The sequence below is a fragment of the Sylvia atricapilla genome, chromosome 2 (genome assembly GCF_009819655.1).
Source record: "Sylvia atricapilla isolate bSylAtr1 chromosome 2, bSylAtr1.pri, whole genome shotgun sequence".
Lineage (NCBI taxonomy): Eukaryota > Metazoa > Chordata > Aves > Passeriformes > Sylviidae > Sylvia > Sylvia atricapilla.
Genome location: NC_089141.1, coordinates 75,778,395 through 75,912,185, shown reverse-complemented (window position 1 = coordinate 75,912,185; position 133,791 = coordinate 75,778,395). Strand labels below are relative to the sequence as shown.

General features: G+C 39.9%; 4 protein-coding genes and 1 long non-coding RNA gene across 7 annotated transcripts; 3 read left to right on the top strand and 2 right to left on the bottom strand.

The window, feature by feature from the left end:
* Window positions 1-2,801: 2,801 nt before the first annotated feature.
* LOC136357862 (G-protein coupled receptor 183-like) lies at window positions 2,802-4,059 on the top strand. Its single transcript, XM_066313483.1, has one exon. The coding sequence runs from the start codon at window positions 2,869-2,871 to the stop codon at window positions 3,934-3,936; it is 1,068 nt and encodes a 355-aa protein (XP_066169580.1). The 5' UTR covers window positions 2,802-2,868; the 3' UTR covers window positions 3,937-4,059.
* An 8,323-nt stretch (window positions 4,060-12,382) lies between these two features.
* On the bottom strand, window positions 12,383-100,020 carry UBAC2 (UBA domain containing 2). 2 transcript variants are annotated; one of them, XM_066313480.1, is made up of 10 exons: window positions 99,890-100,020; window positions 90,743-90,870; window positions 87,536-87,655; window positions 86,992-87,098; window positions 42,650-42,773; window positions 40,720-40,767; window positions 29,860-30,105; window positions 17,940-18,017; window positions 16,628-16,750; window positions 12,383-13,271 (listed from the first exon to the last, which is right to left on the bottom strand). In XM_066313480.1, the coding sequence occupies exons 1-10, from the start codon at window positions 99,918-99,920 to the stop codon at window positions 13,164-13,166; spliced, it is 1,113 nt and encodes a 370-aa protein (XP_066169577.1). In that variant the 5' UTR covers window positions 99,921-100,020; the 3' UTR covers window positions 12,383-13,163. The 2 variants fall into 2 exon arrangements, with proteins under 2 accessions (XP_066169577.1, XP_066169578.1); XM_066313481.1 differs by lacking the exon at window positions 17,940-18,017.
* Window positions 50,175-59,318, top strand: GPR183 (G protein-coupled receptor 183). Its single transcript, XM_066313479.1, has 2 exons — window positions 50,175-50,261; window positions 57,760-59,318. Coding segments are annotated over exons 1-2 (1,107 nt in total). The 5' UTR covers window positions 50,175-50,259; the 3' UTR covers window positions 58,865-59,318.
* GPR18 (G protein-coupled receptor 18) lies at window positions 81,065-85,732 on the top strand. 2 transcript variants are annotated; one of them, XR_010742969.1, is made up of 2 exons: window positions 81,065-81,135; window positions 83,376-83,500. XR_010742969.1 is itself a non-coding variant. In XM_066313482.1 (2 exons), the coding sequence occupies exon 2, from the start codon at window positions 84,447-84,449 to the stop codon at window positions 85,410-85,412; it is 966 nt and encodes a 321-aa protein (XP_066169579.1). In that variant the 5' UTR covers window positions 81,074-81,135; window positions 84,403-84,446; the 3' UTR covers window positions 85,413-85,732. The 2 variants fall into 2 exon arrangements, 1 of the variants encoding a protein (XP_066169579.1); XM_066313482.1 differs by lacking the exon at window positions 83,376-83,500 and adding an exon at window positions 84,403-85,732 and having other exon boundaries at window positions 81,074-81,135.
* Window positions 100,021-121,015: 20,995 nt separating the features above from the next.
* On the bottom strand, window positions 121,016-130,010 carry LOC136374411 (uncharacterized). The gene is made up of 3 exons (XR_010745900.1): window positions 129,960-130,010; window positions 127,487-127,594; window positions 121,016-121,814 (listed from the first exon to the last, which is right to left on the bottom strand). It is a non-coding gene; the product is annotated as an uncharacterized lncRNA (long non-coding RNA).
* Window positions 130,011-133,791: the final 3,781 nt, after the last annotated feature.

Below are 133,791 nucleotides of genomic sequence, written 5' to 3'. Positions count from 1 at the left end.
AATTTGCATCACAGACCTCCCCGTCCATCCCTGCCAAGCACTGGTGGCTCCGACCAGTCCGAGGCGCTGAGGGTGCCTGGATCAAAGGCAATGGTATTTTGCTAAGCTTCATCTGAATGTTTTTCCTCGACAGTGTTAATTTGTGGAGATAAAACTCTCATGTGAGAGACTGTAGAGAGGGTGGAAAGGAGCTTTGCACCGTCCGTGCCACAGCGAGACCCGAATCGATGTGACGGGTATTTGTTTCAGCTGCAGCAGTTTGTCGTGCAGTGCTTTAGGGAGATGAAAGGATAGTCCTCAATCAACTCACCGGTCTGGGCTCAGGATTTCTGTAGAGGTAACACTTCTCTAATGTTAAATCCGTTGGCTGTTTTCACCATCGTGATGAAACAGCTCAAGAACATTCGAGCCCCACAAAAGTCTGATTAGCTTAACTCTTGACAGATGTGTGAGCAGAAAATCCCTATTTTACCAGGGAATATTCTTAATAACTTACTCAGCAGCTATTCTGTTATTAGCAGACATTTCCCTCTGTGTAATATAAACCCTCGAGCAACAAAAGTATCTCCATTGGCTTGTTAGCCAATTTTCACTATTACTCTTGCGAAGTACCTTCAACTTCTAGTAAATTCATGACAATAATGTGTAATTTCTGTACAGATGACTCACAGACATAAGTACACGGATTAGTACTGAGTTTAAGTTCTAATGTTCTGAAACATTAGAAATATTATGCAATTAAATAATTAGTTGAGCTTTACTTACCCAGAGGGAAATATGTGAATTTAGCTTAACTGCAGTTTTAACCTTTGTATTTCTTGGCTTCGGTTTTTCAGTAGCATCCTGAATGTCCTGTGATTGGAATTTCCTGGTTTATTAGGAATTTTTTTGAGGGATAAAACCAGACACCAGCAAGATCATCCCCATCACCACTACAAAAAAAAACCCCTAGAACCACTAAAAAAAGCATAAAAATTCCTCTTGGGATTTGAAAACCCTAGTGGTCTCCAGTAAAAAAGCCACCATGGGGAAGGCCATCCTGCTGGTCACAGGGCAGGCTGTGCTTCTGCAAACATTTTGAGAAGTGCTGGGAAGGAAAGTACTCTCCATGCTGTAAGACACACACATGCAGGGCTGAGGGATAAATCACAGCTCTCCACTGCTCAGCACTCCGTGGGGACAGAGCTCGCCATGAGACAAGGGGCTGGCACAAGGAGCTTTGCCCTGCTTTCACCACACAAGATATCATCTTAATAACAAAAATATTTTTCCGCTAAGGGCAAATTGTTTCGTCCAGCTCAGTCTCTGCCCTAAGGAGCTGTGCCTGGTTGATGTCTCTGTGTGTGTGAAAGGCAGATCTGGGTTTCACCACAGGCACAGCATGGCTTGCACTGGCCACATGCACAATAAGGTCCTTTGAAGATTTGCCACAACTTTATTGTAAAAGCTGCTGTGGTCCGATCCTGCTGCCGTGGCTATGTCTGTGTGCCCGGGGTGAGCGTTCTGGACTGCACGTGAACCGGAGCTGAAGTTGTTTTCATCGTTCAGTTGCATTTTGCATCCTTGTAGAAGTTTTCAGAGTAAAACCCGAAGTCGGCTCAGATGCTGGGAGAGATTGCCGCGCAGGTACAGTCATTTATCTTCTCCCGCACAACCACTACTAGAATATCCCCCGCGGCGGCAGCGTGCCTCTCACATACCGAAAGAAAAAAAAAAAAAAAAAGCCCCACCCAGAGAAAACACAGTTTTACTAACCCTAAGAAAAAAAAGACCCAACAACAAAAAACCAACAAACAAAAAAACCCCAAACCTCACGGTGCTTTTATAATGTGAGCGAATCCTGGGAGGCTCTCACACGGCCGGGGAGCCCGAGTGCGGGACGCGGGCAGGAGGCTCCGCGCCCGCCGCCCCCCAAAAGTCGGGCGGGAAGAGGAGAAGGAGGAGGAAGAGAAGGAAGAGAAGAAGGAGGCGCCGCCGCTTTCAGGTTGGAGCCCCTGACCTCCCTTTCGTGCGTGTAGGTTTGAGCATCCCAGCCCTTCGGGGTCCGCGCCGCCGGGGACGGGAGGCAGCGCTGCGCTCGTCCCGGTGCGGCGGTGCTGGGAGCGGAGCCCGGCGGCGGGGGGCGCGTCCCGGGAGCCGCTGCAGCCCCGCAGCCGGGGGGACACCGCTGTCGCCAGGCGTGAGCGCGGACCCCGTGCCCAAAGCGGGGCGAGCGGCGGGAGGGAGTGCGGGGAGCGGGGTGCCGAGGTGTTCCCAGCTCCCTAATGGGACGAGCATGGGGCACGGGATTTTTGGGGAAGGTTGGGGGTTTTTTTTATCTGGAAGGCTGTGCTCTTCCTCTCTTTGAAATTCTTCAGTTTTGCTCCTGCTTTGGTCCTGCCCGAGGTTCGCGAAGGTGCTCCTCAGCACTTCTGCCCACCGGTCCCCCAGCCCTCCCGGTCCCCAGTCCCTCTAATTTTGGGGCATTTTCTCAATGTATCTCCCCATTCCCCTCGCAGTAATGATTAACTTACATCCTTGCCACCAGATGAGTTTGTAACCTTCCATGTGACAGGAAAATCCCCCCTTCCAGCACCTCCAGTCCTTTCTCATATTGATTGGACTTGCGAAAAAACAAAATTAAGGGGAGCTCGTGATAAGAAAAGGAGAATGACTCACAGCCACTCTTGAGATGCTCTCACCAAAATCACAAGAGAAGCATTTTTCCAAATGACTCGAGCTGTGTGCTGCTGGGGGCAGTGGCTGGAGCAGGGCTCAGGGGTTTTGTGATGAGGGCCAGCTCTAAGGCTGCCACTCGTGTTATCAATAAGCTGCAAGTTTCATGTCTGTTCTTATTCCAAGGGAGAGAGCAAGAGCTTGTGAGGCACCATGGAAATGGCTCTTGTGGAGGATGTGCTCCTGCCCACCAACCTCACCTCCAGCAACCAGAGTAGCTGCAATGTGCACAACCACCTCTTCTCAACCAAAGTCACCTTCTCCCTTTTCTACATCATCCTGCTGGTGTTCGGTGCCTGTGGGAATGTCCTGGCCCTCTGTATCACCTTCCAGCGTGGGAAGAAGAAACTCAACTCCACTGACCTCTACTTGGTGAACCTGGCCCTCTCTGATGCCCTCTTCACCCTGGCACTGCCGGGCAGGATCGCCTATTACATCCTGGAGTCTGACTGGCCCTTTGGGGACTGGTTCTGCCGGATCACAGCTTTCATTTTCTACATGAACACCTATGTGAGCATCTACTTCATGACCTGTGTGAGCGTGGACCGCTACGTTGCCGTGGTGCGCACCAGGCACCCTGGCAGGATTCGGAAGATGAGCCGTGCCAGGGGCATCTGTGTCCTCATCTGGTCCTTGGCGTTCCTGGAGACGGCTCCGCTGCTCCTGCAGCCCATGACGCGAAGGATGGGAGACAAGCTGACATGCATGGAGTACTTCAACTTTGAGGAGATCCCCAATCTGCCCTACTTGCTCCTGGTGGCCTGCATGGTTGGCTTCTTCCTGCCTGTGGGCGTCATCCTGGTGTGCTATGTGAGGATCAACCTCAAGCTCTGCCAGACAGCCAAGGAGAACCCGCTGACAGTGAAGAAGGGGCACCACCACCGGGCCTTCACTGTCATCCTGGTGGTGCTGCTGGCTGTCCTGCTCTGCTTCAGTCCCTACCACCTCAACATTGTCCAGTTCATGGTCAGGAAGATCCTCTACCAGCCATCCTGCCGTGAGCAGCAAGCCTTCAAGATGTCCCTGCAAGTCACTGTGGCATTCATGAACCTCAACTGCTGCATCGACCCTATCATCTACTTCTTTGCCTTCCGGGGCTACAAGCGGAGGCTGCTCCGCATCTTCAGGAACAGCGGCTCCCTGGCCACCTCCTCCACTGCCAAGACCACCCCCTCGGAGAGCAACAGCAACAGCCAGCCGCCTGGCTCCGTCTCTGTCTAGCAGCACAAGCCCCTCCCTTTTGCCCTGGCCGGTGACTTACGGACCATCCCTGATGGCCGGAGGCGGAGTCGAGCTGCAGGACCAGCGCCTTCAACCAGGGTCCATCGCTGCCCTGCCTGGAGCCCGGGGCTCTGGCAAAGCCAGCCCTGCAGTCACAAAGCCCTGTCTGGCTCTGTGTGCCTGGCTCTGTGCTCAGCGCTGCTGCACCTGCCAGCCTGGAGCACAGAGAGGCACCTTTCCATCCCAGCCACAGAGGATGCAGCTCGTGTAGCTGCTGCTCTGGCTGGCAAACCCAGCTGAGGTTTCCCAGCACTGCACTGCACCTCTCTCCCGTGCCTGTCCACATCCCCTGTGGGGCTGGGGCGTGCTGGTAACCACCACGGATGCCCCTCTGCCCCACCTCCCTGCACTGCCCTTCAGCAGCACTACGGCAGCATCCCTGCGGGTCCCAGGGAGACAGCACGGAGGAGATGGGCTCAGGGCATTTCAGGAAAAGGCTGGGATATTATTTGCATGGGGAAGATGGCCTACAGCACCTTCTCCACACCGACAAACAGCAGTTCTGCTTTCTGCCTGCCCCGCATCCTGCTCCTGCACCTGGGCTCTGCATGGGGCAAGCAGTAAGTGTGCGGCATGTGGGAGATGCTGGAAAAGCCCTCTCCCAAGGAAGGAGTGTGAGGATGTGAATTTGTAGAGCTCCTGGATGTGCTGTTGCCTACATTCAGCATTTGGGTGACTGCTTCTTCCCCAGGGTGCCCTTCCTCACACCTGACAGCACTGCAGCCACCCTGGGATGCACTGCTAGGAAGGGAATTGTGGGGATGGCCTGGATCTCAGCCCAGCTCTAAGGCTGCGAACCTGCCCTGGATGTATTCATGGGGCAAACCTTCCCATTAGTCCTTAATTTGAAGGGAGTAGAGAAATAGGGACAAGAACTGAGGGTGGCCATATGTGACTTCGACTAACCTTAAAGCTGATGCTCTGAGGAGTCCCAGAGCCTTGCCAAGGGAAGTTACTTGTGACTGTTGCCAAAGCAAGAGGAGGAGCCCTGCCACATCAGGTTCCTGCTGAGGTTTGTGCCTCTCAGAGGAGAAGAAAGTTGGCAGGAGTCTCCTCAGCTCTTTGCTGAAATCACTAGACTGTGATAAAAAACCCACACATAGGATTTCACAGTTCCTGGCATGTCTAGACTTTTGTTTGAAGTTGGAAGGGACAGACACACAGAGACACAAAAAGGGAAAAAAAAGCTGCTTATTTTACTGGAAAGTGTACCTGAAAAAGCTTCATGAACAGACGCTTTTGATTAATACAAATCATTCTTTAAGCTAATAACCCTTTTTATGCCTAGAAAGTTAATAATAGTCATGTGCAGCCCTTCACTGCTTTAAATGCACATGAACAAGCTTTTGGACAGTGATGGTTTTACTTATGGTATGGGTCTGAAGGCTGAAAGCTGACTAAGAGGGATGCCTAAAATAACTTAGGTGAGAAACAGACTCCAATAGGTCCTTTCTGGAGGCTGAGCTCTCCTCAAAGCAGGTTTATTCTCAGTGCTGACCTACAGAGAGCCTTTGTCCCAAAAAGCATACTACAATGGACAAGAAAGAGCTGGGATGCAATAATATGAGGATATCTGTGGTCTGAACACCCTTGAAGGAGTCTGGCTAGGCTGGTAGTTGCTGCGCAGTTACATTGCCCTATTAATTTGTCTGGGAAATGATGCCTGGAAGGGAATCTCTGCATCACCTCATCCAAGTCCACCCAAAGCAGGACGGTGGTTGGCACAGTATCAGGCTGGACATGGCTTCATCTAGACAAGGCTTGGAAACTCCAGGCAAGGAGGGTTCCCTTGCTGAGGTGACAGTTCCCACTCTGCATTGCCTTCTGGATAAAAGCATTTTTCCCACTGTTGAGTCTGAACTTCCCCATCCACAGCTGGTGGCTGCTGTCCACAGCATCACCTACTCATGCTATGAAGAGCTTGGCTCTGCTATCTCTGTAACTTTAATTCCATAGGACTGTGTTGGGGGCTACCAGGGGTTTGTAGCTGTTGGCTTCCATGTGAACAGTGAACAGTGCAGCAGTGGCCAACACTCCTACTTGAGATCAAGACATTGAGATGTTTTGCCAAGCTGCAGCCCACAGCTGAGAAAAAGCCAGTTTATTATGATCAAGCCTTCTCAGGAAAATGTGGAGTATAAACATAATTTTGTTTGCTCCTTATTGGACTCTGTTTTTCTTACAAGTATTTTATGAAGAAAGGTACCTCCAACTTCTCACCACCAGCAGGAGCCTTTGGAGTAGGAAACAGCTGAAGAGTTCGGTGTAGTGCTGCAAAATGCAGGAGGGATCTGGCCTTCCTTCTCTGGATGGACACCAGTCTGGGTTACTTTGCTTTTGAAAGTACCTATCTGAGGACAGCAGGCAATTAGCTGGAGCTGAGGGAACATCCATGAGATGGAGAAGGAAGGGACTTGGGCAGAGTGGGTCAAGAGAAACCTGGGCAAAGGAGAACTCTAAAGAACCCTGTATTGTCCAGACTAGCTTGCCCAGCTGCAGGTGCTCCATGTCTGCTTGAAAAAGGAGCATTTCCCTAAAACTGAAGAGAAACCATACACAGCATTTTGTCTAGAGGCACAGTAACATTTCCCTTCACTTCGCCGACCGCCTGTTTGGTCCAAGCGTCCCGCATGATTCCTGCTGTACCGTGCTGGTCCAGCAGCTACCACCTGCTGCCATGCTTTGCCCCACCAGCGATCCCTTGGCATGACAGAAACACAGAAGCACAGAATCAATTAGGTTGGAAAAGACCTCTTGAGATCACTGAGACCACTCATTAACCCAGCACTGCCGAACCACCGCTCAAACACGTCCCCAAGTGCAGCATCTGCATGTCTTTTAAACACCTCTGCGCCGGCTCCGCTCGGCCGCTGCTGCTGCCTCGTCCCGGCTGCCCCGAGGTGCGGAGCCCCGGAGCCGCGGCTGGGGGTTCTGTGGGGCACCGAGCCCCTAGGGCCAGTGCCCGCCCCGACGGCGCCTCCGGGCGAGAGGGGCAGCGCCGCTGGCCGCCGAGAGAGGGAGTCGGAACCTTTGCTCGCTGTTGAAAAGACGCCCACGAATCTAAGAAGACGACGGCAGACGAGGCTGGTGCTTCCCCCACGCGTCTGCTGGCGCGTAGGAATGTGGGGCCTTTCGTGAGGCGGGTGGTTGTAGCGTGTATGGGAAGCACATGACAGCATCGAAGGCGTTCTGTGCAGAGAGCTGTAGCTGCACAGCATGCAGCTAATTCCTGCTTTTCTGCAGCCTTTTGCTGCTGTACTGTCTTCTAAGAAGAGAAGATTGCACTTTTGTCTGAGGGCAGAGAGCACGCTTTGTGGACACACAACAACAGGTAATACATGCACAGATAAAGTATATAGTATATAGTGTATACTATATACTATATACTATATACTGTATACTGTATACTATATACTATCTGCATCAGAAGACTATCCTAGGCTGCATTAAAAGCAGCATGACCAGCAGGTCAAGGGAGATGATTTTGTCCCTGTATGGTGAGATCCCACCTGGACTACTGCATCTGGGGTCCCCAGCACAGGAACATGGACCTGTTGGAGCAAGTCCAGTAGAGGGCCACCAAAATAATCCAGGTTGTGGAGCACCTCTCCTTTGAAGACAGGATGAGAGACTTGGGGTTGTTCAGCCTGGAGAAGGATCCAGGGACACCTCAGAGCACTGAAAAGCTAAGTACCTAAAGTATCCAAGGCAGCTGGAGAGGGACTTTTGACAAGAGCCTCTTTTGACAAGAGCCTCTTTTGACAAGAGCCTGCAGTGACAGGACAAGGGGAAATGTCTTAAACGAAAAGAGGGCAGGTTTAGACAAGGTATCAGAACAAAGTTCTTTGCATGGGGGTGGTGAGACACTGGAACGGGTTGCCCAGAGAAGCTGTGGATGACCCATCCCTGGAAGAGTTCAAGGGCTGGGTTGGATGGAGCTTTGAGCAGCCTGGTCTAGTGAAAGATGTTCCTGCCCATGGCAGGGGGGCCGGACAGAGCTCAAACAGAACCACCTTAGCAGTGCTTCCCAACTTTCACACCTCTTCAGTCTGTGCTTCAAATTGTCCTGAACTGAAACTATTGCATGTCATACATAATATTTGTAAGCTACCTTTGTAAGCCAGTAAAATATTATAATGTAATAACGCACATATCTACTAAAAATAAAAGCTTCTCATGGCCAAGTAACAAGCCCTACTGTGATTGATCAGGCCAGGAGATGTGGGCAACTGCTTTCTCCTCAGAGGTACACACGTGCCTCTGCCCCTCACCTAGCGAATGACCAGAAGCAGTAAGGGCCAAGCACAAGCTCTCAATCCACTTCCATTGCACAGGTGGTGTGCTCTCATGGAACAGGGAATTATAAATCACCTCCTGTGGGAAAAGCTGCAGGACCTGTGAGGAGCTGTGTCCCTTCTGGAGGAGGTCTCTCTACAGCTGGGATGGAGAAGTGCCAGGAGAAATCAGGTTGGCAGGAATAACTGCTTTGGAAGCCAAAAGCATCTGCATTCTCACACGAGTGGCCCCAAGGTTTGCTGCACTGCCCAGCTGCTGGGATTACACTGCTTTCTCACTTGCCACACGTACCACCTCCTGCAAAACTAAAAAAAAAGTAAAAAAAAAAAAAAAAAAAAGGGGGAGTGGATTTTCAGTACAAGATTAGCCATAACCTTGCAAATTTTCATTTTCCACATGAAATTCTGCAAATTCTTCTAAAACTGAACTAAGTGCAATGCAAACACGCTGTCCCCTTTCTCTTGGCAGATCTTCTCTTTCTATCCTCAGTTCTACTTTGCTCCTCTTTGCTAAACTCTCTGGGTTTGCTCAGCTCCATCTGCCTCATCTCTCTTAAGTCCCTTCCTTTGCTAATCTTACATGACACTTACGGTCCCTACCTATCCCCAGTCAAAAGGTCAGATCCTGCTTTCAGTTCACCCTTGATACTGGAATTTTTCACCCATTTTTAAAGTATGTATATTCCGGCCTTCTGCAACCATTCAGGTTTAAAAACAGCCCCCTACAAACAGGTATGAGTCAAACTAACTTCTCCTTCCTCTTAAAACTTTCCCTTGGAAAACAAATTATGACAGCTGAACTACCAATGTGCTGAGATTCTCAACAGTCACACCCATTTGTCTGGTTGTCACATTCCTCTGCTGCCACCACTGGTGTCTCACCTCGTATTTGCACCGAACACTGTTGGCAGCACACACCCTCTTTGAGTTTCAGAGTGGACTTTCTGTGGTGAAAGAATTCCTTACATATATGGAATCAGGAGGAATGTAATCCCACTAAAAATTAAACCAGCATTTTTAAAGTAAATGCACACACATTTTACATATATATATATAAATATGCGTGCATGTGTGCATATATATAAACACACATAGAGTTTGTGTGTTCACGTGACTTTCCTAGTAAAACAGTTTATTTGTTCAAAACATGCTCATTTATATAAAATGCTGATTACTGTGGCCACACAGTTAGAGAAAGCTAATCTTATGTAGGTATTTCTTTTGGAAGAATACACAAGAATCTAATTGCACTTTTGTATCAAATCCCTCTATTAGTTCAAATGAATGCTGTGCATTTATTTATGCTCAGACAGATGCAGGTCCCCTCACAGCATGGCAGTTGTAGTTCGGAGTGTTTCCAAAAGCTTGGTGCCTTTGCAACTGCACAGATACTCCAAATACACACATTTGAGAGAGGGGGGGTCTTTGAATACAGACTTTTAATTTTCTTTAACAAACTCTTAGCTCCACTTAAATTCATTGAATCAATACACAAACATTTTCACTCACTCTCTGTATATATATATACACATGCATACACACATATATGCATATATATAATCATATATATACATATACACACAAACAGGAGAGCCAGAAATGTTGCCTTTGCCCAGTACCTTGCAGTAACTTTTTCTGGCTCATTCCTCTGTTCCAGATAAAAATTAACAAGACCTTCTCTCCACCACATATTCCAAAAGGCACTGCTAAGTGCTAGACAGCACAGGCTGGTGCGTGAACCAGCTGCGACAGTCGCTGTGCTCGCTCAGTACCAGGCAGCCTTTAACGCTTGTTTTGAGGGAGGAAAATGGTTTTGCTAGGTCTTGGGACCAACCAATCTCCATCTTGGCAAAAAGTTAAGGCTTGAGAACCTGAGCCTGGTGGCTTATCAGGTAGATTTACACAAATATCAACCTCACTGTTGGGTGTATTTCAAAGTGTCACATAACTATCCAGGAAAGCCTCCCAATAAGTTATTCCAGTGCTGTATCACAAGATACACTGACATTCCCAATCTAGTAGGGAAATTTTAACAGCAGCAACTACTTTTTCAAAATAACAAATCTTGGCTTTACTAGAATTGAGAGTGAATTTTCTAGGGACTTGAAATCAATACATAGAAAAGTATTCTACCTTCTTCATGCTGCCCCAGAAAGATGGCTTGAGTCACATACAGATTAGAAACCGTGTAATGAGACATTCAAAACAAACCCAGCGTAGGCTGTGAAGAACATGCTCCTCACATTTCCAGAAATAGTTCACGAAAATTTCACCATTAAGTGGAAACTGAGTTGTTTTACAGCTCTAACAACCAATGTTTCTTCTATAGTTCTTGTGAGAAACAGGAACTGTTTTCAACAGCATCTCAGACCCCTTCTTTTCCCACTTCTTTTTTTTTTTTTTTTTTTTTTTTCTTAAATTGGAAATTACAACCCTGGAACCATTTTGCACACAAACTTTTCTCACAATCAAGTGGAGTTTTCAGCTGACATCACCAAGACCTGCATTTTACCCCTTAGGTTTAGCCATGTTTTGCAGAATGCCCAGTAAAATGGGATTTTCCAGGCAACTGTGACATTTGAATACCCCCTGTACAGGGAACAGTAAGAAATGATTTAGACTTGGAAAATATCCACTGACATACTCCATATGCCATTTAATATCTTTTAAAATTCTAAGGAATAAATACTTTTTGTGCTTGTCCCTACAGCAGGGCAATGTCTGAAAAGGGCATGTTTATTTACTCTGGGATAAGTGGACTTTTATTTCCTACAGACAAATTTTGATTTCTGAAGTGATTTACCAGTCTTTATTGCTACTTTCCGATAAAATATTTGTGAAGGAAGAATCAGTATGTTTCAAAATAAAACCTGTACTTGTTTCAAAACATTTAAGTAGTCTGCATATACAAATTATGGTAGGACTTCTTTTTCTTACATGTATCCTTTGCTTTCAAGACAGCAGGTTTCCTGAATTCCCTGGGTACAGAAATGTCTGTGGTCTACACACACACACAGAGCTTCAGCTTCACACAAACAAAATCTTTCAATTAAAAAGCAGACCCTCCCTTAAAAATACAATCATAGAAACAAGCCAAACCCTGAAGGAGACTGATCAAAGCTCAAGAAAACACATTGTCATTCCAAACCCCCCTTACTTCACCCACTGCAAAATACCAAAGAAATACATACAGAAGACTGACTAATTTAAAAATCATGTCATGTGCTGAAAGCTGCACAAATTTGATGCAATTTCTAGATAAGAACTTGTATACCCAAAGGACTTTCTTCAGTTTTATCAGTCTTAAAAGGGGAGTACCTCTCTCTCCCCCTGAATCTTGTCCTGTAATTTCCTGGTACATTTTTCAGGCCAAGTGAGACTGCAAAGATCTGTGCTGTGGTTCACAGTGTTCATCTGGATTTCCAAAACATACCCTGTGCACCTGTTATTGCCTCTATTACACTTCTTATGACCTATACTTTATTTGAAATGTATGTATGGATTAAATATGCCCGTGTGTATAGAAATAGACACATATGCACATGCTGTACACACACAGGTAGATACAGAAACATACATGAAATGTGTCAGATACACGTAGATTGGTTTCACAGAGTTGCACTTTGGAATCTTGTATTCCTTCAGATTGCTTTTATAGAAATGTTCCCCTCTTTGCACCCCACCTCCTGCAACACTCCTAAGGTGCTAATACTGAGCACTTCCAAGAGTCAAGCCAAGCAAGCCGATTCAGGAATCAATCTAAACTTCAAACCCAGCATGGCACAAACTTGGCACTTCTGTCCTGCTGCCTCCCACGCCAGCCTGGATCACCTCTAACTTTAATGTTCCAGCCTCTGGTCAACACTAAGTTGCTTCAAGACAGTGAGGATTCAAAAAATGCAGGGCCATCCTCATCTCTGACACTAGAAAACTAGAATTATATGTAGAAAAGTTAGCTTTTTGTAATTTCCTTTACAGACAGTATGTAGCCAGCTGAAAAAAATGAAAAGCAGCACATAGGACACTGCATACATCCACTGTTACAGGAGTCACTTCTGAGTTAGCCATGGAAGTCACTTACATCATTCCAGTTCTGATCTTATTGCATCATTCAATTCACCTTTATTGCTTCCAGTGAGAATCTTCATGACCCGTATTTGAACAGCAATTCACTCAGTTTGTAAAAATTCAAATTTACAGTGGTCACTTGCCATAGCTCACCATACACACATGAATTTTCTCTCATCCTATCTGTCTACTATGTGCTGAATGACAACTTTTATTCAAAAAGAAATTTGACAAATAAAATATTACAGGCATTAATAAAACTTTGCAAAGAATGACATAATAGTCCCATAACCCTTTATTGAGTTGAAAATTAAGTGATCTTCAAACCAAACCTCTTATTACTGTAATAAAAAATCAAGTACTGTAAAATAACATGTAACCTAGAGAAATTAGACTTGTAAATAAAGAAAATATGATTTTTCTTGACAGGTAAATCTAGCTGTTGTAGTTGTTGGAGCATTTTTTTTTCTAGTCATTAAGTCTGATAACGTCTAACAAGGATTTACAAGGAAAAAACCCACCTACTTTATTTAAAAATAAATTTAGGTGATATTCAGTAACAAGTAGAAACTAAAGTTACTTTGAAAAGGATAACCAGACTAGAAACCACCAAGTGATCCAAAGGCTTGGGAACAGTTCACATCATTTCTTAACATCCCTGTGAGTCACCCGTCCTGCAGAGCCGGTTCTCTCTTCCAACGCTCTTGCAGGGCCGACCTTGGTGAGTCTGCCCAGCAGGTGGCTTTGATCCTCTCCCAGGCGTGTACAAACCCATCGGGTGAAGTTCCTTCACACAGAGAACCATCAGTGCTGCAGTAGAAAATTAGTGGCTACATTTAAGTCATTATTTGAAGCCCTCAGAGCTTCTAGAGCATCACCTCTGGAAAAACCCATCTCCATAAGTCGTGCGACCTGGAAAAGAAATGAATTAACACCACTTTAAAACCAGACTTTCATTCACACTGTTTGCACATTAGTCAATAATGTCAGAAATCACTTTTCCACTGATCAAAGACCTATCTAGGACAGTGTGCTTTAAAATGTTGCCACAGAGATGACCGCTTTCCGCTACTTAGTTCCAAGCTGATTGCAGAAAATGCCACACCTGTATTTTCACCTGGCTGGCAGTTTTGAAAGAAGAATAAAATCCAAAGTCTGGTATGCACATGACAACTACAGTGTGACCAGGGGGGTTGCTGCTCTCAACAAGAACAGGAAACAACCTGTTTTCTCAAGAAACCATCAGTGACCAAAACACAGAATTAATAAAGCAGAGGAGAAAACATACTCAGAATGAATCTTCAGCTCTTTCCCTTGAAAAGATCTACTTCTTCAGAGGGCATTAAAAAAACCCTAAAACTATTCATTCCAGGTGTTCAAGTTTTTAAAATAAACCTTAAAGTTAATCCTAGAGTAGAGGCAGTACAATACTTAAATTTGTTTAGTAAAATTCTTGGAGGGCTTCTACATATACTCAAAAAACACTTTTTTTTTGCCAAAAACGTCTGCAAAACAAAAATCAATGACATCTGATAGAAAAATTACATGGAAAAACGGCACATTAAGATAGTGGTTTTGTTAAATCAATAACCATTTGACCAGCCCTCTTTATAGTATCATGTACTTGACACCTAACCTTTGTGTTCTGTGTTAACAGATATTCAAAGCACCACATGTAGAAAGGCAATGCATGCATAACCAAATTTAATTTATGGTTAAATACCAATTTAAAGTACATTTAAAATCTACAAGTCTCACTTTGGTGTGACTAAAAGTCACAATATAACCCATTCACTTTTATAATTTATCTTCCAGAAGTGGAAAAACAAGGTGTGGGAGGGCAGGGAATGGCATGTAAAAGTAACTGTGACCACTGGCAGCATAAAGCATTCCTCATCCTGCTTCCGAGGGCCTTATGATCAGACACCACAACTCCTGAACCTGGAAGTCCTGGGCTACAGAAGCTGTCAGAGAGCTACTGTTACTCCTCCTCTGCTTGCAGTGAGCCTGCAGAAGCAGAGTGAAGCAAGAATGCAGAAGAGATTTTACACATCTTGAGAGGAATCTTCCCAGGGTGCAAGACCAATGTGCACCACTAGCGCTGAAAGTATTTTTAAAAGAAAGTTGCCATCAAAAGCAGCTTTTCTTTCCTCTAAGACACCTCCAGAACTTTCAGTAATTTTAGTCATCTCTGCTTTGGTGACTTACTGAGAAGTATACAACTGCCAAGTTTGTCCAGAGGTGCAGGTCCTCCTTTTCTTAATGTAAACACACCACCACAACACATTTGAGAACAGCTACTTGGTTGTCAGAACATCAACCTTACAACCCAGTGCCACATTTTTTTCACCTTCTTATAGGGAGAGAAATGAATTGTTATTTTCAACACTTCTGCACCATTTTAAATCCAAACTCAATTTCGTAACTCTTATTTTTCACATAAGATTGTGGGTTTTTATGAGAAAATCGGCAGGCAGTGGAATAAAAGCTAACCACAGAAACACACTTCAGAAGTAAAGTTTTTACTGCAGTTGCCATGAATTCTGGCTTTAAAAAATGGTGGATGGAATTGCAATGTTCCTATTTGCAGAAATATTCATCAAGCATCACCGGGAATAATAACAAAAACCTCTTTTCATCTGAGCTTATTTTAACCACAGGAAATGAATCCAGCTCCAGGAAACAGAGTGTAAAACTGGCAACAGTAACTAAAGATGCTAAAACCCCACAAGAAATGCAGAGTTTTTTGTACCAAAAGCATTGCAAATGCTCACAAACTTTAATGTGATGTACAGATGAAACCTTTGCATTTCTGCTATTTTAAGACAACTTTTGTCATCATTAGTAGAGTCTTGAAAAACCAACGGTGCTTTAATGACTTCTTCTTTGCAGGGTAAGCAGAGAGCCTTGCAAATTACAGCAATCAAATGAGGCCTACATCCTCAATGCATCAGAAAATGTAAGTGTATACTGCTTTTATAAATCTGGGCCTAAATTCTGGCCTTGGGTCAGAATCCAGCATAAGTCAGACTAGTAACAATTTCATTAGTTTCAGCCCAAAAATAGAAGTCCCCATAAGGGTAATTTGTCAATAAAATAAATAAGTCAGCCAACCTAGCAGGGAAATCTTTTGGTCCATTTCATACCGGTGCTGAGGAGGCTTTCAGGACAGCCAAAACTGGCTGTCCAGTTTCTGGGTTTTGCCTCAGAAGGTGCTTTTTGGTGTGGTGTTTTAATTTTTAGTTTCTTTTTGTTTGTTAGTTGGAGTTTTGCTGTTTGCAGGGTTGGGGGGGTGTGTTGTTTTGGTTGGAGTTTGGGTTTTTTTCCTTTCTAGATGTAGCCCAGGAGGTTTGCAGTAAAGAAAGTGCAGTTAAAAATTTCGAACATTTTGGACCTAATCTAATATCCAGTCAAAGCTAGAAATCGGATCATAGAAAAAACTTCTGTTTGGGACAAGCTCAGTTTAAACTAAAAATTACAGTGCTGCTAGATAAGTGTTGACTTATCTCCTTACAAAAAAGTAAAAGGTGAAAGAAACCTACTCTTGTTCAAGTGTAGCAGAGACCTTAAATTATAAAATGGCCAATACAGCTAACTGCAAGTAGGCTACAACTTGGAGAACTTGACTGCATGCAATAAATCCTGAATGCAGGAAGAAGATCAATCTTAAATTCTTAAATTTCTGAGTAAATAATCATCCCTTTGCGAATAAAACCATCAACAAAAGTCTAGAAGTCTAAATCTATACTTGATAGAAAGGACATAAACTTCTCTGTGGCATTAGTATAAGGAATCAGTCGACCATATTATTGAGGGAAACATCCAAGTTTTAGCCCAAGTGTGGTCTGCAGTCCACAGCTGGCCTAACACTCTTATTTAAAAAAAACCCAAAATGACTGAATTGGAAACTTAAGCTGAGGACTTCAGCAAAGCTGATGTCTACGTGACAAATAATGAAATTTATTCCTCTTCTTTCTTTGAAACATTTATTTTATCAGATTTGAACAGTTTCCACTACTGAAACTATCAACATCTTTAAATACAAAATACAAGCAGTAACATACAAAAGTAGTAACTCCAAGTAGCTCTGTAACTCTGGTTTGGATGGTAATGGCAATATGCTGCCTCTGTGTTGTGACCATTATCTTATATTCTAATGTTTGCTGCTATAGAAAACATTAGAGAAACTGTGTAAACAGATGATAAAAAATACATAGAGGTTAATTCCTAACAATTTTAAATGACATTTTAAAATAGAAAGTGTTTACCTGCTCTTCAGAAACCTCAGTAGGTGGAGGTATGCCTTGTTCAGACGGGTGATGATCTTGATAATTTGCATTATGTCTATGACGTAAAGGAGGAAACAGTCTATTCCAGTTAATCATCCCGCCCTGAAAGCAGACACTAGTGTCAGTCTTTGCAAAAAGAACTACAAACATTTTAAACAAGAAGATCATCTATACCATGTAATATGAAAGCAGATGTTTAAGTAAAATACTTTCTTTTAAACAATGAAAACTGCTGTAGTGTCCTATGAAGCAAAACTTGGACTGGTTACTGCTTTACTAGTTAACTGAAGTAATCACTGCAAACTAAGGAAAAGTGCTAACAGAAGGAGGAGGAAAGGATGTCTCAGATCCTTGGGGATGGATCTGGTTTAGTACAGTGCTAAGTTACTTTAATAACAGGGATTTGCCTGGCAAGACATGCAACAGCAGGTCCTGCAAGTACTTTACAAAATTGCTGCTGAACTTAATGAGGGAAAAAGAGTACAAGAAATAAGTCAGGGGTAAAAGCAAAAGGGGCTTCTCAGGGCATCAGTAAATTCACACCCACAAACTCAGAATAAACCCAACCTTCAGAACACGTGGGACTTCCATGCAAGTGACTACTTCTGTGACACTGGTGTGACTTGCAGACCCACCACATTTACCTAACTTCCGTGTATTAAATATTGTTGCAAAACGTGGCCGTGTTCCAGTGCCAAAACATCTTGTAACTACGTAGTAATAACCCAAACACACAGCAGTAGCATAGGGAAGGTGCAAATCACAGAACTGAAACTTCCGCTTAACAACCAAGCTTCAACTCTTGTAATAGTAAGACATTTGGAACGTGAAGAAATACTAAAATACGAGCCTTATAATTGTCCAGAAATAGTGAATCCTCATTTCATTAGCTTAAACTGACATTTTTGAAGGGATTTTGTATCGCACAAAGCCCGTAGATCCTGTGAGCAAACCACAATCTCACTTTTCTATAGTTTGCTGAAACATTTTTTCAGTCTGTGTTGTCCTTGCCCTCCTCCTTTATTCTCCTCGTAACTATGGAGAAGATCTCCCTCCCTTTCTGTATATATAGGACATGGCCTTCCTTCCTCTAGTTGCTCTATTTTAGTTCTATAACGTTGTTTCTCAGAAAGCCTTCCTCTTACGAGAGTTTTTTCTTTTCTTCTCTCAGAGTGCTCTTCCTGCCTTTATGTACCCTTAGAGTATTTAATCCCCTCTGCTCAATCAGATCAGCAACAGCTAAATGTGCTCCTAGACAACAACAACAACAAAAAATTTTCGCATTCCTGACCTTTCCTTTGTTTCCTTCCTTGCTGTCCAGAGGAGATCTAACCAGCCCAGACACCACAGGGGGCAGTACAATGGCACACTTAAAAAAGCATTTGAAGAGTCATGAGACTTGAAACATCAGCTTGAAAAATATTCTAGTCCTTCTATACCAGAGTACATTTTTCCCTGTAAAGATGTGAAACAGCCAGAAGCTATGACCTGTTTTCAAGACATAGATGCCACTGTTAGTGAATTTGAATTGAAAAATTTATGTGTCTACATTTCCCATGCTGTATAAAATATTTGCTTAATATTCATGAGGTTTTGACCAAAGGATTCTGTGTAAGTCTCATGTTAGTCAAACAGCACAGCATAGGAGAAAGGAGAACTGGTTTGGAGAGTAAGCATAAGGAGAAAGAGGGATCTCAGGTCTTCTACTGACATCAGTGCATTACCTTGTGGTCTTGGGAAATCACGTCCTGTACTTCCCCACCTATAATTTCCCATAACTCAGAATTATGTTGAGTTTTAATTCATGAACTTTGAATTTCTCACAGTCTACTAAGCTCTACAGTTCAGTGAGAGCACTGCACTAATGCTGCTTTACCTGTTTTTATTATTTAGAGATGACTTGTGGAGGAGAAAGTAATGCTGCCACAAGTCAATCACACTGAATTGGTAAAACTATTAACAGGACTATGACAAATTCCTCTGAAGCACCGTAAGTCATACACAGTAATGTACATAAAATATAAAATCTACACTATACATTAATTTACCTTTATCTCAGTGTATCTGAAGACAGAAATAAATGTACCTTTCCAGCAGTGCCCTGAGCTTCAATACTGAGCTGCCTATTCTAGTTTGGTTTTGCATCTTCCCTGTCCTGTGCTCTCTCACCTAACACTATAGACAGACTTGTCTACTTCCTTAACTTAAGCTTACAATACAGTTTGCATTATCATACACTGAGTTCATTATTTTCAATAAGAACCGCAGTTTCCTTACAAGTATAACTATTTAATTTTGAAGGTTTACAGCAGGTAACTTAATAAATTACAGATGTTGACTGAAGCATTCAGAAGAGTTTTATGTGAAGACCCCTTCCCAGAGAAAACAGATTAGACAAACTAGATAAAAACTGAGTATTTCAATTACCTTTGGAAACTGTGATAAACATAATCTATCAGTTCTCAATTATATTAATAAGGGGAAAATATCAAACACTTAATAGTATGTGAACACCGACAGTTAGGATTAATCCCTCATCTGTGTAGTACTTTAAACTGCACCAAAGCCAGGTGCTTTAGGATCCTTTATCTTAACTGCAAGAAAATTGTTTTCCTTCACAGTCTTCCTTCTAATTAGATGCCACACATCCACAAGGTCAGGCTCAAAAGTGTAGGGATTCAAGGAACTGCAGCAGGAACTATGGGACTGGTAATGTGGTCAGTGTCATAAAGATAAGGAAAAACTAAGAAGTGCAGCTAATGTCTTAAATCCACGAGACGGAGATCAAGGCTATGGATTTACAGCATGGATGGTGACTGTGCAAAGACCTTTAGACAACTATCACAGCAGAAATACATGAAGATCTGTTTTAAATTGACCCATACCAAGCACCAAAAAATGTCTTAACATTAAGTAAATATCACAAATTCCAGTTAAAAAATGCATAGAAGGAGATTTCCAGACCAATATTCATTCTTGCCTCACAGAAATTATTTTGCAGACCTCTCCTTCATAATTTTATGATCCATTTCTGTACTGCAGTGGTTTTATACTGTGCTACCAGACTTACTTGTGAGAAGTTAGGCAGATTTCACATGAAGATATCCAGTCTGACTAATTTATGTAAGTGATGCTTCTAAACCATCTGAGACTCCCTCCTGGGGAATCAGTAAACCATATTTAAGCATTTCACATTATACTTGGCCCTCAGCACCAGCACCCAACAGCACAGAGGAGCTCACACCTATCTGCTCACTCTCCACAGAAGCCTTGTCTCAGATAACAGAGCTCTCTGGAGTGGTCCAAAACAATAAGCAATGGGGATGCTCCAGGATCCACTCTGTAAGCTCCTTTCCGAGTACCACTTTCAGTGACAAGTGTGTGCCAGTCTAATCTCTTTAATGCAATCCAGGCAGTTCTTCTGTGATTCCAGTTGGCAGTTTGTTATAAAAAGAATTAAGTTTAACACTACATGGTTTGGGGGGCTGAGACTTAACATGACCCAGGACTAGATAAGGAGGATGCCTTAAACCTCTTACATCCAGAGCTGGATTCCACAACTGACAGATTTGGGATAACTTGCACTGTAATTATCTCATGCAGTATTTTTCTTGGTCCTGATCTTTGGTGTCAGGGAGCAGCCAGTGCAGGTGTACTGCTAAAGAATGAGAAGCACTGAAAAATTCTAGACTAAGATTCATAAAAATGCTGTGCCTGGGCCCTTATCTCTGTTCACAACTTAGACTTTGACATGTCATCAGGAAAAAATCTGACAAAAGCATTATTTTATTAATTATTTAACCAGAAGGGTGACAAGACAAACCTAAGAAAGGCCTATAAGCCTTTCTGCCCTCTTTAACCCTATGCTGTAATTTTTTAGAAAAAGTCAGGAGTTTCCTTTGGTTCAGGAGCACAGACTGAGTGAATCAGTTGATTTTAAGTTCTTTGTTACTGCCTGATAGTAGACAAACATCCCAAGGAAGTAATTTTATTGGTCTCTAATAAATCACTATTGGAAATGGATTAGTAGAACACTGGTGATGTTGGAATTTCCGTTACAGGAAGACAACAAACTTGTCACAAGTTTAGATGACCAAAGAATGACATTTAGGAATGGATTTGACTAAAGAAATGGGAAAATAGCAGCTCTTCATTACATAAAAGGTTTTAAGGAAATGCCATATTGATGATTTACTCCTGGATAGCTGCCAAGGCCTTACGTACAGAAGCTTCTGAGGTCACATCCTTGATTTTTTTAAATTTGGGTTGTTGTTTTTTTTTATGGTGCCTGGGACAATTCTGTTCATAAGAAATAAGTATCCTCCTTTCCTACAAAACAAGGAAGAAATATCTAGAGCTAGCAAATGTCTCTGATTGTACAGGCTGCTAAAACCCTAGTTATGCCATTTCTTTTTAGATAATCTCCTTCTTCTCTGTTTCAAAAAACAGCTCAACCTGTTTCCCATATACACACCTGCCATGGCATATTTTGTAAAAGCACTTCTTATCCAAAACTTGACAAATAAAAGTGTTGTATTATGGGCAATTAACAAATATCCAGTTATGTAGCCTTCAGATATGCACATATTTTAATTACATTAATTTCAAAAGAAATGAAAGAAAAGGCTTCAGCTTCATAAAAATCCTCTTGATAAGTGATACATGTGGTTAAGATATTTTGATAATGTTATCTCCTGTAGATAGTTAATGCCAACTTCTCATCTGTTTGCACAAACAGGAAGCACTTCCTGAATATGTCCTGTTCACCTTTTTTAACATAATAACCACAATGAAAAAAATAAAAAGGAAATTGCTTTGCATTTCACCTTTTAAACTTACATTTGTAAAATATTCCACTCTGTATAGAAGCCTTTACTTGATAAAGGCATAAATATTCTCTTACTTTTTTAATATAAAGCTTCATTAAAAATTTTCCTGAAAACAAGATTCACTTGCTTTTCTGGCATAAATTTTTCAACAATCTATTGACTCCAAAGTCCACATACTGATGATATAAACAAACAAACAAACAAAAGCATAGCCTTGGATGACACAGTATCTGCTGCCCTGAACACTGCATAAGAGAGAAAAATGTGAAATTTCCAGTACATTTACTCAGAGTCCAGCTTGCCTCTTTTTGTGGGGATAAAACTCTTCTGTGTTTTTGGTTGTTTGGGGAGACTTATTTGTCTTTTGTTTTTCTCTTACTTTAATATCTTCCCTCTTTTAAAAGGAGGTAGAAACATAACAGTATTGATGTAAGCATTGTTCTTAACGACAGAAAGAATTTTTCACCAAGTAAAGCAATCCAGCAATTTCTAATGCTATTCTAATCTCCTGGAAATTTATCCTAGAGACAAATCTATTCAGCAAAAAGGCTCTGTCTCCAGCTCTTAGTTTCTGCATCCTGAACTTTGATGCCTGCATTGTCCCTAAGGAGCTCATGTGTCACACAAGTTCAGAAATCCATATGTGGTCTTTTCTGAAGCCTGATCAGCTATTTCCTTTGAAATCTAGAAGGAACACCTTAATCTGGCTTCTGAAGCTGCTTGAGAGACAATGGAAGGGATTTCAGCATTGGCATGACACTGGGGGTGTCCAGTTTTCCAAATGCTGAAGGCAGGTCCATCAGCATGAGCATTGGAATCTGTACTTGAGGAAATAACTTTAGCTCTGTTTTAGACATTTTGCACAAAACAGAGTCAGTTTTAATCCTAATCCCATGGCTCTTTGTATGTTGAATGGTGACACTGAACTGGTATTAAAGCATGATGATTAGACAGATAATTCTTCACTCACCTCCTGCTCAAAAAACTTTTCAAAGAGTCATAGTGAGAAATCAGAGTTTTAAAATTGTTTTGATTTGAAGAGCTGAGATAACAAACTCTTGGGACAAAGGAAACTCAAACCTAAATCCTCCAAAATACTACATAAGCACATTTTTAGTACATAAAATGCTAGTTTGTGATGCCATAGGAAAAAAAAAAAAAAAAAAAAGATCAGCATCCCATTCTGGGACGTGAAGGTTCAAGTTGCGTCTTAGGCTGCAAATAGGATTAGCTTCCATTTATTAACATCTCAAAGTCAATACACACAGTGTCATATGCAACACTTTGCACCTGTAGCACCTCTTAAGGTATCTGTCCTCATTTCAGCTGCAAGAGAGTTCATTTCTTCTCACTAGCTGACAGTGCTGTGTTCTGGATTCAGTACAATGTTGGTAACACACTGATATTTTGGGTTTGCTAAGCTGTATTTATCCTAAGTCAAGGACTATTTTTTGTGTGTCTCATGCTCTGCCAGTGAGGAGGTACACAAAAAAAAGGCTGGAAGGTTGCATAGCTGGGACAGGTGAACTGAACCAGACAAAAGGACATCCCATACCAGTACATAAACTGTCTGAGTTAACCAAAAGGAGGGCTGATCCAGGTTAGGGAATGGGGTCTGGCCTCTGTCAGCTGGCGGTAAGCAATTGTATTGTGCATCACGTTTGTGGGACTTTTCAAATTTATTATTGTTACTACTACTACTACTACTACTACTACTACTACTGCTACTACATTTTACTTTGTTTCCATTATTACACTGTTCTTACATCAACCTAGTTTTGATTCTCCTCAGCACTCCACCAGGGCGGCAGGGCGAGGTGAGAGTGGCTGTGTGGTGTTTAGTTACTGGCTGGCGGCAGCCACCACAGCAGCACATTAAATGAATAAGGGGTGGAACCAGCTCACAGTTGTTATGTGTGAGTATCAGAGTTTAAACTGGAAAACCTGAATATTACAGAGGACCATGTACTATCTGAACCAGAGGAATTTACTACATACTACGGAAAATGGCACTCTAGAAGAAGAAATGGCCCATCAAGACTCTCTCAGTGCAGATTGGAAGGACAGTAGAGCAGATCCGGAATCCAATAACTGACCACCCTCAAAACAGATGTCTTATTTGCCCCATGTTCATTAGAAATGAAGGGACAGGTACACTTAAAAAACCCTGCCTTCTGTAAACAGGACTAGATCCAACAACAGTGAAATAAATACTCTGGAAATATCTGGGGTGGTTTGTTATGTCATAAGGTTTTTTTATAAGAAATTGACTCTAGTTGAATTGTCAGAGAAAGGGAACATAGACCAATCACATAGGAGAATAAAAATATTCTATTTCCCAAACAATTTATTTGCTTTGAAATAAAACAGTGTTTTGCTTTAGAAAGTTGTCCAACCACTGTTACTCTAGGGAAGATGGTTACAAATATTAAAGCAAATTCAAAGGCTACAGCTCAAAAGCTAAGTCAAAATGAAAGAGAATTTCATAATTCTAGTCCAAGAGAAAAAAAGGATTGTTCACTATATGAGCAGGGTGCTACCAATGACTAGGAGACAGAAAAAGTCAGTCTTGTGATTATGACAGCTGGCTGTTAATGAGACACACTCAGCTTATTCTAGTTGTACTAATGTGTATTTGCTCTAGCTTCTGTCAGCTTGTGGAATTGCCAGCTTCAATAAAAAGGATAGAAATCTGATGTTTCTATGGTAGTCTGTAGAGGAAACAGTCCTAAATTGTTCATTACCTCTATCAGGACTCTGGAAATTCAACGTTTTGTATTTCACACCTAGAATCCATGAAAAAAGTTATACAGCAAAATAATCCAGAATGTCTACATAGTAGTGGGTTATCAGTTGCTGCAAATACATTATTGAAATGAAACAGTTAAAAATCAGAGTTCAGGCATGCCAACATCAGTAGCATATGCAGTTTTTACACCCAGTAAACTCTTGAAATAAATCCAAGTTTATTTTCAACACAAAGAAAATAGCATTAAACAATTACAGAGAATAAAGGCTTGAAAATGCCAGAAGAGCGCAAAATAGCAAAGGATGAGTTCAAGCCGCACAGGTCTGAAGGAAAAGATATTGTTTACAAAAATGAAAGCTGTCTGTTATTCCAAAATGTGTCCACACATGTACATTGGCATGCAGAGGAAGGGAAGAGCGATGGAATACTGAGTCTAAATTTAGCCACAGTGACTACTGTTGCAGCATACAAGCTTCATTCATGAATGAATCTGTAAATCACTCACTGGTTAACATAGTTCTTTAAAAAATTATGTCAAATCCTGTGCACACGTATCCCATGAGCCTAGGCACAAAAGCTTTCTTATCCTATTGGTATCCTACATATCGCTGTCTTTGGAGCTTATGGAAGTGTTGCTAAAGGTAGTTTCTATTTAAGTATGTCACAAAGCCCCAAAGAAGTCTTAGTAACACAGACTGATTGGAATGGCAACCTAATTAGAGAAAGGACTGGTGGGACACTTGGCTGAAAGTCTCACCCATTTATTCAGGTAAAGCAGTCTGGTAGTTTCCTTCCTGACAATAATACATACGTACATTTGCGGAACAAAATGGAAACGCTGCTTCCATCCAAAGTCCTGGCTGTGAGAGCAAGGGGTGTTGTGGACTTGTCAATGTATAGAAGTTGTAGAAGTTCTCTCCACGGTTCAAAATATCTGTTTGAAGGACTTCTTGTTGATACTCAAACTTGTGAAGTTATTCAAGAAGACTTCATTGAAGTGCCACCTCAGGATCAGGAGGAGAGCTAAAAAGTATGCCCAGGGCTAGTTCTTCACTTTGAAAAAGCAAAATTGGACTGTCTAGGAGTATATTCATTGGAGGATTTCTTTTGTACCATCATGAACAAGGATAACATTCCTGAAGAGGAATTCTTGAGCCAGGAAAATCTTTCCTCCATTGATCTATTTTTTTTCCAAGGTCAGGAGGTTATTGCTTAGATATAATCAGAAGGTAAATTACCAATCTAGTCTCACAGGCCTTAGTTGACAAAATATGAAACTTGCAAATTGCTCAGGATATGAGGCTCCCCAGAACAATAAAGACACTCAGTGTGCCTACCCACAGAACACCTCTCCTGTGTCCCAGGAGAAAGACATCTAATGAATGAACAATTAGAGGAAGCCCCTTCGTTACAGAAGTCTAGTCTTTGCAAGCAGCAGAATCTCATACATGATGAAGATGAGATATACATATGAGATACCATGTGGTATGAACCTAAGGAGAATCTGGCCTCAGTGAAAATTAATGGCAGCTGGAAGAGAAGAACAAAAAGACAGAAGGAAAAAGACAACATAGCTTGAATAAGGTAGAAAGACAGGTAGTGAAATGAAGATTTTCATATCTGGCTGTAGGCTTGTTACAGTCTGGAGCAACCTGATGAAGCTCTCCCCTGATCCAAGACACTTAAAAGAAGCCAAGAAGAAGGCAATACGATGTCTTTAACATGCTCAGCAAAAATGCTTTGCAGATACAAACCTCATTTTTTCACGATGAAGGGACTGAGGTTGATATACTGTCCATCCCAAATGGGACAGGGAGGAGTGCTCCAAGAAGTTGTATTTAGTGGCAACAGAAGGTGCCTTCCACATTTATGCAACCTTCCACCACCTTCTACGTCTGTGGTGACATCTGAGTAGCCAATATCACCTAGGCATGGAAACTTCCCTCTCTATTTGCAATTTGGTTCTCTGCCAGCCCTCCCTCAAGGGAAGTGAAAGTCAAGTTGACTCCCTGATACTCACACTGGTGCACAGATGCAGCAGTTGCTTCCCTTTTCTCACCAGGGTTTTATTTGGGTTACAGAGAGATAAACTTTAGAAAAATGCTGAGAAATAAAAGAGATCTAGAACTAGAAACATCAGGAGAGGAAGACCAATTTTTTTATCAATATTACAGTATCAAAAGGATAAAATAACAAATTATTATTGGTGGTCAGACATGATGGGGGGTAACTTCCCCCAAAGTGAAGAAGCATTTTATATAGGAGCAAATACAAAGTATGGGAAATGAGAGATGAAGGTAAAGAGGTGACGAAAACGTGGTTGGAAAATGGCGCAGTGGGGACTGAAAATGTCACAGTGATATAAAGGGGAACAGAAGATCAGATAATGGGAAAAAAAGAAAAACACGACAAACTATTTACAAAATAGGATAGACAAAACAGTGTGAAAGAGAAGAACTAAGAAAACCAAGATTTAAAAGCAATAACAAAATTACAAGCTGGTATTTTTAGGAATGAATACAAATGGCACACATTTTATTCTATTGCCTTTAAAGGTGAATGTAGGTGATGCTAAGTAATTCATTTGAGACAAGATCATATTATATCTGCTACATGTATTCTCAGCAATATCCACAGGAGGAAATAAAGAATACAGTAAGATCTAGAAAGTTTTCTAAATGAACACTACCATTTGTTTAAGGGCTGTATCCACAGCAACTAGAAACCAACACAAAACCAGTCACCACTTAACCACACTCCCCTGAGAAACTATCAATGTAACAGTTTCCAGCAACATATTCAGACACAGTGGCCCCTGAATATTTAAGAGTTAAAATGAGATACGTTGAGTAATGAACTTGGTGGGTTTATTTTCAAATTCTACCACGCACTCAATCTACGCATTGAAATCATGAGTGTCTGACAACCCAGCAGTCACACATGCAGTTCCATGTTTCAGGTTCTTCCGGACCAGAAGATTTCAGCTGGAAAAAGACTGGGAAAGGTAAAGGTCAAAGAATTGCCAGCAAAGAAATTCTGGGAAGATTGTTCCTTGCTTTTTCTTTTCTGTAGAAAGCATCCACAGTGAATTTTGCTTTGGATTAAAGGGCTTAGTGAATAGCAGGGGAAAAAAAAGATAAAATTATTTACATCTCAGTATCATAGAGGTACACTATAAATAATGTTTGAGAAAGGCTTTTCCCCCAGTTTCTTCCTCTGCCCTTCTTTTTTGTTTTAATTTCTTTTTTTAAATTTTAACCTTTTCATGACAGGTTTGCATAACCTGTCAGGCTCACATTCTTCAGAATTTCTTGTGAAGACTCAAAGAATAAGCTTACTACAAAAAGCATCTGTTTAAGAGAGGGGCCTCCCTTATGAGAGTCTGCCAACATTGCCCAGATAATGGAGCCCCATTAAAAGCACTGATCTTCTCCTTCCATAATGCTACCAACATCCAGGGAAACTGCATTGTCTCATTTCTCAAACAGATGAACTGAAGAGTAAAGGGGTGGGAGGAATGAGCAGAGCACCTTCTCAAGGAGCAGCTGAACAAAATTGTTGCACTATGGCATAGAGAAGAAAGTTAAAGTTCACTTTCCTCACCAAGCAAAGTGGAAAGTGTGAGAGAAAATGTTAATTTATCTCACCTATGGCACACTACCTACAAACAGCATATTGGGACTTCAGGAATCCACACGACATTTATCTAGAATATAATTCAAAGCCCTATCTGATAAACTGACGTGTACTTCACAGCTTTTATTATTTTCAATTTCACAAAAAAACTCCACAACTGTCTAAGAAACTGATCTGCATTCTTTATAGCTTCACTCCCAAAGGTAAAATTATCATCTAAATTCCTTTCATCTGTAGCATGATCTGTTCCACTCTCCTGCCTTCAAATTACACCTTGCTGAATTTCTAAAGGCAAAAGAATTGTCCAAGTACAGCAATCCAGAAAATGGTTTTCAACTTTTCAAATATTATTTTGAGACTGAAAATAGTCTGTTTTTCATTTTTACCACTACAAAGCAACATTTGTGAGTGATGCTTTTTCTGATTTAACTGATGACCAGTAAATTCTGTGAGTGAGTCATTAAAAACACCAGGTGGGTCAAAAGCTTTCATGACACACCTTTTCTGAAGCGCCTCTATGAAACAGTCATACATTGATCCTATCACCTTCTGATCACTGGTTTCACAGATTAGCACTACCAGTTAAATAAATGCTATGCTCAAGTTAAAGGCTAAACATGAAGGTAACTTGAAAGTGTTTCAGTAACTTGTAAAGGGAAGCATCTTACTGATGTTCAAACAGTGTTCCTGCATTTTAGTCAAACCCCTCCACCTTTTTAAAGAATTCTATTTGAAGTCAAACATGAAAAGACATTTTTCCACTTTCATTGTTCATAGCCTAGGGAAAGGACAAGATGAGAAGAAAATGTTATCAACAGTTCTTTTATAATTTACCATTCTGAACTTATTTACCACTTTCAGTAATTAAAGATATATTAGAAAGACTGTCCTTCATAACTGGAAATGGCTTCTTTCTCACATCTGAAGAAACCCAGACGCAGTCTTCCCAGCTGCCTGTAGCCCAACATAGAGTTTCAATGCATTTTCTATTACAGTGGCAACATTTAAGATTTGAGTAATTTCTAGTTCAGTTCTTATGTTCAAACTGATTAGCGTTTTAATAGGAATAGAGAAAAGTAGATGAGAAGTTTCTGCTTGAGGAATTATTTCATCATATTGAAAGGTTAAGGAAACAAGAAAAATAGAATGATGTTATCAGGGATTGGAAACAAAGATTCATACTCCAGTTGGAGGCCAAAGCTTTATGCCATCACACCTCTAATTCTGGGAATGCATTAAGGGTAACACAACTATACCTGTTTGCACTACTGTACCCCAAACACAAGAAGAACTTGTGTATCAGTACAGAGCTGTGTTTCAGGCAAAGAAAACTCAGTGAATAAAGCGAACACATCTAAGATACAGGAACTGAGACACCACCTGCCTTATTTTGCTGCCCTACAACACAAAGTCCGAGAATATCTGGATTTGTTTGTTTCTATAAAACAGAAATAAAAAGACTCTGCTATTCTGTTCAATAAGGATTCTGTTCAAGAGGATTAAACAGGGCAAACAGAAAGTCACTTGTGGTGTACCTCTGTAAGCTGGAGAATTTAGTTTCTGCCCTTAAGAAACAACCTATTTACCTACAGAGGAATTCCATAGGAAATTTTCAACCACTCTGAAAAGGCTGCTAACCAGATAGATACTCAGAAGACTAAGGAGCATTTTGATTTCCTAACTTTACACAGTAGCTTTCATTAAAGACTACCAAGAAGCAAACACTGTACCTTACAGCCTCATTTTTTGTGACATAACGTCAGGACTACTGATATTCCCACAAGACTGTCTGACATTCTGCTCACATCTTGTGAAGCAGTTTTAACAAATAAAGCTATATAAACCACTTAAATGGCTATCAGCAGTACAACAGTGTATGAAAGACTGAGAGAGAAAAATTTGAAAATGCATTACTTTAAAGAAACAGGAACAATGCAAGATCTACAAACCAAAGAAGTATATTTCTTATAAATATGTATGGCAATGTATGGCAATACCTGCTGCTGCCTTTGCCGTCTCATTTGGGCAACCTGAGACATCATGATTTGACGATCCAGTAGCTCCATTCTCTGCTGCCTCTGGATGTCAACTGTTGCTCCCATTCCCACTCGCACTTCATTCGTTGGTTCCGCAGATGAGAAGACTGGTTCAAGAGTCCAAGAAAATATCTTTGCTACCCATCTGGGTACACAGAGAATTCGATGAACTTTTAAGATGCTGCTGTTGTAGCAAATCCCAGAAATCTAAAATCAAAACCAAAATGTTAAAAAACCCCTGAAAACCAAAAAACTTAAATACACTACACCTACTTTGAATTTGGCTGCAGGTAACAGGTTGGTCTTTCTGGTTTTTAAAACACTTTTACTGTATTTACTCACAGTTCTCAGTCAAGAATCAAAAAATGAACAGGGGATTTCTTTACTTCCCTACAACTACAAACTATTGCTTTCTTAAATCTGTGTGGTGCATTGCCTGTGACTCATAAAGTTGCTTGGGGCTTTTTGTTTGTTTCGGAATTTGAGCCCAAGCCAAGTGACCCTTTCTAAAACTGGTCAAAATTAAAATAAAATTTTAATTTCTAGTAAAAGAGCTTGTCAGGGTATGCTGCATGCTGACCTGAGAAGATGAAGACTACTCTTGAGGATGATGAAGCACTCTAAACACTCATTAAAAAACCCCAAACCCCCTTAGGTCTTCTGTCCCCACCACCCAAGTCTCTTCTAGCAAAAATAAAAGCAAATCAGCAGAAATGAAGTTAAATTTAAGACTATGCACACACTAATTCCAAAAAAAGCCCATCTACTTTACAGAAGGGAAAACCTCCCCAACATTTAAAACCCATTTCATTAAAAACTGTGATACTGAAAAAGCTGGGGTTTGTGAGGCCTTTCTCCTACCCGTAAGAAAAACTACATTCCCTGTGTTTGTGCTTGCCTTGGGGCTTGATTTCATTTCAGATTCTGCAGGAGAAAGAGAAATCCATGTGCCCCTTATACGGATTTACAGTCACCACTCAGCCATTATTTTGACTGCCACTGTGAAGCCACAGAACTTGAGCCTAAAGCAGTCCCACGTGCATTCTGATTTATGCCACATTTCAGCATTTCTGACTCTTTATTGTCTGTTATGCCACAAGAATTATGCTGTCACAGCACAGTGAAATGAACAGGAAGAGATCTGAACCTCAAAAAATCTGTAAACATACCCCAGAAATTAAATTATGCTAAAAGCAGTGTAGAAACTCTGCATCTGAAGAATTTATTTGTTTGTTTGTTTGTGGCTATTTGTTGTATCTGAGTATAACAATGGAGACAGTATGGGGGAAAAGCAACATTCTTTAGGAGGGTGCATATTTTTCAGATTATTAACAAGGTTATTGTTAAATATCCAACGAGGTAGTGAGACTTTTAGCAAAAAAACCATTCTGCCCTTGGAAACAATGATTTTTGTTTTATTCTACTTTCATTTTATCACTCAGGGTTGGATGGAACACCAAGCACAGGCTGTCATTCTAAAGTGAAAAAAAACAGTTTTAAACTACTCTTAACCTCTTCAGTCTTTCAGTTGTGCTATGAGAAAGGAGGTAAACACTATAAAGGCCATACTCACATCAGAGAGAAGGCTGCCTTTAATAAAAATTTTCTGTATTCAAAGGAAGGTCCTAACTGGACAGGGTACTGTAACAGAAGATTTCTCATGACCTCAGATATTCTTTCCTCAGGTCTAGTGAAACTGTTCTAGATGACTGTAAACTTATGACTAAAACCTGTGCACATCAACTGGAAACTAAGATATAGCTATAATCGACAAACAATAAGAGGAAGAAAATTCACATCACTTCTGCAATTCCCCTGGTTTTGGTATGTTCTACTTGAGGTGTCTGCCTAGCAAGAAGGTCCCTGAGAAGCTAAAACCCTGGTCCTGAGGGAGTCAGGTAGATAAGCCCCTCGCTCAAGGAAACCTAGATTGCACACAATACCTGAGTAAGCAGTTTTGGGGCAGTGAGAATTACTGAATCAGATTGCAAATATTACATTCACATTTAATCTGATGTTTTCGTCAATGTAAAATGCACAAGCAGCACCAGAGCCTACAAAATATCTTCCTATCTGCCACCTTGTTAGGTGTAGGTAGTATCATTAGGCTATGGAGCCAGGACCCCTCTTTCATTCTAGGGATTTTGCACACCTGATTGTACAGATGTTAACTAGGCAGGGAAAGAAGTCCCACTTAATACTTTGTCCAGTGTTACATCAGCATTCTTTCACTTCTTTCAAATGTCCCTCCTAAATATTGATCTCTGCTCTCTCTTACCACCTTTGAAAAGGTTTACTGTTTTCAAAAATCTTGAACGGGTTCAAAAAGTCACAAGAACAAAACTAAGAAGTGGTTATAGGAAAATTTACATCTCTCTGAGTGTATGACAAATCTTGACACATGTCTGAACACACAAACCACAAACAGAATATTATTTATCAAGTTGATAGAGAGCAATGAGATAAGAGCAGCCTATCTTTGGTGTCAGTACTTAGGAACTTGTTTGTCTCAGAAGGGAAGGCATACTGCAAGCACCAATTAGCAGCTGCATCAAGTAAAAGCATTCTGGTATTTTTCTTAGCAGACATGGCTGGGCATAGAATCATTTACACTGGAAAAGATCTTTAAGATCATCAAGTCCAATTGTTAACCCAGTACTGCCAAGTCCACTATGTCCTTAACTGCCACCTCTACATGTCTTTTAAACACCTATAGAGATGGTGACTCAACATCTTTCTGCCCTGGGCAGCCTGTTCCAGTGCTTGGCAAACCTTTTGGTGAATAATTTTTCCTAATATTCAATCTAAACCTTCCCTGGCACAATTTAAAGGACATTTCCATTTATCTTACTTGGAAAAAGAGACTGACCCTCACCTCATTACAATCTCATTTTATGTAGTTGTAGAGAGCAAGTCATTCCAGAGCACTTAATCAGAAGAAAAGGCTTTTCAAGGCTAAAAGTTTATGGACATGCTAAAATGAAGAGCTATTATATGGAAGCATAAGAAACTTCAAAACGTTATGGTCAGTCATAACAAATTTTCAATAAGTTTCAACTAGTGAGGACGAGATATCTATTTCCATATTTCCAATAAACCCAGAATGGAGACATTTGTAGTTAAAAAACGTCTTGTGATTCAGTCTGGCTCAGTGTCATACTCTCATCTTAATGTCAAGTATTTCCAAAGAACTTCCTCTATAGCTGGTTCACATGCAGAACTTGATAGACACAGTTTTAAAAACCATAAGCTCTGATAAAGTATAAAGCAACTTTTTATACTGTTTTTGTTACTGACATTGAGTGAATTTCTAGTCTTTAAGAACACAAAACAACACTGTTTATTCAATAATCTCATTATATTCCAGCTTCAGCACTGTACATCAGATTAAAGGGCTACTTCCCCCAAACAAAGGAGCCTCTGCTGTATTTTAGCCTCCAAAAGTCACCACAAAAAGATGTTGTGGTTATGCTCACATTGTTAAAATGGATAATTTGTGGCTGGAAACATAAGGTGCATCTTAATTTCTGTTAGTCACAGTATCGTCCACCATATTGTATGCGGCACAGTGCTAAGAAGAGGAAATGGAGGATGCTGGAAACTCTCTGGCATGCTACAGAATAAAAGTGTGCCTATATATTTTCAGTTTCTTAATGCTGTGGCTTACTACTGGTTCTTCACATGAAGTTTCCTAACCTCCTCCTGCCCCCATATAAAGCCTAACTTCCCCTCCCCTTCCCTCATGTCCTTTCAAAGTTGTACATTTTTCAGAAAAAAGAAGTAGCTGTAGTTTCTCTGTACATTAGGTAAACCAAACATGGAAGCTCTCCAGTATTTTATATTGCAAAGACACAGATGTTCAACAGGCAGCTGGAGTAGTATTTTAAATTTAAATGTTTAAATTCATTGTACTTGATTAACACCAAAAAAGGAGATCAAACACAAAAAAAGTGAACAGACTGGTGTAGAAAATGATGTTGAAAATTATTTTAACGGAACTTGACATCAAATACTCAATTATTTTCTTCTGAAAAATGTAAATATAGTCATCATATGTACTCAAGACTTGGCTATTTTCATATACCAACAAATGAAAAGCAAATAGTTTTCTTAAGATGAAGTGACATTTTTATACCTATTTTATCTGCTGAATCCTTAGTATGTTCTGAATGCTATACAACTAGAATCAAAACATGGGTGGAAGTTTGTGTCAGGATTATCTTCATTAGAGAAAGCATTTTTCAAACCAAGAGGGATTGTGTGAAAACCACCCAATAAACAAAACCCAACAAATAAACCCACTATACATTTATTTTCAACTTCTGCTACAATTCTAACATATGATTCTGTTTGGGTTTCCTTTTTGGAAATTGTTGCAAATACTACAAACAGTCTTTTGCAAGACTTAGTTCCCTTGAGAGAAAAATAACATAGTGATACTAAAATATTTTTCTTGAATTTTTTTTCCTGTTGATCTGGCTCATAAATTTTCTAGATACCTTGAAACTTTTTTCTTCAGAGTTCAGCAGTTCTTCATTGGTCAGATGGAACCATTATCAGCTAAAAAACATTGTGTATGTGCAAGCATGACTGTACTGCCATTTCAGCACAGTACAGCTATTCTTAACTTGTACTTGTGTCCTAAGCATAGGTTCCCTTGGTCTCTACCAGCATTCAATAGGTGATGATTATCACGTTGTTAACCAAAACTCCTTAATTAAAAGATCACGATTTGATTAATCTGACCCAACACAGACATCTGTAATTTAAAAGCCCACTTATGAGCTGATTGTTTAAGGTTGGTGTCATAATGAACAGAGAGAAATGGGCACTCTTAGGATGTAACTCATCCTTTGGCAGATGTCTCCAAAGCACACACCCAGTTGAATTACTCTCATGGATTCCCTCTTTGAAAAAGTGAAATATTGCTGCCAAAATAACAAATATTGATAGAACAATCTAATTCCTAATGAACAAGTTGGTATAGCTGACCAAATAGATCATATTTTGGACACAGAAACTCTTCTTCAGATCTAAGAGACAAATTTAGAAGTTAAATACAAACTGAAAACCAATATCCATTTTTGTACAGAAGCCACAGATATTACAGAGAAAATACCTTATGAAAGTTATTACCTTTTCCTGTCCTTTCTCACTACTTTCTCCTTCTTCCAGAGTTGGAAACATCTGCATTTCCCTCCTCCCCAGACAATTATGACCTCACTGCCAAAGTAACATTCCCAACTCCTTTTTTTTTCTCAGCTGCATTAACTGATGCAGGAATAAATGTTGGTAGCTTAGCCAGTTGTCATATATTCCCAACTTGGGCAAGATGTCAAAGCTCCCACCACAGGGGGTATTGAGTCAATAAAGTCAATAGAACATAATGACACACATTTCAGACAAGTCACCTAAAATCACTCAGCTGAACACTGAGGATTGTCCACACACAAATACTTCACGTCAGTTTTGGGCAGGATTCAGCACACGGATTAATGTACATGTGTATATCTGCATTTGTCCTGAAGTTAGCAGACAGACAGACAATGCTTCTTTCTCATTTTCCAATCTTCGCTCCCCTATTGCCTTTCCATTTCTTATTTCAGGCTATGCACTTCACAAGCTATGCACTGCTGAGGTTGCAGCTGGAGTACTTAGTTCAGTTCTGAGCTCCCTGGCACAGAAGATGTGGACTTGCTGAAGTAAGTCTAGTGCAAGGCCACAAAGATGATCAAAGGACTGGAAGCATCTTTCACATGAGGAGAGGCTGAAAAAAGTGACTGTTTGGCCTGGAGAAGAGAAGGCTCAGGAGATTTTATCAAAGTAAGAAATGCCTGAAGGGAAATGAAGAGGACAAAACCAGGCTTTTCTCAGTGGTTCCCAGAGACCAGAGAAGAGGCCATAGGCACAACCTGAAACATGGGAGGCTCCCTCTGAGGATCAGGAAACACTTCTTCACTGTGAGGTTGATTCAACACTAGCACAGGTTGCCCAGGGAGATGGTAAGTCTCCATCCTTGGAGATACTCAAAAGCCATCAGAATATGGTCTTGGGGCAAGCTGCACTGGGTGGCCCTGCCTGAGTGGGGAGGCTGGATCAGATGTTACCTTCAGTGATTCTGTGAACTGTCTGAGTACTAACTCTTTGGTAGGTAGTTCTATCAGGAAAGGGGAATCACACCAGTTACACACAAAACACCATTTTACTTAGGTAAGTAAATTAGCATAGGCAGAATTTTTAATACATGAGTAGTCTCACATATCAGCAATACTACTGATACTTATGCTGTAACACCAAGGTCAAATATTCAGAAATTAACTAGATCCAACATTTAACTAAAATTTACCTGAATCCACTAACAATCACAGTTACAAAGAGTTAAAGAAATAACACACTTTGACTAAAGTCCTACATGAGACTAAATGTGGATGACTAAAGGACATCCAGACTAACTGGAGGATGAAGGACAATGCACAGCAGGACATGAATGTGGAGGTAACTGCATATATTAACAGACTCTGACCAAAGATTCTCTTTGAGAAAGCACATATTTAATACTAATTTTAAGTATGTAGAAGGGATGATATTTTAAATGTGAACACTATACTGTGGGGTAATACAAATGCTTCGGCATTCCCTTCAAAACATTTTTTAAAACAACCAAGAATTCAGCACGAATTGTTCAAAATCACTTAAGAAAAATGTGAAAGAGAGAAGAAAAACAACAAGAAATTCAATTATTCCTAGGTGTGATCAGATATTAACTACATAGTGCTATTTTTAAGAGAAGAACTAAAACAATGAATGTCTGGTTCAATTCTTTTGCTCCCTAGATGAATCCCATTTTATCCTATAAATACCAATTCCAAAGGACATGAATTCACTATATAATAACACCTCAGCTAAATGAATAACAAATAAAAATAATGGATAAAGTTCTTAACAAACAGAACTCAAGAGTACAATTCAAGCACACTTGGCAGCATTTAACAGCAGACACCTGTGTATCTGTGTATGCAAAACTAAGTTAACCACTTCAAAATTATGAATAATAATTAATGTACTCAAAAAACCAGAACTGAAACATGCACTTAACACTGTCTGAACTTTCTATCTTAACCTTAAACTGTTGAAGTACAAGCTCTAAATTACAGATTCTCTACATTTTTCAATATCTAGATATAAAAAGCACAATTTTTCATTCACTCTGAGAAAAGTAAATTCCAGTGTAGCACAGTAACAATGCAGAAAACTGTTACACTGGGCTTACTGAAATCTCCAAATCAAGCAAGGTCTTAGAAACTTCTCAATTTTAGTTTCTTAAGGTTTGAACTGAACTCTACACAAATCCAAGGCAGCTCACAGGAGACTTGGTGGGTTCCAAATTTTGAACTCTATGCAGTGCAGGTAATCTTGCAAACAACTAAGAAACCAACATGAAGTAAGAAGAAAGGCTACAACACTACAATCACAGAAAGGGCCTGAAAGATACCTTCCCTCTATCAAACACAGCCTTAACCTACTCAGAAAAACCAGTGGCATGTGATCTGTCTAATGACAACATTATCCTAGGAAGTGGAAGTAACTGCATGTCTTTGAGGGACATGTCTTCTGCTGGTCACCAACCTGATCTTACTTCTTTAAGCAGGTGAACTCTAGCTATGACTGAGCCTTGACACACCTCTCAAATTTCAATCCTACAAGAGTATAGCAAGGAAAAATGCAAAGTGAGAATCCAACAGATTTTAAAGGCGGGGGGGGGGAAGAGAGAGAACATGTATACATTCAATGAAATAAGAATACCACTTCCTAAGGGTGTTTTGACTATTTTAAAGAAAAGAAATAGTGAACAAACTGTTTCAAGCCTTCACTAAATTGAGTGATATGCACTACATAGAAGCACTTCTGTAAACAACTACTGAAAGCATTTTGGGCATCTCTACTATGTTTCCTAACTTTATGACACAAGCCCCAAAAAACTCCTATCATACGAAATAAATTTGGTCTGTATGGGCCAGGCATCATATATTCCTGGAAAATAAATCACAAGAAACTAAATTAGTCTAATCAATTATAAGAAGACTACAGAGTACTGATTACATCAGTTTTGTGAGTTTCTTTAGTCTACTTCTTAATTTCTCTCTTCCTTATACATAAGCATCATGTATTTAAACAGCATGTTTTATACAACATATCAGCAACTGATATACCAAAAGTGCAATAACTGATTGTCCAGTTTCATGTGCACAGTAAAGAACCTGCCTTTAAGACTGTGTTCTTGTGCTGGTTTAAAATTAGATCCAGCAAGGTATACCTTATCACAAAGACAGACATGGCAGACCTTTCATATTCAAATAACAAAATATGAGCTGTAATTTCTGCACCTGAGAAAAATTCAACATCAAAACTACAAACTGTCAAAAATTCCCTATCACTAAGCACATTACATCAATGCCTACCTCCAAACATAGATTCATACACACATTCTTGTAATGAAGGCATCACTCAAAAGCCCTGAAAACAAGAACTCAAAGCAGTACAGTTCCCAGTTACCTGCCTAGAATTCACAAGAAAGTCTAACGATACTTGCAAGGATGTAACTGGAAAGTCAGATCCCATTTAGTCATGTTCAAATATAGACTGTGAGGATTTAAATAAACCTAAACCAGGAACACAATGAAGACAAAGTGGAAACTGACAACAACTCAGAAATTGTGTCAGTGCCATCCATTTTAATATTCCACATAAGCAGAAGTGCAACAAAAGCTGAATTACAGAACAGAATCCTAATATACTCAATATGAAGGCCTAAGTGATCTTCAGTTCTAAAAATACAATGAAATGTCTATCAGGCAATGAACTAGTGACTAAATATGATACCTATCGAACATGGTGCTCATGCCTTTACTAATCCCTTTTGCACAAATACCTAAAAATTTGAGTCCACAAAGACTAAGGTAGTAAGCTAAAAAAAATGTCAAGAGTAGTAAGAATTAAATAATACAGTTTGTCAGAATGACTTAACATTAATTTCACAATCTATTTATTTCTGTAATTGTACATACACGTTATCAACCAACCACACCAGTAGTGCTAACTTTATTCCGTTTTCAAGTTTTCCCAAAAAAAGCTAAATTATCATTTCTAACAGAGGAGAAAAAGAGACTCTTAATCACACAAGTGTGACAGATGCGCTATGCCAAAAAAAAAAATAAAAAAAGGCTGAAAATCCTAACATTAATTTCTTTTCAGATTGCAGCACTTATTACAAAGTGGTGGACTGCAGCTCTCTGCTTGCTGCAGAAAAAAATTGAGACTGAAAATGCATCACCATTGATGATGACTTAATTCATGCTGACTGAAGCAATATGAAAACTTGACATGATTTTTTTAGCCTTCCTAAATTCAATTTAATTCTATATATCTACACCTAGGTAAAACATACTGTCAATCTGAATTTTTTTTAAAAAAAGCTGATTTATAAAAAAGATTACTAAGAAAGTTGAGCAAGTTTCATTATAGAGAAGAATAAAACTTTATATTAAGATGGAATTAAATTAAGAACTGCATAATGCATTATGCAAAAAAACTGAGCTACTCTTTATATGTCTGTTTAATCAAGTGTACATAGAACTTCAGTCATCAGGAAAGAGGGAGTTAAAATGCCTTTCCATTTCTTTCCTTTCCTTCCCTCTCTAATGAACACCTGCTTGAAAGGAAGGGCTATTAAAAGAGACAGTAGAGTAACAGGAAGGGTAGTGCATTTTGGAGGAAGTCACAGATTCTTCAGTGGGCACAGGGGCTTCGGCTGATCTCCAGGGAAGATAGATTCTCGTTTGTTAGTTGCACTGCTTTCACTGGTATTTATAGCAAGATCAAATCATGAACAGATGTCACTATTTACTGCTCCATCACTCCTGTTATTAGTTATCCTAGAAACTCAAAGAATATTTTGCAACAGTCAGTGTAAATGGTAAGAGATCAAACTACAAAGTCGGAGCAGCATTTCCTTCTGAGCTCAACCCAAATTCAAATTAGTAGATTCTATACAGCAAGGGCATAATTTGAGTTCTCCATCAACTTAATAATGAGCTAGCTCCCTTGGAAGTGGTGGCACTCCCACTGTTGAAAAAGTTTACAGTTTTTGGGCCAAGAAATCAGTTTGAGCTCCTAATTTCTAAGTTCGTAAAATTTAAAAAGAAGCTTATTGGCATCTAACAATCTAAAGATTTGGCACAATCTGTTTTAGCACTAAGTACCTTAGTATACCAAGAACACAGTCAGAAAGGAAAAAGACAGATCACACCTCCTTTATCTGACTAATGCGGTGAACGTGATTTTGTGCCCTTACTGCCACTGTTGTTGTGAGAAACAGCTATACTACAGATCTCCCAGGTGAATAGCAAACCATGAAAAATCCTCACAGCAAAGTTATTAAAACCTGAGTTTTGGAATCAAAGCATGAGGCTTGCAGAAAACTGAAAAAACAACCCCAAATCCGGGGTACATATTTCTACCATTTCCTCAATAATCTCATTTATAGTTGTGGGTATACAGCTATATCCATGGCAACAAAATTAATTTTATGCAGGCAGCAGTGGCACCCTGAAAATATTAACCACCAATTTTGTTGTCTGTCAGTTTATCACCAGCTAGTCAGTACTTTAAATATTTGGAAGTTGAAGAGGAAAACTTTCTACTTACCAACACAAAATGTTACTTAGTAATTTCTGTTCTTTTTGAGTCCAAATATATTGTGCTGATCACATACATAACAGAGTGTGTTAAGCAAAACATGATTTTTATAACAGTAAGACTTACCAATCCACTTAAGGCTAAAATCCAGATGTAGGAACCAGAGGTTAAGAGCTAGAAGACAAGAGCAGAGATTAAAATTTTTATTTTACAAAGTTGTTGCTATATGAACCATAAGTTGCAATATGATATAGGTTATGCACTCATCATGACAATGGGGACATCAGACTTTTACCTCTGTTAAAATTCAGTTTAACATTAAAAAAAAGAAGTATTCCAGAAGCAGCAAGTGGAAAAAACACAGCAATCCAACAATTGTTCTCCTTCTACAGAACAATACATTTTATTTTCATATAGCTTACTAAGTATAACAGGATGTCAGTTATAGGCAGCACAGAAAAACAGGTCTGAAAGGCAGACTGAAGCAAAGGAAATGACTCAGCAGCAACAGGAGAAGAGTTCCAAGCAGGCAGGCACTCCAAGTGAAGCTCTCAAACAGTCACATGCAGACTAAGCACAAGCATCAAAATTAAAGAAACAAAGTTCTTACCCAGCGACATATTTGCTGACATGAAATCACAGAAATAAGTCAGAGTAAATTTTTTTAAAAATCCTGATAAGTCAACATGGCAGCCCATTGTTTCAAACCAACTATGTGACTAATCACCTGGAGAAGCTTATTACCAACTGGAAAAATGGACTGAAAATGGTTACTAAAATGTTTCTGCATGATGCTGACTGAATCAGGAGAACACCTTCCCTCTAGATTTCCGACTACGGAAAGAGTGATTGAGATAAGGGCAGAGTTTACAAACGAGGAGAAGGCAAATGAGTCTTCCCTCAGCCCGTGTGTGACGGCAGCAGCTGTTCAGCACTCAGCAGGGGAGATCCTGCAGAGATACGGGGGTCAGTGACAGCACTGATCTGCACTGGAGGTGCTGTGCCTACGAGAGGTAAAGGCAAAAGGCATGATGGAAAACAGGTCACACAACACCATGGCTTTCCAAAAGACTGCAATTATAGTGGAACGGATGAGTTCAGAAGAGAGGAAACCAGATTTTTAAAAGATCAAGAAAATAAGGTGCTGGAGCAGAAAGTGAAGGAAACCAAAGGCTGAACAAGAAAGAGGATGAGTGAAATGTTCACGTGCAGCACAAATCAATATTCTGAAACTGACTACTTAGTCTAAAATAGTCTTTACCACACTCCACGTAACTATGGTGTTTTCCCCATGGCTAGTGCCAGAGCTACTTTTGAATCCCTAGAATATATAGAAGTGAGCCTAATTTCTCATAAATTTGCTCACCTCCTATTTCATCATTCAGGTTGTGACACAAGTGTCCATTCATTTCTAGGCTGCTGGGGTTTGGGGTTTTTTATTTGTTTTTTGAATAATTAATGGCTTTCTATACCAGGTAGCTATATTTTTCCGGTCATATTTTACAGAATACTACATGATGTTGCTGTGCTCTATGTTACACTATTCTAAATTACCTGTCACATGGTAGTGCATGATATACAAATAAGATTAATCTATATAAAAGTGAAATTCAGCCAAAACCTTGATTATTTACTAGTCTTACCATAAAAAATACTGTAGTCTACAGCTTTGTTTGAACTCTAATAGACAAGGGAAAAATGAGAAAATTCAGGAATATAAGCAAACTAGAAAGGTGAAAGATAAAAATGCTTTAGGATCAGGTTCCATTTTAATCTCTTTCCATCTAATTCATTTTACCAACAACAACAAAAAAAAACAAACTGCTGAATTGTATATTTTATTTTCCCATGTAAGACAAGGTAAGAACAGATCACTTGCTCAACACTTCAGCATACTAGAACCTCATGTTTCTCCCTGTTTTAGCTGAGGGATAGTTAATAGCTAAATGTATGCTGAATCATGCACACGGAAGCATCAAAATTCATAGACAAACAGAAATACTAACTACTACATTATTAGTTTATTAAAGGATGAACAATCAAGTACATACCATACCTGTAAACCCAGTATGTAGACCAGAGACTTGTTTGTGATAGAAAAGTGGCCCAATACTTGTGTCACCTGCACTCTTGGAATGGAGGAATAAAATGGAACAAACAGCGCAAACACAGGACCCAAGCTGCAAAAAGAAAGATACAGATGGTTATAAGAATGATACTAGCAACACAAGTGTCAAACAGTCAAAAGGAGTTAATTTTAAGTACATAACAATCAAAATGTTACACCACCTGGCAAACAAAGGTCTCCCTTGGGAACCAACACTAGATAACTTGTGCCACTCCAGGTAACAGATTCATTAGCAAATAAGAACAAGTGACAAAAAGTATTTTATTCCCAAATGTTTACAACTGGAGGCAGAAGAGAAGGCAACATATTTCATCTAACAGCAGATTCTTTCTATAAAGCACAGCACACAACAAGAACAGCAGTAATCTCCTGCATAAGAACAAAACTTCTATGATTCAAACAGACAAATGGTAAGGATTTCACCTTTCCCAAAAGATTAAGGAAACCAATTTGCTTCTGAAGCTAAGTTGCTGGTATTTACCCAGACTTAAGGTGTTAGAATATTGCCAATAGAATACAGTATCCAAGATGGCAATACTGGCAGTTTAACATCACTTTGAAAATTACTTCCATGGCCCTACAAATAAAATTTCCTTTAGGGTCCTCATCCTAATCACAAGTGTTTTTTAAGTTTTTAAAGCACCAGTGCAAGGAGATTCATAGAATCTGACTTCAAGCCCTTTGTAAAATGACCAGACGCCTATTTTGATCTTGTGAACATGAACTAGTGCATGTCATACAGACACCAAATTTTGCATACAATCCTTTTTATACAAATAAAATACACCTGTATAAATACACATAACATATTCTTGAAATAAACTGGAATTATTTAAGTTGTAAGAGTCAAAATGCTATAAGAAAGCAACGTACAAAAATTTATCTGAAGTTACTCCACTGTAGACAATACTCACTGAATAAATCAGGTTTTATAAATGAAGATAGAAGAAAAACAAAGAGAAATATCTTTTCATTTCTTAGAAAAGTAATTTTAAATTATTTCTTTTTACTCTGACCAAACTGACTGACAGAATACCACAACTGTGGCATGCTTTTCAGGTTTTATTGATCCTGTGATAAACAGCAACTCAGACACAGAGAGTGCACTCAATCATAAAATGGGAAAGTACAATACGGAATTTCCCAAGACGGCAAGTGCATTTTAAAAATAGATTAGAGAATGCTAAGAGGTTCCCTAAATGCTAGTATTCACCATTTATGTTAACAGAGACCACAGAAAGCACCACTCCAGTTCAGAGTAGTGAACAGCTTAACTCAAAGTCCAGTGTCTGACACTGCTCAACACCCAACAACCTAGAGGAGCTGGAGGAAACTTAGCGATGGGCCTTTTATCCTAAAACATTAGGTATATAAGTACCACAGAGGAATGCTCCTAAGGGCATAGGTGTTTAGTTTTAAGACAGAGTTCACATCTAACATAAATATTATATTACCCAAATATCCATTCAGGTATCTCTTCTTTTTTTTTAATTTTAAAACTTGTGCCCTTCAAAATGCTGTGTGAAACTCAAATGTACAGGCAACTCCACAGTGTGAAAATTAATTCCTATTATTTTAAACTTTCACCCTCAACTTTCTTTATATAATCCTGTACTTTGAAAATTTCCTTTAACATTTTCTGTTGCCTTCAGTATTTTCAATAGTTTACTTATGCCTTTCTTTAGAATCTCTATATGGGGATGCTGCTTACCTACAGCAGGTCTATTGGAGAAGTTATCCAGATAATAGTACTAGAATATGACTGACACAGTAAAGTACAGCAAAAGGATGGTTAAGGAAAATGTGGACCCATTGGTGAAAAAAGGAGGCCAGTGACAAAAGACAAGAAAAAAGCCAGTGTGGACCCGATACTTTCTGAGGCTGAAAATTTGCTAGCTCTTCCCAAGGGAAATTTTTCAACAGTTTTCTTTTTCCCAAAACAAGCTTGTGTAAATGATATCCCTTTCCCATAACAAGAGGTGTTGTTTGCTATTTCTGTTACTTAGCCAATGGGAGAGGTGTCAGCGCTACAGACCAATAATGTGCCTTCTTAGCACAGCATGTTATAAAAGGGCTGAACAAATTGTAAATAAAGCCTTCTGGTTCCTACTGCCTTCTGACTGGAGTCAAGCATCTTTTATTTTGTGTCCTACTGCAACAAGTCAAGGCACTCAATGTCTTTTTTGGGTCAGTTTTCACTGGTTAGTTTTGCCCTCAGGCCTTGCAGGTCCCTGAACCTCCTGTGGGACTGGAGCAACACCTGCTGTAAAGGAAGACATTTTGGAGGCTCTTGAGCCCAACTGATCATACAGGAGGCAAAAGCACCAGATAGGCTGTACCCCAGGGTTCTGAGGGAGGTGGCCAATGCCATGTCACTGAATCATCTTCGTGACTATGGCAGGTTCCTCATGACTGGGTAATTGCTAATGTCACACCCATCCTCAAGGAGGGCAAGAAGAGGATCCAGGTAGCTACAAGTCTCACATCTATCCTTGGGAAAGTTACAGAGCAAAGCTCCTGGAACCCATTGCTACTTATACGATGGAAAAAGCAGCTGCTAATATCCCATATGGATTTACCAAGAGTGACTCTGGTGCTGTGGATAAGGAAGGGGAAGATGGCAAATGTTGTACATTCTGACTTTAGAATAGCCTTTGACTTGGTTTCCTCTTCAGTCTTTAAAGAAAAACAAGGGAGATACACACTGTATAAGCAGATTTGAGGGAATCGGGCTGCATTGCTGGACTCAGCGGGTTCTGATCAGCAGCACCAACTTTAATGGCAACCACTTACAAGCAGCTTCCCTCAGGGATCCATACTGGGATGAACACTATTTATTGTCCTTATTAAACAACATGGATGACAGGACAGAGTGCACTGCCAACAAGCTAGTCAGTGAAATCAAACTGGAGGGAGCAGTCAATACTTTGGAGAGCAGGACCACATTCAGCTATTCCTTGATGTACCTGAGAAAAGGGCTGACATTAGGAATGTTAGGGAGTTCAACAGAAATAACTGTGGAGTCTTCCATCTGGGTTGGAACAACCTTGTGCAGTGGCATAGACTGGCTAGAAAACAGATTTGCAGACAAGGAGCTGGAGAATCCTTTGGCCGTTAGTCAGCCTTTGAGTGTCACTTTATCCTTCCAGGAAAGGTCAATCACATACAGAGCAGCCTGTGCTATCATCAGGCCAAGAGAAGTAATTGCTCAGCACTTCCAAGCCTAAACCTGAATCATTGTGTCCACTTTTGGGCTCCATGCTTCAAGAAAGTATTAATATACTGGAGCAAGTCTAGATGGGGTAATGACAGTCCAGTAATTTACCAGGCTGCCCAGGGCTACAATCTCCATCTCCAGAGATACAGCCTGGACACACAGCCCAAAATAACCCATTCTTGTTGGACATGTCTTGAACACAGAGTTGAACTGGATGACTGCCAGAGATCCTATCAAACCTAAGCTACCCTACTGTTCCATGAATAATCAAATGCCTTACTCCTGAAGCTCATGATCACTGGAGGAATTTCTGTTTCTGTATTTCATTAGACAGGTACAAACACCCATCCACATACTGTAAATAAAAGGACTGGCTCTTAACTCTTTTAGTTATTAGTTAATTACTCTAGTAATTAGTTAATAACTCTTTTAGTTAATTAGTTTTTTTTGGTAGCATATATCAGATTCAACATCTACAAGAGGAAAAGATAATCTTATTGAAGGACTACTTCAGCGTTTTCTTTTCCTTCACTTCTTTCTTATCCTTTTGGTTTTGCTTTCCCTCTCATCTCTTTTAGTCACCTTTCCTGTGCTTTCTCTTCTTTGGCAGACACCTTTGCCCCAGCCCTCTGTTCATTATACATTAGAATGTCAGGAACATCCTTTTATGTGGCATGATTAACTTCTACTGGGAATCTGTGATGTCTGTGTGCAAAGAAGGGCTATAGACACAAGCATATTCTGACTCTGAACTGAGTTTTTGCCTGCTTCATATTTAGGAAGTTAATTTTAGTCATGTGCACTAGAAAATGCAATTTGCAAACAAACCAGAAAACTCTAAAACCTGAAAACTGAATTCGAGAGTTTGAACATTCCACATGGATACCATGTCCATCTCAAAGATGCACTATAGTAGCCATCTCTACAATAGTTATATCCTCATTTTGAAGAGCATGTTAAATTTCAACATTTGAAGTGAAACAGAAACACAGTAACCAGATAGGAACATTCTACATAATTTGAATTGATGAGATTGATTTTGTACAAAGAAAGAAAGAAAAAAAAAAAAGAAAAAGACACACAGAAACAATATCCTAGAAAAAAATAAATCAGATATGTAAAAATTACTGTTAGAGAAGAAAAAAATCAGGGGCAAGTACATCTTATAAGAGAAATTCACTGTTTAAAGTCTAAAATGGAGACTATTAAATTAAGATTAAAATAAAGCATTAACACTAACAAATATAAGCACAAAAGAGGGAAAATGGTTCTAAAATGCATGAACAAAGGGTTAGAAAGCTAAATAAATGTAGCTTCTGCAAAAACACTTGCTGTTGTCACTAGAAGTTCTGTGAGATTAAGTTTGCAGAAATAACTTCTTTTATTCAGAATGACTCACTACAATTACTAACTGCGGTGCTGTGTTTTTCTTCATTCAAGTTCTTCAAAAAAACATTAAACTGACAAATTCACAACCATGTATTTTGGGGGGGACTAAAAATATCACTTATAGAAACAGCTGCAGATAATACAGGCACGCAAACAGTGCACTTGCAATTCAAGTTACTAAGTCATTTCAGTGACCTGCCATTCTACAGTCAGTCCAAACACTGCCATATTACACTTAAAGTGCCAGCCTTTATTCTGAACATGCTAAATATTCACAATAACATTCCTTAAAATTAAGTAATTCCGTGGAATGTGACCACCCTTGATGGTTGTGTTCCTCTGCCTGGTGGAGCCCTGGACTCAAAGGACCCACCTACTGCACCCAACCCGTTCACTACACATGAGCAGGACACCCCATTGCCTGAGGTCTCTCAATAGCAGCAAAAGCATTAGGCTTTTTTACCCAATACTCACTAGCTTACATGAATGCAGAGAAAAGTAAAAAAATGCATCTGGAGGTGAAAAGAAAGGTTCCTCCTGTCCATGGAAATCTCTGCAGAATCTATTCATTAAAATTTGAGACTAACCATATAACCAACACTTAACAATCCTCTCATGAAGGCAGAAGTCAGACATCTATCCTAAAGTAAGCTTTAGTTTTTAACGCCAAGACTATCCAACAATTACTTTTGTAACCTGCCAGGTTACATGTTACTCACCTTGCCTGCCAAAAGCTGAACAGGGTTTGCACATATATGGTAAACACAAATGTATGGCTGCATATATACAGTAAACATAAACACCTTCTGACACACAGCCATTTTTAAATTTAAATGTTCAAATCCTGGAACAGTCAAACAGAATACTGGATCAACAGCAGCTGTATTAGAACCAAAAACAAATCACTGGAAGAATAAACAGTGAAAGAATGCAACCTGTACCATTGAGCTCAGGCAATTAGCATCACATCATGCTAGGCTGGATTGGTAGCTAATACACCAAATAATAATACATGAGTGACTCAAAGGATACAATCTAGTACTGTATCTTAATCAAAGGAAGGCAATATTTTATCAGATTAAAGCAGGAAACACATACTGGTGTTGTTTTATAATGGTAACACAATTCTGAAAGAAATATTTCCTTTAATAAGAAGCTGGGGTACTAATGTCAGCTCTTGAGCTGACATGTCTGTGTATATCAAAATTTCCCATTTCTACAGCAGACTTCAGGTGCTGGACAACCCACACTGTGGTATTACTTTGCGTACATATGAAGCAAGTTCCCTGTGCAATTTCCCTTTAAACAGTCCTGAATTCTCATCACTTCATTTAAAGTGATTATACTTTGATGAAGCTGAATAATTAAAAAATTATTCAAAAACAAGTAAGGAAAAAAATCCAGAATAAGACTGGTAAGTTCTCCCAAAGAATTTCTGAATGTGGTGTTAGAAGATGAAGGCTCCATTAAGACTGAGAAGCTGAAAGCCCTAGACAGAGCCCTTCAGATCTTTGGCATCTTAAGGGGAATCAAGTCATGTGTACAGTGGGAGTTCAACAACAGAAAAATCACTGTACAGCATCAACCAAGTGCTCCAAGTAAGTACAAAAGTAGCTCACAAGGCTCTATGTTCTGCTATAGAAAAAACATTTCCTATAATACAAATTAACTTTGCCATTACTGCATTTGAGGCTTTCTGATGAGATGGACATGTTAGTAGAGATCCTATCTCTCTACACACATTCACCACTGCAATGTCAGCCAACACCTATGCTGTGAACACAGCCCTAAGATTTCCAAAAAGGCATCCTACAATCTGCATGGGTTGGACCCGCCAAAAATAGCCTTATCATGCCTTGTCGGTTGTTTAAAATCAGGCCACTAAATGAGGTCATGAAACAGTCCTTTGCAGTCATGAATGATCAGTATCAGTTTTTGGGGAAAATCCCAGGTAACTCTCAACCACAGCCTCAAACTGCAAACGAAAGGATTTTCCATCTATCTCTGATCTCCAAATCCCTCTTAACAAACACACAATTTCACTCATACATTAAAAGTTCTTCACTCAGAAACAAGGTTTTTTCAGGGACAAATGGGTTAATCCACAATTTGACATCCCATTCTTTTCCTACTCCCTAGCCACTCCTTGTCAATATTATTTTAGGGGAATCAGATTTGTGCTTTAGAAGCTTTTTATCTTTCATGTGTTTACCTTACATTTTTCATTATTATAATTATTGTTATTACTATAATTATTATAATTATTAAAACTGCTTAAGATGTAATAAACAGCTTGCAAAGGCAGACATTCTTACTAATCTCTCAAAGTCCCAGAGTTCTTTAACTCCTTCATATATTTTTGAAAGGCATTTCTGTAAATCCTCATCATTATGATACTAAAACCATGCTGGGAATGTCCACGCATCTGGGTATGTCACTTTTGAGGTTTCCTCATGCTGCATCAGATCTCATCGGTAAGAAGTTTTAAAGCACGTTCTAATCACTCAGCTTTTTGCTGTAAACTAGGGTATTTTTAAATGCAGATGGCATATAAACAAAGTTTCTCACATATGAGAGGGATTTTAGTTGGTCAACAGTTAGTTAAGTAAACCTCTGGGTAAAGTCCCTTCCGCAAAAGTCAGTAATTCGTAACTTCAGGAGGGAGGGGGAAGTGTTTCAAATTACTCTCTTTGAGCAGACTAATTGCAAAAGGATCAAAAAATAGATGCTTTCACATCCCATAAAGCAGTAGGCAGCAAATCAAGACCGACATACAAACAGCGTAGGGTTTTCAGAAGCACTTGAAAGAAAACCTACCCCTCCCACAAAAGACGTAATCACTCTCGAGAACAATGTGCAAGAGTAAACCTTCGCAGTCAAGCCCATCCTGTTAATGCCCTGAACTGCACAGAGGATCCAAGAAGCTACAAAGATGTAAGTACAGAAAAGAACTAACTTTTTACTTTTTTCCTTTGCCACTCAGCAACAGCAAACAATACCAAAAATATTCCCTTTTTTGCATTATACTGGATATTTTCATACGGTAGTAAGGATAAATGATCTTTGTATGGGAAAGGTCCATGGAAGAAATTCTCTGATATTTTATATTTCCATATTAATATGCTGCTAGTTAGTTTCCACTTAAAGGATCTGTTGATCTACAGCATCAGCAAGTTATTCCAACTCCTTTCTTATAATAAAACAGCCTTCTGACAACCACAGGGAAACATTTCATACTGACTTAACTTAGACAATTTTTTAGCAACACTAATTTAAACTATACTAATGCAGAAATAACTGCTGTAGAAGTGATAAGGAATGCACTGAAGCTCTAAAGTCACTGAACCTCACAGAATAATAGTAAGAGAGAGCCTTAAAACAAATCCATACCGTGGTTGTGAATGCATAGCCTGCTCTTATCACATATGCTCCCTGTCGATGAAAACAGCCTTCATTATCAGCTCGAAAACTCCTCACTCTTCTCGCGTCTGAACATTGCAATAGAGCATTTTAAGAATTCAAAGCTTTATGAGCTAATTCCTCTTTTAACTTCTAGTGCACATTTCTTCTGAGGTTTTTAAGAAGGCTTTCTTCTTCTGAATTGCAATGACCAAACATCTTTCTCCTTATTACTGATCTTTGTGCCACAAAGCTGAAGAAATATTTCAAGTGCTATGATTTTTATATACCTTCCCAATTTAAAAGGATACATTTTTCCTATTACACTGGCAAAACAAGACAGACTGTTGAACAATCTGTCTCTGAGCACAGAATACAAGAAATCTGTCCAACATTTTCATTGCTGCTCCTGAAGAGACAAGGGGATTGAAAATTTACCTGGCAATTAGTCTTTAAGAGCTCAAATGTCATTCCTTTCCAGTCAAAAGACTCAGAAGCACGTATAGAGAATAATAAACTTAATATAGAAGCTGTAAACCCTAAAATTAAATACTGTACCTGTATGGGTTTCATACAACTCAGAAAAAATCCCAAAACTCAAAAGGGTGTGCGTGTCTTCTGGTACTAAAATACAAATCCTCATTTGACTACTTTTTTATTCTGCTGAGAAGAATGTAATTTTCAGTGGCTCACACTTTTATTTTTCTTGTTTGCTCTAGTTTTAGGCTCTCTCCTTTTTACATTTAGTATACTTAAACAAGTATAAACTGAAGGGAAGTTAATCATCTTAGCATCAGCAGAGCTCTTCACATTAGTATATGTTTTTGGCAGATATTATTTATGTTAGACAGTTCTCACTTTTTATAGAACAGATCACCCTTGTAAAGACAAATCCAACAGATAAGAGCAGGGTGTACCCTAGAAAGGACTTCCACTTTTACTTTAAAAAGTTATGCAGCATTTCAATTCAACTTCTTTTATTTCCATCTCACTTACTGTAATTTCTATTATTTTTTAGCACCAAATATAACTGTCATACAACAACTCTCATGCAAAATCTACAGCAACAGACAAAAGTAGGACCAGAGATCCCACAGTCTTGTGCACTTGCATATTCTGTTAAGCAGCTAAAGAATATTCTAATTCTTTAAAGTCACTGTTAAGACTTCAAATACATATTTGGGATTCTCTGATGTGTGCATTACAAATTTGTGTTTACTATGCAAACAAATTTGGTTCTATACCAAAGAGGAATAAAAGCACTAGCCTAGAAACTCTCTCATCAAAATTAGCTGTGGGTTGTGACCTGAGGACCCAATCTTCAGGTCATCAGGCTGACTTACCAGACTTTGGAACACAAAACTCAACAACTTCTGAAAAAAATTAACATAAACACTAGAAGCTTATGAGTGTTAAAATGTTAGAAAGGCAGAGGAAGCTTTAGGACATGCCTGTCTCTCACCTCAGCTTTTATTAAACTAAATGCAGTCCCCAGCTGCCAGTCCACATACCATGTTATATGTTATTTCTATCTTTAAAAAGCATTCTATTATGCAACTTTTAAATACTAAATACTTTAATATTTAATATTAATATAGAAGAACACACTTTTAAATATGCACAACTTAGTAGAAACAAACCATCTTTTAAACAGAGGAAACACTCCACAATAAAAATCACCTGTACAGTAAAACAGAAATACAAACAGTAAATATGACTGGTCAACAGAAAAAAATAATGTTGAGATTAAGGAAAAAAATTAAACCTGCAGAAACACAACTGTATGTTTCCGATCTTCTACTGTTCTAAAACGATGTAAGACCTACACAGATTTTATCTGTAGAAGACTGTAAGATCAGTGAATCTTGCAGGGAAGAGAAGTCTCTTTCCTGATCATTCCTTTAAAATAATTTACACTCTTTATGCACAGAAAAACAACATTAACCTCCAACATGATTTGTTAAAGAAATATTGTCCGGCTCACAGTGATTAAACCAGACTACGTATAGAGAGCCAGAAGAGATCTTTCTAATGAACTGCTGTGCTTTTCCAAGAATATAATTAGCATCCTTAAATTAGCAACTGGACAAGGGACAAATGGACCAGTGATTCATCTTCAAAGAACGAAAATTATGAAGAGACACAGAGAAATCACACATTAGATTACAATACACAGTAAAAGCCTTCTACATGTCCCCTGTTCTGCCAAAAAGACAGATGGTGCTCCTCAGCAAAAGCAGGAGATGAGAACAAGAAGAAATTTCATTTACCATACAGAGAGAGCTTTGTACCACTGCTTGCACACAATCCCAACTCATGTAATCTAAGGTGTAACACTGCAAATTCTGGCTAATAGCTTAAGTCTATACTGCTTAACAGTTAAATGTATGTAATATTATGATACTACATAAAAAGCTCATCATACATGAACATGTCTGTGAAGCAGAGCTTTGGATTACACAGTACTTCCAGACTGGAGTCACCATCCTGTTCATCAAATATCTTTTGCTGGGGGGATTAAACACAAAACAAATGTATAAACATAAAACAAATTACTAATGACAGTCAAATGTTTTCACACAACATAAATCTCCTACACAAGCTATTTTTCCTTCTTTGATGAAATTACAATATTGGTTTAGAAAGGCACCTGCACAGATTTCAGACACACTAGATTTTGCAAGAAGCTTGCCATTGTGCTGTGAATTTATTCTCCAGATGTATGCTAGTGCTGTGAAACATCAAGAAGCACAGAGAACAGACTAGCAGCTGCCTAGCTAACAAATCTCAAGAGGTAAAATTTGCTGCTCAGAAAGTAAACGTAGTCTAAGACTTGAAAATGGCAAGGGAAAGAACAATTTAGAACAACCTGCATTGTTTGCAAGCCTGGGCAAAGTATTTAACAGTAAAATTAATTTTAAACTCTCCCAGGCACAACATCCTCACAGGTAAAAGCAGAGAGCAATGGCCATGCCCTTCCACTGGGGATATCCTATGACAGAGTGAATCAGAGAAATACTCCTGGATCACAGTGAAATAACTTACAAACTCCCAGAGGAATGCTACACAACTCTATCTTGCATACATAATCCACTAAGCAGAAAAAACAGGGATGTAGTGGTGAGTTTGTGTCCAGGCATGCTAATACCAAGAGGCATCTGGAACCCCAAGTCCTGTGTGGGACACAGCTGGGGTTATCACAGGATCATTTCACCTTGTGGTGAAATATTTGATAAGCTTACTTTGAATTGCCCAAACCATGTGATTGTGTAAAGGTGAAGAGACCCAATGAAAACACCAATTGCCTATTAATTTTAGAGACATTTAAGTAAGAGACATACACATTTTTTAACAGGGATGTTGACTGACCAAAGACTAGAGTACAAATGGGTAATTTGCTTTCTCTTAAGTTCTCTAAGACAAATAGCACCTTGAAAAATATGCTTTAAATGAAAAGTTGCCATAATTCATATACAATAGCTAAAATAATATAATCTGAACTATATAGAAGATTACATTAAGTAAGGGGTCTGTGCCACTGAGTGTTTATAGACTCAGAAAATGTGAAAACTTGAACAACCTTCTTTACAATACAGATATACAGAGAGTAATTTTCAATACTTTATACCTTAACATTTTGGCATGTAACTCTAAGCCGAAAACATCTGGTACTGTTTTCTAAAATTATTTAATTGGCAAGGGAAATTAATATTATCTTTCTTCCACGTATATACTTCAAAGTAGTATCATTAATACTTGGAAAGCCACTGGAAGGGTCTTTAATCCAGCAATCTAGAAGAGGAAAAGTCTTAGCAGTGATTCTACAGGGTAAATTCATTGGTGCATCTGAATTTGGGGCAGTAAATGGCCATGTTCTCATTCAGTCACACAGCTCATTAAATCAGAGTCATGTCCAGCTCATAGTGTCATAGTCCTGACACCTTTGAGGAAGAAAATGCTATTTTTAATGACGCCCTCTCTAAGATTGCCAAGAAAATGTGAAATACCTGCTGAGGTGAATGGAGTTCATCCAACAACAGATAAGAGTTCAGAAGTACAAAGAAGTTACCACAGCTTAGGTGATTGCACATTATGGTGGATGGTATCAACTTTATCATCTGTTTGGGCCACAAACCAGATAAAATATTGCTCTGTCTCTCTTTTATATTCAGGTACTCTAACATCTAAACACCTTGCTGACTCTCAAAAATGCCCATACATACTTACAAGTAGAGAAAACACTAATACTCATCTACAGCATTGTAAAATGTGTTCCCTACATTACCAGTCAAAATATTTTGGGGATAACAGAGGATCAAAAAGAATACTTTTTACCCTTAGGGCTGACTCCCACAGCAGGCAGAAGAGCCTGCCAAGGAGCACAGCTTGGCTGACTGCACACTGCTCTGCAAGATCCATCCATGAGCTGTGCTCCCCCAGCTTTCTCCTCATCCAATTGTAACCAGTTTGTCCCGGCATGGAATTGCTCCCAATATATATCCATGCTAGCACCATGGATAGACATAAACGCTGTCTCAACTAGGACTCCTCAATATAGCTGCAGTTATATGTGAGGATGAACATCCTATTTTGAACAACAAGTTATAGATTAATTTATTTCATTAAAGATCCAACTTCATAGAGCAAAATTAGGTAACGTGCAATTTATCAAGTTCTACTCTTGATGTAAAAACAACATATTTACTGAATACAGCTTTTTTCCTAAACTATAGTTCAGTATGTATATGTTCTACATTTTACAAATGTTTATGGAAAAACATATGAATGGATGTGACAATTCTGCGCAGTATTTTTGAACCATAACTATTACAAGTTTAAAGCAAAACTCAAATTATGCACTTAACATGCTGTAGCTAGTTACTGTAATTGAACTGTTTATCACAGATCTTAGATTATCCTTTCCTAAATATGTTGACAAGAATATTTTACCTAAATTTCAAGAAAGAAATTAATAGAAGATAGATGTGATGCTGGGAGTGTGAACAAGAATTAGAAGCATTTAAACATGAGAAACAAAACAAAACACCTCACTGACCCATATACAGGCGCCTACACAAACCCACATTATTTTATGCAAAAAGCAGCCTGTTACACTTTGGTAAAACAAAAGCCATCCTAAACACTTCTACAAGGGAAAAGATGGGAGGAAATCACACCAGAACCATCCTCAGGGTAATAACTACTGCATTAATCAATCACACACAACTGCACTACTGCATTTATCAAACACAATAACACCAAGACAGCATGAACAATGCAGAATTAACTAATATAAAATTACTGACATTCTTAAATCTGCACTACAGCTGGAGTTGTTCCCTAATCTGAACTAACAGATTAGTTCTCTTATTCAAGGCACAGAACTCCCACTTCAGATTTGACATACAACCCTGAATGAAGTATTCCCACTCTTGACAGACAGTACTAACTTATTTCACAAATATCTAAGAATCAGAATATTGTACATCTATAAGTCAGAAATCACCCACATATCTTCCCTCCTGTCTATAGAATGCAGCAAACATAGACTTAATGTACTAACTGGAAGTCAAATTTCTACCTTAAACATGCAATGTAACTAATTTACATATTTTGATACACATCATCTCCTATTTGCAGGTTTTCCATTTACAGAGAACCATTATTGTGAACACCCTAAAACAAGCAGGACAATCTCCTCAAATCATAAAAGAAAATACTAAGCTTTTAATGCTTTCACAAGTTAATAAAAGGATAATGAACGCTTTCTAAAATTTGTGGTTTAAATTCCTTAAAACTGAGTGTTATTTCCCAGAAAGACATTTTGTAAGTGCAGCAGGCTATAGTTGCTTGTGAATATTGTGTGTAGAAGGACAGATGCTCAGAAATAATATAGACATGTTAATTAAAAGTACAAGACAGACTCAAAATTCCACTTGCAACAGCTTTTATTTTCAGGTTGTATTCTTTGTTGAAACAGAAGCAATCTTGTCTTGACTGCTGTTTAAATTCATAAATGGTGCCTCGAAGAGGCACCCTTTTGTAGAATAGCTGCCCAAGGAGTAACATGAGACGCCCCATCCTTTCTGAATTTCATGCTTACACTATACAACTGCCAGGTAACAGTAGACCTAGAGAATGTTTGCACTGCAAGCAGTATCACCAGGATGGGGTTCTTTCTATTTCTGAAATTCTGGTGGATCATCTAAAAATATTTTTAAGCTCTCCAATTCACTGCCACTTTGCAACTCTTCTATGCTACTTATGACTGTACAGATGAAACAATTTCTAAAATCTACTAAATTGACAAAGTGCAAATAATTCACCTGCACTATCTCTCTTTAACCAGGTCACTAAAGAGTGATTAAAGTAGTAGCCTTAAGAATTTATGTATGTAACAATATTAGAATTAGATTCCAAAAGCCAATTTTCAAAACTAGAATTAAACAAGTTATTATGGTTGGAATCTATGATCCTCAAGGTCTTTTCCAACCTAAATGAATCTATGATTCTATTATAATGTCAATATTATAAGAATGCTTAGGAAAAAAAGTTTCTCTAAAGAAGTTAAAGCATGACAATGTGAATTGTTAGGAACAAAAATTCCATTAAAATCAACTAAAACACATTTAGAACATTTTGTCTGCTTGTCTGATCCTTGGGGATTTCATTTGATGCTTTATGATGTGGTTTCTTCAGACTCTTTTTTCCCCTCAGGTTGCTTTAAACAGTCTCCCACCTCCTGACCATCTATAGACTTCACTTTCCAAATATGCTATATCCCTGGTTCATTACATTGCCCCCTGTCTGATTTTCTTTATTAGAGAAGCAACTGGGATCAAAACAGAGAAGCCAAAAGGAGGCATCTGTCTGTTTCCAGAGTCTTGAAAAGCATTTCACAGCAATGAAGTTTCATTTCTTTTTTTTTAAGCCTTATTTTGCAACAGAGGCTGTCCACTGTCATGTAGTAGTTTATCTACATTTCTTACAAAATGTTCCCTTCTGCTGTTTTTTTTTTTTTTTTTCATGTTAGGTCTACTGAGCTTCCTTCAACAACAGTGGTTGCAGAAATGGACCTTTCCACAGCCTCTGAGACCAACACTTCCACCTGTGACTTATACGAACACAAAGACACAGCTCGGGTATTACTGTCTGTTTTCTACGGCTCCATCTTGATTCTTGGGGTGCTTGGAAACACCATTGCCCTCACCGTAATTTTTAAAAACAGAAAGAAGATCAACTCCACTACCCTCTATTCAACAAATCTCGTCTTCTCCGACCTGCTGTTCTGCATTGCCTTGCCAACCAGGATAGCCTACTATGCCATGGGATTTCACTGGCCCTTTGGAGAAGCGCTGTGTCGCATCACCGCGCTCCTGTTCTATATCAACACCTACGCAGGTGTGAACTTCATGACGTGCCTGAGCATCGACAGGTTCTTCGCTGTTGTCCACCCCTTCCGATACAAGATCAGAAGGATTAAATATGCCAAGGGCATTTGTGTCTTTGTCTGGTTTCTTGTATTTAGTCAAACTTTCCCATTACTTATACAATCCATGTCACAGGAAGAAAATGAAAGGACTACATGTATGGAATATCCAAACTTTGAGAAAATAGAACATCTACCATTTATACTTCTTGCTGCCTGTTTAATAGGGTACCTTATTCCCCTGGGGATTATTCTATTTTGCTACTCTCAAATCAGCTGCAAACTTTTTCAAACAGCCAAGGAAAATCCACTGACTGAAAAATCAGGGATAAACAAAAAAGCCATCAATACAATCATATTTGTAATTATAGTGTTTATCATTTGCTTTACTCCTTATCATGTTGCAATCATACAGCACATGATTAAGAAACTTCAGCAAGAACCCTCATGCAGTGAAAAGAAAATTTTCCAGAAGTCACTCCATTATACTGTATTTCTGATGAATTTTAACTGCTGCCTAGATCCTTTCATCTATTTCTTTGCATGCAAAGGATACAAGAGAACTGTACTGAAAATACTGAGACGACAAGTGAGTGTATCAATTTCAAGTGCTGCCAGGTCACATCATGAAGAAAGCTCACGTGATGCAGGAGAAACGCAAATGACGGTACTTGCTAAATCTTCCAATGGAAAGCTACCTGAAAAATAAAGTCTGTAATACACCACAGTGGACCAAGACTAAAAATGTAGGGTCCATAGAAAAAAACTCTTACTGCTACCCTACAGCAGCTTAAGTAAAATTCTGTTTCTCAGGATGTCAGGAAATCAAGGAGTGATGGACTGAAAAAGATTTGTCACAGGACAGCAGGAAAACTCAGCATTATAATCCTGCTGTATCCTTTCGACTGATCTCTTATGTTTTCCAGGAAATGAGCGCCATTGTGAATGTTCAGATTCCACTCTGCACATACATATGCCTGGATGTTACCTACTCAAGCAGAGTCAAATCACAGTTTGGACTGAGCACAAACATAGCTTACAATTCAGACCAACTACAACCAGAACATCTGAAAATTTCAAGATTTCTATCTGAGCTCCAATTACAGCAATGGTTTTGTCAGCTCAGTCACAGAGGAAATAAAATATAGAGATAAAATGGACAACTTCTTTGCTCATTTGACTATGACAAGTACTTAGTTTATAGCTCTTTGGAGCACAAATGCCTTATTGGACAATTCATATAGAAAAGATTGTCAAATATAACGCATGAAAAGGTAATGAACCGTTTGGTTCTCCCCGACACTGAACATCTCCTGTATGTTAAATCACCCATCTTCACAAGGTGTGTTATCACTTTATTCCTTTTCCTAAAGGAAAACTTTCCTTTCTAGTGAGTATTGTAAAAAGTCTCCCTCTACTCCTGTTGTACATAGGTTATTTATAAACACAAACTGAAGCAAGAGACTGTAATGTGAAAACTGCACCATTTCAGTTAAAAGAACAGTGATAATAGAGTGTTCTTCAGATACGGACACAAGACAAATGCTTTAGAAACCTGAACAAATGTTCATAGTTGAGACCACCAAAAAGTAAACTAATGGATTAATTTTGATGGTGTGAGATGGCTACCTCTCTTCAAGCGCTGTTTACCTGAGAGATCAACAAATGAGACCAGCAGAATTGGCTGGGAAAGAACATGTTTTCCCATCATGCCTTCATACAGCATATCAGGGATCCCTTCAGGCACGCTGAAATTTGCTCAGGAAATACACCAAATGACTTAAACACATCCTGCTGGAATCAGCTCAATACCAGCTGAGAATCCAGGATGCAAGCCCTGGGTTCCTGCTGATGTGCCCTTCCGTCACGTCTCAGTTTCCTTCCCTACTTTATTCCTGGCCCCTCTATCCTTTCTTTAGTGTTCCATCTTATTAATATGCCTTCACTGGCCAACACAGCTTGGTAACTCAACCAGGAGGTTGTGATGGAAAATTAAAGAATGCCTGATAATCATCAGTAAAAGCTATGCCAGATATCAGATGTTATTTATTTCAGCTGTATCTCTCTCACATTGGGGTTGTACTGGAAGTCAAACAAACATATTACATTTGTCATCTTTGCAATTCCTTCCTTTCTCATATGTTCACCTCTGCCCATCTGCGAATGTGGAAGGATCGTACCTGAAGAGGATTACAAAAACATTAAATTAAGAAATACATTTTTTATGGCAAAGAAACCATAAAAACCCCTGTATTTCATACTACTTAGACTGCCAAAATTGAGTTTCTAATTCTAAAATACTAATTCTCTCTTTTCTAATTCTAAAAGACACTATGCAGCTTCAGAAAAGCAGTGTAAGAAGAAAAACGTTTATCAGGAGAAGTCCTGCTTAATTCTGTATGTTCTAGTGGTTCTCTTCTTGTCAGCTTTTTAAATAAACTATTTTAAAATATTATTTAAGAATGTGTTCCTATTGAATTAAACAAATGGTAACCAGATAAAATCACAGACAGACCACTCATGAATACTTAGAAGTGGCAGAAATAAAATGTAAGTACTGTTAATGCCTCACTAGTACAAGCTTATTTTATTCTACTAATGTCTAGGCTTTGGTGGGGTTTTAGTATGCATTTCATCTAACTGTGACTATAAAATATGACTATAAAAAGACAAGAAGCCTTTTTTTATATCTGTCTGTAAAATGTAACTTAAATATCTATTAAAACACTACATACTGCAGGTGACTACACTCTCCTAAGTGGAAATGAAGTGAAGATTTCTACTGAACATCTTTCTCTATCCCCACATTAGCAATTATGCTATTTTCAATACTGGATTTTGTTTCTAAATCACATCAGCATTCCCAAACACCTAACTTTACATCAAAATACTGCACAAGTGTGAGCCCAGTTACATACAGGTTTGAGAAAAGCTAATTTTTTCTCATTATTAAAATGTTTCTCAGATGCTGAAGAAAGCAATAAAATAAAAACCTTTAAAAGCTAAGACAAGCTCACATTCCTGACAAAAGTCCTACAAGCACTGACCCAAAGATGGATAATAACAATTTATATCTGTAGCAGCTGATGCCACTGCTCCTCCTCACTCCTTGTCAGGATGCACTTGCAGCACAAGCACACTTGTGTCGATGAGGAGACTCTTTTCTGTCATTTGCCAAAAGTAGCAGTGGGGGATTCACTTGGCTTGGGACACGGCACTGAAGCAAAACATTTAGAGAACATCTGTCCTGTTCCTTGTACCAGCTGTGGCATGGGGCTGGCAGCCATCACCAGAGAGATGGGACCAAAGGAGATGCATCACCTGCTGCATGGGACCAAGGAGAACAGTGAGAGTGGAAAGTTATAGTTGTTCTCAAACAACTGGTTTCCTCCATGATGCCCTTATCCAACTTGTGGTTTGAAGTAGTGTGAGCTTTACAAGAAAAAATCAGGTTTTTCTTTGGGGAAAGCTATTTTATACATTCTAAGCAATGTTCCTTTCTGTGTGAAAGTCTAGTAAATGGTTATATAGACCTGGGACTCTTTCATGCTTTTCACATACAAATAAAGCAGCTGACAAATAGCAGTAGGTTCAAACGGCTTACTCATTGTAAGGATCTGACTGGAGCATTTCAGAAAACCTGGGTCTCTATTTGGAAGGTGAAGTCTAGTCAGGATCTTGAAACACATGTTCTTGAAAAAGACAACAGAATATCTTTTATCTCTACACTTTGGAGTGTCAGGCTAGGCGGTCGCTAAGAGGACTCCAACTATGTGGAGTCCCAGTTCTAGTACTAACACTGCATGTCCACTGCTGACATCTCTCTCAAATCTTACCTGGTAGAGAATGTGACAGAGCATATAGCAAGTAAAAATTATCATGGTGGCCAAATGCTACATTTTGGCTGTCTCTGTCCAAGTCCAGAAAAGAAAGCTGGATAGACATCTACTGTCAAACACATGATCAAGTAAAGGTGCACCATGTGAAAAATCCCAAGACACACACACTTCCAGCAGAAGACCATCCAGTGCCTTCACCTTTTCTTTCACTGAGAACACAAAACTAAATAGTGCAGTAATAGTGCAAGTACCCTCAGCTGCCTTGGACTCTAAGGTACTGAAGACAAATTGAAACTGTGGAAATAAAAAGGCAGTCTTCTGTGGCTTACAGTCCCAGCAGAGGAGAACAGGCATTTCCCAGGGGATTGCTGTCTGACTGTGTGGTCTGTGGCTCTGAAAGCTATATAGATGAGGAACCTGTAAGCAGCATGGTCATCTAGCAAAAGATAGTGACGGCAACTGTCTGAACTTGTCAACATGCTACCACAAATAACACAGTTCTTGAAAGTGGTTAGTGACTCCTCTTAAAACTGCAAACTCATTTGTGTAAAGAAAAGGAAGGTTTTGAGCTCTTTTAAACAGATATTCAGTTTAAGACTACATTGTTCTGAAACTTAAAAGCTTTTAGGTAAGCAAGGAATGAAGAGACTCCAATAAAATGATGAGACAGCCTGCAATGTAGGAAAAATAAATAGCATGCAGCTGAAGAGAAAGAGAAGATAAGCTTTGCCTTATATGACCACTTTTGGAGGAACTGAAAAGCAGTGACATAGTCTGTTCTCTTTTATCACCATGTCTGTGGTGCAAAGCAGGGGAACAACTGAAGATAAACTAAGGTTTGTATTCAGCACCATCCCGCTGTGCTGGCTCAATACAGAGCCAGTATGTCAACAGACACAGAAATTACTTGAAAACAACAAATTCATCTGAGTGCAATATTTCCTAATACAGTCTTGGCTAATCTTCAGCCTGCAGACTAACACTGTGGTACAAAATAAATACAAAAAACCCTGCCAAGCTGCAACCCTTCTCTGAAGAAAAATGGGAATTACTGTTTGTGTAGTAAATGCTAAGATATATTTCCTCAATTTTTTTTCCTCCTCAAAATACTCCCTTGGCTTCCTGCAATGTCTAACTTTGGACTTCCTGAGGCAGATGTCTCATCTTTGCACATGACAGCCTTCAATCAATGTTTTCTTCCATCAGCCTGTCTGATCCCTTTTTGAACTCAAATAAAATGTCTGTGGACTGCAGCATTTTGCAGCAAGAAGTTGCACAGAATAACTACCCATGATGTCTGGAGCCATTTTTGTTCACTTGTGACACCTGTTAGTTTCATCTGAAGTCCCTTGCTTCTTGTACCAGAAACAAGTGAACATGGTGACTCCCTATTTACCCTGCCCACAGTACTTGTGATTTTACAGACCTGCATCAAATCCCCTTCCTTCAAGTCATCTTGTTTTTTCTCCTGTGAACAGTCAGATAAAAGCTGTTCACCATTTCATTCAAACTCTAAAGGGAGGAAAGAGGCAAGTGTAAATAAAGGATGGTAATCCAGCTGTGTTTGAGCTGTGTGGCAGAAGAGAACAGATAGGTATCTCTATACACACGAGGTCAACAGCATACTGATCTGCTTTACCATATTAACAGAAAGGCTCTCTAAACTAGGATCTTGCCACATGACTGACAAATTTGGATAAACTTGCTCCAAGGCACTAAATAAGGAAGAACTGGACCTCAATGGGTTGGAATAATGGACTCACATGAACCTCATGAAGTTCAGCAGGCCAAATGCAGAACTGAGCTAGAATAACCCCACATAATAGTGGAGGCTGGGCATGACCTGGTTAGAAAGCAGATAGGCAAAAAAGCCTGAGCTCCTGGTGAACAAGTTAAAGAGGAGTTAATAGTGTGACCTCATAGCCAAACATGCATGGGAGTGTTCAAAAAACATCTTTCCCTTCTATTCAATACTTCTGAGATCATGCTTGGAATTCTGTACCAACTTTCGGGTTTCCCAGCACAAGAAAGATACTTGGCATACTGGAAGAAGCCCAGAAGACCGCCACCAAAAATGTGGAAGAGGCTTGCAGCACATGTTACAGAGAGAGGGAACTGAGCTGGTTCAGACTGAGAGATGTTATTGCTTATCTGCAACTGCCTAACTGGGAGATACAGAAAAGATGGCAACACCCAGTAACAGGCACAAGTTGCATCAAGAAACAATTAAATATTAAGAAGTATTTTTTCATCGTGAGGTATATCAGACACAGAAAGTCTTTGAAATATCTGTCCTTAGAGATACTCAAACTTGATTTGACACAGCCCTGATGAACTTCATACTTCCAGGGCTAGGCAACATAACCTCCAGTCGCTCCTTTCAACCTGCATTCTTTTATGACTAGCAAATTAGTCCAAGTTAGACAGGAAAGCAACATGAAACTCAATGGCCTTGCAGTAAAACTAGAAAATTACATAACTTTAAAATCTTCTGGTCTTGTCCTCTACTTACACCCTTATCAAAATGCTGTCATTAGCATCCTCCTAAAATAAAAGTCAAGACATGGCATAGATTTCTTTTCACAAAACTGCGTTCATTTTTCCTCACTGCAGAAGTATGAATTTCTCCTCTTCCTCTTTTGTTTTCCTCAGTTGTGACAGATGTTGTGCAAAGGGCTAAACTATAAAAGGAAAGTTTTGCACCTGTTGGAAGGCAGCAATACTGTGGTTATCCTATCCCCTCCAGAAAAGTATGCATTGTCTTATACCATGCAAAAGGAGAGCTGTGTTCCTCCCTCTAATCAGCTACGCTTAGCAGTTTCATCCTTTCCTGTGGCATGTAACTTTCGAGGGAAGTTGTGGTTAGTTTAACTCCAAGGCAGCCTGCTTTAAATATAGAGATGCTGAAGACTGATTATTCTCAACCACCAGCCTGCAGAGCAGTCAGATAGTGGTTTACTGGCAGCTACTGATATTATGGGATTAAGTACTAGATATCTTAGTATCACAACTCTGAAGCATGGAAAGTTACAGCAACTGTGTCTAGAAGTAAAAATGACAGATCATGATACTCAGTGGGACAGGAAGAGATGAAGCTCCCCAGCCAGCTGCATGTGTGAGGCATTTTTGACAAAAAGGGTAAACTGAAGATTTCGCACCAGTAATCAGACTATAAAGACAACTCTGGGTCAAATTTTTTTTTTTGTCTCTAAAAAAAAAATAATACAGTGTATTCACAATGCCAGCTATTCAAAACAGCCTGAACACCCACCAGAACCTTATTCATTCACTTAGATGGGGGCAAACCAACTATTTTAAATGTGCAAGGAGTAGCTACCAGGATAATCAAGTCATCTGAAATTACTGGCATAATAGATTGCATTGTATTAACTTCATTAAGTAAAGGTGTTTTTCACTTTAACACCTTTTAAGCCAAAAGCTAGAACAGAAGCTTTAAAACTAACATACTCAGATGCCAGCACCAAAACTAATGACCACAAACACCAGGGGTGACTGCAAGATGAGCAGCCCACAACTCCAGGTACGGGCAGGGCACCTCTGCCCCTCCTTGCTGTTCTCTTGCACCACTTCAGCTGTTCAGCCAGCATCCACATCCCAGGCCCTTGGCCAGACCCAAGAACACAGGGAGAGATGCCCACAGCTGGCAAACCTAGACGCCAAGCTCATGCCTGAGAGCAACCACCTGAGGACCACTGCACATGGAGAGCCCAGGGTCAAGGAAATGCTTCCTCCTCTCTGAATTGGTGTTACTACCTCCACAAAAGGTCTCTCCACATTTCCTCCACTGCATGAGGAAGCTGAACTTGGCAAAATTAATTCCTCTGGCTACAGCCTTGCCTTCCTAATGGTGTGGGTGCGGGGGGTGTGTAGACACTTCACTGTACAGCTCAGCATCTCTATTCAAGCAGTCAAGCACGAACTGCCATCACAATCGCCTTGCAGCGCTTCTTGTGCTGCAGCTTGCAAGTTCCTGCTGAAATTAAGTGATTAATGATTTGATTCCTAATTTTAAAATGCCAACAAAACAGATTTTTGGAACAGACATCAATAATGAATTAGTACCATAATGTATTTCAACTACAGGTGAAGTCTCTTTTTCATGTGGTCCAGATAAGGTCTTCACAGAATGAAAAAAAGGAAAAAAATATTCTAAGAAATCTGATTCTAATGATCTTTCACGAAGTGCCACTTCCAGACAAAAACAGGAAACAAGTGTGCCTCACTGGCCGCAGACCCATGGGCAGAAAAAGGTTTTGCTACTCTCTTCAGAGTGTTACTCAACTTTGTAAACATGTCAGAAAAAGGTCTAAGCGACTAAGAACCATGAATTCCACTCTGTTTCATCTGATGATTCAACACAACTGCTCACAGCAAGAGTCCTCCACACAGGATGCTGATAGCCTGGGAAGCCTGTCAGGGTGCACCAGCAAGACACACCTAGAATTGCAGAGCACCTCAGAACTATAAAGAAGATTTTAAGTGACCTTTGCTTAGAACATTAATGCTTCAATTGATAAGACAACCTAAAATCAGCTATATTTTGAACCAAAACATTAGCAGGCGCAGAAATAACCTTAAAATAATGATTATCTATTGTAGCAGACAGCAGGGGACGACTATTTTTTGAAGAGGCAGTGACCCACATAACTACTTGTTGAGGTGCATGTCTCCGTATCATGCATATATGATCACTACTTTATCAAGATGCACCTAATCAATAGTATAATTAATCACTATATGCACAGTCTACATAATTTCCCAATGTGTAGTCAATGCACACTTAAAATTAGGTATATGTGTATAATGTAATGTCTCATTCATATGACTTACTATATGCAACAGTTTTGTGACTACAGCTTCATTAATGATATAAGAGTGTATCTTGCTCAAAGGGGTCTTGAAAGCTATGTCCTTACTCCCTGCTGGGTTCTGTCACGGACTGATCAATCTGTACTGTGAGAAGACCCTGGAGGAGTACAAATGATGTCAGAGCTGGTGAACTTCACCACAGATGGGATCTGCACCATGTGCTGCCCCTGACCCGAGGTCCAGCCAGTGCTGTAACATCTTGTTGTTCCCAGCATTGGAAAAGAGGTAGGATTTCATAACTTTCTATCAGCTTTTCTAGGCTATTAATGAACAGTTATCTGCCTTGCAAGTGTTTGTGCCTTTCTTACAGGGATCCAGTCCTTTCCTTGGTGCAAAAGACCTCCTTGGTATTTCATGTATCATTTTTTCAACTGCAAATACTAGGAGGATAAGGGATCAGTTGTAATTCTTTTTCTCCAATAAGTATTCTATCAAAACAAAAAGACCAAAGCCACTAAGTTAAAAAACTTAAATAAATTGATATTTGTTATGAGCAAAGTGAAAAAACAAACTAATGATAAGGCTTTGTGGGGAATAAGAAAGGAATAAAAACATAAGCAAATTACTAGTCATGGAAAACCAAACAGTGACTGATCTTAAAATCAGTGAGAGAGAATCAAGCAGTGCTCCCTCTGAGAAAAACTGTAATCAAGCAGTGGTGTAAGAAAACAAGGAATTATAATATGAATTTGAAAAAATTCCCATCTTTTATGGTGTAGGGATGGTACAAAACATACAAAAATGAAAACACCAATTAATGCTACATGAACTTGGGAAAAAATGGCTAAAAGTTTTAGAAATTCCTGTGCTTCATATATAAGAACTTAAATACTGGGTTAAAAAATTCACAAACACCTCAAGAGCTAAATAGACTTGTGTTTTATTTGTTCAAAACAAACTGCTGAAACAAAAAGCTCCTTAAATATAAAGATTTAGGTTTTACTATTTGAGAACTCTGATCTGTGCTTCCCAAACAAATCCACTTCCTGATCTTTGGTAGCAACACCAAGCAAATGAAATACTGTGGGCAACATCACAATTTGCTCTCCCTGCTTTGTTTTAGTTTTAAGCTTTTAATACTTTTCAATAACCGAAGATCGCCAGCAGAGTGGTTAAAATTCTCTTGAAATTAATATTTTCCACTCTTAATATCCACCTCCCTCTTACAAAAACTGTCTGTATGGAAAAACAATTTCTGACTAAAATTTCAGGTTTTTCTTTTAGTATATTATTGCAGGAAAAACAATGTCTGATTTTATTTTTTAAAGTTTTGTTGAAATACAAAAGGTAGTGATTTATCTTTTCCCTTCTTTCACTTTTTTTAATAAGTTCACAACGGTAGGACATTGTGCAACTTTCAGTAGCAGCACCTTCCCCCTCCAGCCAACTCAACCCAAACTTCATTACCATTTCTGTTTGCTCACACATAATAAGAAAATATCAAAACTGCCTCACCAAAGCACGTTTCTCTCTAATCTGCTACCCTGATTTTAACAGACAAACACTAAATCAGAGATGAAATATCTCATCATAATATATCTATTGTGGAGTTTCTTCATAACAACTACTGCTTCTAATAGCCCTTGTTTAAAATTATCCAGTGCAGAAATCCAATTACAGCTCATTTATCTTCAAAAAGAATTAAGACAGCTGGCATTATTTAGCCAGGTTGGCAGAGACACATGTAATGTTTACCTCCATAAGATGCTTACAGATTATGGACCACAGAGATTAATCCTGCTTCAGGGTAGACCAGTTTCCAATCAGAATAATTAGTTTTCAGAGCTCTAACCACTCTTGGTACTTTCCACTTAAAAGCAACCAAACCATAAGTGTGAAAGTGGTGAGTGCCTGCAATTGCAAACGCCACTCAATACTCTGAATTTTAAAAGCACAGCCCATTTCAGGAAAGCCCTTCAAAGATGTATCATCTTGCTTCCAGATGTATTCAATCATTGGTAAAATTTTCTGACTTTTTGTCAAATGACCTCCCACTGCTTTCATCCTCTAAATACTGTTACTGAACACGAGTGTGCCTATCTGAGAAGTGCAATTAGCAGATAGACTTCATATCCCAACTGCAAGACAGAGGTAAGTATCCTAATTACCTAACGTAATTAGGTAAGTACCCTAAGTGAAAATCGAGCACTGCTACATTTCAAGATCACCCTCAAAATCCTCAGCAAATCTTGACTCAACTTAAAAAACACCCGATTTATGCATTTGCTATTATATGTGATATCTTGAATGGCATAACTCTGTATAGGGCAGAGCTTCTGAATGACAATTACAAATCCACTTAAAATTACTAAAATCAGGGCTGGTGATACACCCCAGAGAAACTCAGGTCAGAGGTTATGGTCTTCTGCCCCATCTACCCTCGTCCTCTGCCCGGGGTTACCAACTCTGCAGCAATGCACGCCTTAACCTCAGACACCCGAAGCTGGGCCGATGTCATCAACTGTGAATCTTGTGGTACAGAGTAATGGAAAGTCCTGTTTTACCATCCTGTTTTACCATTGTTACGTTTCCATCACTTTCCTTGCTCTGGTGTTGGCATGCATCTACCCCAAGAGTGTGCAGGTTTAAAAATGTAAGCTGGTGGGAAATGATCCCTGAAAAAACTTAAGTGTATGTACATTTTATTTTCAAACATTATCTCCTGATAACCACTGCCTGTAAGAAGTCAGATGACTCGTGCAGCAAGTGGTAGATAGGAAAACACAGGTGAGAGCCAATTGGTTGCTCTGTAAGCAGCAGCCTACACTTCAACCAGCTCAGCCCTGCTACAAAACTGCACCTTCAGCAGGTGAAACCAAGCCACATGTGCTTGTCCTTGCTGCTTCCTGTGCAGAGGAGTGAAGAACACGGCTGGGAACCATGGTTATGGCTTGAATGAGTACCACTCTTTCCATCCATTGAATACAACTCAGAGGCCTCTGTTCAGGTGCCTCAGACTCTCTTACACTGACCAAGTGTCACTTTGCATTTGATATGGGTATTTTTTTGTCTATCACTGCTCTATCTCTTCTGCCCCACATTTTAAGATCTTCCTGTTTCCCTCAAGAGTCTAAATACATTTGTTTAATACTCATTTTCTGATCCTGTCCCCTTATTTTTTCAGCTCTTTTCACAATCACTCCTATATTAAGCAGAAATTACTTTAAATGAGTCCCTGTCATACGTATTTGACGCAAGATATTTTTTCTTTGAATGGGATAAATCAGTCACAGTCTGGAATTACATTACTTAAGCACTTAAGGACAAAGACATTTTAGCTTAATACCAAAAAGGTGGACTCCTGACTGTCTACTCCCCATGTTGATTGAACATAGTGTGGAAGGAATGAAATACACCCTATCTTTTCCATTTGCTTGTCTCAAATTTCTGACGCAGAGAAGGAGGTCAGAAGTAGGTGTGAAGATAGAGATATGCATACAGATAGTACATCCCTGTCTCCAGTTATAAGCAGGAAGCCCTTTGTTTCCTTTGAATGAATATTTGCAGGAAGATTCACTGGGATTATTGCAAACACTCACTTCTTTTAACCACAGCCCAAAAAAAAGAGTTACTTGAAGGAACGTAGTGATTCCACTGTGAGGCCCCAGCCTTGTGTTTGCCTTGAGCTCCCTGGCCACCTCACAGTCTCCTTTTTACTACAAGAGCCTGTATGGAGACAAGTTATTGCACTGAAGAAGCAAGAAACACTCCTGAACAACTTTTAGAAATATAAGAGGAAAAAAGTCCAGGAGATAAAGATATGCCCCAGTTCTAAAAAAAGAATGGTTTAAATGAAACACCAGCAGGCTGACTTTCTGACAAGTGATACAGGAATGTGGGATGAATTCTAAAAAGAATCTTAAAAAAAGAAAAGAGGAAAAGCACAGGATGTTCTACTATTTCAGCCACATAGGCTTCCTCCATCTTTCAAACTTGTGGCAGAGCACACAATGACCAAAACACTGCCAAAAGGTGAAAAAAGCTGGTGACCGCAGTCTCAAAGAGCTGTAGGTGTGAGGAAAAACTGCATCAAACAGACACTAAGAAAAACGATCATTAAGTGAAGCCAAAACAAACAAAACTGCTTCTCATCATACCCTTGGCTAAAACCCCTGGTGACAAGAAGTAGAAAAGCTCTCCACAGAAAAGCACAGAGACTACTGCTGAGTATCCCTTTATGTTATTTTCTTACGTGTACAAGACAGTGAAATAAAAAGGTAAAAAAAGGGAACAAAAGTTTTAAAATTGAGAAACCTATTCTTTCTCATACCAATGGGAAATCAGCTCATTTACAAACTGCAATGGAGTAAGGGCTTACTCTTGATTGTTTCCGATTTAAGAATGTAGTGGACATGCTTTTCCAAGCCTAAAAGCTATCCCCAGGACAGAAAAAAATGACAAGAAGTAGATGTGGTGTGACTGCACTGTTAGCTGAGATAGTCCTGAACAAAAGCTCCCTCTCAGATGGAATGCTGTCATCACAACTAACTCATCTACATCCTGACCTATCTCTCTGTATTGTCAGAAACCTGGAAAAGGTGTCCGTCCACATGTCTGACTGATTCCAGAACAGAGGAAAACACTTTTAAAATAGCTCTGATAAACCATCTCAGATTACCTGCTCATGACACACCCAACTTAAACACTCAAAATCCCACTCAATAATCTGTCAATACACAATGCCAGTTCCACCAAATGATCAATATCCCTAACCAAAGCAGGAGGGTGATGCGTCACCCTTTACACCTGTGTAATACACCATGGTACTGTCAGCTTTGAGTAAGCTGAGCCTGGATGGACAAAGGGCTCACACAGCCCCAAGCTGCTGCCTAGCTGATATACAGATAGGGAAACTAGAGATACAAGGTCTCTGTTCCTCAAAAAGATGTCAGAGGAGGTTCCTGATTTAGGCCACAGAAATCTGTGACTACACACCTGGTAATGATGGCGATAGGCTATAATCCCACTGTTTTTACCCCCACTGTACACTCTCTCTCTCTCCAACTATGTCCGTGTGCAAGGCAAGCAATGAGCAAAGCATCTTGTATATATATACGCTGCCAAGGGGTTCACAAAGGTAATCACATACAGAGGGACGTGAGGCTACACACCCCAGCCTGAGTGAAGTCCCTGCCCTCCAGGCCTGGACAGGGATAGCCTGGAAGCAAACTCATGCTTCTATGGGGGACAGCCAAGACTTTCATAATCTTTCAGAATCTAAGGAGAGCTGTCTAGCAGATCTTAAGGACTTTGATATACTGGTAAAAAAAACAGTGCCCATTTGTGAGGCACTCAACTGAACCAAGAAGAGCAGGCAACTTCATTTAAGATAAGCACCTACTTCAAGAGGCCCTTCAGACACATACAACTTCAAAAGTGGAACCTTATACTGGGAATGATCTAACTTGTAATGGAGATTAGCTTTTAACTCTGAAACTAATATATATGTTTGTATTCTGCAAACTTCTTGCCATAGAGAAAACACACTTGATAAGTAGTGATCCAAGACCTGGCACGTTACATGCCTGAATTTCAAGGGTTATGATTACATTGACTTGCTTTTCAACATTTTTAGTTCCATAGCTGTTCTTACTTCACCTGAGAAATATTTTCAAAACATGCAGATGCTACCTGAATGTAATGGCTTCCACAACTTCACCTGTTTAATATTTCTGGAGTAAAGGAAGTGCAGAGGAACACTTGGTTAGTATCAGTCTCCCAGAACACTTCAGGAAAATTCTGGCTACATGACAAGTGCCTGTGCTGAGGAGGGAGAGGTGGGCACCACATATGAATGAGAGCTGTGGCCTTTCCTACCATCTCCTGATATCTGATCCTCCACTGCACTGCACATGAGCTCCAGCACAGTAACCCTGCTTCTCTCCACCCTACTGATCCCACAGATGGCCCAGATCACCCAGTCCACACATCAGTATGTGATGGGATGAAGAGGGTCTTCACTCCCAGCTCCCATCTGATATAAGCATTAAATTATCTTATCAGGATCTGTATTTAGCATAATACTTGGGCAGAGTGGAGCCAAAGGATGGCAATTAATGTTGACCTACATGGCAAAGCACACAAGCTATTTTTGCCTCATTTGTTATGACCTATTTTCATGGTAGAGACAATAAGTTGGAGCTAAATACAGAATGTGACTAATATATCAAGATTTTAAGCATAATTCTGTAGAACAGTTGAGTTATTGGCTACTCCTCAGTCCTCTTCCACAGTAAACATTTTTGGTAAAATGTTGTGCTATTTTTGGCCGAGCCATTTTTTAACTATTTTTGGATTCTTGGTAAAAAAAATCAAATTTCTTCTAACCACATTATGATAAGGATACTGTAACAGGTATCATAACATATCTTCAAAGGCTAATAAAGGGAGATTTTAATATTTAGCTAATTCACACAGTTGGGCTTACTTCACAATACTTGAACATTAAAACACTTTCCACCATTTCAGGGCTTTTTGGTCAAGAGACCATTCACACCTCCCTGTGATTCATGGCTATAGTTCGACTTTTCCAATGAGTAAGTATTGTAAGGCACAAATTGCTGGCAGGAAACTCTTTAGCTTGTTCATGATAAAACAGAAACAAAATACAAAAGCTGTAGCAGAGAAGTGATTTTTTTGCAAAACAAACTTCCCCATTAAGACCACCATATAACCCTTTTTCTCAACTCCAGACCAAGGTATTTGAAGCAAAGTGATGACAAAACAAAAGCAGAATATTCAGTAAGCATAAAATAGAAGCAAAGAGGAAATTTTAAAATATCTTCTTACTTATACGGAAAGTTTAACTGTGAAAAAGACATTTTTATTTCTAAATTCTTTAGTGAAAAAACTGCAGTACTTTTTTTACTAACTGTGCACACTGTCTTCTGTTTCACGCACATTTGTTTTTTGAAGTCTCAGTCATACAACTGCACTTCTCAGATACCGCTGAACTTACTGAATCAATTTCTTTTCAGTAGTCTGGTAAATCAAGAGGTGTTTCTTTAAAGCATCAGTCACTGCAAGACCTCCTTTGTGAAGTTACTTTATTACCCTCCTCATTTGTCCTAGGAGAGCAATCATACCACCACTCTATTTTGGAAAAGGCTACAAAAGGCAGAGTTATCTCCTCACACTAACAATGTCTCCAACAGCTCTGAAGAATTATTCATTCATTTTTTTTCCTTCTTCCTCCACTGCAATCAAATAATTAACTGTCCTACAAATACAGGGAGAAGGAAGAGATACAGAGAACATCACTGGAATGGGAGCAGTTCATTCTGTGATGGAGGAAGATATCATTTATATGAAAAGATATCATATCCTTAAAACAAAAATGTAGCAACTTATGCTGGTAGCTGAACTTCTACAGATAGGAGACAACTGATGTTTCTAGGATGCAATGACTCCCTTAAGCTTGTTTCCCTTCAGATCAAATGACAGAGGGCACTGTAGTGAGCCAATTTGCAAACAATAGCTGAAATGATAACTTGTACAGAATTGTCTGGCACAGACATCTACAATTAGATGCAGGATTTCCTTTTAAAGTCCAAAGGGACTTCCACATCCCTGTCTTTCTTTACTGTGGTTGAACGTGAGGAACAAACAAGGTGTTCCTTACTCCGGAAAGAGGAAGAGAAGAGGGGGGAAAACCCCCCAAGCTGCCAGTAAAGACAGAAAGAAAACTTGATCATGCCCACGTGGACTGGAAATAACCTTCAAGGGTCAACAGCTAAGCTAAAAAGGAGGCCCCTATTCCCACATAGGAAAGTAGGCATTGTTTATTCTCATGAAATAATTTAATCATAAAACTTACAGAATACTCCTGAAGAATGGAATACTGTCGTTCCTATTGTGTTTTATTTTTGATAAAGATATATCAGATATATAAAACAACAAAATCAGGAAGAGGGTAGCTTAAAAAACACAGAGTTGCTAAATTTCTATTAGTTTTTATCCTTGTGCTATGTAAAGAAGAATGGTAAATGTTGTTTCCAGTCTTTCCTCTCTTCCTCCACTAGGTGTCTTCTGATTCTTCATTTTTTCAGGGTAAATCAGACTAGGCACAGTAAGAAAGTCTTTGTTTACAACTCATTCTCAGAATTGTATCTTTATGTACAAACAGAAATGCAAAGGGGAGATCTGCATGAAATGTAACTATTTGAGCAATAACAGAATTTGTTCCCATAGTTGTGGAACTGCAATCACAGCTTCCATGTCACATGGTATGTCCCTTCCATAGGAGAGACAAAGTGGCTTTCACTCTTTACAATTAGTTTTCCTGAAAAACTGACTAAGTAATGGAGGTATATAAAGGAATGAACCCATCAAGCCATTTCTGCTGTTCAAAGATGAGTTGCCATGCTTGCTAAAGATCCGCAGATGGCAGCATTGATGCAGTAATTAGCCCTCACCACAGCAGAGGTCAAAACCATTTCACCAAACTGTTTCTTATTTGAGGCTAAACCTCATTTTCCATAGTCAGAGATTTTAGTACCAGGCAGTACAAGCACTGGGCCAGGAACTGTCAGGCAGTAAAGAGAAGGCAGATCCAGGATCTCTACTACAAGACACTGTGTCAATCTGCTCAATAACTGTGACGGGTTAGGCCCCATTGCCTGGGAAATAAACTACATCATCTAGACAGTAATGACTGTTGTGAACCCTGGGCTGCTGATACAGTTCTTATTGTTACCTCCATATCCTGCCAAATTTGAAAGAAGAAGGAATACAGAGATGTCTAACATCCTGCCAGCTTTACTGCACTTTCTTCTTTCACTGCTCCTTGTTCAAAACAAGCTTTGCACTCCGTCTCATTTCTGCTATTTGGGTAAGTGATATGAATTTGGTAAGTGATATGAATTTGGTGGCCCCGATCATCATACAGCACATGGCTCAGTTACAAGCAAATGAAGGCAATGTCCCAGATGTTCTAAGACTAAAATAAAAAAGCATTGACAGGCAGTATGATTTGAAGGCAAATGATGAAAGTGGCAGAGAATACGGAATACAGAAGTCACAGTTCAGTTTCATTGCTCCACCCTATCTTAAAGCCATCTTTACCAACACAATCTCTACATAAGAAAAACTGCTTTAAGATGTTTAAATTACTGAACTTCAGATTTTTGCCCTGACTTACTCTCTGAGGCCTCTTGTCATGATAAAAGCCTAGGATTCTCAGCTCCTCCCCTTTAATGTGCGTGTGTGTGTGTGTGTGTGTGTGTGTGTGTGTGTAAAATAGATACAGTTTTTGTAGCTGAACAGTTGGTTGGGAAATGCAGAGTCCTCTGACTGGACTCGGCTCCATACCTGAAAAGACAGTGACTCTGAAATCACCTGGCTGCAGGCAGCTCTGCTGTCCACCAGAACCAGCTCAGAGCAAAAGCTGGCCTTGTCCTGGTGCTCTGGCACACTGAGCACACTTGCACTCAGCTGCTTTTTCATTTCCCTCTAAGGACAATGCTGAGCCTACATACCAAGAAAACCTGCCCAGCAGAGCTCCTTACCAACCAGATTTACTGCTGTGCCAGAGGCACTGGGCTGCTTTGTCCTGGTCTGGATTATGCCAGCACCTTTATCATCCTGATGGTCCCTCTCATGTCACCTCAACTCCATCACAGCACACCAAGCTTCACAACCCCAACAAACTGCTGCTTGTTCATCTGTGTCAGGGATAGGTGGCACAGGTGGAACAGCCTCAGAAGACTGTCACTTCCACAAAGCAAGCCACCTGCCAGGGCTGGGCAACACACTGTAAGGTACCCTTGAATTTGAAGTGCTCATTCTAATTCACACACTAATTCTCACTTCAGGTACTTTCGATTAAACCCTTGACTGGTCTGCTGAAGCCTATGTAGCAATTTTTAATTGTTTAATTTCTGATAACATATACTTGGGCTAGTTACTGACAGAGCTTGACCAAACTCTTGAATTCTGGAGGAGTCAGAGCAACTCTCCCTACTCCTGCACTTGACTTCATCAAAGGAATCTGAGTACATGCAGCTCCAAATAAAGATATTTCTTTTGAAACACTAACTCTACTCCTGGGAGGCATATCAAGTTTTAGAACAATATTTCTTATGCACCTGAGACCTTTATGAGCAGTTTAATAGTAAAAACATCAAATACCACATATTTAGTAAGCAAAGTATTGGAAAAAATCTCTCCTAGACGCTTCCAAACTGGAACAACTAACTAGTTCCTGACAATGCAGGTTTATAAAAAGAAAATAAATTAGTTGGGTATCCATGCAGGTTTTAAAAAACTATGAAATATCTGTCATGAGAAAAGTGTACTTTTTGACTTTAAAAAGCTGCTTCCCAACAAAACAGAACACAGGAAGGCAGAGCAGCCCAAATAGTTTAAGAAACTGGCAAAAGGCAATGTGGGTTCATCAACAAGCATGGAGCTGTGCTGGTATTTGCCATGAGCTAATATTAGACAATGGACTCTCTGAGATTGCTGGTGTGTAAGCGACCACTGTCTCTAATCCACTACTCCACTGTCATGGACATCTCAGAGGTGCAACTTTAATATTAATTAATTTTTGAAGTATTGTTTCTTACAAAGGTTGACTGACAATGATAAACAGATGAACTATCGGCCAGACACACTGTATATTTTTAGGCTATTTAGTGACACAGGGTGTGTCCTGAATGTAGGAGAGAGGTGCAGGCAAGTGCAGGGAAGGGAGGAGGGGCAGGAAAAAAAACAAAACAAAACAAAACAAAACAAAACAAAACAAAACAAATGAACCCAGGAGAAACATGGAATGTTGATTTTTTTCTTTTAAGGGAAAAAAAGAGCTTCTTCCTCAAATCATACTATGTACTAGCAAAACAGGGAAGAGAAAGCAAAATATGACAGTAAATAAGATATGACAGATACAGCTAATTAGGCTGCAGTTCTCTTAATCTGCTTCCTTTTCCATTCCTTCAGCTCTGCATTTTTACCTCCTCAGACAGACAAGTGGGAGAGGAGGGGCAGCTGTGCCATGACACAGCCTCTGAGTAACACACAGGGCAAAACTGAAAACAAGCACAATAACTTTATGCATTCAGTGCCATGACAACTTTTAACCAGTAGTTTATTCTTAAGTATTCACTATGGTGAACACAGGATGGGAGTAGAAAATGAAGCCAGTTTTCATCAAGGTTGATAACAGTAATCCAAAACTGCATGTGAACTCGCCCACAACAGCAAGCTGGTAAGCTAAACTGACATGGGAGAGTTGCTTCCTGTACCACTGGTGCAGCGAACCATGCAAGAAGCTTCACTTCTTTCTTTTCAATAGATCCAAAAGCTTGAAAGTTTGAAAGAAGAAGAACATAAGCTCAAGCCAGCTCACTACCAGACTGAGGCAGAGGGTAATGCTTCTGCTCCAGTGTGGGCAGAACTTCTCTGTATCAGCTGGACAAAGCTTACATTACACAGTAAGTGACCAGGAAAAACAGACTTTTCTGTACCATGACTAAATCACTGAAAGACGCAGCAGTACATTAATTCTGCAAAACCACAGCATGAAGGCAATCTCTTCAGCGCTTGCAACAACTTGGGAGGTTGTTGCAAGTGATCAAACTCATTTCTTCTGAGTCTTACTGCCAGTTAGTGAAGGCACCATAACAGACCACATGCATTCACAGGAAGTATGTTGGCTTAGCTTTTAACTACTTAAAACTAGCTTTAGCACAACATACTGCAACTAAAATTACCTTGTCTACAGCTCGAACTTCAGAATAGCAAAAGAAGACCCCAGATGGAACTGAGCATTTAATTCAGTAGAAGCTGGAGCAGAATAAGTACTCACCCATCTGAGGGAAACCAATGAAAGGCACTCATTTCTAGCTGATAATACAACAAAGGAAATAAAAATAGAGCCAGGTGCTTCCTACAGCAGAAACCAAAGTAACAGGGGAATGCGGCACTGCAGAGCAGCACATTGCCTCTCACAAACCACAGGCAGTGCATCTTTTGACTTAGTGTTCACTTCCAAACGCTTATCACCCTGCAGCTGCAGTCAGCTGAGCACCTGGAAAAGGAGTATGCAACTGCTGGTACTGCAAACACCACTTTTCAGCCTACTGCTGCCAAACAAAGCTACCCCTCCACGCCTAGGAGGAAGGCTCACCAGTCTACAAAGTAGCAGAGAAGTTTGGCTCCCTCTTCTCCACCAGGAAGGCTGTGAAAAGCCCGAGTGAAAGCAGAACACAGCCTGACATGCTGCAGCAAACCAGATGGACGGCTAACCTGCCAGCAAACTCAACTGGGCTGCTATTAGGCACCCAGGTAAACTGTGGGATTTGATTCCAGCTGCCCTCACAAGGCATGATCCCCTTGCAGGGTGAGAACATCAGCCACCTACTGAGGTCACACATCCCACCCTCCCTCAAGAAGACAAGAAGCGAAGAGACAACTCACAGCATATAGGTTCTCTGATCCCAAACTCAACGTCTGCCTGCTTTCCATTGAACCCAGAATCACTTTTGTACTTCCTCTTTTGCTAAGGGAGGCACTGGTTGACCACTTGTCTGTTTTGGCATATTCACAGTGCAGTTCAGCTTGGAAGGTGCCTCCACACTTCTGTATTTTTTCCCAGAATAAAGTACTCTTGCCTAGGAGGGTTCACAAACCCAGTTCTTCTCTTCCAGAAGATATAGATATTGCACTGAATTTCACTGAGCTTCCACTGAACGGATGAAAACAGTGCTTTGTTCTGCTGAAGCATGCTCTGGAGTTGCTTTACTAATGGCAGAGCCACTGAAAAGTTTTCAGCACTGGTTAGTCCCTTTAAGATACTCCTTACTCCTAAAGTATTAAACACTTTTAAACAGATTTATATTTCTCTAGGGTGATCTGCATAGGATTTGCAGCTCACTGCACTTAAAAGGCCTTTGGAATGATCACAAAAGAAACCAAGTTTCATATTAGTTCACCTAAACAGGAAAAATCCTAAATATTTAAAGGTAATCTACATACCAAAAATCATATCCAGGCCCCTCCCTCTAATTACTTTAACCATCATACTGACCTATGCAGACACCTACATGCTAAGACAAACCCATTTAGCTAAGATAGATTACATGACTCCAGTAGAGAGGGGTTTCTTTTCCCAGAGGTTATCTTGAGCACTAAGGGAGGATCACCCACCTACATTAATTGTACAGTCAGTGAAGAAAGATGTTCCCACAAGCAAACCTGATTCCGACTTTTTCTGAACTGCAGGACTTTGTTGCTTCTGGCACCAAGTGAACATCCTGTCAACTCTTGATATGTCATGTGGAGACCAAAACATTATTGCTCCCGGACTCAACACAGAGCTCTCTGCTACCACCTCCCAAAGCTGCCAGTCAGAGACCTGAAGCAACAAGTGCTCTACAGAGAACACGGAATGAGCTCCTTCTCTGAGTGGCTTTTCTAAAGGGTGGATCTTTTTTTCAAGTTGACAAAGGGGAAACATAGGAAGTTAGTCTTCTTCACATATAATCCTTTGTGAATATTCGCATCCCACCTAAGATATCTGTTGCAGTGACACAGCTGAGAGATTTTACTTCATTTTCACACTGGCTAAAACCTCTTTTCACAGAGCATTTTTTGGCAAAGCTCTCAAATAAGCATGTTAGTAGTTTAGACAGCAAATCAAATACAGAAATACTGCTGCTGTGTTTAAAAAATGTTGTTAATACAGGCATAAACAATATTGTGTATTCAAGTGAATCAAACTTCTCATTTCAAATGCAGTGACATTCTGTCACTTTCAGACTGACTACTATCCAAGGCAATATAAATAAAATGGGGATTTCCACAAAAATTCCACCAGACTATGCTCTACTGAAAATACATTTACACTGTGCTTATTAGAAACTTAAGCATAACCAAAATATGTATTCTTGCAGATAGCTTTTTATGGAAACTTCAACATAAAATATACTTTCATTATACCACAAAGATTTAGGAGCTGAAAAGATACGTAGTACAACAACCCAGTCTGACCACACTGGAAATATACAAGTTTGACTGTTGAAAGGTAATAGAAATACCAGTTCACAGACACCACACCTATGTGAAATAGTAACTTTTAAGTATGACCAATAAAAGAGCTCAAAACTAGTAAGATTACGTCATTGTTTCCTGCCTGTGAAGAGGAGCTATTTTAGTTAAGCAAAGCTGAGCAAAGAAGAGGAAGTCTAAACCTTCTACAGATTTGGGGGCCATGAAAGAAGCATCTCTGGAGAAATTTTGTAGAGCACAAGAGGTGAGTAATGATTCCTTATGCCACACTAACAAAGTAACTTGGATGTTTATACATGCTGCTAAGAGACTTCTTTGTTCAGAAGCTGAACACGGGCATTAAATATCTTTTCATTAGTTCTAGAATTAATTTTTAATGCACTTTCAAAATAGCAGCAGCATTCTATGAATAATATTTAAAGAAAAATTATTGCATTTGTAAAAGCTTAGTACCACAAATTCTGTTGTTTAGGATTTTAACAAAAAATTTAAAAGTATGCAATAAATAAAAGCATTGGTAAGTACATTTATAGCTGAAAGAAAAATGTTTGTTTCCATGAAACTAAAACCAGGAGATTGTCTTAGTTGGTGTCTGTGCTTCACTGAAAGCCACGCTCTCCTTGGGAAAATGCAAGCATATATAAGGGACAGACAAAGTAAAAAGGGGGATTGGGAAAAGTGATACGTACATGGTCCTTTAAATGGAACCACTGTTACCAAACCCATAGTAAGAACCTGGAGGAAAAAATGTAATTGTGATTTTGCTGTGAACGTCTTGTTCTCGTACAGGGCACCTAGCTGACCTTCACAATTCACCTTAGACATTCAGAATGTTTGTTATCATTAAAAAATTAAAAGATTGAGACAAAAACCAAACGAATCATTCAGAATTAACACAGACGAGTCTTCCAGAAATCAGTGACTCTAGGGGCTCTTCAGCAAGTGCTTTAACCAATACCAGTAAGTAAATGTTCCCATTATGAAAAATGGCAACTAGGGCAAAACCATCCACCCAGATGCACCCAAAGATCTGCTTGGGCTGACCTGGGAGATATCAACCTGAACTCCATGCAGACAAGTACTGGTGAAAAAGCCAAATATCTTCAATTGTGTATAAATATATGGGACAGGTAACTCATGCTTTTTAAAAATCTCAACATTTCTTACCTACATAAATGTTACATATTAAGTTCTCAAAGATTAACTGGCATGCACTTAAACTCACACAGTTGGGAAAAAGAATCTCAACAACCAAGCAAAAAACCCCAAAACAAAACTCAATACACCCTTTTTGTTATAGCAGGTCCCATTCTTTGATATATCTCAAAACCGCCACAAACTTGAAATAACTAGCAAACAAGGCATGGTAAGAAGATCACACCAGATTCAACTTCCTCTCTTCCCAAAGAAACAATTACAGTCACTGCAAGTCCAAAGGAGACAAGAGCAAAACCAAAACTAATATCCATGATGTTTCTTAATATTCAAGCGAATTCTTCTACCTGTTTTATACGTTACTACTCAATCCACCTGCCAAATCACTCAGGATATTGAGCTTGATAGTTCTGCACTGTCATACATAATCACTAGCAACAGAGAAAAAAAACAGAACAAAAAGAGAAAAAGAAAACACAGTGTGCAAGGGCAGGGGGGAGGTGTGGCTATTAAGCAACATTCGGACAATTTCGTGCAGCAGTAGTGGAAGTGGAACAATGCACCAGATAATATTTTAACTACTCTGATAGGACATGCACAGCATTTTTCTGCACATGCCATCTAACCTTCAATCAGGTTTGCTAGCATTCTTTAATTATTTTATTTTTCTTAGTTTTAGAGTTCTTCCCGTAATGAGGAATTTGAGAGGCATTCACAGAGATGCCCCCCAAACCTCTTTTTTCCATTACATACATAGCTTTTTCCATACAAAACATAAATTCTGTTGTATGTTCTAATGTCCTCATCTGAGCAGAAAACACATCTTTTTTTTGTTTTATACAGCTGAAAAAAAGACCTTGAAGTTAAGAGTCAAATATTTCTATGTGTAACTTTTTTTATAGATCTGTAAACTGGAGAATTTTAAGAAAATTAAAAGCCCAAACTTCATATTTCCAGGCAGAAACTAACCTATATAAAGACTTAACAGGTCGTATTTAAGTTAGTTACTCCATGGGTACTCTTCTCAAAAGCAGCTGGTATTTGCCAGTGTCAAATCAGGATGGCAGATTAATAAACCCTGGTTCAATCCCCTAGGCATTCCTGTAGCAGTGAGAAAGTATTTGGTAACATTACAGAGAAAGCATTAACCAGATGGACGGTAACAATAAACCTGTCTTTTAATGCATTCTTCTCTTCACAAGAGCTATGCACCCTTCTGCTCTCGAGAATAGTTCTGGTGCCTAACAGATACTGTAGAACTTCCTTGGCTGTTTGTCACATGTGGAAAGACAAACAACTAACTTGTTTCTCCTCCTCCTCTTCACAAAGCTGCCACAAGACTGGGTAAAAGGCCAGACAAGAGGAACCCTCCCACATAGAGTCATGAAACTGTGACCACAGCAAGAGCCAGGAAAGAGCTGGGGTGAGGGTTAAATCAAGCACTCGCACAAACCACCAGGTAAGGTCTGCCATCCTCATGGGCTCCAGAGTAAACCAGGGATCCTCTCCTTCAGCTCTCACCACCTCAGCCTGCTCAGTGACATTTCAGATGTTCAACTCCTATGACCAAGAAGCTGGATGAAGGAACATAACTGTGCTCTGGGGTAGCTGGCTACCAGACAGCAACTTTTCCCCCCAAACAAATACTGTTCCCATATGGCTTGGCTGGAGACTGTACTGCTTCCCTTCTTTTTACTTTTTTAAACAGGAAGTCTATTAATCTAGTAATTTTATTCGTATGTTGGCTGGGTGGCTCTGATGCCCTGGGATTGAACACTGTATTAGGAGCTATGTAGATACTCAAACAGTTTTTTAAGCGTCTTTTATGAGCTAGCACCTGTTCCTTTTGGAGTTAAGTAGGTCCTACACAGATAGTCAATAGGCAAAGTCAATACTCTTTGCATATCCAAATGCCACTACATGTCATGCTGACTTGTTCCTATTCATAACTAGTTTTAGTCAAGAATTTTTTAACAGAGACAGCTTAAGAAATATTTTCTTTAGAAAACAGCTCTTGTAGCTCAAATACAACCATTTCTACCTAATAATCAGCTACTGATGCACACCTGAAATGTCAATCTTGACTTCTTGATTCTTTATATTTATATATCTCAAGTAATTAAAATATTTTATTAAAACATGGTTATAAATATATTTTCCCAAGTCTGACAATACATATATTTTCTTCAGAGGATGATAATATATTTGCAGTCAGAAAAAGCAATAAAGCTAGCACATTTCAGAGCTACACGAAAGTTTCATCACTAAACACCATCCTAAAACAATCTTCCTGTTGGTCTTTAATGATAGATTTCATTTGACTGAGAATAACTTCCCATATTTTATCTAATTTTAGGGTATTTATGGAATGCAACAACTATTCCTAAGTTCAATTAAACTATGATGCTAGAAAATCCTCACCCAGAAGAATACAAGATTGCATCACTGGTCTTCTACAGCTTTGTGTTCACAGTGGGACTGTTGGTGAATGCCACTGCACTATGGGTGTTCAGCTGCACTACCAAGAAGAGAACAACCATAACTGTATATATGATGAATGTGGCATTACTTGACCTAATTTTTATCTTTTCCTTGCCTTTTCGGATAGTCTACCATGGGACAGAAATGTGGCCTTTCGGAGATACATTCTGCCGGATCCTCGGGGCTGCCAATGTGTTTTATCCAGCCATTGCTCTGTGGCTGCTCGCTTTTATCAGCGTAGACAGATTCATGGCTATTGTCCAGCCCAAACATGTCAAAGAACTAAAAAATACAAAAAAAGCTGTGCTGGCTTGCACTGGAATTTGGATAATGACCCTCTCAACAACATCCCCACTGGCATTTTTACGATCTGATCCAGACCAAGCCTCAAATTTCACCACCTGCATGAAAATGCTTGATATCATCCATTTAAAGGAAGTAAATACATTGAACTTTTGTCGCTTAATTTTTTTCTTTTTGATCCCCTTGTTTATCATGATAGGGTGTTATCTAGTCATTATTTATAATTTTATTCATGGCAGGACTTCCAAACTGAAGCCTAAGGCCAAGGAGAGATCCATAAGAATTATAGTTACTCTGATTGCTCAGGTACTCATCTGCTTCGTACCCTTCCACATTTGCTTTGCCTTCCTGATGTTGCAAGACGAAAATACAGTTTACAATCCCTGGGCAGCCTTTACCACCTTTCTCATGAATCTCAGTACATGTTTGGATGTTATACTGTATTACATTGTTTCCAAACAATTCCAGGCAAGAGTCATCAGTGTAATCCTTTATCGCAATTACCTTCGAAGCGTGCGCAGGAAAAGTTTTCGAACTGGAAGTGTAAGATCACTCAATAATATGAACAGTGAAATGATATAAAAAAAAAGTCAGAGGACTTTTACAATGTAAACAAGTGATTCTTTTTCCAAATTTTAGCACTTGGCTACACAGAATGTTCTATAACCAAAGGTAACAGATGTATTTGTTGCACTGTAAATATGACAGAAGCAGAATAATAACTGCACCTATTTTATTTGCTCAACATCTTTTGTTTCATCTGAAATGAACTATAACCTAGCATCAGGGTTAAGCTTTCCAATGCTTTTATCACCTCAAATGACTATGAATATTGTCAGATGTGAAAGTGACTAAAAATATAATAAAGGAGACAACACTGAAGAATTATGATGCAATGCATATATTAATTTTTTTATATTTGCATAGTCAAATGCTCCTGAAACTACTTTATATTCCATACTTCTAAAACTTCATTCTCTCAAGATCAAATTCATTATGACATAATGAGAAGGCATATTTAGGTAAAATTTGTATTTTACTTAATTAAAAACTTCTTTGATGCAGATTTCTTTGTAACTCACTACATTCTGCAGTCATAAAAATACCATCAAAGGGTACAATGGTCAAAGTGTTCATTACCTACCTATGGCTGTGATGTGCACGTTCATGACACCTTACTTTTGCACAAAGTATCATTTTACTCATAGGAAAATATTAATTTCTCCAGACACATTAGCAGCTTATGTCCTAGTAACAAACTCTAAGTAACCAACATAAGTAATTGCAGTAGCTACTCAAGCTTTCAACTTCTTTTGAATACTCACACACTACAAAAAAATGTACCTTTATAATATCAAACACATCCTTTTTGTCCCTTATAAAGCAGTCTTTAGATACTTTCAACAGTTGCTCTGGAAAAGTAGAACTAAAAAAGAAGTCTAATATGGTGTTAAATATTAAAAATCTTACTCCAAGACCTTTTATTATTACCTCAGAGTGTGCAACACATGGAAATTCAAGTCCCTGTGATCTCACTTGCCAGAAGCTTAATCACAAAGGATTGCAAGCTCTGTGGTTCTACTGCAATATGCACATCTTCTATTAAGTGCAGAAATCTCAAACAGAGGTCATGCAAAACTGAACCACTGAACACCTTAAAGCCATAAGAACTTCAGCTGTAATCATGAAATGGAGTAACAAGCTCTGGCACTCAATTTTTGAAAAACATACAAAATATCAATATGAAAAGCATATGCACTTAAAAGTGAACATAAAGCACATGACCTATAGTTCTGCTGCCTTTCTGATTTAAGACAGCACAACCTGATTCTAGTTTTTACAAACTGAATGGATCCAAACAATTTAGACTGAACAAATACAGCAATAATTTGTGCACTGCAAGCCATGTTGCAATCATGTTAACAGAGGAAATGAGACTAACATATTGGACACTAATCATCATGTGGATAAATTATATAATAGCTAAGAAATAAATGTTTGAAATTACAATAGCTGTGCCAAGAGCATTTACACTTCCGTTCAAAAGAGGATGAAATTAATTTGAAGCGTTACACAAAGGAAGTTTTTTTAAAATAAAATCTTCAGAAAACAATCCCTTGAAACTGTATCTAAAATAACTAATTCATTAGAAGCTACTTACAAACCAGAAGGCAAGCTGTTGATGGTGATGCCAAATATATACTGAGTGATTTCTACAAGGAGAAGATCAAACAAAGCTGAGAGCATCCAAGTGCCCAGTAAAAAAGACTGGAAAGAAAAAGGTTAATTTGAATCAATTCAACAGTTTTAAAATAAGGTTTTAATATACATCTAAATATAAGAAAAAATAAGAAAACCTCTATACTAGTTCTATCAAGACAAATTCAATCTTTAACACAACATAATTCCAGGTCTACTTGTCTAGATACTGAAGAATCAAGAATAAGACTGTTTCCAAAATTAAATTTGACAGGTCTAATATCTTACAACTGATACAGCTGCAAATAGTAATTAGAATAATCCACTAACTCTAAGATATTATCAATATAAATTTAAATTTATTAAAACCAAATTATCTTTAAAACCCTCTAACATATATATATATACAACATGCTAGAAATAAAACTGCAGTATTCATCCAAGAGTACAAGACTGAACTGTATAGAAAGGTTTCTATTTAAAAAACCCTCAAAATTGGAACTTACTGAAAATTTTCTGCTGCCATATCTTCTTTCAAATATTCTGAAGTTGTAAATGAGCAGACTGCTGCAGAACGTGTCTTTCAAATCAAGACATATTGTTCTTCCACATACAAGTCTCCAAATCTGGAAGGTTAATGATCATCATGTTAAGCCTGTCTTCCTTCAAGGAAATTCTTTACAGAATTTGTGCTCAGAGGGAATGCAATACTGGAGTCAGAGAACAGGCATGCAGAACAGTTAATGAGGGAAATACAGACAGTAGAATGTTACGGAGAGTTCAAAAATAAAATATTTTCAAGGTAGATGTTAAAATAAATAAATAATTGAAATTAACTGAAATACACTTTAAGGTTCCTAGTCTACACTTAAAATAAAAATGTAAATCACAACCCAAGTGAATTTAGAATTATTAAAAAAATTTTTTTGAAGCAACCTCTAGATACAAACCAGTACAGTGTAATTGTTCTAAGAAGGTCTAATCAGATTACCTTGCTCAAGGCCATGTCAAGTTGAGTCTTGAACATCTCTAAGGATGGAAACAGTTCCTCTGTTCTTACAGCAAAAATCTTTTTCTTTAAATGGAATTTCTTGTGTTTCAATTCATGCCCATTCCCTCTTGTCCTTTCACTGGGCCTGGCTCTGCCTTTTTTGCTCCCTCACATCAAGTATTTACACACAGAGGTAAGATCTACGCTAAACCTTCTCTTCTCCAGGTTAAACACTCCCAGCTCTCTCAGCCCCTCCTCAAACACGAAATGTTCCAGCCCCTGACCAGCCTGGTGGCTCTCCACTGGACCCTCTGCAACATGTCAAGGTTATTTTTGTACTCAGGAGCCCAGCACAAGGGACAACACTTCAGACTGCTCTCACTGAGACTGAATAGACATGATCACCACCCAGGCCTTCTTGTGAGGCTCTTCCTAATGCAGCCCAGGATGTTGCTGGGCTTCTTAGCCACAATGCTGCTTTGCTGGTTCATGTTCAGTTTAAGGAGCCACCACGACCCTCAGGGCTTTTCTTGTAAAGTGATTTCCAGCTGCTCAGTCCACAGCCTGCTCTGCTTCATGGTGTTACTCCTCTTTGATGCAGGAGTTTGCACTTGCCTTTGCTGAAATAAGGTTCCTATTGACCCCTTTCTCCCACTCTAAACGGCTGCAGAACTAACTAAAATCCAAGTCTTACTTCATTTACAGGCTTGTTGAGAGGATGCTATGTCCTACTGCCCAACTTATGAATGAAGACACTAAATAGCACTGGCTCCAATCCATTTCACTTACCATTCTCACCATTCCATGTCAACATGCCCAATTTTAAATCTCAGCCTGAGTACCACCCCTCCTGAAGTCAAGACTGGCAGGGCTTGCAGTTGAATACTTCATAACACAAACAAACTCAGCAGCTCTCGCACAGACTGTGAAAGGCTTCTAGCCTTACTGCTCTTTGCTTTAGCCAGCTTAAAAAATACATAGATATGATGCAATAAGAGATGTAATAAGATAAGATTTTACACACAGCATTTTTACTGTTCCTGAGGGCCCTCTGTATGGAGACAAGGACCTTCTAGTTTTGGACAGCATATACTTTGCCTTCTAAATCAAATGTATTCTTCTTTAACTGTTCACTTTAATTTGTGTGCTCTCTACTAGCTTTAAGAAGAGTTAAAATCCAACATCCAAAATATTTGAAACACATCCTTGCAGGTGAATTTATTGGAAACCAATTTTCTTTTAAAAGTTCTCATTTGAATATTAGCACCAGACAGGAGGTAAACAATCTGCTCTCTCTGATCTCAGAGGTACTCAGGGAAATAGTATATAGCTGGCTCCAAAGGCTGTGGTAATAAGTGAAACAATCTCATGAAATAAAAAATCCAAACTCACAAATTCCCCAAGCATCACAATAAAAGTGTCATAGCTTTTAGAGATACTTGCAAGTGTTTATGGTTAAGATACAGTAAAGATGTTTTCTTTGAATAAAATGCAGCTACTACTGTTTTGCAGAAGATCAAACATATGGAAAGAGAGAATTCCTCTGAAGACAAATAACAAAGCAAACTAATAAACAAATTTCAAACCCACACAATTTCCATTTAAAACCTGAATAGTTTCTCAGACGTTTTCATTCCTCTCCTCAAACACCTGGCTGTAACATTTTTAAAAGGCAGACATCATTTTATGTATTTTCTCTGCACAGCATCAGCAAGGCACTTGGAAAATATGAGTAGTGCTCTTGCAGAGTTATAATTTATCATTACAATAATGCTCTTGCTCTTGACAAGAAAGATTATAGAGAATACAATAGCACAGAGCATCACTACCTAGATCTAATAATCTTTTAAAGCTTACAGGCTATAGCTGGCATCCTCAAAGACATTAAGTTAACTACATATCTCTTGTTTGATGCAATTGTAAAATCTGTGGGGCAAGATAAACACAGAGGCATTTGCTGACTCTTCTCTATTAAGCAGTAGTTTGCCGCTTCCAAAAATTAAAAACATCCCAAAACTAACACCCACAGAATTAATCTAATCACTTTTAAGTACATTATTTCAACATTTAGAGCTGATACTACAGGATCCTTAATAAAATTTAAAATAAAGCCTTGCAAGATACAATACCTAAAAGACAAGAGTATCTTAGCTTGAAACAGGAATTAATAATAAATTAACCAATTCAGCTGATTATTGAAGAGCATGACAAACTCCCCCACCACAGGGAATTTTCAATTTAGAAGCAGTAGTTCTAGTCAACTGGCAAAGTTTAGCTTTTTACAGCAGTTAGTTAGAGAATGAAAGTTATGGCCTCTGTTGTTAAATAATTTATAACCAGAATGCCTAATCAAAATAGCCCGCTTCAGAAAATTAGAAAAATTAGGCACAATAAGATACTGACATTCGTATCAAAATACTTGTATTATTAAATGGGTTAAGTCACACTTCATTCACAACAAGTTTCCAAGTGCCAATCAACGCCTGAAAGGAAAAACAACACGAACCAGACAAGAAAAAGAAGATATGTTGATTGTTTCAGATCAGTTTTTCTCATGTATTCCAGAAAGAACCACGCTGGGGTGACATAAAAAGATAAGAACAAGCTGGTCTACAGCAGTGAACAAAGGGAAAGAACCAGAGGAAAAACAGACTGTAGGGAAAAACTGCATGGAAGACCACAGTTTGCAGTCTCTTTTCACACAAAGTGAACAGACTCTTACCTGAAAATCCTCTTTTACAGCTTGTAGGTTATACGCAAAGAACTTCTGATAATGTTGGAAGAGCAGAGTCAATAGAATCGAGATGGCACTTGGGACTAGTAACAAACTCTTTGACAAAGGCGCTTTATCTTAAAGACAAAACAAATAAACAGTCAAACCATTTTAAAGAAAAGTCGTTCACATTCAGAAAGTGACATATTTAAACAGGTGACTGGAAGACGACAGCAGTGACACCACCTCGACTTTTTAGCTTAACAACTTCCCAAGTTCTCAAAAACTTGCAAATAGATAAGAAGAGCGCACTAATCAAAGGAAATACTTAGAGATATTAATGACAGTTAAATATTAATGAGACATTTTCTTTCTAACATTGTCTCATGAAATTGGCTACAATTAAACCGAAGTTCTTTGCACCTACAGAGGTCGTGTCCTCCTATACTGCCTTCCTAAGGCTCAATCACATTTCAGGAAATAAAATAATCGCTCTTTTTTCTAGCAAAATATTAATGCACATCTAGTTAAAGACTGCTGTTTCCTTTGCATTAAGGATTAAGATTAGCTTTTTCTTAGAAGCTATGAAGCACCTGAATAGATGGACTTTCTCATCACTGCACATAGAACCACCATTTAAGGAAACATATCTAAGTCAATTTACATGATATTCATCTTCCTTCCATTCAATCACTACAACTATTCATAAAGAAATTACTAGATCAGGATGTTTGTGAAATCAGAACTTCTTTCCCTCTAGGGACATGACTTTCAGAAAGGACACTCAGAAGAAACCAAGCAAAAAACAGCAAAATCTGCAATACACATTTTGCATTTACTAAAATCTGCCAAGTAGAATATCCAGCAGGAGCATAGCCAGCAATTCACCCTAACCCGTTGGTGCAGTTGATGCAATAAAACACAAACTCTTGCTCAACAACTCAAGCCGACACAGAGAGTCTGAAATATTATTTATTCTATGACTTTTCTCCTTTTCATATTTGCAACCTGAATCACATTTACTTCCTTTCTAAACACCTCAGCTATGGTACAGAATCCATTCATTTTCAGTCAACTGTTTTTGCAGGGTACTACAAAATCCATAGCTCTGTTGTCATTCTTCTTAATACAATAAAAGGAGAAATGAGATTACTTTAAAATTACTAATGGGGAGTAAAGAGCAACAGCACAGGAGTAACAAAACTACATGAAACCGTGTAATACAAAAAACATTTACTACTTGTCCAGAATTAAAGTGAGTACCATGAACATTTTTTTCAACATCTGTTGCTGTCTAAAACAATGAATGGCTCGAAAAAGCAGATGGCAATAGGCACCAAAGAGAAAATTTTAATTATGGCACAATCCCACTGCCATCAAAAATATGGCTCTTGCTACACAGTTTAGGCATGATTCTCATCCAAGTATTAACTGATGACATCAAGAACGACTTTGATGGGCACTGTTAGCTGTTCACCACCGTGAAGTCTGCAGTCTTCTGATGTTCACCATGTGAAGAAAACATCTCTATGTGTATCATAATGAAAACTTGTACTTAAAACTATTATTTCAGTCCACACCCATACCTGTTGAGTTCATTATTCAAACATGCAGTTTCCATTCAAGCAAGCATGGCTTTGAAGAACTATCCTTTTATAGAAATTAGGCAGTGACTTGGATTGACACAGGTTGATGTTACTATGCTAAATATAAGCTCTACTTTTACAATTGTATGAGATGCCCAAGCAGAAACTCTCGCTGATTTTTTTTTTTTTTTTTGTAATGCAAGATAACTGTCGACATTTCAATCTAGTATCTTTCTTTGGGATTTTTTTTTCTCTCCAAAAACAGAGTCTATATTCTTTAGACATACATTTTTAAAAATTATTCATTCCTCTGATTCACTTGGGCTGTACAACACTGGGGAGAAAAAGAAGCTGGAGTTTCCTGAAAGTTACAACCCAGACAATGCATACACACACTGACTTGAAATCTCAAGCAATACACCCTTAGTTAACTTAGTTAAATTAACATTTCTAAAGGTGAAAAAGTCAATTTCATAATCAGGATACAGATTTTTGATACTTGGAAGTACAGCCTAATTCAGAAGTATTGTAATAGTCACAACAGTAAACATTTCTGCATCAAAGTTCGATAAAAACTGTTATTTTACTATCAAATGCATTTATGTTATTTTGTGAATTTTAAGAAATTTTCACAAGAACTAATTAATCCTATAAAACTTTTAACATAAGGATCACATTACCACAGACACACATGACAACAAAGTCTCTAGATATCCCACTGTGACTACATTTTTCTATACAGGCTTAATACGTAGATTTTACTGCAATTTTTTATTGTTAACCAACCAATGGAACTGTTTTCTGAAAAAGTGTGAACACACATTTTTATTAAGAGACTCCTTTTAGCTTTCAGCTTAGACACTTTAAACTCTGATAGAGAGGAAAAGTACTTAGCAGCAGACATGTCCTCAAGTGAAAAACCACAGAAGCAATTAACCCATGAACCTGACTGTCACCCACAGGGAAAATCACATGAGAGATGGAAACTTCCACTCTCCAGCTTCTCATAATGTCATCATGGTTGAGAAGTTTGTTCTTGTCTGGCCAACTCAAAAAATATAATAATGCATCCTCTGAAATTCTTTTTCCAAGTGCTTCACTGCACAGTGTAGCAGTTTGCTTTATCCCTCAACAGCATATAGATCCTTCTCAGGTGGTGGGGAAGGAGCAACCATCCCACTGCTGTGGAATGCCTCAACCAAAAATGAAGAGCAACACCAGATTTTGCACAATCGGGCATTCTGACATCCAAGTCAAATTCCTTACTTACGGAGCAAAGGTAAAATTTAGAAAGCAAAATTCTAATCCAATGAATGTGCAACCATGTGTGAGATGGAAATAGTTACCACCAACCTACCAGGGCACCAGTCCACTGGCAGCACCAATGCAAATGTGCACAAGAAGGAGAAAACACACATGTCTTAGTACCACATAGAGAAAGAAGAATGAAAGGATAAACACTCATTTTGACCTTGAAAGTTAAAACATATCAAATACTGTCTTCAAAGATCTTGGAATAAATCTGCAGTCCCGAAGTGCTCCTTAAGTGACATTTCTTTCAAACAAGAGGCAATTATAGCACTGATGCTGCAACATATCTACTGAGTGTCTACCTAAGTACAAGAAAATTTTTGTTAATAACCACAAGAATATGCCCATGCTATGATGAAGAGCAAGGAATTAGCTTCCACTACATATCTTTGCTTCTTCCTGGTGCAATGGAGAAGTCCCCCCCAAAACTGCCCTCAAAATCTCATGGGCAAGTGCCCCAACCTTCATGCTACCAACTGTGCAATGCAAAGTTGATCCTAAAATGTGAGATAAATGAAAAAAACAAATCTAAATCTCCATATTCCACCCCTGCACTTACTACAAAGACCATAGATCCTCTTCTTCCACAACCCACTACTCTGCTGGTTGCCAGTGCCTCTTTTAAAGTACAGAGGGTGAAGGATACAAGCGTCCATCTGTCACAAATTGTGGGGGAGGTTCATGGCACAACTCTCTTCAGAATCACCACTGCACTAATGGCAAGAATGAGAAGCTACAGCAACAGCCACAGCTTTTGAAATTATTTCCTGTCCTTGCCTGTTCACTACTCACAGGTGAAGAGACAACAGATGGGCATAGTGAAACAGGCAGCCAGACCAAGCTATTGCTGCAGAAGAGCTCTTGCAGGAACAACTTCACCCCCTGGACTGCTATTCCAGGCTCAAGACTCAAGTGTTGACTTGGGAGAGGATTTCATTGCCAGCTGATGTGAAGTGATGAGCCAGCTGATGAGCAGCGGCTGCAGAAGCTCAAATTAGCTCAGGGCAATTTCTGTAAGGAAAAGCCCTACTGAGCTTACACCACAGCTGCAGACAAAACATGCTGTGTAACAACTCTTTTTTTTCCCCTATCATCCGCAACTTTCCCAAATCCAGCTGCTATAAGGCAGGCATGTCACTTTCAAACAGCAAATTAACTGCTGGGGACTACTATAGTGGCACGAAATACCCACAAACCGGTTTTTAAATGCTTATATGCAGCAATGTGGAATTTAGATGGTGGTTGCTGCTACCTTTCCCAATAAGCATCTCTTCTGGAAAAGCTGCTTGGCTAGGCACTCAGGCAAAGCGGTCAAGTCCACACACCACACACACCACGGCTAGCTCAGCAAAGAGAGGCAAGAAGGGCCTTTTGTATGAAAAGTTCTAGCAAAGGTTTGTTAATTCCAGCACGCTGAAAGGATCAGGGACAAAAGACTAAGATCAAAGGTGTGCATAAGGTTAAGTATAGGGTCAGGAGTTAATGGTCTGAGGGCAAGGGGCAGTGCAAAAGGCAGTGCCCTATAGAGGACATGGGGGCAGGCCATCAGGGATACCACAGCCACTGGGGAAACATGGAAAGGAGAAACCATGAGAACTAGGGACATATGGGGAAAGCAAAACTGAGGTAGATCAAGGTAGTGTTGCAGGGCACCATGGAGGATGTCTTTTCTTCCAGCCTAGGTGGGGAAACTCTTCGGTATATTCTTCCAAAGAAGACGCAGGGCAAAGAAGAAGGGCAAAGCTCTGGGTGTTTCCCTGAGCGGTTCAAAGGTTTCCACACTTATACACAAGATCTGTGAATAAAGCCACAACCAACACACATCTGAATGCACAGTACTTCCCAAATGCACTTATGGAATCTGCATTTTGGGTGTTTGTTTTTCCTGCAATAAACCAACACGTAGATATTATTCTACTGTATTCCACGACCTGTCCAAGAACTTGCAGCAGGCTCACCACCAGTAATGCAAGTGAAAACAGTAGGAGTATCACTGCAGGAGCAGTTTTTCACCAAATGCTTCTAAATTAAATCCAGAAGCTAAGAGGTTGATAATATTAGTATTAAGAAAGTTAATAGAGAAACCTGTGATCGTGCTTTAAATCAATTCTTTTCAAATGCACAGGTAAGACTGTAATCAAACCACTTGCCTATACATAAACTGTTTAGAAAACTGCTAGATGTAGCCTAGGTCACAAACTATTAAAAAAAAGCTACTAAAATAAAAATCTAAAAAAGAAGAAAACCTATGTTTCTAAAAACAACACTTGAAACAGAAACTGAATCAGGTTGAAAGTAACAAAAATATTCACCCCATTCAGCAAACTTTTCTTCCAACCAGAGAGCCATGTTACCATACTACTTTTAGTACACATTGTCAGAAATATCAGGTACTGCTACACCACAAGACCATCTGGAGATCACCACATGAGCTTGAAATGAAATGAGCTAGCTCTGCAGAAGTAGAATAGCCACAGTTTTGTGGTCTTCAATGCTATGCTGCTCCCAGAGCTCAAGCTAACCAGACTGCACTGTGGCATGCTGATGTACCAGCTAATTTGCTTTCCCATATAGTACTGTATTGCATAATCCTGTTATGTACAAAAGTCTTATGTATTCAGTACATGCTTCATTTTTCCTCCACTCATACCACAAAGCATAAATTTACATAGCTTTATTATTTTCCTGACACCTCTGCACAACAGAGTTCAGTCCTGCCAGTTAGGCAAGCCGAGGAACATAGAGATCCCTTCATGCCTTGAGGGTTTTTTAACAAATTGCTGGCACTGCACTACAAGGTTCACAGAGGTAAAAGCCTAAGTTGCACTAGCGAGTTCAAAGGATTCTCCTCGCTCCTACTACAAGAAATACCTTGTGTGCAGTAGTCAAAGTAGTCAAATATTTTCCAGATGTAACAAGTGTATATGCTTTAAAAGATGGACTCAAATTTTACCTTAATAACAACTAACTCTTAACAGACTTTCCTACTAGACTCCTGTGTGGTACATTAACAGCATGAAGAGTATTGGGAGGGGATATTACAGTGTCTGTAGAAAGGCTTCGTGCTGGTCTAACTGATTTAAACTGTGGGTAAGGCTTTGTGTCTTATAATGGAAAGCCTTCCTGCGCATCATGCTTTGCTCCTGGGATGCAGCCTCTTGGCAAACTAAGCAGCATTACAGTAAAGCAAACAGCCAGGCCATTCACACACTCACATGTGAGCCTTTGCAGAACTGCTCAAGTGTTTCAGCAGCATTGTTAATAGGACTGAAGCTGCAAGCAGACTGCAACACAAGCAACCAGCCTGGGTCTGGCACCACAACCCAGCTCGCAAGCACACCTAAAGCTAGGTGCTGCCAGGACGCCCCCTGAGAGCACTGCAATGCTCCTGGACAAGTCAGCTCAGCTGGGCTAGTTTTCTGATAAGCCATTTGCCTATGTCTGTGTGCTGCACCTCCTACTAGTATTCAGAGCCACCAGCTCTTTTTTCCAGAGCATACCAGCTCCTCCAATATTCCAGGTAACACAAAGAGTTCCCATACAAGGGCAAACTGTCTTTGTCCTTTTAAAAGTTTGTGTCCTTTGTTTCTTGGCTTCCCTAACTCATAGTTGTACCACATATGTTTATTTTTACATTTACATCTCCTCATCCCAACATTATCAGTCTGTCAGAGATGGCACAGCAGACTGCAGGAGCAGGCTTCAGCACAATCGATTTTATTGCTGCTAAAACAGGTGTCCCTTCATTTTATTCAGGGTCACTAATACAGGTCCCATTATCCACAGACACTGCCTTCTGCCAGAGGTTCCCAAGCCCCAGGGGCAGAACACACATGTACAGTTCCCTGGTGCAACCTCAGGCACCAATTCATTAACTACCCGAACCATCAGATTCTGTGCATCAGTGACAGAATCCCACACACCTTCTGCTACACAGACAGAAACAAGTCTGAGGGCACAGGGACACCTGGGAGTGCCACATTCGTGCCCTAGGTGAGCATATGCCACTGCTCCTAAATCCATGCCTATGCTGGAGTTTGTCAGTGCGCCTGTACCAGCCAAGTCTTACTGTAAAACCCACTTCAGGTCAACAGGTAAGTCATGTCAGAATGTGTGTTGTATTCATTTTGAGACGGAAAAAATGATCTACAGCACTGGGTATGAAGCTGTGTCAGGGAAGGTTTAGGTTAGAAAGGTTCTTTACCTAGAGAGTGACCAGGCATTGGAACAGGCTCCACAGTGAAGTGATCACACACCAGCCTGACAGAGTTCAAGGACATTTGGACAACGCTCTCAGGCACAGAGTGTGTAATTCTTGGGCTGTCCTGTGCAGGCCTAGAAGTTAGTCTTGATAATCCTTGTGGGTCTTTTTCAGATCAGGATATTCTGTGATTCTGTTATTTTCTTTCTGCAGAATGACATGTTTTCTAGGGTTTTTTTCCCTACCACAAATATGTTTCTTATGACAAGCATTCCCCACTCATCCTTCTGATGGACCAAACCTGGAAAAACTTGTAAATACTGATCATGACCTCCCACCCATTCAGTCTAACAAGGATACTTCTCCTCCTACATTGTTTCTCATACAATTATATACAGACAGAGGCCATTGAAAAGTCCCTCTACAGTATCTGTTGTGGGGCAAGAGGAAGGATGAAAAATCAAGAGCTGCAAATCAAGGCTCAATACTATCAGATCCATCTGAAAAAACACTCTCCCTTTCTTTGGATTCCTCATACAAAATACAGAGACAACTAACATCCCTTTTTAAAGAGGGTGCTTTCACACTCAAATGGATTTCACAGAATCACAGTATCAATTAAGTTGGAAAAACCTCTGAGATCATAAAGTTCGATCTGTGACCAAACACCATCTTGTCGACAAGACCATGGCACTGAGTGCCACATTCCAGTCTTTTCTTAAACACCCCCAGAGACAGTGACTCCACCACCTCCTCAGGCAGCCCATTCCAATATCTAATTATCCTTTCTGTGAAGAAATTGCTCCCAGTGTCCAACCTGAAGCTTCCCTGGTACAGCTTGAGACTAAGTGCTCTTGTGCTGTCCTGTCGCTGGTTACCTGGGAGAAGAGGCCAACCCCCACTTAGCTTCCTTTCAGGTACCTGTAAAGAGTGGCAAGATCACCCCTGAACCTCCTTTTCTCCAGGCAAAACAACCCCAGCTCCCTCACCCACCCCTCACAGGACACGCATTCCAGATGCTTCATCAGCTCCACTGCCCCTCTCTGGACACGCTACAGCACCCCAATGTCCTTTCTAAATTGAGGGGCACAGACCTGGACACAGTACCTGAGGTGTGGCCTCACCAGTGCTGAGTACAGAGGGACAATCACTGTCCTGGTCCTGCTGGGCACACTATTGCTGATACAGGCCAGGATCCCACTGGCCTTCTTGGCCCCCTGGGCTCACTGACTCACGTTCAGTTGGCTTTCAACCAGCACCAGGTCATTTTCCTCCAGGCAGTTTTCCAGCCACTTTTCTCCAGATCTGTAGTGCTGCCTGGGAGGTTGTGACCCGACACTTGACCTTTTTGAACCTCATACTCGTGGGTCTCAGCCCATTGATCAAACACCTCTGCAGAGCCTCCCTGGCCTTCAGCAGTCGGACACTCCCACCCATTTTGTATGGAGCACGCAGTTAGTCAGCAAAGCTTTGACTTATCATTTGTCCTCGCCTGCTCTTAGGACTATGGTGCCCAAGTCCACACCGCAGGCAGGTCAGCTCCTCACTGCTGCTTCCAGACGCTGCAGATTCTGTGTCCTGTAAACAAGCTCAGAGCCAACCCTAGACACCTGTGAAGTCAGTTCAGGTAGTACCGGGACACGAAATTATTTACACGTGCTGTGCGTAAAAATAAAGGTAAGCAGAGCTAGCAGCACGTTAGTCCTTACGTCTGCCTTATCAATAAACTGGTTTTTAAAAAATAATTTTAATTTCACATTAGGAAAAGTAGGGTTTTTTGCTTTTTCTGATACGTCTTTTGGCATGGAGGTCTATATCGATGTATGCACATATAAACACAGAGAGACAGACACACACGGACATACAGACACACACACAGGGAGACACACACAGACACAGACACAGACACACCCGCGGCTCCTCCCGCCGTCACGTAGTTTAAAAGTCCAGCCAAGGCACCGAAGCCAGCGGCTCCCCCGGGGCCGGCGGCGGCAGAACCGCCCGCGCTCCCACCCCTGGCCGCCGCCCTCCCCGGACCGCGGCGGGGCCGGTACTCACAGAACCCGTTGGAGCCGGTGCTGGTGAACATGGCAGCGGCCCGGCCCGGCCGGCGGGCGCGGCTGGCGGAGCCCCCGAGCTCGGGCAGCCCCTGCGGAGCCGCGGCGGGCCGGGGCCGGGGCTGGGGAGCGCTAAGGCGGCCGCGATGGGACAAACGCCGCCGCCAGGCGACCGGGCGGCGCCCCCTGCCGGGCCCGCCGGGCGGCGCTTGGCTGTGCGTGTGTTGATTGTAATTACTCCAATCTTCACCAGCGGGAAGAACTTCGCTCCGCTGGGGGTGGCAGAGCGCTGGGACAAGCTGCCCAGGGGGGGGTGCGTGGGGTGTCCTCTCTGCAGACTTTCAAAACGCACCTGGACACGTGCCTGTGTCACCCGCTCCGGGTGACCTTGCCTTGGCCGGGCGTTGGACTAAACGATCTCCAGAAGCCGCTTCCAGCCACAACTACTGCGTGGTTTCGTGATTCAAGACGATTTAAATTTTAAATTTGTAGATGCCTTGAGGAAGCTTGACTCCTTACACTTTGGAAAACTCTGGCCCTCGAGGCTCACCCTGTTCTGGGGAGTCCAGCCAAGTCAATGTCTCCTTAGGAGCCGTACCTAAGCTGTCATTAGAACGGAGACAGAGTCAATACAGACAGTGGAGTCTGGAGAGATTTTCAGGTGGCCAAATGAAGGTGTCTGCTTTAGGATCAAACTAATTGTTCCCCAGGCTCCACCAAGGGACAGCATTGAACAGATCACCATGAGCTCTAATGGCACATCAGACTCCAGCACCCCAAGAGCATGGTAGGCACCCAAAATGAGGTGAGCCAAATTCCTGATTTCATAGGAGATATGGTATCAGAAGGCTGAAAGTAATACGGTACCACATTTTACTGACATTTTCAATGAAAATGTGGAGATCAGACTTTACTGAAATAAGTCACGCTAGGCGTTAAAAAGGTGACAGTGCATTGCAGCACAAGGTGCGTGCACTTTTTGTTTATGTGGTGATGGAACTGTGGGCCTCAAAGTCACATTTACCTTACTGCAGTCCAAGACTGAAAACAAACACCACTATGGAACTGCAAAATGTGACTTGTCAGCTAGGTAACAATTTTTAAGTAGGCAACTAATAATAAAAAAAAAATAAATAAATAGGTAAGTCATATATGTCTTATATTCCAAAATTTTTGTTATAGACCGTAAAAATGCATTTTAATGCCTTTATTCAAATGCAACTATTAGCTAGCACTCAGAAATGCTGAGTTCCTCATTCTTTGTAAACAGAATCTCTTAAACACTGCCAAGGAGACATAAAAAGACCTTTTGCTTTGGCCCACAAAGACTTCAGCTAAAATCAGCATATCAGCATATATTTTTAAAATGGCCAATTTCCAGCACTAACTTCAGATTTCTGTTGCTCACTTGTCCTGTCTGTACAAGGCCTGCATCAGACTGGTGGGATTGGAACTCACAATCTGCTCACAGAGCAGGAGGTATGTCTAAACCAGCCAGGAGGAAGAGACAAAGAGATAGCACATTGGAAATCCTGACTTATCCCAAGCTGAGGTTCTTTCCTCCGAAAAGAACCTAAATTGGATTCACAGCATGAAACCTATAGTGTACTTTGTGTCTTTGGCTACAGACAACCAGCTTATTCTCTGCTGTTAAAGCACAGCTGGAAGAAATGATTTGCCACAGCAATTTTCCTTCTTTCTTTCAAATGCAAATGACTGTGGCTGCTGTATGCTACATATGCAAACTCCTCCGTCTTCCCAATGCACTGCTGAATATCTGTAACCGCACAAAAGTGACAGGCAACCCTAATTTCTATGGAATGGAAGGTAAAGAAGGAGATGCAAGCCTGCAAAGCTTGTAATAGTTCCAGTGTGAAACCTCTTTGGGAAAAGCTTGGGTGCCTCCTGAAGCTTTAGGGATCTAATGAGGTACTCCTGATTTAATTAATTACCATTCTGAACTTTTTTGACTAGCCTCCGCTTAAAGTAATTAAGCCTTTTTGTGGATCTGGCTTTACTATAGGTGAGGATAAAACCTGAAAACTTTTCCAAGATTGCCTGTGTAATAGGCTTAGGAATGTTGTTTCAGCGCTGAAGATAAGGCTTGCTTTTATTTTTTGTCACAGTCTCTCACAGTTGAATGACAGAGCAATCATTACTTAGAAGTTTACAGTCCTAAGAGCCAAGACCTAGTGTTTTTCTGTTTTATAAGCTCTGTTTTGAAGATTTCCCTAGATTGATGTCCTGCAAGGTAATCATATTAGAGGGATTCTCCTCTGCAACGTCAGGCACTGGAATTGGATTCAAGTCATAATCACTGAACATACTAGAGACTTAGGCATGTATTCCACTGAATGAGGATGCATTTGGGAAATGTTTAAGGGCCATTTTGAAAGCAGCTCTGTGGACTTGTTATCACTGACAGATACAGCAAAGCTGAATCAGTAGCAATAGCTGGCAAGCTTCTCCCAACAGCAAACCAAAACTCTTGCAGATTTGTCAAAACTGCTGGAATACAGGGAGCTGGCTCTCAATTTATTTTTGCCCTCAGATACAGTGCAAAACAGAGAAGTACTTTTATCACAACACTGTTGCTGTCAACTGGTAGCATATCATAAGAATTAGGCAAATTATTTGCATTGTTTAAGTATACAGTGTTGACTACTTTGGAGTTAAATGAAATCATCAGTCCTCATGCTTGCCTTGGAACATATCCCAGAATAGGAAGGCTAGCACTTATCTACTAATCTACTCAGAACAAGCTTAGAAGGCTTTGACACTGCTCAAATGTCAGCTTGAATATCTCCCATTTGTTTATTACATGTAGTTAGTGGGGTCAATGTGGTATGGTCAAAAGAAAGTTATTTAGATTTCCTGCTCAAAATAAAATCCCAGCAGACTGGAATTTAGATTTCTAACTATTTTCTAACATCATTAGGTTGCTTTCTTCTCTGAACTTGTGATGTTTCAGAAGCAACTCTTAATTACTAATTAATCTCCAACAGTCAGATGCTCCTGTGGCATATAGAATGAAGGACAGCAGCAGAGTAGAACAGGGTGGAAATGTAACACCTTGCTTAGGAATTTTCTGACTAAATTTAGTGCAGGTTAATGATGCTGCAGGTTAATTGCAAGTGTTCGCTGTCTCTTTGATGTCTAGGGTTTCCATGGCATTCGTAGTAGCTCTTGCAGTTGTTACAATTACCTGAAATATTACAGACACAGATACATAAAGAGAGGTTAATGCTAAATTTAATGATTTCAGTAACTTCTCCCTACAGTTTCTAACTTTTGTGTTCAGTTACAGAAGATGCTAAGGAAAACAGCTGTGCAACACACATACCCTGCAGAGGAAAATTCAGCAGCACTGCAGCTTGCTGATAGCAGCTTGCATAGAAACAGGAGGAAGGACAGAAGGCAGAGACTCACTGGGTGAAATCAGACTGATTTGACCTGTTCTTTTCCAAAATTAGTGAATTTCTCTCACTCCTTCAGAAGCGAACAAAACTTTATACAGCAGCAAGACCTGCTGTCCTCTTAAATTCTAGTGTGATCATTTTATTACATAGTTTTGGAGGTTTTTTACTGTAGCTAGAAGATACAAAATGTTTTCTAGCTCAGTTCTTTCCATGTAGAGCTGGAAGGCTTACAGTTAATAAGGAGCAGTGGAGTGGCTGAAGGATTATTGGGCTTTGTCAGTTATTTTTGCAATTGATTTTGTGTCACACTATTATAAAAAAAAATTAGAATACTCAAACATGTTCCATTAGTTAAGGTTCTTGCAAAGCTTAAAATGCCATGTTAAACCTGAATGCCATATCAGTGTCTGGTAACATGGATGTGAGCAACTCTTGCCCCAGTAACTCAAACACATCACTGTCTTGTTTTTCAGCTGGACCCCATGAATGGCAGGCAATGACAGTGCAGTAGCAGTTTAAGGTAGTGGCTTATCTGGGGCTGAGCCACATACACTTTTACACTGCAGGTCTTAACCACCACTTCCCTTTTAACCATCAGTCACGTGATCCTAAGCATTGACACCAAATGCACCCAGATTTTGGCACCTCTGTGTTCAAGGTGCAGCACCAATCACTTGATCAGCAGCTTGGTTTCTAAGTATTTAGAAAACACTGCCTAAAGGTACTTAAATTCAGTGTCACATTTATTTTCAATAAATTTATTTCAGTAAAGGTTGAGATCCTGTGAAAAACAACAACATATGGCATAACCAGGAACCAGATCCTAATACAAACATATTGGGGAAGCAAGGTTAAGGTAGAATATTAAAAACTCAAATGAAAATCAACAATTAAGAAGCATCAGAATAAATCTGCCTATGCTCATGTTTTATTTCACTTAGATGAGACTTCTTGTGAGAATTAAAAATACACTGGTCCAGCTGCCCTTGTTTGAGCAGCTGTCACTGCATTTTAGATTTGATGGCCATTAATTTTCTGCAAGGTAAATTGTGAAATATGGTGAGCATTAGCAAAATGATAATGTTTAAGCATAGTGCTAAGAAGACCCAATTAAGGAATCCATTAGGAGGGCAAATAATTATGTATAGCATTGCATAACACAATGTATTTTGCATATCTGTGTTTTCTGATGCATACAAGAGATCAAGCACTAGTCATCTATTTCAGACTGAATTTATGTCAAAGAGTACCTTTGAGATCTGGAGCATATGCTAAATTACCCAAGATAACTATTACTGATAGCAAAAACACTTGAGCCTTTAAGATGCAGAAAATTATTTGCATTGTTCCACACAGGTATGACTGTGCTGAAATTGCCTATTCTGAAAATTAGATGTTAGAAGATATTTATAAAGTTTTTAAAGGCCTTCCTTCTCCCTGATACCTACCTATATTTCTCTGTTTCCCAGATATCTTCATCCTCTTGCTTCACATCCATATTGTAATGCTATCTGTGAATCTCCACACAGTGCAAAGATTATTAATCACCTGTGTTTACACTTGGAGGCAAATCTGTGTTTGAGGGAATACTTGATGAGCCACATCATGATGTTATCAGACCTGTAGGATAACACTGCTAAGAGATTAAAAAACCCAATAAAGCTTTAAGCACTTCTCATTATCTCATTTGTATTTGAGTTAAATTTGAACATGGAATAATAAATTGGAACATGGAATAATAAATTTGAACATGGAAAGAATAGTCTTGTCTTTTTTCACTTAATTACTTAAATCAGAAGAAGTTTGTGTTCATATAATTTTATTGAGATACAATGATCTCTCAGAAGAACTTGCAAAAAGTTAAAGGATGTTCACCCCAGAAATGTACTTGCACAATATTTGCAATAGAAATATGTACACCTACACGAAATAAGCATTCCCAGGTTTTCCTTTCTCCTCCATTAATGTTTGTAATGGCAAAGTTAGGTTTCAAGAAGCTTTAGCATACAAAAGTGTACAATTTTGCCCAGCTGTGTCCCTTACATTGCCATCAGAAAACCAAACTGCTTTTCATTATCAGAAAGAGGAAGTACTGTAAAAACAGTCTATTCACAAATGATGTTTAAGTACAGTAGGGCTCTTGAAATCAAAAAAAGAATATGGTTTATTACAATTATTCTTGATTCTTTGCTATACTCTTTCCAGTCTGGACCTTAATCTCTTTGCTGCTACAGACATTGTAATGCTAGGTAGATTTCTAAAACTGAAGATTGGATCTAGTCAGAGACTGAGATATAAAACTAACTAAATGCATAAATTGGCATTCTTACTGTTCCTTTAGCTATCTTCTCTGTAACTAGGAAGTATTTCTTGTTTTACTTGCTGAACACAATTTATACTTAATATATTTTTACTTAATATATTTTTAAAATATCTAGAGCACTTTATAAATTGGGGAACTACAAAAATCCATGGCTGTGAGGCTAGTTGTAGTAGAAATCACCAGCAGTGGCAAAGAAATCTTTCCTGGCATGATGACTCACTGAGCTGCCAATTTGGGCTCTTCCTCACCTCACCCAGGAGGTGGGACGGTGTCACTTTGGGGTCAGCTGGCACCACTGTGAGTGCAGTTTGCCACTGAGCTCCCAGGACGGACTTGACTGGGGTGTTAAACCAGAGAAACAAGCACTGACATTTCATGTCGCCACAATTTTCGAAGCAAACCCCAAAATGCCTGGGTGATGAAGCTTCCAGGGGATCTTCCCACATGGCCTTCAGCCTGGACAGACCAGCCTGGGCTGCAAGCCTCACTGCTCTAGGGTGGCTCTTCTGAAGCAAATGCAGCTGCACTGAGATAAAATGAGACAGCTATTGGGAATTCATTGCGAGAGGAAGAACTAGAAGGTCCTATTTGAAGAGCTGTGTAAAACATACAATTAATCTTTTCTATTTTACGTGTGCTGGAGCTCTTGCCACAGACTCCTCTGGGAACACAGGCAGTGTTGGGTAGCTGGGTATCTAGAGCCCAGAGATGTCCTGCTGGCTCATTTATTGACCTGGCATTTGGGCTAAAGGTTGTGTTGAGGCCATTTTTGGCCCTTAAGAAATAGTTATGAAATACTAAATCTTGCTCATACTAAAGCTCAAGTTTATTGCTTTGTCTCTACTGTAAACTAAGCAAACTTTTCAAGTGGGAGAAAAATAAACCAGAAAAGTCACTTCACTCCTTTTTATGTACCAGACATGCATTCACTGCAGCGTTTGTTCCTTAAGTATGTATTTGCTCTCTGATTATTTATACTATGTATTTGCCACATAAATCATGTTACACAGGTGACAAGAAAGGGTTAGTACACATACTTCATGAGTACTGGACAGGACACTGCTGTTGATTAATTTTGTATGTGAGTGTCTACTGTAAAGGAAGTTTTCCCAGCCATTCTATAGTTTTGATTCCAAATTTCACGGCAGTTAAGTCCTTCCACAACAGCATGGTTGAGGTCTCAATAAAAAATGATTTGAATTTATTGTGCCGTCAATAAGAGTAAGATCTGATATGTTTGTGTATACAGGAGAAGCAGCTTTTCAGCTGAATTCAGCATCAATTTTGCTGGTCACATGTACATTTGGGGGCAAAAATTAAGCATTTGTATCCTAGGCTGCCTCATACAAACCCCAGAAATTTTGCTTGCTTGTAAGTTAACTGCTTTCTTCTGAAGGTCATTGTGTAGATAGACACCATGCCCAGGAAAAGCAACAATTTGGGGGCTAAGTATCTGCCTTTGATGCAACACTTAGATGTGTCAGTACATTTTGCTGTGAAACAGGAAAGAAAGAAAAAAACACAACAGAAAAAAAAAAGAGCATGTCAGCCCCAGGTGATTTATGGCCTGATTCACAGTGCCCTGAATTCATCAGCCAGAAGCCTGCTATGTTTTCAGCAGACTTTGGCTCAGATGGGTGCACTTTAAACTTCCAAACCGCAGACAGCGCAGCAGCAAGCTGGGGCAGATGGAAAGTGGCCATCACAGCCGGGATGATTCAGGCAGCAGATGGGCTGTGCCGCGCTCCGGCTTTGTTTGGAGAAGGGAGCGGGAGGATACAGAGCTGACATCCAGTGGGAGGCCACCTTTGCTCCACATGGATGGCGATGGCGTGAATGGAGATACTAAGGCGAGAACAAAAAGACAGAGGAAGGGAGTGGTCCGAGAGGAAGGCTGGGTGGAATGTGCGGAATTAGCACAGGGTGGAGAAAGAGACAGGAGAAAAAAACAGAGGCACACTTGGGGTTATGCAATTTGGCAGGTCTTAACCCCTGACACAGGCGGAGGAGGAATCCATAAAAAGTTCTGAGGAGGAGAAGTGGTAAGGGGGATTGACAGGAAAGGGAACACCAAGAGCATGGAGCCCAGGTGGTCTGTGCAGGGTGGCATGATGACTTAGAAAAGGAGGAAGAAAAGATGAAAAAGAAAACGAGATAAAGTAAAATACTAAATGAAGCATTACTGAATTATCTTGAAGAATTCTGTTTGCTTTGTACGTGTTATCCACTAAGTCTCTTTCTTTTCTGTGAGTTCATGCAACAAAAGGGTTTTCTGAGCTGCACTAACTCGGATGTTCTGTATTCTGAGTAACTTCATATTCCACACGAGGTACAAAAGAAGTGCAAAAGTGTCTTTCCTGCGTAAAATGCAAACATTATAGGACCTTCTGAGTGTGAGTGTAGGCAACACACAGCAAAACCCTCCACATAACGTGCAGGTAGGTAACTTTTCTTGGAGAGTATTTGCCAATAAATGTTTCATGTACGTGCAACACACAGAACCACAATACACACAATCCATAATCTGTGAGCTAAACCGGGGGGGTGCTGGGAGGCTGCTAAAGAGATCAGGGGACTGCTTCAGCCAAAAAACCCCACAGTTTAAAACTGTCTTGTAGTTTTGTCTACAACTGGTACTTCTGTCACAGAAAGTGCCTAATGAAAACCTGGGCTGATCAGTGACTATGTCACAGTAATGGCACATGTTAAAAAGCCCTATCAGCAGCTTCAACCTAAGAGAATGAACCCTTCCCTGATGTGAGCAGAAAATGGGAAGAGATCTCTGTGCTATGCTTGAAAAAAACCCAAATATAATTTATATCTTGATTGTATAGACTTTGAACTGAAATTTGATGACTCACTGGTGTTTGGGTGATTACTACAAGCACTATTAAGGAAGTTTCAAAGTTCTTTGCAAGTAAGAGGCTAATACTTTTTAAATCCAGGGGGCATGAAACTTGGCTTCTCCCTTCTCGGAAAGAAGCACAAGGAAGAAAATCAGTAAGTGGATCACTTAATTCAAGTGACATTGTGCAACCAGCTATGGTAAGAATGTGGGGTGGGGCCTGAGAAACTCTATTGACTTGGAAAATTATAAAAGGTGTGTGTCTTTCATCACGTATTAGGTTTCTTCATTTTGTCTTGCTGATATAGTAACAACAAAGATGATCTTCTCAGACATAGACATAATTAAAAAGACATTGGCCTGGATTCAAGATAAGAATGTTTTAGACTTTGAGAACAGAACTGAGATCCAAAGGGGTAGTAGATTAGTCACTGCAAAATTAAGAACTTCAAGGATTTAATTTGAGTGTGGAGGAAAAAAAAATCATATAGACTTTCACAGGGGGTAGAGGTAAGGGTATTTTGTTTTCCTTGGGTTGTCACATCTAAGAGGTAAGCTGAATTAATGAGAAAAAACAGACAACTTTGCCAAAATCCAGGTGTTAATATTGTCTTGGCTAAACCACAGTGATTATGGTCCCTCTGTTAGCACCCTGGCTAGATTTCCCAGAGATCTGAGGAATGAAAGAGATTTTAATAGATTTACAAATAATAATTTACTCAAGGGGAAAAAAAAAAAAAAAAAGAAGAAGAAGAAGAAGAAGAAGAAGAAGAAGAAGAAGAAGAAGAAGAAGAAGAAGTAAGTGTGTTTAAAAGAAACTCTAGATTTTGCCCTATTTGAGAAGATGATTAAACAACAGATGTTCCTGTCTCCTACAAAGATTTATTGACCAGTAACCCTGCCGCCTTAAATCACAGTGTACAAATGAGTGTCTTGGTTTTTATTCACAGTATGATAACAAAATGGGGTAGCCTGACTACTAAATCACTTCTAGGCCTAGGAATCTTTGCCAACAGCTTTCATAATCAAACTGTCTTCAGACCCAACAGTGATTATTTAATCTCTTTCTTGCTGTGACAGTGCTCATAATTTGACTAATTGGTTCCGCATATTCCCACTGCCCAAAAATGAGGAGCAGGCTGCTGATATGGCTCTGTCACAGTTTCTTTGCACAGATACCTGGTGTTTCAATAAGCCATGCTGCTTTATGGCAATAGGGAAGAACCCTAGTTAAATTGTGTGGGCTCAAAAGAATGAAAATGGAGGTGTGACCTCAGATGCTTATACCACCTAGACACACATAAGTTTATGGGGCTGGATGGGATCCACCCAAGGGCACTGAGGGATTTGGCAGAACTTGTAACCAAGCCATTTTCCATCATTTACCAGCAGCCTTGGCTCAATGGCAAAGGTCCTGGTTGACTGGAAGTCAGCAAATGGGATGCCCTAATTACTAAATGTAACACCCATCTACAAGAAGGGGTGGAAGGAGCATTTGGGGAACTAGAGGCCTGTTAGCCCGACCTCAGTGCTGGGGAAGGTCATGGAACAGCTCATCCTGAGTGCCATCATGAGCTATTACATAATTAATATTACTGTTCTCCCTTGCTCCCCTGCAGCAGGTTCTGGTGATGGCTGCAGCACCACAGCACAGCTGGGAGAAGACACATGCAGGTTGGCTAGTAGGAAAATTTTCTCCACAGAAGGGGTTGTCAAGCGTTGGAACAGGCTATCCAGGGAAGTGGTTGAGTCACCATCCCTGGAAGTATTTAAAAGACAGGTAGATGTGACACTTAGGGACACGGTTTAGTGGTGGACTTGGCAGTGCTGGGTTAATGATTGGACTCCAGAATCTTAGAACTTTTCCTCAACCGGAACCATTCTATGATTCTGTGATTCTATGATTTTATGCTCTATGACTTAAGTGCCAGGGGCCAAATGCCTCATCCACTCTCCTCCTATGGCAAGTGACTGTTTTTTTAAGGCTTCCGGTGTGGAAACACTTGTGCAATAGCTATGAGTCATAATTAGAGTTTAATAATTATTTAATATCTGCCCTCTGCATGGACTTTTCTACTTTACAAGAAAAGCTGTCTTGAGGTTTACCATAATCTAACACAGAGTAACTTTTGCACACAGAACACCAGTAAGAGACTCAATACTATCACTTGGTGCACAGCATTGTTCTAGCCCTTGTCCTTTCAGACTTTTCCTTCATGTAAACACATTTGACAGAATTTTTCATAATTTGTGCTCACCAACCAAGAAGATGCTGGGAACAAGGCAGTGATGGTAAAGAGGCTGCTCTCCAGCCCAAGATTACAAGTGGAAATCAAATGTGGGGCTAAAGTGCTCACTCACCCAGTCCACCATGACCGCCATCAATACTACCTCCAAGAGAAGTGTCACCTTGCACAGGAGCCTAACATTGTGGTGCTGTTCTGCCCAGCTATTTCATGTTTTACACCACATGACCCATGAATATAGCACTCAGATGGGGTTATTTCTGCATCCCAAGTCAACAGCTTGTGTGGTTACACGAGAATTCTCCTTGTCTCTTAGCCCCATGACCAGGTTATATGCTGATTGTACTTACTTCCCTTTCGGTTTTGGCTGTCCCTTGTGTAGACAAGTACTCAAAAATTATGCAAAGGTGAAGGTTTGATTCCTCTCTCATGTTAATGTGATTTTTGACTTTGGTTTTATACATACATACATACATACATATATATATATGCACATGTGTATATTTTGCTCATCACAACTTACATCCCTGAAGCATAGAAATATTTGTTTGGAGAACATGTACGAACAAGCTGATAGCAGCATGTGTTTCAGTAGCTGCCTTTGCCATTCTACCTTAGTACTGCAGGCACTGCAAAATAGAAAAGCAGCCCAGATGTATTACAGCATCCTGTAGCTTTATTATGAGATTTCTATCATCTTCTTTTATGTGAAATCCAGGTATTTTCAGAGAATTCCTACTTTTATGTTTCCAAAGGAAAGGTTTTGAGGCCTTAACATTATGAAGAAAGATTTGAAAAATGTGATGCAAGTTTGGCCAGAGATTCAGAAAGAAAACACCAGAGTTAATAAAAGGCATGTTACTATCTGTGGAGGCTTACTCACGTGTTTTGGGAAAAGCAATTAGCAGTATTTTGTAGGGTCACCTCCACCCTACTTCACCTGTGCAGACAAATGTACTCAAAATAATAATTATAAAGCATTACTACTCTCATGTAAAAGTAGCAATGTCCTCTCACTCAGACCAGCTATGCAAAGGATAGAGCAATAATTCTGTTTTGTTCTCTTGAAATTCTTGGACAAATTGATAGTGATGTTAAAACATAGCTAACTGACACGGCTCTTCTTTGGGGACATTAGAAGGAGTCAGAAGCAGCAGATCAGAAAATGATTCATTTTAAGAAATTAATTGTGGCTGCTTACATTCAAAATAGCCTAAAGTACGCAGAAACTCTGTGCTCAGACTTAGTGTTCACTTCTCTAGGTATTCTGGGCAATATCATCTAGCCATTGTCTTGGTGTGCACAGCTGACATCCTGCTTTCTGTGTGCCCTTCTCAAATGGAGACAGAGAGGCAAGAAATCTTCAGAAATAATGAAGATGCCCATAGGGGCCATTCACTTCAGAGCTGAACTCAAGGATCCTTCTGGATCCTTTCCAACTCAAAATATTCTATAATTCTTTCTCTGAAGCAATTCAGTTTGGATAAAATGTCAAAAGAATGACAAACCCACCAGCCTCACAGGACAAAATACTGTATGACTGGAACAGAGAGCAGAATTGTTCAATGACATGGAAAATGAAACAATATAACAAATCTAATGAAATTTGCCAACAGTTGCTTTAATGAGTAAGCAAGATTGCTTTCAAAACAACCATTCTCTCTCCACCTGTCAAAATTATTTTCAGAGTTGAAAGTCTCATATATTTCATGTAGGTCATTAGTTGGATTAAAAAAATATAACTCCAACCATTCATTTCCTTGAACCAAAATCACTTTATTGCAGTTTTTCCTCCAAAACTGAGAAAAGATATAGCTTCCTCTTACCATGTTACACAAAAGCCATCTCACTTACAAAATGTGTGAGTTTTTTAAACTGTGTTATAGTTTATTTTGTTTAGGCATGGAAATCTTTTTCCTGAACAAAACCAATATGTGCAGCTATAATTTTCCTTGCAACTAATTCACCCTCAGAGTTCTGGGTGATTAAATGTCTTTACCACATTTGATTGGCAGAGAAATAAGCACTTTACAAATATATTGTAATTGGGCTTTGGGTTTTTTTTTTTCTTTTTTTCTTTTTTTTTTTTTTTTTTTTTCTTTTTTTGTCTAGCCTTGTTAAAAGCTTAGTTAGCTTTCTTGGAACTGATTATATGAACACACTAACTATATACTTCTCTGAGTTGTTTTGTCAAGCACAGCTAATTAGTGCAGTGAAGTACAACTGAGTTAAGTAGGAGAATCACAGCTCATAAATAAAGATAAGAAAATTATAAGAGGTATGACTGATATGCATGTAATTACCTGCTTGAGAGGCAGCCTGATCTGGAAGAACCTGAAGAGATTTGGGAGGCAGGAAATCCTGTCTCATAAACCTCATTCCACCCATGACTTGGGCTGCCACAGGCAAGTTGCTCTGCCTCTCCTTCCCCAAAAGGTTGTCACTCAGTGACAGTCACGTAAGGATTTATTCATAGAATAGACAAAGCAGCTGAAACCCTCAAAGTGTGATTTTGGTCTTTGGTGCATATTGGAATCATAGAATAAATACTCTGGGTTGGAAGTGACCTTAAAGGTCATCAAGTTCCAAACCCCTGACGAGCAGGAACATCTTTTGCTAGACCAGGTTGCTCAGAGTCCCACCCAGTCTGACCTTGAATACTGCCAGGAATGGGGCATACACAGTGTTTCTGGGCAACCTGTTCCAGTGCCTCACCAGCCCCAGAAAGAAGAATTTCATTCTCAAATCTAATCTAAATCTACCCTCCAGTTTAAAGCGATTCGCCTTTGGCCTATAGCTACAGGGCCTTGTAAAAAGTCCCTCTCCAGCTCTCTTGTACCCCCTTTTAGGTACTGGAAGGCCACTATATGGTCCACCCAGAGCCTTTTGTGCTCCAGGCTGAACAGCCCCAACTCTCTCAGCCTGTCTTCATAGAAGAGATGCTCCAGCATCACATTTCTGATCCACATCACATGCTCTGATCATATTTATAATGCTCCTACACATGTACTTACTGTACTTGCTCCAACACCCTTCTTACCTTAGGGACCCAGAGCTGGATGCAGCATTCCAGCTGGGATCAGACCAGACCAGAGGGGCAGAATCACTTCCCTTGACATGCTGGCCATGCTGCTTTTGATGCAGTCCAGGCTATGACTGGCCTTCTGAGCTACAAGCACACATTGCCCATGTTGAGATTCTTGCTCATCAGCACTCCCAAACCCTTCTTCTCCAGGCTGCTCCATATTAAAGGAGCTGCTCCAAATTTTCTTGCACCATTCTCCATATCTTGTCCAGAAGTGAGGAAACAGAAACTCAAAACTTCTCCAGTGGTTACTCCTTGAATGTTAAACAATTCTGACTTTTGTTACTCTAAAGTAATGGATAATGCAACAGATTGTAAGAAATGAATATTTATGGTAACGTGCATGATCCTGAAGAGAGTGTTGCCAAAGAGCTGTCAATAGCATAGAATCGAGATTTTATAGGTCTTGCAACTATGAACAAGAAATCGGTGTCAAGCCTCAAAAAAAGGAGAAAGTTTCATGTCTCACTTATTGCCAATTAATAACCAATAAATCTGATTTTATAACTCTGTGTTAATCCAGAATTTTACTCAAAAGCAATGTTTATAAAAGTATCTCAATGCCTGTTTTGTGACATTTCACTCCTACAATAGACAGAGGAAACAAAGACTGAAGATGGGGAAATCCGAGAGGAAGTAAACTGGAGGTTGAGTCAACAGTGTAACCTTGCAGTCAAAGGGTAGGTGTAAAATCCTGAAATGCACACATGTGCTTCAATGAGCTTTGCTGATCTCAATCCACATGCATTTTGACAGATATGGGAGATTCCAGTCATTTCTACAGCATGCCTCAATATTCAAACCTTGCTGTGTGTGAGGTGTCTTACAAACACAGCTGCAATATCTGTGTTTTCCCAAGTTACAAAGGATCTACCAAGTCATAATACTGTTTATATTGTCTCATTTAATAACACTTTAAGTCTGAAAACATCACCTTTCTAACCTATTTGGGTTTAGTATTGATCTGGTGAGAGGATCCCTGCGCAAGCTCCTTCCAGGAGTCAGTGCACAGGTTTTAGGGCACAGGAGGAGGAGAAACACCTTTTCAGGTTCCTCACAGCACAGTCTGTAAATGCTTTCTCTTTCCAGTGTATTTAATTCAGGGAAGATTTTTACTTCCACTCAATTAATCTAATTTATTTCGGCCAAGTCACCTTGAATATGTGCCAGGCCATGGCACTGTGGCTTCTCTTGCCACTACTATCTCTGTAACATTCACTCACAAAGAAGTCTTGAATTTCCTGTTGGGGTGGATAAATGCACCTTTAGAAGGCTGGGAAACAAATAGATTGACCCCTTTCATAGTTTTCTGTTCTGAATCATCACTGAGCAAACAAACACTGTAGTGAAGGGAAGAAACCAAGAAAATGTCTGAGCAGGACAGAGAAGCTGCATATTGGTCCCCAAGTGCTGAAAATGTCAGGAAATGTAGAGGATAAGCAGGGATTTTTTTTTTACCTTCATCTGAGAGGAGAAATCAGAGAGGTGCATTTTCAGAGAGGTCTGTAAAAAAATCAGGCTAATGAAAGGTATTTTGACTTTCTTGTTACAAAATTTCTCTCTCATCCAGGTACTTGAAAGATAATGACTGTAACAATACTACAGCTGCAGCAAAATGGAAACCAGCCAGGTCCTGGCTTTGTTTCTGGCAAGGAGCTGAAGCACTTTGTACCTTTGATAATGTTCCATGAAACCAGAGGGATGAATCATGAAGGGGTATGACAGAATGTAAAAATGCAGGAGTTAAGCATTTTAAAAAACCTCTTTTCATCAGGAGGTAGGTAAAGAGGGTAAAAGACAGGAGAAGGTTGAGTGACCTCAGGCTGACTGTTTTGAACAGTTGACTCAGATGAAGCAAGGCCATTTGGATTTGGAACATACGACTGGAAAGCTGGAAGACTTGGGTTAAATGCTAACAAAAGTCGAATTTATGAAACAGAAGAAATTACCTAGCCCAGATGGAACATACAAGAGGAAGGACAAGAGCCTCCACAGATGCCATACAGAGAGATTTCAGAGCTCTCCAACAGAAAAACCAAGAACCAGAAAGACAAGCATGGATCAAATTTCAAATCCTTTGGGGGAAAGAAAAATTAAGGAGCCATACACATTGTAACAAACAACACGAGCCAGCACAATATCTGGCATCAGGATGGTGGCGTAAGATCTGCCCAGGATTACATCACTCTGCTAGAGCTTGCCAGCAGAAGCAGGTTGCTCTCAGCAAGCTCTGAGGGATGACGGCAGCCCTGCCGGCTCACAGGAGTGCTTTGTGCTGTACAGAATGCCAGGGGAATGAATGAGGGAGCAAAGCAAGGGAGGAAAGAAGGAAGCATTGTTTGGAGAACAAATGGGATATTTGCACTCAGGTGTGTGAGCCAGTGTGATGCCAAAAGCCACTGGTACTCAGGAACATCTCCAGCAGTAAAAATCCGGGAAGGAAAAAACAATCTGTTCCTACCCTGGCTAGCTGGTCATCAAAAAGAGGGATGCACTACCTTGAGGAGAGTAGCCCGGCAGAGACTCAGCCAGGACTATAGGATGGTTGTAGCAAATCCAAGTCCCTCACCTTGCAGCAAGGACTGCTACACTGAAAGGCTTTAAGCAGGAGGCTAGTGGTGTGTCTATTGATTTTTACTGTTCAGTCTCTCTCTAGGTGAATTGGGAGCCAAGCTAGTTGAACAGAAATGTTCAGTAACCTTGGTAAAACTGACCACAGATTCCTGGAGGGAATTTACCTACTTGCTGCTGATGGTTTTGTAAGCATCTGCAAAGCTGGGGGTGGGCAAGAGGGCTAGCATCCAGGGACTGAATCCAAAATTGGAAAACTACAGGACTACCTCTAGCAAGAGAGAAATACATAAAATACCTGCCACGAGAAAGGTGCTTTTATCAAGGTTGGTGACACTACAGTAACAGTGGTGGGCCCAAGCCCTCAGTGATACTAATCAGCAAGGGATAGGATTGCTGCAGACTTTACAGGATCTCTGTCATTGCTCCGTGCAAGATGTGTCATTTCCTGTATTTCATAGCAGCTGGCAACTCTTGGGGACTGTCAGTAAGCAGCTTTTGTATCTAAGTGGATAAAGTGCACAAGTCATACCTGCAATACTGCATTCAGCCAACCATGTGTTGTGCACTGTGTACCTGACCTGGGCAGGCCCTGTAGCCTTGCAGCCACCCAGACTGGCTCTCCAGCCCAAGGCGCTCAGGTGGCCGGACTCACTCTTCACTCATGCTGTGGGGACAATCCACACAAGATTGTCAGATACAAGGCAGAGTGAATAAACATGGCCTTCATGAGTCACTGTGCATCCCAGGAATGGAATCTGTGGAGAGCTTTTCAAAGACCAACAGTTATTGCAAGAAAAGCAAAATAACTCTTTCGGATTTTTTTTTCTGACCTCATCTGGATGTGACCAGCCCTGGCTTCTGTCCAATGTTGCCTGAAACAAAACTATTTGTCCCATGAAGCCCTGTCAAAACTCATGCTATCACAAGTATGACAGCAAACATTTTAAACCACACTTACATTCATTTCTTTGACATACCCTTGGACTCTGTGGTATCAACTGCTGACAGAGTCAAGGACATGACACCTGTGTGGAGGTGGCCTTTCTTGCCTTTTTTTTTTTTTTTTCTTTTCTATTTTTAGTATTTTAGTCACCTACTAATATCAGAGCTGCTAACCCAAGCAGATGTGATTGTCTCAGCTGTCACCGGGAGGGAAGTGGCATTGTAAATAACAGGATCCAGACCACATAGCACTTTAGAGATCCAATTGCAACAAGCCAATATACAAGTAGTGACAAATAGGAAGCCATTGCATCCTTTCAAGCATCAAAGTAGAGCTTTCACAAGGACTATCACCATTGTCAGCTGTTTCATTCATACCTCTGAGTACCATCTTACACAGAGTGTGCTGCAACAGATCCTTCTCCGAGCTGCATGGTCAGCTTTAATGAGAAAAGGAAATGGTAGGCAGAAATAAAGTAATTGAACTGCCACAGTTATGGCAACCCTAAGAGCTGCTGAATCAATGAGAAGGGGAAAAGTGTGTTGAGGGTAATGAAGACTTTCAAAAGGAAGAATGTCACTGAGAAGGGCAAGGTTAGAAAAGCATAATTAAAGCTAGACATAAGGGGATAAGCAAAAGCTTGGGCAACCAGAAAGAGATCATCTTCAAAGAATTAAGCATATATTTATTTTGACTTCTAAACCAGCTTACACTTCACCAGTTTTCCAGTATGAATAATAGCTGTTCTTATCACAGTATATATCCCCTGAAATTTTGTGTCAGCATCCACTGAATGTCAACCAACCTGGAAAACAGTTCTTTTTTATCAAAATCATTGAGCTTTGATATCTAGAGAAAGCTGACTGATGCCTACAGCACATCATCTGTTGGTAAGAGAGTGTTTGAACTGCTTATTTATTTTATAATTGGATATCAATGTTAACTCAAGTCTGATTCTGCTAGCAATTCTAATACCCAAACTTTGCAGTTTTTAGGATTCTTACCATATTTTTCAACAAAAATTTTAATTTCAAGGGGGCTTTTCAAAAGCACAGTGCTTGTTATGGCAAGTAGAACTGGCAATACTCTTAAGATAGGCTTTAACAGTAATCAAATCACTGATTTTGCTAGATGTCATTGAACATTATATGACCTTTCATTAATTTATATAATAACTTACAGTTTCTTTTTCCATGTTATGTTAAAAACTGTAAATTGAAGTACCATTTTTATGTATTTATTAGAATAGGAACTAGTTCTGAGTAGAAATGAGTCATTCTTTGACACTTTTTTAAAAGCTTAGTAACAACAAACTGTATTATATGAAGCCCTGTTTCATTTAACCAGTCAAATAATTGAAATATACATAAAATACTTTAGACCCTAATGTTATTAAACTGTACAAAGTATGTCAGCAATCCACAGAATTCTACTGATTCAAATACTACCTTGAGTAACTTTCCTACTTTCTTTTCCCCCCACCTCCTTTTTAAGTGTATGAAATCCAGGCCTGATCTCAGGACTCCCAAAGGCTACATGGCAAGGGTGTGTTGTTAGTGTGTATTTCTGAGTATGAAACAGAAGAAAGTTTATTCCATAGTGCATCTCCAAATGAAAAGTACAGAAAAAAACAGTGTGAAGTGTCAAAGGAAATTACTACACAGAAGGAGTTCAGATCACAATCCTGTATTTGTTTTGTAAGGAGTGTGGGTTATATGCCCTGTCCTGACTTCATTGACACAACTTTATCAAGAAGAGGAGCTACCCTGTGACTTTAAAACTTATTTTGACTATATGGTGTGAGAATGTCCTATCAATATCCCTAACAAGGTTTCAGTTTCACATTCTTGTCCTCCTCAGGCTACAGCTTGGGAGGGAATCATAGGAGAGTGGAGGGGAGGAAAGTTAGGTATCTAAAAGATGGATGTCCATATCTACACCAGTTGCATTTGGCTTCCTTTAGCACTGAGGGTCAGAAAGGGACCTGCAGAGAGCAGCTCATCTCACTCTAAGGCAGATGGCTGAAGCAGATCCAACCAAGGGCCCTGTGGAGATACTTATTGCTGTCCTTCATTCACAGGGTGGGGTTTAGGCAACTATTTAGGTGGTGAATTGTATGTACCCCAACTTCAATGTCTACATTGTTTTGAAAATACAACCAAACCATCTAATCTGCTTAGGCCTTTGCCCCATGGAAGTCACATGCAAAGCCTCTGGTGGGATCCCAAGGTTACTGGAAATTTGCAGCTTCCTCAAGACTGCAGATGTAGCTCTCCAGGACTCAGCACAAATCCAAATAAGCTTACACTCCTTCTAGCATATGCCTGGCTATTGCCATAGCCAAGATGGTCTCTGATTGTGCTGCTCTTGGGGCATTCCAAGGGCATTCTGCCAATTCTTTGCCACCGGAAAAATAGTTATATGATCATAAAAGTCACAGGTTTAGCAGGCTTTGTTATCCAGTATCTGAAGTTCAGATTTTGCAGCATTCAACCATCACAGTACTTTCTCCTTTAACATTTTTCAGCAATACACCATGTCTGGCACAACCCAGTGCCTCAGTGCCTCTTCCATGGAGTGCTACAGACCTAACTGACTTTTCCACACTAGAGTTTACACGAGCATTGCCACACCTGGAGATGACACAAGGTATGGCTTAAGGGAAGCTCAGCCTGTGGAAAGGCTCCTGGAGAGCTGTCTGGGAATGCCATGCTATGGTGGCAGCTGGGGGACATGTATTGCTGGGGGAAGGATGTTGTGAGGCTGCCCTGAAGCACTGCTCACACCTGTGCTCAGGGAGCTGGCCACTAGGTTTCATTAGCTCCTCTGGCTGCTGGAACAAAATATTCTCCTGTGTGGAAAGGCACAGCCTGTTTTCTAGCACATTCATTCTGTTCTTTAAATCAGAGATATTCACTCTTTCCTGTCTTAACTAATAGTTGTTGGCAAGAGAAGGGTTAATTTTCAAAGCAGAGGTGACACAGGGCAGTAGTACTGTAACCATTTACCGTGATTCGCTGGAGCTTTATAATACCCATTGTGATGTGGTATTACAAAAAACGGACTAAATGCAGATTTCGAGTTGATTTTAACAGCAAGTAAAATGTTTGGCTTGCAAAACTTGCCTTTCTGTAGGCTGAATGTGCTTCCGTGCTAGCAGCTTCCAGGAAACTCTTAGGTTACAATTACAAGAAGTTAAAAATGTAGCAGCAGGATTGTTAACTGGAAGTCAGAATTTCCTTTACACCATTCCTCTTATGCTTAGTCCTAAAGCCAGCTTAAATACTTTGTTTCTTTTCCCTTTCTGTTACATTGTTTTGGTATATTTGCAAGTTTTTTTCCCCCTCTCTATCTGATCCTAAGCTCTAACTGGTTTTCGGTCTGTTTCTTTCGCTTTACACTGGATTATCTACCTAAAGCAGCATTTTCCAACAATCCTTTCAGTTTATGGCACTTTCTCTTTTAAATTTATTACGAACATGTACAATTCTTGAAACAGGTAAAAATTTACTTTGTACTTCTTTCCAGGTTTCCTAATTACATGGCTTTTTCTTAAAATGGTATTTTAGATAATTAAAAATTATGAGTGAAGTTAACTAGAGCATAATAGAAAATCTAAAGAAACTGAGGCATGATTTAGTAAGTCTCAGCAAACAAAGAATCTAGGGACGATGCTTCAGGACAGATGGTATTCCAAACTGATCTGTGCTCTGCAAACTTACATGACCCATTTTCTTTAAATTAAGATGCAAGGAGATGACCCTGAGAAAGTGAGAAAGTGAGGAAGGACAGGGCTGGAATGCTGACTGAATGAGCCACAGGGACAGAGGACAGTTTATTTGACCCTCTCTGTCTGTTAATTTGAACATAGATCTGAAAGACGATAAGGGCTGAAGACACTGCCCAACATATTAGGGTTTGGTTTTTTTTTTTAAATAAATGCAAAGCTTGTTGAAAGCCGGAGCATTTTTACTTAGTGGAATTTTACTCAACTGTTATGGGATTGAAAAGCCATGCTGAGAAATGGAAACAAAATTTGTGTCAGAAGAAGTTACAAACACAAGGCTTTATGTTTGCTTACTGATTATATATGTAAAATATTAAAATAGCATATTTGTTTATATGGTTGGTTGCATCACAAATGTGAGTTTTACAGACAATTTACCACTGCTGCAGCGCCTGGAATGTGCCAGTAAATCTGTGGCCCTGTGTCTCCTTACAACTGCTTTTGTATTTGGAATATAAGCCATGTTAACTCCTGAAGGATTTATCAGTTTAGAGGACAGCTGGGAAGTGTTTAGGAGAGAACCTAAGGACAACATGGCTCCAAAATAAATCCGGGTTTGGCTGCTCCATCTTCTGACACGTGAGACTTTTCTACAGAGAAAAAGACTCTGATGGAGGAGACAGAGTCTTCCAGGGACCTCCAGAAATTAGTTCCCCACTCTACACCAAAGGCTTTGAAGGCTTTTTTCTGTGAATTTCTCTTGTCTAACAGAAAAAAACCCCCCAGTATATTGGTGGATGAATGGATGGAATATGTATTATTAAAAAGCAGCCAAAACATTCCAGCAGGCGCACATTTTTCCATGAGTAAAAAAAAAAAAAAAAAAAAAAAAAAAAAAAAAAAAAACCCCAACAAACCCAAACAAAAATGTATTACTCACATTGCTTAACAGGCTTCTGGAAGGCTCTTAAGTTTTATGGTTGCTACAGATACTACTACACATAACAAGACAGCTGTGGCTTTCAAACAGAGAGTAACCCAATCATTTTGTTGACAAATAATTTTGATCACATGCAATTAAAATTAAATGCAAGGCCTGTTGGGTAGGTTTTGGGGGACAGAGGAGTAACATCTAAGTGATGTAAATCCTATATAGCAAACAAGATCAGTTTTAAATGTAGATTTCTTTTCTGTTTGTTTGTTTGCATTTTTGAAACAACCTAAATACATACAAAACAGTACAGCAGGAAAGTCTAGGAAATCAAACTTAAAATGACCTTTTTCCTTTGCCCTCACAAAGGAAGGCTGACAAATGCTCATGAGCTTCCATTCATCATATTTCATAGGAAAATAGGAGACAGTGGAATCTGATTCACTCACAGGGATCCTCCTCCAAGACCAGTGTGCTTAACAACTAAAAAATTTCAACTGTCCTTCTAAGAAGTCAGATTTTTATCCTAAGTCACATGATCACTGGTCACATTTGAAAGGTTTGGAATAAAGGTTTGAGTTATTATCTTGATTAGGAGATATTGTCTTACATAGTGTTGCATCAGGTTATAAATTCAGTCTGTCATATAGTTGAGGATTGATTATGAAGTATTTAAATGTCTCAGTATTTTTATTTCTTAGAAAGATGTCTGATTTTTCCCTTATCTTCTGTACTAGTCATGATAATTCCAGCATTCCATTTTACAATTTTCTTATCTACACTACATCCACAAATTCATTCTTGCAGCTGCTCCTCATGTGATTATTTCTAGTAATGTCATTGTGGTTCCCCATGTGAATAAGGCTTATTGTTGTGGTATACCATCATAGGCTACAAATATGCAAAAATTATAAAGGCACAGGAAACTTTCAAACACTTTAAATATTTTCTTTTGGTTTTGGATATATACTGGTTTTCAGGTTTGCTTGACTTTTTTTGTTTTGTTTAACTTTGTTTTGAGATTGCCCTGCAGCTATTTACAAGTTGCTTTAAAAAGTTTAAAAACTGCTTCCACCGAGTTACTTTGTGTAAGCCAACCACAGCAAGCAGTTTCAAAATCTGCCAAACCAAACCCTTAGCCAGTAGAAATTAGCAATTGTGCAGTTATTTTTAATAGCTGTATGTTGTATTAAAATATAAATCTTTACAATACGATATTCTATAATATTTTTATTTTATGACAGTATACTGCATTTATCTGTGACAGTGTTTCTTACTGTGACTATATTTATTACAAATGACAGCCAGAAGAACTGGCAAGGAAGAAAGCCCAGGAACCAAAGCCTAGCATTTAAGAGTATAAATTTATACCAGAGAAACAAGCTCCTAAATACACTACTTGAACAGATATTGGACAAGCATGCTATATAAAAAAAAAAAAAAAAAAAAAAAAAAATTAAAAAAAAAAAAGAAAAAGTGTTTTCCTTTTCTTGTGAACAGCATATGGTGAAAACTGTTCCCTGGTGCCAGCAAGGATCTCCACTGCATCAGTTCCTCTGCCATGGAGGTAAAAACTGTGAGCTTTAGGACTCATCTGTAGTGTAAACAATCACTGCTCAGTTGCTTTGCTGAATACAGATCACGTCCTATTATTTATTTCTCAAGATAATTTATTTCTCTCCCTCTTGAAACTGTATCTAAACTGACCTCGAAACAAGGAACACTTATCCAAATTCTTCGAGTAGGAAGAAGTTACCTACTCAGAATGGAAGAAATGTGAGCTATGTCAGACGAAGGGAATGAGCAGGCAAGTCAATAATAGAGGATTTGTGTTCGCACAGACTACTTTGAATTACAGTGTCTGCAGGAGACCTTGTCAGTACTTTTATGTGTTAAGAGGTTATCAGCCATCTCCTCTATGCTGCTCTAGTTTAAAGTGGGTGGGGAATCACAAACACTAACACTGCAAGAAATGAATTACTGATTTGTGTAGTAAGGGATGCAGTCTCATAATAATAAATACTGCACATGAACACTGATGAAGTAGAATTATTCTGTAGTTTTAATGGAAATGTCTTTGACAACATCAAAGAAGGACTGATTACAGATAAGAAATCCAGGAATCAGCATATGGTCTGGCTTAGCTGGAAATCTCCATCCCTACTGAGAAGAGAAATCCTCTTCTAAAGGTTTCAACGATCTTTACACTGATGATAAAAGGAAGATGTATCCCATGGCAGGCTCTTAAGCAGCTGCTGGTGGTCATGGCATGACATGAAACATCTCTTTAAAGTAACACAGCAATCCTAACAGCAGTTCACAGAAAGCTGTGAAGGTAAATAAACATTTTAAATTGTAAAAGTTAAACTCTAAATAATTTAAAAATACGAGTTTATTGGTACCAAACATTATGCATCTATTTTTACTTTTGTTGAGTGTAGGCTTTATTAACTTGGTCCAAGAAAAACTGAGTTTAGACAAACCAAAATAAACTAAAACAAAATCAGAGCAGGCATGCAGAAGTCTTGCATCAATTTTCTATCAGGTTAAAAATCCCACAGTTGTCATCCTCCATTAGATATAGAAGCAAATTATGTGGAACTCAGCTCATGTTGCATAACTAACTCTCCAAAAGATGTTAGCAATACTCATGGGTAGATTCTTACAACTAATGCTGAAGAACAAATATTATGCCAGAAGCCTGAGTGAAACTGATTGACTGATAAACTGAAAGAAATGTCATAATTGTCTTAGGAGTCAGTAGAAAAGACAGAAAGTTAATTATTTTGTATCCTGGTGAACTTGCATAGGAATTTATTTATATGGAACTGTAGTTATCCTGGTTGGAGTTCACCCAGGTCATGGGAGGTACCATCACCTCCACTTTTAAGAAAAAAGGAAGCTACAGTTATGCTGTGCATCAGCGCAGAGCAAGATTTTGTTTGCTTATATCAATTTTATAATACCTCTGGTGAACATGAGAAATAAAACTGGAAAAAGGAGCTTTTAAAATTGCACATGAATGGGTAGAAAGATCATAGAATATTTACTTGGTCCTTCCTCAAGTTTTTAGTGGCAGAGTTACAAGAACTAAGCCTAAAACACAGAGTTCCACTGAAATTAATTACATCATTCTGCAAAGCAGGCAATGGATGTAGTTTTATGAGCAGTAACATGCTGGAAATTACAGAAAAACTTCCAATTCCACAAAATGCTCCTTCCTTTCACCTCATGATATAGGCAGATTTCCAGGTAAGGAATAAACCAAAATAATTTTTGCATTTCCATTTATGAGCAGCAGAATCACGTATGTGCATTTTTTTTACTAATATAATCAAAGGAAACAACCTCAAAGTAATTTATGGTGTATCTCCTCAGTGGAAATATGTATTTATTCTATCTTACACTAACCAGCTGTTTTTCAGGTATTTACATTTAGGATGAACTTTGTAGACTTCTTAAGGACACCATCTGATAAAAAAATGGTGTTATCTTAAAAAGGCATATTATGGATTTCATGGAGGAGAAGAGATCAGTGTTGTATAATCAAAGTAATTTTTAAATGCTTGTACCTTTCTGTACATAAACTTTGGCACTCTCCTATGTTCCACTGGGGGCGGTGGGGGAAGAACTAAATGCTGCTATTCAGAAATATCTGTGTGGACTGCTTGTATAATATTTGGAAGGGTAGATTAGCTGTATCTGGGACAAAGTCAGTCTTAGCCAAATGAAGCAAAAACACTCCATTATTCTTTACAGGCTTTGGGAGAATTTTAAAAAGGAGCTCACATAAACCTACTCCAGCACATCACTGGAGTGTTTGAAGATGCTAAATATCTACCTATCAGCAGTATTGTTTTAATTTAACTTTTACAAGTATAGAAAAATAGTAACTAATTTTAAATTACAGATAAAATGCTATCAAAATGTAGCTTTTTATGCTTCTGCCTTTTAGACCACCAAAATAAAAAAAAAAAAACCACAAAAAAACCCCACAAAACCCCCCCCAAAAAAACCAACAAAAAAACCCCCCAACCAAAACCCCAACAACAAAAACAACCCAAAACAAAACCAAAAGAAACAAAACCCCACAAACAAAAAAAAAGCCCACAAAAAAACAACCCAACCAGAAATCTCCCTACATCTTCTCTGGATTTTAACATCCATTCTTAAGCTGTTTATTATTTGTAAAACCTCTGACTGTCTGCTTAGCTAATATTTAGTGAGTACACCCTTGCTTCCTCTGATCTTTTAGCATGTACTCTGGCCATATCAGAGAATAAGCTGAGTTGGAAGGGACCCATAAGGATCATCAAGTCCATCTCCTGGCCCTGCAAAGGGCATCCCAAGAGTCACACCATGTGCCTGAGAGCATTGTCCAAACACTTCTCGAGCTCTGTCAGGCTGGTGCTGTGGTGCTGTGCCCTGGGGAGCCTGCTCAGTGCCCAACCATCCTCTAGGTGAACGTTTCCTGATATCCAACCTAAACCTCCCCTGACTCAGCTTCATGCTGTTTCCTCAAGTCCTGTCACCAGTCACAAGAGTGAGGAGATCGGTACTTTCGGTGACCTTTAGCTCAACAGCTCTTTCCCAGCTGAAAGGATTGTCAGGCCAGAAAGGTTATGATCATCTTGACTTCCACAGCAGCAAAAGCCAAGACATTTTATAATGTGAGCTTTGCTTGGAGCCCATAACTTGAGGGATGACTTGGATCACAGGATTTAGAAAAGCTATTGAATCTTAATTTAGAAATTGGGAAATAGAGCTTAGTGAGTCCTTAGGGATAATACCAAATAACTCCTCTTGTGGCTAAAAGAGAAGGATGTTACTCTACATGAGAATAATTTCACCTGCCATTTATTGGTTCTCACTGTCATCTTAGCTGACAGATTAAAGAGACTTTTAATATTTGAAATTCTCTTGCAAATCCTAGCACATTATGATCAAGGTTTTGTATAAGCTAGACAGATGCTTCTTCATTCTCTCACTGCAAAGCAGATTTTCCTGCCTTTCCCAGTTTGTCAATCATTTGTGTTAAAATGCAATACCACTATTTCAGTAAAAGTTTGATGAATGACATATATAACATCATCATTACTACTTCTTAATATTCCTTCACTTTTAAATCCAAAGTTTCTACCATCAGCATGAATCTTTTTGAGTTGTTCATAACCACACTGTAACACCTCTATAATTTGACTTTAAAATATTCTTTGTACTTAGATGCCTTTCTTTCCTGTAAATATTTATAGCTGCATCTATTTTTTTTTGTTGTTGTTCAGATAAAGCTATGTTGCAAGTTTTGTATAAAACTATTTTTGAATAGAATATTAGCATTCAATAGAATATACCATAATGTTGTCATAGAAACTCATAATTATACAGGGACCATTGCCAGGTAAAATACTAATCCCATTAAGCAACAGGCCTAAATTTCAGCAAATCATGTTGATATTTCTAATATCAAAACTCATTAATTCTTTAATTCCTTCATGTGATTCTTACTTTTGGCTTCCATGATTTTGCCAAAGATTCTTGTCATGTTATTTTAGCTCCAAACTTCCTTTGCTTTCCACTTCTAATGGACACCAAATCAGTTTCTCTTCTTCATTTCTGGAAAAAACACAGCTCAATTATTACCAGGAATGATTTCGAATCTGATAAAATTCTGTGCCATAACTTATTCAGTCTTGAAAGTTTAAATGTTTTAACCTTTACCAGTTGCTATTTAGCATCCTTACTGATTGAATAAAACATTTGCAATTACATCCATGAAGTATTACTGTACTATCCAGGTTCCTATTAAAAAATAAATGCTTTTATGTATTGCCATTGTTACTGAAAGTTGTGTATTTCAAACTAGCAAGGAAACCATGCCATTGTCTAGATATTTTTCTGTCTTGATCTTATGTTTTAAAAAAATTATTCCCCTTGCCCTTTAGGCAATGATCCAAGACTTTTCATTCCTATATTTAGCTACTATTAGTCACTGTCATAATTTCACAACTGTAATTTACTATTTCTGCTCATCAGCTTGCATATTTTTCCTTTTGTTTTATACACAGAATTGTCACTTTCTTTTTTTTTTCTTTAACTGAATGTGTTTAGCTGAAAAGAAACTCTGATGATTGTCATAACCTCATTTTTGGGGTATCCTGCATAGTTTTCTTAAGTAAACTATCATTTACCTATTTCTCCTACATATGTCTACCTACACAGGTGTCATTCAGAGTTTTTTCAGACTTGGAACACTGTCTCTTTTCCAAGAAAATGCATAATGTACATGAGAACTGTTTACAGATAACAAACATAGTTAAATTATGCCATTTTACATTCAAGCAACCATTAAAATCTCTAGATTAGACTATTTTTATTTTGATCAGAATTGTCAGAATTTAAAGCACCTGAGAGCTCTGAAAATAACACATTATTTAATTTTAGAAAAGTATCATCTATTATTTATATAAAATCTAGGGCATGTTTACTTGTAGAGGTTTGAGATCTAGACATATCCTACAGATTGAGATACAAAAAATCAAAAAGGTAAAAGTAAGATAGCTCATTTTAGCTAAATGTTTACATAGCTGCTCATCCAGTTCTGCATTCAGATAATCCCTCTCACCAGTATGCAATTTTCTGATTTATCAGCCTAAACATTGACTCATAAATACACCAGGTCTGGGACTTGTGGAAACAGAAACTCTAGTGATCTTTACTGAGCCCAGCAATTCACACTCTCTGCACATTATGTCTTTCTGAAGGTATAAACTAGTTTGAACACTCAAATTGTGACAGACATCCTACTAAAAAATCCCAGCTTGTGCATTTGAATAAATGAGCCTTTGATGCAGGTCTGCAGAGTATCTGTAGGAAAGATCCTTCAAGGACAAAAACTCTGTGTAAGATACAAATTTGTGCATTTGAACATTTTTTTTATCCTCTGTCTTTCTGAAGGAATTACCTCAATTACTTGGAATCTTATTAGTTACAGATGTATCTGTGGAGCAGCCAAAAACGTAGGCCCTTTATCCAGCAGGATTTCTTGAGTATGCATCCTCCTAACACAAACACTTTATGCTCCTTTTTTTCCACCTGAAAGCCCCCTTACTCCTTGTCCACAGCACTCAGTTCCTCCCTCCCTGCCTCAGTGGTAAGGTGTATATTCAGCGCAGAGAAGTGTTGTTGGTTTGCATTAAAAGGTGCTTAAGAAGATAAAGGTGCACAAGCTCTAATGCTCTCCAATGCTCCAGGCATTTAAACGTGTCTAATGCCTGCATACCTTCCAGCAGCGCTGCCAGCCAGCCTCTCAGCAGGAATTCATGGTAATTAAGCATGCTAGAGGCATCCACACTTTCACAGAATCCAACCCTTAGGGTTGGAAAGGACTTCTGGAGATCATCTAATCCAACCCCCGCTGCCAAGACAGGGTCACCTGGAGCAGGTGACCTCCCTTGGCAGCCTGTTCCAGCGGTCTGCCACCCGCAATGGAAAAGAGTTCTCCCTCATTTTGAGGTGGAAATTCTTGTGTTTAATGGCCATTGCTCCTCTTCTTGTTGCTGGGCACCACTGAAGTGTCTGGCATTATCCTTTCAACACGTGTATTTGAGACACTTATATGCATTGATGAGATCCTTTTGCAGTCTTCTCTAAGCTAAACGGGCCAAGCTCCCTCATTCTCTCCTCCTAAGAAATGCTCCAGAGCCCTCATCTCCTTTGTGATCCTTACTCAAATAAGGACAAATGTGCAGCTTTACCTACAAATAGATAATATTTATGAGGGCAAAAAAGTACAAAGGAAAGCCCTAGAGAAAAAGTTGGATGCATGAGCAATGCACACGCTCATACCACACGGTGGGTGCCGCAGCTCCAGCAACCATTTTCCAAAGTTTTGCACTCTTTCACTCGCTCCATGTGCATGTGTGTCTACATGTACAGAATCATGTAACGGAGAAGGCTGAAGGGGATCACGGTGGGACACCTGATCCAACCTCCCTCCTCAAGCAGGGTCATCCCAGAGCACAGGGCACAGACAGGACTGTGTCCAGGCGGTTTTGAGTATCTCCCGTGAGCGAGAATCCTCAGTCTCTCTGGGCAACCTTTTCCAGTTTTCGGTCACACACAGAGTAAAGAAGTTCATCCTCATATCCAGGTGGAACTTCCCGTGCATCAGTCTCTGTTCGTTGCCCCTTGTCCTGTTGCTCAGTACCACCGAGCACAGCCCTGGCTCCATCCTCTCGGCATCCTCCCTTCAATACTGATAAATATTGATGAGGTCCCGTCTCAGTCTTCTCGAGGCTGAACAGGCCCAGCTCCCTCAGCCTTTTCTCATAAGAGAGATGCTCCAGTCCCTCATCATCTTTGTTCCCCGCCGCTGGACCCGCTCCAGGACTCTGGTGCGCTCTATTGGACACAGCACTCAGATGCGGCTTCCCCAGGGGCGAACAGAGGGGCAGGATGACTCCGTCGCCCGCGCAGGTGGGAGCAGGAGCAGCTGGGGCCGCCGAGGCAGAGCGCGGGCAGGCAGAGCCCGGCCGAGGAGCCGCGACGGAGCCGCCACGGCCGCCGCTCCCGCCGGGGCGGGGCCGCTCGGCAGGCGGCAACTTCCGGCTCGGGCCGGCCCCGCCCCGCCGCGGCCCCGGGTCCGCGCCGGGCCAATGAGAGCGCGGAGCCGCAGCCGGGCAGGTAAGCCGGCGGCCAATCAGAGCGGCGCTGCGGGAACAGGTGGGCACGGCGAGGCCCCGCCCCCCGCCCCGCTGGCGGCCGCGCCAATCGGGGCAGGGAGGGAAGCGGGGAGGGAGGGAGGCAGGCGGGGAGGGAGGGGCTGCCCGCGGCTCCCGGCGGCGGCGGGGCCGCGCTCCGTGCCCGCCCCCCGACGGCCACCCCCGGCTGTCCGGCTGTCCGTCCGGCCGGCGGCCGCGCCGAGAGGGCTGCGGCGGCCCCGCGGTGAGGGAGAGAGGGAGCGCGGAGGCAGCGGCCATGGCACTCGTGGCTCCGGAGACTCGGAAGTTCACGCGGGCGCTGAGCAAGCCCGGCACGGCGGCCGAGCTGCGGCAGAGCGTCTCCGAGGTGGTGCGCGGCTCCGTCCTCCTGGTGAGTGCGGCGGCGGCCCGGGCGAGGCTCCGGCCCGGGGCCTCGTGGGGCTGCGGCGGTGGCCCCCGAGGAGGACACGGGCCCTTTTGGTCCCCGCCGGGCTGTCACGGCGGCGGGCTTTGATCCCTCGCGGGCCGAGGTGCGCGGTGCAGCCGCGGGCGGGGCGGGCGCTGCCGGCCGCGGGGGGAGCGCGCCCGCCGTGGGATGCGGCGCCCGGCGGGCACGGCTCGGCGCTGCCGCCCGCCCCCCGCGAACTTCACCTGTGGAGCGAGCAGCTGGCGCCCGGCCTGACGGGGCCGAGTCGATTTCGAAATAGCGGTGCGAAAGTGATTTTTCGTCTCGCTGCTCTCTGCTCTCTTCACGAGTAAGATGCGGGTTTTTGTTGTGTCGTGCGGAATGGAAGATGAGCGCTGGCAAATGTAGCAGGAATGTTTTAGCGTGTTGTTCTTCCCGACTGTCCTGTGCCGTGCTAGCACATGGTTGCTGCTCTCTCCAGTGTGCAGTTGGGCGCGTTCATTTAATTTAAACTGCTGAAAGTAAATTTGTGCGAACAGTTGTCCAAGCCGGGTGTTTTAGTCCAGAGAAGTCTGAGAGGGGATCTTATTATCCGTGCACCTAAATATCTCGAAGGCAGGTGTCAAGACCGTGGTGCCTAGTTAAAAGGACAAGGAGCAATGGCCATAAACACAAGAATTTCCACCTCAAAATGAGGAGGAACTTCTTTCTCTTGAGGGTGGCAGACTACTGGAACAGGCTTCCCAGGGAGGTCATGGAATTTCCCTCTCTGGAGACATTTGAAACCCACCTGGATGGATTCCTATGTCATCTGCTCCAGGTGACCCTGTCTTGGCAGGGGCTTTGGACTAGATGATTTCCAGAAGTCCTTTCCAACCCTAAAAATCCTGTGATTTTGTTAGATGCTGTACTGAGGCAGCAGGTGATGACATCTTAAACAGCCCCAGTAAGACTTTTCAGAGTTTCTCTCCTGGCAGTCATTCATGGTATGCATTTGTTTTCTTTGTGGTTTTGTTATCTCCAAGGGGAATGTTTCAGTAAGCATTTAACTCTTTGTAAGTGAAGAAGTGTAAGTGCTGGGGTTCCTGGTACTGGGAGCTGATCTGTCCTTTGTTCTTTGCTCTTGCTAATGCTAAGTATGATCTTGTCTGTTTTTTAAACCTCCCGTTGGGTCAGTGTCTTGTCATAGCTGTGTGTTGAGAGAGTAACAAATGCTCTAGCTGTGATTGAAAGACAAAATTAATTCCTCTATTTATCTATGGGTCACAGAATTTATAAAAGACATAATATGTAGAGTTCGGCGTCTACCTGGATGCTGAAAGCTTTCTACAAGGTGCTAGCACATATACATGGAGTGAACATCCAAATATGCTTACACTTCTTCAGGGATCAAGTACTTACTGGGAGCTGTGGAAGAAGAGGGAGCACAAAAAAGTAGTCTGCCACCCTGCCATTTCCTCCTCTGCCTTTAGAAGGTTTTTCCTTACTTCGCTTATGACTAGTGTCAATGAGTTGGAAAATATTTATGTGCCTCTTCAATTAATTCAGGTTGATCAAGTACATAACAGGGTGATAGCATTAGTATCCCAGGTGTTTTTATGCTGTCACATAAGCATATGTTCTGCATTGTCTGCAGAATTTTATGGAGATTAAAGAAGTGATGGTGCAAAATGGTCTCAGTCTTATTCTGGGCAAGGTCTTCATCAGCATTTTAAAAAGCAAAAGTAGTGACTTGCCATTCATGGTGACTTAAAGGGATCAAAAACCTGACATGAATGTCATGTTAGTTTGATACATGAAGCTGAATCCCCATCTCTCTCACATACCAGTTTGTGCTGAAGTTCACCTTCCTATTTCAGCTGTATTTTGCCTTGGCTGCTATGTCTCTCTTAATATAAGTGCTGTTCGTTTTATCACTGAGCTTCAATGTTCTTGTGCACACACTGTTTAAATAATGAAATAAAAGGCTAATTATTGCAGGTTTGCATTTAGGTTTTCTTCCTTCTGTTACTATACTGTAACTCTCTTTGTTGAACATTGATGTTTGGGATGAAATAGTACTTTTTAAAAGGAGAAATTTAGGTGGGATACTATTGATTTTTGCTATAAACGACTTGAAAAATAATTGCATCTGTAAGTTTGACAGGTTGACCTGTTTCTTATTTGTTGTAGTTCCTGGGTTTTGTTATCTGAAAAATCTCTTAGGCTGACCTGGTGAAAATACAAGTCTTAGCAGTGTTATGGTAGTTGTGGAATACTCAGTTCAGATGTGGGTCTTTAAGTAAAGGAGACCCACTTTCCTTCCAAAGCTGCCTCTCAAAGCTCTTTGATATAGCACTTTCCCAGGATTTTTTCAACTGAGTTGTCAACAAATTGTCTTGCTTAAAACATAGTTCAGCATTGGTAACTAAAGGGATCTTACTGTCATCACTTGCTCATGAGCAAGTGCTGAGGTTTTCCAGTGATGAAAAACTGCTGTAGCTGTTTGCCATTGACTAGTCTTGCTGTGTAAGATCTGGAGGTAGGAAAGAATTAATTCAAACTAGTAGTTCCTGGTGGATGATCTGTCCAGATCTTTACAGTCAACTGTTGCTTTGGACTGTACATCTCTGCAGCAGAATGTACTGAGCAGTGATGCAAATCATCCAGTCATTACTTGCAGTAGCAGATAAATGTGAACTACTAATATCTCTGAGCTTGAGTAG

Bases quoted from the DNA above. Each gene is read 5' to 3' on its own strand.
- UBAC2 (XM_066313480.1), bottom strand. From the start codon at position 99,920: ATGTTCACCAGCACCGGCTCCAACGGGTTCT. The intron at 42,774-86,991 runs GTAAGTAGCTTC...TTCTTTTTGCAG, and splicing joins AACAGCTTGCCTTCTGGTTT to CTTGGGTCCTGTGTTTGCGC. The intron at 30,106-40,719 runs GTAAGTCTTACT...TTTTGATTTTAG, and splicing joins TTTTAGCCTTAAGTGGATTG to ATTTCTGGGATTTGCTACAA.
- GPR18 (XM_066313482.1), top strand. From the start codon at position 84,447: ATGATGCTAGAAAATCCTCACCCAGAAGAATACAAGATTGCATCACTG.
- LOC136357862 (XM_066313483.1), top strand. From the start codon at position 2,869: ATGGAAATGGCTCTTGTGGAGGATGTGCTCCTGCCCACCAACCTCACC.